This window comes from Amblyomma maculatum, chromosome 5, assembly GCF_055883805.1.
Source record: "Amblyomma maculatum isolate TAMU_Amacu chromosome 5, ASM5588380v1, whole genome shotgun sequence".
Taxonomy (NCBI): Eukaryota; Metazoa; Arthropoda; class Arachnida; order Ixodida; family Ixodidae; genus Amblyomma; species Amblyomma maculatum.
The window spans coordinates 150,835,862-150,951,801 of record NC_139348.1 but is presented as its reverse complement, the minus strand read 5'-3'; the positions used below and the strand labels follow the sequence as shown (position 1 = coordinate 150,951,801).

The window sequence follows — 115,940 nt, the reverse complement described above, 5'->3', positions numbered from 1 at the left end:
CTCAATCTCCCTAAAGGTGAAAACCGTGCATACCCGACCTTTTCAAACTTCATGGCAATGAAACGTAAGAAAAAGGCCTACTGTTACAGATGGCGGTGCAGACGACTCTTTATTTGAGCGCGGAACACGCTGTCCCCCGCGAACGCTACTTGTGTGAGCAGACGGGGCATTTTAGTCGTCTGCTGCTGAGGGATGTTCATTTATTGTGAGGATTGTGAGGCTGTGTGAGGATTTCATTCAGCTTACAAAGTTTCATATCATTGAAGCAGCAGTATCCAAGAAAGAATGTAGCCTGCGCGGCAGCCCATCGCACAACACTTGTTGTCGCGGTTGCGAGCAGCCCCCTGCGGATAGATAGCTTTTCAGGGATATATCGGTCTTTACAATGCACATTTGTCCAGGCACTTTAATAACTTATTCGCTTCAAAATGATGCAAAAAACTTTGTCACAATTTTTCTTCAAAACATTCGCTAACTTTTTAGCATCAGTAATGTTTATTAGTGATCTCCGAAAACGGAAAGTTATTTTGAAAAGTTTCTCTCCAGGGGTCTTGCTCTCGACTTGTACCCGCCTACGTTTCACGGTGTTTTAAAATTGCTCTGTCTCTGTAATGAGGATTCATAGTTTAAAATGTGTTCTATGACGTTGATAGTTACTCTGCACCGAATGACATCATAGGTGCACCATGAAATCAGAAAAATGCTTTGAAATGATTGGTTCCGTGTATTCATATGGACGTTAAGCCTTCTTTTCACCCCAGTCGGTCCAGCCTGATGACAGCAGCACCACCGCATCTTGCTTACGTCATAGATCGGTGTTGGCCTCTACGAAGCCTTCGCCTTTCACACTATCCTACCACATTGTCACTGCCAGTGCTGGTATCTTCGCTGCGGTAGCGGGAAAAATCTTATACTCTGTTCTCATTCGCATGAGGAGCGCTGCAGTACTGACAACTTCAGGCGATGGTCGCGCTCGTTTTTATTTATTTTATCCGTCCGTGTACTCCTTCCCTATCACTCCTATCTTTTATTGACTCTTGCTGTTCACTCGCTGTCTTATTGCTTCGGCCAGCCATGGATCTCGTGCTTTAGACTGTGGCTCGCACAAACATTTTTTTTCTTCCTCTCTGTCTTATTTCTAATTATATAAGCCCTTCCTGCTACTACCTTCCAACAAAAACGTGCAGCTTAGCCACCTGTTTCTCCAAAAGAGCTCCAAACACACGCTTATTATGTGCGGCCGTGTTTTGTGGCCTCTTGGTTCATAGTGGAATAAAAAGGCCACTCAGAGATAAAAACAGATTAAACCCACAATACTAAAATAATAATTAAGCCGCAGACTGTTTGATAAACTCCCACACGGTTGAAACCTATAACTAATTTGTTCATGTTCTTGCAAATAGATTAACTGCTGCCCTTTTTTATACAAGAAGTTTTACAGGTCGGCCGAATTTATGGCTGTGTAGCCCATTGGCAACTAGGCTAGCGAGAATAAGGCGAAGGCACTGCTTTAAGCCAAAAAAAATAAAAACTATTGAAAATTACAACTGATAACTATTCTCGTTTTTTTTTTATTCAATAAATGCCATACTTGCAATTCAAAAACATCCTAATGAGCTAAAATATCAGCAAAGGCAAATCAAAAATCTTCCACAAGAGTGCAATGACTTGTGCAAAAAAACAATACTTACTACATCACCATCGGCAGGGAAGAAGAACTATACCTCGTCAAAGAACGCAGGAATACATCTTGCGGCATACTGCGCAGTGTATAATTTTTTCACGCCACTGATCCGATGCCCCATTCACCGTGCGTATTCGAGTATCGCATGAATTAATGCAGTGACTAAAACTGCCTCTGATTCTTGAGCAAAGTAGAACGCTAAAATCAGTAACTATCAACCGACTGAGGGCTGATGCCATGTATTACGTGTGCAGTAGGCGTTCTCCCCTACCGTCAGCTCATACATCAATAATCGGTACACCATTAAGATACATGCACCACCAAGAGCGCTCAGTTGCAGTTCAATATGTATTTCAGTCAGGGTTAACAGTCTCTTAGATATGAAAATTTTAATATCCATTTCATGCATCTCCAGTGCGCACAAAAACAAGCATTAATCATAAGATGTTTAAGGATCATTTTTTGCCAGGAACCAAATTAGAATATATTGAGGAAGCACATGAATGTCTGCTCTACAGCAAATTAACGGATGGCAGAACTGGAGTTCAGCGGCTGCAGCGATGGTGTGAATTCGTTTGACTTCCATTGTACTTTAATGCCAGTGAAATAAATTCTGTCATATGGCTTCTAGATGCGTGTTTAAACCCAACAATTATAGCCCTGTATTAATATAAATAATCATTGCATAATATTTATTTTGCGATCAATCATAACCAAGTCTTTAACGTGGGACTTTCAATATCAGGATATGTGCAGACAACTTGGTACATCGTTAGCTGTTTCAGTAAAGCGGCATGACTGATATTAAAACACGATGCAAACTGCTCCATTATAGCCACGTTCTAGAAAAGGCACAACCAATATCGGAAGGACACGATAGCTGGACCAATGTCGGCTGTTATTAGAAATGGCATGGCCGATATCTGCAGAACACGAGACAACTTGGTCTAATGGCATCAGTTTCTAAAAACAGCTCGTCCGATATCGGGAGGAAACAGAACAAACTGTTCCTGTGTTGTCAGTATCTAAATACGGCTAGTCCAATGTCAGCAAAACGCAATACAAATTGATCTGATTTTGCCAATATTTTAGACCCGCGGAACCAACGTTGGGAAACACGCGAAACTTGGATGCCGCTTTGGATGTGTTGCGTACGCGAAACCTATGTTGGGAAATTGTCGACGATGCTCGAACGTTGTACGACCACAGCTGCTTATGTATTTCCAATATTGGACCATTGTCTTGCGTTGCCAGGTTCTGTCGCCCACTGCTACACCTGTATCCTCTTGAAGTGAACTCTTTTTCTTTGCGAACGTTGGTTATCTTTTCTTGGCGTCATTTTCCTTGTGCAGGCCTATTTCGTTTTTCTTGACTTATCAACTGATTTCAACAAATGATCTCAACAATTCGCACTGATTCCCCATCTACCCTCCGTCGTTTAACGTTCCACTCACTATTTTCCTTTCCATCGCTCTCTGCATTACCCTCAATTAAACTAGACTCTTTTAGTAGGCCTGTTCTTCCTGCCTCATAGGTGACCGCCGCTAAGGCACAGATGTTTTAGTGTGCTGTCATCTTCACGGATACTGCCAAATTGGTATTCATAACCGCTCATGCTCTCCAAATGCGCTCCACGATACCTTTTTCTTAAGTTCTCTTTTATAGTAAATGAAAGCGGCAGATGGGTTCTGCCACCTGCCGTTGTTCACATGTACGAAATCGGAAGAGTGAGTTTTGTAGGAAAGAAAAGAATGTGGCGGCCACGGGAACAAAAACTATCAGCTTCCGGGGTTGATACAAGCCCGATCTGCGAACCAAAGAAGGAATTGCAAAACAAGTTTGTAGCATTTGCAATAATTCCATAGACTTGAGAAAGATAACATCAAATGAAAATATTGATGTTCATGTTCCTTTATCGACTTGTATAGTGTACATTCTGTCTTTGTGGACTGTTTGCCGGGTGCTCATAATCTAGAGAGCAATTGATTTTCTAAGTGAATTTTGGCTCACGTAGTCCTGTGCGAGCCCGATAGCAAGAAGCAATAAAGTTATCTGAAAGAAGCATTGTTTCAAAATACGGCTCCAGCTCTTTCTTTACCTGTAACTTTAGACGTCATCAGTTGTTTTAGCAACCGTAATCACTACTTGAACTGTCTTTGCAACAGTAACTAGATTAGGAACTTTACTCTTTAGCGCAAAGAATATCAAACTCAACCAAAGTCCCCATTACCAGTATGCTGGCAAAGCAATGTCTATCATCTTTGTGTTAACAAATGCCTCATATAAGTTTTCTTGCTTTCTTTTTCACGTTTCGTGTTTATTTTTCAATTTCAGAAGCTTTTAGCATAGACTTCACAGTTTTCGTGCTTTCTTGGTGCTTGAGATAACAGGAGAGCCAGTACACATGTCATGTACACCCTTCCAAATTTTTAATAACCTGGAGTGTCGCATCGCTAAATGTAACGTATATTACATATCCCAGTCGAAAAAAAAACTACAGAACCATGTCAGAAATACCAAGGAATATTGTGTAGTTCTGTCGTAAACGTCTGATTTTCCTCTAGTTCCGTAGTAGTTTTTTGTAGTTGTGTAGTTTTTTTTGTAGTCGTTTTTTGTTGTCCGTAGTCCAGTGGTACTTTTTTGCTGTAACTACAGAAAGTTCTGATGTTACTACAGAAAGTTCTATCGTCCCAGCAGTTTTTCTATCAAAAACCACACAGAAGTTCTGTCATAACAACAAAAAATTTTCTGTAGTTTTTTCCGACTTGGATGCGTCCCTCGACTACATCTCTTGCTAATTGATGTTGTAATTTAACTCACGAACGCCTACCATCTTTTGCGATATAACGCCAAACAAGAAACATTCGTAGCAATGGCTCTTCAGTCTCATCTGCCCTAAAATAACTTGCCAAAATCAAATCGCTAACACTTCCAGCTTTAGGCCGACCTTTTAAATAAATGAAGCAAACTGGATGACAGCCACCGCTGAATATGCTCCTTGATTTGGCGCTTTGTCGCAGCAAAGAATTGTAATTTTAGTTACTTACGGAATCAAGCAAACCTCTCATCATAGCATGTTATTTATAGTAACGGAACCATTCAATACTAGCCATACATTAAAGTTCTGTACGAATGAAGAACCTGCAAAGCTGAGAGAAGCATTTTACACGTTGCAGTTAGAAAGGCAACACTTGATGTTGCTAATAAATTGGGCAGGTGTACATTCAGATTAGAAATTCATGAATATTTTTCCGCAGTTTTTTTAGGGTGAAATTTATCCCACATTTCCTACAAATACATTTCTTTATATTATGGAAAATTCTAAAATATCACACTGCCCGAGCATTCGCTTGCTTAACTTTTATTACACAAAAGAATAGTTCACTTCGTAAAACAGCCCTTTCTTCTCACTGCTGCGGGCACAGTTTGCTTATCTCTTAAAGTGAGCCGCTCTTGGATCACTTCCGAGACATTGAGAATGCGAAAAAAAGCTTAACCATCCAGCTTAATAGTTTTCTACTTTTACGTAAACCGCTGTCGCGATGGAAGCAATCTTTAAGCGCCTTTAGTTATTCCTGCCCACGCTAGCCGAGACAAATGTACTGCTTGTAGTTCGGCGCATTTCCTTCTTAAATAAAGGGCTTTTTTAAGAGTCATGAAACTGCAGTGCTTAGAAGACAGGAACGACCGACACCGACCATTTTCGCAAAAGCACTAACAAATATTTTACAAAGTGAGTTTATTCCTATATGAACACTGTTTCTTTTTTGTTAGTTTTTGTTCCTTACTTTCTTTTCTTTCACGTACTGTAAGTTATCTGTTTTTGTTTGTCTGTTTTGTTCAGATACCATTGTACTCATTTGTCTCTATTTTGCCGATGCAATTTTGCTGTTCACCTTGTTTGTATTTCATATATATAATGATATGTAAAAGCTCCTCCCCTCTATAACGCTTCTTGTAAGTCCTCACGGTACAAATAAATAAATAAATAAAATATTGAGTGGACAACACGTGCGTTACCTTTCGTCTCAGTTTTATTCAATGCATTACAGGCTCTTATACACTGCATGCGCATCGACAATACATGATCCTAGCATGCTATCGCGACGTACGTCACCACATATCGCACAGCTCAACATCTCTTTCTATTTATCTAAGAACTATATCTCCTTCGTCGAGAGTGATAACGAAGGATAGCTTACACATTCTCTTTTCAGTTCTTTTATTTTTCTGGCTTCTACAATTTCGCATCTTAGTTGTTCTTTGTTTCTGCTAATGATTTTGCAGACTTTGAAAATGGCATGATATCCAGCTGGCTGGCATTTTAAATTGTGCTCGGAAATGTTACTTTTCTTGTTCTCAACGTTCTCAACTCAAAATTGCCAACTTACCGGAATATCCACCCCGATTGTTTAAGAAGCTTAAGGTTGATTAATGGCTTTTGTTTTATTTTGCTGTTGTTGTTTTTTTCTATGTTTCGGCGAAACTCCACTCATTCATGCTATGGAACAAAAGCATGTAGGCTATGATGACAGGTTCAGAATTTCTTGCGAAAACCGCGACGTTTAAAAGCAGCGTTCTTAATAAAACTCCATTTTCCGCTTACTTACCTCTTCATTCTTGTTATTAGCTTAATTAAGACTTTTTTATATTATACCTTCTTTATAATCTTTCGACACTGCAGAACATAGTGCATATGTTCCTCTCAGCCCGCGATAACTCCTGCACTCACGATGTAGAAGTTCGCGGTTCTCGTTGAAATACCCCAGGAGAATTATTTCTTTTTCTAAACATACTGCGGCTCCCGGAATTAAGAAATTCCGATTACATAGAAAGCAGACTGGGCGGATTATCATGATGAAGACCAATCTGAAAGTTAAGCTTTCAGTAACTGAAACAAAAAAAACGCTTAAGTCGACGCGAAGCTCTCTACCACTATGTTGAACACAACATGAGGACAGATATGATATAATAATGAAAGCTTCCAATAAGCTTCATAGCCTGGAAAACTGAGTTTGCTGGCATACATTTCTTCATTTTAAGAAGTTTTTTTTATTAGAACCAGAAACTGCAGCTATCTTCCCGCTGGGAATCTTAAGTTACAAAGAACTGCTCCTGGTCCACATAAAACAGCATTTTCGTTAAATATACCATTGGACCTTTTGCAGCAACATTGACGAAGGAACAAAATAGCATATATGAACTATCTTACAATAGTAAGATAATTTCTAAAGAAAGCAAGGCACGTTATTCTGCATCTCTCACTAGATTACCTGCCCTTTTAGGAGCATTTGCGGTATGTGTACCTAATTCGAAACACATTTAGGTGTACACAGCTTTCATAGCGTCCTCTATTATCATCTTTGCCGCTTTATCGCCGATCATCAGCACAGCTGCGTTGATGTTCCCAGATGTTATTTGAGGCATCACCGATGCGTCTGCGATGCGCAGTCCCTTGATGCCTTTGACCCTGCGTGAACAATAAAAAGACACGTGAAAAACTAGGCTCCCTCCAAGCCCTAGGGCAGTTTATTTTGGGTGAAAGCAGAATTCTAGACCAAAAAAAATTAACCAATGTCTATGCTGCAAAAATCTCAATTCTTTAATCTTTTGTTAGGCATAATCCTCATGCGCTATCCATGCATCAGCTACTTAAATTTAGGAGGACGCTTAAGCTATTCTCATTAACCCTTAAGCGCACGTAGGAAATATATTTCCCACTTGACTAAATTAATTTTGAAGCCCAGAGAATTTCAGATTCGCTCACAGTATAATGACGTCATACAGTGTGTCATTATATATACACGACAAAAAATTGTGATTTGATTCTCTACAAACAGCTTGAGGTTTTCTACAACGTCGCGCAATATGTTTCCTTTCCAGTCTTCGTGCGCGTGTCTTTGACCACCCAGAATGTAAATTACAAATTCTGAGCCATGAGCTCTCAGACAAGTAAATAAATTATATCAAATTGATATTTTAAAACTTCCTGATGTTTTTGATGATGATGTCTTTCAGCTTTGATTCACCTTTCACTTGAGATCAATACAGTCTAATCCAAACCTATCACGTGGGAACATATTTCCCTGTGGAATGAAAATAAACAGGTCTAAAGCCAGCTATGCCCCGAAAAGCCCTGTCATTTAGGCAAAATAAGGGTAGTCAAAGCGCTTCAGAACAGACTTGCCTGTGGAGACGTGTTCTGAAGCGCCTTGCCTACCTTTTTTTTTTTTTTTTTTTTGTCTAAATAGCAGGACTTTTGGGGACATAACTGGCTTTGCGCTTGGCAGAATGCGCTTCTTCCACGTGGCTCAAGCGTTCGAGAGCCAAACTACTATTTCTGATGTTCGGAAAATGACGGACTTCAGTATGAGATATTTGAGGAAATAATCAACCGCAACTGGCACAAAGGGGAAAAGTATAGGGGATATGTTTGGTGTTGAATGTGAAAGAATAACTATTCATTGTGCTAAATGAATAGAAAATCGAATAATATACATCCAAAGGCCACCGCTCGGACCTTAAGCGGCGGCTTCGAAACTGGCTGCCTTGACGTTTTATGTAGCAGAAGATATTGCCACACAGCACCCGCCTTCCTCGTTAAATCGTGTAAAAAGGGGCACTCAGATTATCTGCAGACGTTTCACGTCCGCCGCTATTCGGAAGAGTAGCGCTGTCGAACACTCTCTTGAATAGGTTACACGTGACAACTAACAAGTGAACGTTAAAAGCAGACGTCGACGTTCCTTAGAGGTGGAGCACTAGACGCTGAATTTGGACGTTGTAGGATCGAAACCACCAGTGGCAGGTGGTTGTTCTTCCTACTGTATTTAACCAACCTCCATGATTTGTCACCTCTTCACATTTTTCAGCAACCTCCCCCCCCCCCCCCCCCCCCCAAAAGTGACTCTTGGCTCATTCATGTATTCGTTATAGAGTAGCAGGTGTGTATTATATGAAATTATTCCGAGCCTCGCAGCTTCCATTGCATCCCGGTAATGAAGTATCTGCCTTACCTGAGTCTCTCGTCCACCACTGAATTGTTGTGGTTGCCCATAGCGCATGTGCAGCAGACATGTTGTCCAGGAAATGCCGCCATTCTCACAAAGCACTCAATGTATTCCCGGCTCCATACGGTGTAGTTTTTGCAAGCTGGGTACTTTCCATTCCAGATTGTGGCACCGATATCTTTCATTGCAGTTGTGTTGAAGAGCTTCATCACTTTCAGTGTACCTATAACGGAAGGCTTATTAGACGAGGACAAAGACAAATTCACTTTTCTAACCGATCGCTCGACTCGCGAACTGAAGCTCCCGCTCTACCCTGATTAAGTGCCTCTTTCATACCGTGTAGCCATATTCTTTCTCTCGTTCTAGCCAGAAGACTAATAAGTGTTATCTCAAGCCACGCAAAGCTAAATCTCAGAATTGAGGACATTTCACCGAGTCTAGTAGTAAATTTGTTTAAATAAAGCTCAAACACCCAAAACTTTTGTCAGTAAGGATACAGAATCTGAATGATGTCCAAAGTATATCAATGCGTTTGATCTGCATTTTGTCTTCGCTTCCTTTTTCATAATTGTGCACAATTGTGCCTAATAAGGCTACTAAATAATGATAGCGTGATGGTCAGGTAGACTAGCTTGTCTTACTTTGTATGTTGTCTTAAAACAAGTTTTAAGTTAGTGACCTGCTATACATTCCTTCGACAGACAGGCAGGCCGCCATCCGTGCTGTTGGCACAGGAAGAAGGCTGTACAAAGTTCGCTAAAGAGCGTGTGCAGGCAGAGTTGTTTAACGAAATGATTGAAGATCTTTATGGACTTATTTAACGACAACAATAAGCGAAACTTAGTTCGGACAGAACTGCACTCAATTTGAAGATTTTTGCGGGCGAATCGCAGAAACCCCTTTGGAACCCGCAACGCAATGAGGTGATAGCACCAGTGTCATCGCTGTGACAGAGGCTTGTTTTTCCAAGTTTCCGCCAAAGAAGTTGCAGACATCTGACTTCTAATCGAATGAGGCAAGTACCCAAACCAACATCGGTATTTAAAAAAATTAAAATGCTTTTTTCTGCTCGAAATTTAAGCTACAAATATACAGCACTTTAGCTGGGAGAAGCGTTCTACAGCACGCATGTAACGGGCAGGTCCATTTTCTTTACTTAAGGCTTTGTAAAACAACCAGTTATAACGTAGTTGCGCGCTTTGCATGATCTCTCTCCTTTCACTTGGTTTGTTCTCACGAAGCTCGTCCGTAGTACAGGAAACTGATGAATGTCGCAGGCATTTATTCGAGGCCACAGGTCGATGCTTACCGTCCAGTCGCGACCATCGACTGCCAACTTGCTGGGGCAAACATTTTTGTTTTTTATGTACCAATATCTTCCCGCATCACGTAGACTTTCAGTCGCTCACTAGTCCACTAGTCACTCAATATGCCGATTCAGTTTTCATTGCATCAGTGCTGACATGAGTTAGAGTAACAGAAAATCCAATGAACACGAGTGGCTGAGCCGCTGACCGCACTATAGTCAGAACAGGACGCCAATATGGCGTCGGCTGTGCATTGACGTCAGCTTTACCCCACATGAATTCCCCCTATATTAGACAAACTCAGGCGACAGGCGTAAATTACCGCACTATGTCGAAGGCTGAAAGTTGGCAGGCAACTAAAATCCCAATCCTACTTTCCACTTGGGGTACGCAATAGCGAGAAAAACTCGGCAGAAGTATCTTGCTACCTGCCGCTGTTAACATTTGGTAAACTGTAGGAAGGTCAATCCCTTTGTCCATTTATCGGGGCTGTGTGTGCTCTAGCGTTAGCGTGTGTTACTCGGTAAGATTGTGTGGCTCCTTATCCTTCTATCTCAAAGAATCTACCCTATTTGACAGCTCCCGACAAAGCAGCAATGTCATATGGACTCTTGCCAGTTGACAGGATCCATCTACCACTCTTTTCCTCAAAAATTGTCAAACGCCAACTCCCATGTGTCAGGAGCACGCTCGTAATTTTTCCCTCAAATCATCGGCAACGCCAGATTTTTAGAAAAGCGGGCTTTTAGCGCTGTCTTCAAATTGATTGTGCGAAAAAAGTGTGGTGTTCCTTTTTAACACAATAGCATTAAAGGCTCGTGTGCATGCCTCTGGCAGCTGACGGATGGTAAGGCCAGGCACAGATTGATCGGAAGCTTGTGTGGCATCTGGAAACCAAAATGTATGGCTTAGTTCGCAGGAGCTGCCACCTCGGGCAGCTCTTTTGAGATGGCAGGGTGAAATTGGAATATAATATTCTGGGCCGTCTGCACCCCGAGTCAGCCAGCCTACTCGCAAGCCCTGCAGAAAAGTTCTTACAGATTCCTAAAAGCGAGGCTTCGTATTTAGGTCAGATGATATTTCCCATAAAGCGGAAACTTAGGACTGTATGTTAAAATGCGTGTGTGTAATAACGGACTCACAAACCAATGACTACTCATTAGCCTAGTAATAAAGGAAATGTACAGTGCTGTGCAAAAGAGGACAGGCCACACGATCCGCTGCGATTTCTGATTTTCTACATTAAAATGCGCGCCTGACAAAAGTGCTTGGGAACATTGGCAAGCATATCATTCATGGTGGTTACGATGTGCAAATCGTGAAAACAGCCGCTGTGCTGTCAGGAAACGCTACAATGCAGTTTTGTCAAAACGCACGGTCTCTCCACTTTAAAACAACACTTTGCATTGACGCGAATCAGCAAGACAGCCGCATACGGTCGCCAATAATGCCGTCGTGTCATAGCTGAAAAGCACAGTATATGTGTTCTTTTTCTCCCTTCTGCTCTGTGTTTGAGTTCAAGGAATAACTTAGAGACCAAATTTTCATTATAGTGGCGAATGTCTCCAAATTGCATACTTGGTGGAGAGGAAAAGTCATCGACTTTTCGACCGGTGAATGCTCAGCTGTCAGGTAGCAAGACACGTAACCTGAGCACTAAGTGTTAATGAGGGAACGTCTGATATGTGCTAAAAAAGCCACAGTTATCCCATCGGCCCAGGAAAACATGCAGTAGCATTGCATTTAATGCTATAGCAATCTACATCAGTGACTTAATCCTTTCTGTAATGCGTTTTTGATTGTGGGGGTGTATATTCGGACATTTTGTCATCACAAACAATAAGCAAGCAGAAGAACTGATTGTAGTCGAAACTATTATTTCCTTAATTGCGACTTGTGCGTCATTTCCATCGAGATTCACATCTTGCACCTCGTATTGCGTTACAGCATAGAAGGTTCTTTCTAAAGCAGCACCGGCGTGTTTCGCACATTTGATTTTATTTTAGCACTTAAGCTCAAAATTTCCTTCAGTGTGAATACGTGACACAAAACGTTGTGACATCTGGGAACCGCTACCTAAATTAGCGGTGTAAATAAACTAACATTAACATTAAAAAGACAAAGATCATGGCGTCTTGCCCTATCAAGTCCTGGAGCATCAATGGACAAGAAGTGGAAGCTGTGACAGATTTTCTCTTCTTGGGCTCCAAGATTACCTCGGAAGGAGACTGCAGCCATGAAATTAGGAGACGCCTGCTTCTGAGAAAGAGAGCAATGGCTAGCCTTGACCGCCTAGTAAAGAGCAGAGACATTAGTCTGCCAACCAAGATCCGTATAACTCGTGCTATGGTCTTTCCAGTTGTGATGTCTGGATGCGAGAGTTGGACTGTGAAAAAGGCTGACTGCCGAAGAATTGACGCGTTTGAATTGTGGTGCTGGCGAAGACTCTTGAGAGTTACTTGGACTGCCAGAAGATCAAATCAGTCGATATTGTCGACCATAAACCCTGACTGCTCATTGGAGGGTCAAATTTTAAAGTTAAAGCTCAGCTACTTTGGTCATCTGATGAGAAGAGAGGAGTCGCTGGAGAAAGATTTGATGTTGGGAAAGGTTGAGGGTCGCCGGAGAAGGGGTAGTTAGCGAATGCGATGGTTAGATGGCATCCTCGAGGCACTGCAGATAAAGTTATGTGATGTTAGGAAGATAGTGAGAGACCGGAAAACGTGGCGTGACATGGCCCATAGGGTCACAAAGAGTCGGACACGACTGAACGACTGAACTGAACTGAAATAAACTAAAAACATTATGTTCCTTGGTGATCGGACGACATATTGTTATTACATGAAGCCTCCCCTAATATATTGTTCATTTGTTCTTTGTCATATTCACACTAACCGCACTATCCTTCACTTGCTGAAAGAACCATAGTTAAAGTCGAATGAAACTTGAAGCGGCTCACAACGAGGATGATGAAAGAATAAAGTGGTGTAGAACAGTGCTGCACTTCATTCTGCCCTTTACTCTATTTTACCACTATCCCACTGTTCGGGATAAGTTATCCACACTATGTAACGAAGACTCAAATACGACGTCCCACTCAGTGCCTTGATTCAGTAGATGCCTCGCTACACCTTCGTTTTATTGTGAAAGCAATACTGTGCCAAGTTTCGGGCTGTCGCGTTGTCCCGGAAAGGGCCACGCTTGACCTTGAACAGCCGAAGAGGAGGAGGAGGATAAGAAATAGAAGAAGAAAAAAAAAAGAACGCTCGGTCACCGGCAGCTAATGCTTTCGCTCCACATCTGGTTCAACAGTACTGAACCCGTTTCATTTATATGTCGGCTGGTAGCGAACGCCCTCGCGTCATAATCCTAAAAGATGAGCTTAAGCGTCCCCAATAATGTAGCACCTTATACTGATAGGGCGTGATAGGGGAATAATGTAGCAGGCAAAAGAAGCTTTCGCCGTCGCTATCGCCATTCAACTAAGGTTAACCAGACCTCAACCACAACTAATGTTTTTGTTTATATATCATGACATGCGGGACGCAACTTAGCTTTGCCGTCTATGAATTGGTGTTGCTCATGCAAACTGGCAATTCTTCAACATTGTCTTGGTTGACGTTCACAATTACGAAATATATGGTTCTGAATAATAGAAGTTGTGATGCATGACTGCTCAGTTAGACTCCAATGTATATAGTTATACTGTGCCCTAGACCAATCACCTCTAAGTCCATCCATGACAGAAAATCTAACTCTTTTTGTAATGACACAGAGATCGGGCACCCTGAAAAATATGAACCACTATTTCAATTCCGCGGTGGTCCCTTTACTACTCTCAGCCGTTTCTGCAAGTGTACAGTAGCCAACCCCGATGCCCTCATGGTTACCATCTCAGCTTTCCTCTCTCTCTCTCTCTAAAACACAAATTGAAGGGGTTTCCGTCACATTCCTAAAGTCCGGAATGCCCTTGTAATTACTCAGACCTCATTTACTTATGCTTTGCAACCGCTTCGAAAATTGCAAAGCCCTGATTATATATCATGTTTAATACGTCAGTAAGGCTGAGAGTATAGAGTGAAAAGCAGCTTTGCTATTTCTGTGCTGAATTATAGACTGATTTTCTTATTCCTAACTCGAGCAAGTCTACAAAACATTACAGTACCCAAAAAATACAGCGGGTAAATATCAACCTATTTCTGTATCTTCCTTTTGAGCAATAGCACTCGTACTCCATTAAACCGCAATGTTTTATTAAGATTAGGTATGCTGCGTCTTATGCCCCCAGGGTAAAGCTTGCATGTTGTCAGCTGGTGAGCGAATTTCATTTCATTTATTTGTCCATTAAAGACCCGAAAGCATTACAAAGGGGGGTAGGGTTGAGTATAAGTGGGGGTAATAAAAAACAAAGGAAAGAAATAAAGCCGCATCATGAACGAAGAACAAAACACAAAGAAATAAAAGCAAGCATTCGATTTTTGAACGCAACATGCATGAAGCCTTACCATTTACGATTCTATCAACGTCCTCCTGTTCAGACAGCATATTTGGGTCAATGAGTGGTGGCATCATGTAGTAGGAGGAGTTGAGCCTGACGGTGCCCCGCGACTTTGGGTGCACCATTGCCACCGCGTTCATAAAGCCAGTGTTGTTAAACATCGGCTTGTAGTATTTTTCATAGGTCTGGCAAAGCAAAACGAAATATAGAACAACGAATATATTTTTGAAAGCAGAAGAGAAATGTTTGCATGATGATGATTTCTTGCATATAGCAGCACCTTATCAAGGCGACGATGGTATTATTTTTTCAAAAACCAACAAACCAACATCCCCACTAATGATGCTTGTCAACACCTTTATTCATCTAAACAAGATTATTTATTTATTTATTTATTTATTTATTTATTTATTTATTTATTTATTTATTTATTTATTTATTTATTTATTTATTTATTTATTTATTTATTTATTTATTTATTTATTTATTTATTTACAGCACACTACAGGCTGACATTTCTGGTGATAATCTCACTCAGCCCAAGGCCGCTTCACAAAATCATTGCTATCTATGCATTACTAGTTTCTGCTTATTGCCTGTTTTATATTTCAAACATTTTGCACTTAGCTTTCACGAATTATTGTGCTAGTTGGTATAAATTCATATCTAGGGAGCAGCACACGCAGACGGCGGACAAGAAAACGACAAGTACCAAGCTGCTCACTCAATCTATCTGAAATCCCGCTTCCGGATTGCGCGGTTGGGACCCGAATTCGGCGTCGAGCCATCTCTCGATCCTGTTAATTAAGTGGCAGCTCGAAGACCTGTGTCAAGCAAGGCAAAGGAGGACGAGAGTACGAGGTGCATGTCGTAGTAGGTAGATTCGATCGCTGGTCCAATGGCAGAGACAATCTGCATGTAAGCAGGTAACTGTCACGTTTCCTTTCGTATAATTGCTTGCGACCGGTGGTTGTGGAGAAGGAGTGGTTTTATGTGGTTTTGGATGATGGTATGTTTTCTCAGAATGCCTTTTAAGGTATCCACCAGAATTTTACACGTCTTCCTGTTAAGCCCTCAAAACAAAACGATATGCGACGCTCGTGATGCAGGACTTAACGCCTTTCAGCTAGGATAGATAAGGCAGAGCGCCTCGAGCTTAAGGGTTTTGTTTTACTATCCAGTCTCAAGCAATGCCTGCTCTTTCCTACAATAGTGTCAGAGAAGGCAACTCGGCAACATGAAGTTTTCCTGAAATTGCAGCAGCATCTTCTCAAGTTAAATTTCGAAGACCCGTCCAAAATGACAATTTGGGGGTAGTTGCGCAGTTGTTTGAAGACAGCCGAATCGAATATAGCGCCTTCAGCACTGATATGGCCGATCTTGATTACTCGCTTTCGTAAGCACTCTGCTCCAAAGTGTCAAAGAACATGTCGTCAATGAAAACTGTGAATACGCATTTAGAAATCAGTGTGGAATAACTGTAGAGCCTTAACTGGAATCACTGGCCTTCTACCTGAAATCTACCTTTGTGCCTTGGCATGATTGCTCGTTTGTACATAAATCCGTCATCTGAATTGGGTCATGCGTGGGGCCACGCTTGAGCGATATTTTTCTAGCAAAGGCTGACAGCCACATACAGGCGCGTATCAGTGGAATAACTGCGCGCATGTTTTATTTTGTGGATGACTAACTTTTCTGTGCCGATAGGACAGTGCTACCTGTAAAAATGTTTTTGAGAGGTCTGCAATGGGTTTGTCTTTCACGGTAAGACTTCCGCAAGGCAATGATCTGCGTTTCCTGAACCTGCTGAAACGTGCTGAAGCGTGCCAGAAGGGGCCAGACACATGCCACTGACCAAGAGCCAAAACAAAAAGAAAGGCTGAATTTTGCAGTGGTGCCCTACCGGCACGGATTAAGTCATAGTTTGAAAAAAGTAGGATCGCGATTTGGCATACGAGTGTTGTTCTCTATTCCAAAACGGCTCGGCCAGATCTTCGCATGGGCCCAAAGACAGGCTGAGCCACGTACCAATAAAGGCTGTAACATTCGTCATCACTTTAGATACGTGACATGTGTCATAGTGCAGTATCCAGTATGCTACTATTACGTGGGCGATCGTACATTGCTCAGGCTGGAAGATGTCTCAATAAGCGCTTACGGAAGGATTTTGGTATCTATCACGTCAACCTTTCCGAAATTTAGCCGAATACTGCAATTCTTGTAAAGTATGTACACCATTTCTTGACAGAATGGTGAGGCTATTACGGCATCAAGATAAATTGACTCTAGAGCTATCAGAGGCCTACTAGATAATAAAAGATAGCCAATCATGCATTAGGAGGCCTACTGTACGCCTGCATTTATTAGAATTGGCGTTAATTGATATTTGCATTGATTGACGACGGACACGTGTTGGCGAGCGCTTGACCTTACAGATCAGCGGCAGTATCTTAGGAATAAACATGAGTTAATTGTGAGAGCCTAGGTGTCTGTCATTCTTTCGCCCGTCGTCTGTGCACACTGCTCCGTTAATATGAATTTCGCACTTTGAATTTTTGTACCGGATAATAATATTGTCTCGCCTGTTTCGAGGCACTTGCCCCTGCTCTGATGTTTCTCGGGAATCCACAAATAAAAGGGTAGCCGGAAGCAAGCCTAAAACTTTTTCATATATTTTGATAACACTTGTGCCGCACATAAACCTTTTACGTGAAAATAATGCTATTATTTCGTAGCGTACATTGAGAAGTTTGACAAAATTTTAGTCTGGTGAAGAGAACTTGTATATGAAGATAAAAAAAAATGTGCGTTGATTAAACTGCTGCATTGTCTCATCGCAAATCGGCTAGCCGAAAAGCAAACAGACAATCTTTGGTTTTTTGTTTTGAAATACCCAAGTCAAGGACACTAATACCTCACTCGTGTTACCAGTACATACAAGTGGCTTCTACGTTGCATTAACTATAAAAATGCGTATCTACACTTTGAAGAATTTCCAGTTGTAAATGTCCGACCTTTGTAATTCAATTTGGCGATTCAAATAAAGATTCTCACATCTGTCATATTCTCGAGAAATATTTATATTCGGATCAATGCATTACCCGTTTCGTGCAATATGACATTCCGAATCAGCCACACTTTAGCCGAGTAAAGCGCCGGCGCAGAAAGAAGCGTAGTTTCCGCACTCTACAAGCGCGTGCCTCCACCGAGAGCTGACCGACTTACAATGCTCTAGAATATGTTATAGAGCACCATAACCGACTGGAGCAGGAAATGTCTGCCGACATCGCATGCTTACGGCATAAAAGTGGATTCTGTCTAGAACGCCGGTGAACTTTGGTGTTCAACAGAACGCTGATTGTGTTCCATGCAACGCTCGGTTGACCGCAGCCAAAGCTTTCGCTCCACATTCGATTCATCAGGGTTGAACCCGTGTAATTTTTTGTTCCGGAAGCAACAATACGCTTGTCGGTAAGACATTTCGCGGAACCTCCGAATAGCTAAGCTGCGCATGCGCGAGAAACAAGTGACGTCATACAGAGCAGAGCTGGAGAGCCACGTCGGAGCCACTGCCGACTCCTCCTCTGCACGAGTGACTCAGAGGGGCCGGGACCGCCGCGCCAGCTGTGCATGCGCTAGGAGGGAGTGACGTCACACGGTGCACAGCTGGCGCGCCGGAGCCCCCGCCGATTCCTGCGCGGTGCGGCGATTCAGAGGTACCACTGCTTTCGCCACAGATACTGCTTTCGCAATTCTACTCGGGGTGGCTTTGGTCAAACCCCAGCCAATTTTATTGTTCCTGTGGCTTTGATGAACTTTGTCAAATATGTATGAACGTACACCACGAGTTTTCTTGTAAAAAGAACAATTCATGATTTCGCATTGAAATTCTATTAGATAGTTTGCTATGGCCTTTAAATGTGTAAATAAATTTACCAGTCTCTACAGTTGAACTCTTATGAGCTGTGCCCATCTGCCCGCCTTCGCTCTTCAATCCCTTGTTCGCCTTTCGCAAGATGTCGTCCGTTTTTTTTCGAATGACCTATTTGAAAAAACTTTTAACCCGTCTGTTGCATCAGTAAGGCTGACCAAATTACATTTGACACCTTTCGTGAGAAAACTAAACGGTAGTGCTTTTGATTGATGAATAACTGATTTATTTAATGATTGAGTGCATGAATTGATTGATCGATTGATTGATTGATTGATTGATTGATTGATTGATTGATTGATTGATTGATTGATTGATTGATTGATTGATTGATTTTAACCACCTCTGCAAAATCAGATTCGGCACCGAAACACCTGTAAGGGTTTTTCATAACGTCAGACATTAGGCAACTTCAGCGGTTCCAAAATGTGCGGCTTGCCTGAATAGGAGCGTAATTTAAAGCAGTCTTCCAGAGCCATCTTCGTATCTCATCCTTCTCGACACTGATAAGCTCTATGGAAGCAATGTTAAACTGTTCCGGCTCCATTTCTATTAAATACGTAGCAGGTTTACGAGCGATTCTCTTGGTCGTTTTCAACCAGTAATTATTTGATTGGGAAAGAACACTTTGAGATATACATGTGATCATCTTCTCAACAGTTAGCTAAGTTCTCGTATCTTTGCGCAATTTTTTGTGACGAATAGCAATGGTGCTTACCTCATTTGAAACGTATGGTGACTTCGCAATCTGCGGACTCGGGAAAAGATCCGTCAGTTCCAGCTCAATATCAGGATAGTCTTCGAAATTTCCTTCTGAGATACCGCTGTTTGTAAAGAGCAACGCCTCGAACCCACCAGGTAAGGTAAGCAGCCCTGTGTTGTGTACACAATGGAATTGTATTTTGGCCACCAAGTTTGATGTCGATATTATCACGCTTCACAACTTTATAGTTAAGCAACTTATAAGACGATGATAGCGTGGTTGAAGTGGTTGCTAAGACATCCGGCAGACCTTGAAATACTAAATAATCAGCCACGACGATAACTTACGAAGAATGTCCTGAATAATTCACGGAGAAACCAACACTGCACATTAATTTTCTTATGTCTGGTCATTCGACTTTGTGGTTGATTAAATACTCCAAGATATTTCATTTCTAAGGCAAGCTAAAGCTCAATCCATATATCAACTGTAACCAATCAAGACCAGAGCCAATAAAATTGTTATTGACATAAGCTAAAACTGGCATGACAGACACGCGTTTCAATGTCAGCAACTTTTATTAATTATACTGAAATGTCAGAGCAGTATGCCGACCAATTCATCAAACGTATTCATTAGTGTTACGGCACATTCAAAACCATTAAATGGTAAGCTGATATGCATATAGCTGAAAAAATATTTTAATAACATGAAAACATATATTCAAGTTAAAATTTCGTTCCCACGACGTTGTAACGCTGAAGAATGCAAAGATTGCCCTTCACATGTTTTAAATTAAGGAAAGTTGCTGATTGTATCAGTGAAGAGAACTGGGTCAACCTAGCTAATTTGATCTCAGACCATCTGCTCAACTTTGCAGCTACACTCACCTGTCTGATTGAAAAAATACTCCGCAATGCTCTGGTTGATATCGTGTAGCCCTATGTAATCTTTGTTTGTCGTCACAACCAGACCAAGGAAGATAACGTGATCCTGGAGACCTTTTCCAACAGGAAGGTCTTGCAGGACTTCAATCTGCAAAGAAAATGCTTTTCGTATTGTCAACTGCATTAAATTCTACTCCGCAGCTCCGTGACTACCTTTATGGCTCGCGAGCATCATTGGATTTCAGTCATCTGGAGCAGTATTTCTCTAGTGATCACGCATGATTACTAAGAACTTCAGCCATAACTGAAGCAGACATAATATTGTTACGCCGCGTAGCGACTTACTAAGCGTTTAGAGGAATAAGAAGAAAGGCACGCGCAGATCGATCTGTGCTTTCAGCCGCTTGCGACCAGCCTCATTCTACAACTTTTCCTCAGTATTAAAATTAATTGATCCGCTACATTTGGTGGAGGTACTCAGTGAAACGTCCTGGATTCGCCAGTACCCTGTCGCAGCTGCCGTGTAGCAGGTTTGCCCCCTTTATTGCCTGGCTACCATAACTACCACTCAAGTGACGCCGACTATGGAAATACGAGCTGCAGAGACGATCTTGCCACATCAACCAGAGCCGCATACCTTCCTCATTGAAACCGAACACGACATTGAAAAATGGCCCAGACATTACGAAAGATGCAGCGAATACACTCTTTGGAACTCTACCGTATGCCTGTGCAAAGTTGTTTTTTCCTTGCTGACATAGCTCTGACTTGGTTTGAAAACCGCAAGGAAATCCTCACGACCTGGAACCGGTTTGTTGGAAAAAATACTGTGTTTTGGAGGTCCTCTTAAAAAAAGGAATGTGCTGAGCGTCAACTTTCCCAGAGAGCCCAGCTGCCCGGTGAGACATGCACAGGATACATCGAGGATGTATTAAAACTTTGGCGCATTGTCAACCGGCAGATGTCGGAAGAAAACAAGGTAGGGCACGTTCTCAAGGGGATTGGTCAGGACGTGTACAACTTCCTTATTTGGCAGGACACCTTTTCTACGATAGCAGATGTCATCAAGCAGTGGCTTGCATTTAAAGGAACTTCGAATAGCGCCCAAATTTGGCCGCCTTTCCAATGTGACAACCGTTGCCAGTATCGACATCCCGGAAGCTGAAGTCATCGTTTCTAATATCAGGAGTATGTACGCGAGGTTGTTGAGTACTCAGCGGCCACGTACAAATTCCCAATTACCTTACCACCAGACATCGAGGTCTATGCCATCATGGCAGCCTCTCATGTCATGGACTGCACCAAATAACAACGGACCATCTTACAACTGCGTCATTGAGCGGACTCGGCAATCGACATCGAACCCTTATTTTCAGCAGCTTTCTTCGCTTCCATCTCATCCGGATGAAGTGCCTCATGGTGCGCTTCGTTTCACATCCGTCATCTCGTCTTGGTTTCCAAGGGATCCTGCTGTCGGCTGCGAGGGCAGCCACTGATATTTTAAGGCTGTGGAGGCAGCGAACACAGATCCCGCTTTTGCCTGCGTCGCCAAATTTCTCGACCACTGTACAACGTGCACCGCGGTTCAGGGATGGCCTCCAGTGGGAGCAGCCACCCGCGGCGTTCTGTCGGTCTCCTTCCCCCTAACGCGGCGCACAGAAGGACTACCCTGTGTCCGATACCATTATAAATCCACCGCAATGTCACAATATAATTCTAATATCGGTCGTAAACTTGAATTCTTCGAGGTTTTTATCTATACCCTCTATAAAAACACGCTCTCACTGTCACCAATGATCGCTGTATAGAATCCTAAAATGGTTATTTTATGGCCGCTGGCTATCCTCCTTGTGAACTTTAGCGCCCAAGTTTTAACTAATGTTCCATTTTCAGCACACAAGCAAAAGAAAAAGACAATCTCTTGGGACTGTCATCTTCGAACTTAGTGGTGCGGCCTCAAACCTGCAGCAGAAACCTGGAGGTTTAGGGCTATGAAGATTCTTTATCAATGCAGGGTACAGAACTCTAGACCTACGTTAAAAACAGAACGAAAAACTCAACAAGGAATCGTTATATAAAAGCTGAAGAAGTAGCACCCTCCAGATTGATTGATTGATTGATTGATTGATTGATTGATTGATTGATTGATTGATTGATTGATTGATTGATTGATTGATTGATTGATTGATTGATTGATTGATTGATTGAAAACTTTATTGAGTGCATAGGAATTCTCGAAGTTGTGGTTGGTCCGCCTATTCCGGCAGCCCAGTGAGTGGCCTGCGCGCGCCCCGCCGGGGTGGTGCAGTGGTAAGACGCCCGACTACTGTGCCGGAGTTCCCGGGATCGAATCCCGGCCTCGGCGGCTGCGTTTCGGTGGAGGCGAAACGAAGTGGCGTCCGTGTGCTGTGCGATGTCAGCGCACGTTAAAGATCCCCAGGTGGTCGAAATTACTCCGTAGCCCTCCACTACGGCCCTCCTTTCTCTCTATCCACTTTCACTCCCACCTTCATCCCTTCCCTTACGGCGCGGTTCAGGTGTCCACAGAGCAAGTGTGACAGATACTGCGCCTTTCCCTTCCTATGAACCAACCAACCAACCAACCGCAGCGTGGGCCCTGCGAACGAGTCCTCGTTGTTGGTCGAGGTCCTCGCTTTGCAGAATGGCTTCCCACTGCTCCAAATTGGGTTAGGAAGTTTATCGAGAGTGCCTGAATCTATATTAAAATCTAGAGCTACAAAATGTAAACAAGGCAGCAATGGCGGATGCTTGGTGCGGACATAAGTAAACGAAGCACGCTTTCCCGTTCAAATTAAAATCACGCCTTCTGCACTGGAGATAAGAAAAGAGTGCTTGTCCAGGTAAAACGGCACTGGCGTCTACTACCTGTTCGCACATACCACAACTGCCAGTTTCAATTATGCAACGCGTGAAAGCATTTAGAAGAAAATAGCGCGCTCCGTTTACTTTTGTCCGCAGGGGTGCGTTTTGGTGGATTTAACGCGACATGTTGAAAATTAAACAATAAAAAACGAAGTATATAGGGCAAGCACGCACTGACGAAAGACCTGAAAGAGAAACGAGGCCAAAAATCATACGCCATATACAAATCACCAAGTAATGAAGTTTTCTTTTCAAACCTGATTTCAGTGTCCAGTACCCTGCCTGAATTCTCAGTATATATAAATTTACAGGAGAAATGCGAGACATTGTACTGAAGCCATCATTTTGCACCTGCTACATGAGGTTGAATTGTGCAAGCCAGGAACTGAAACATTTTTAAAGCGTTTTAAAGACATGGAAAATCAAACAGAAAACAACTAGCTGTGCTTTAACTACAGTTAAGCATAATGATGTAGCGAAAGGCACCCTGTTCTTCTGTTTCCTCGACCCGCCGTTTTCGTAAAGCTTCATTCCGCACTTCTGAGCAAGATGATGTGAACTCGACGTGTCTTCAGACAGGGAACTAGTTCGTCTTTCTGCGTCTAGCCGTCGCTGCTTTTTCAATCACTCGGCACGTTGTTCTATCTCCTCAGACCGCCGTTTTCGCAAGGCTTCATTTCGGGGGTGTAACTTGGCTGCTCTGCCAGCCGCCTCCTCCATCCCCCTACTGCCAGCGTCTCTGCTGTCTGCCCGTATTTTATATACTTCCTCACATCACGCGATTTTAGAATAGTGCGATGCACCATGGAGCATACTGCCGCTGCACAACGTTGCACATACTGCCGCTGCACAAATTTTCCGAGATCTCGGTCTATATCACATGACAATTGCTAGGCAACGGCGCGACGAGGAGCATACGGCATACGGCAGCCATGCCACACCGACAAGAACTGGACCAGTTCTCTGTCTATACCACGTGACAGTCGCTAGGCAACGACGCGACACGTTGTCGTGACGTCTCACCAGCTGCGCTCCGACTAAGCATATGGCACACGGTGCCACTGTATCACGCCGACAGCTTGAAAACTTAGCGTAGTGTAGCTTTCGTTACAAAAAGCACGACGTACCTTGCGTTCCTCCAGATGTTCCTTGGGACCGATTCCGGAGAGCATGAGAAGCTTGGGCGTGTTGATGGCTCCCGCGGAGAGAATCACCTCGTGTGCCACTCTTATGCTCATGTTGACACCATTCTTCAGGAACTCTACTCCGGTAGCTGTCATGGTGTCTTTATTGATGATGACCTAACAGCACAGAAAGATAAAAGACAGAAAAAAATGATAATAGACGACCACCAAAATTCAATTAAGCAAACTTAATCAACAGTCACAAAAGGTATGAAGCGCTCTTCGACCTTTCTGGCTGAAAAAGGAATTCCGATTCTGCTCAGCGCCGCGCCACAGCATAAAAAGTGTACCAAATTGCCAGTGTCTAAACTAGCAATCATTACTACTCCATAGTTTTTAATTTAGAGACAACAGCAGACCAAATGACTTCTAAAAATTGAATTACGAACCTGAGAATTTTGGCTAAACTCACTATTTTATTTGCAATGACGCTCTTTGATAGACTTCGAAAAAAGCCCAAGGCAGCGGGCATAAGCAGCGCAATGGGACCAGTGCACGAAATTAAGGTTGGAGAAAAAAAAAATGACAAGAGCGCTAATGGACTGCTCAACAGTACCAGCTGGGTTAGCCTTGTTCCAGTGATTTCAAGTTGGGGTGTCATGTTACCGCCTGGCTGCCACATTCCGCAGCAAAAGGATGGTCAACTGTATGCAGCTCTGATAAGGGCCAGCTCAGGCATTACCACCCTACGGCTATTCCAACGTGATTCATATCTTCTACCAAATACCTGCTTTGAAAACAGGATTTGAACTAGACGCTCTTTACATTTTATTCAGACATGGATGTGCCGAAAAACAGCAGGTTGATTCGACTATTTTGTCTAGTGCGAAACCAGTTTAGTGACAGCAACAATCATGTGTGGCGTTTGTGTAATCGTTTACCGCACTAGGCAGCACTGTTAACTTTTCGTATCTTGGCGGTTAGCAGCAGTAATTTTTCCGATGTTTTCACATTGGTCTTGGAATGAATGATCTTACGTGACAAGATAATATCGCTTGTTCTGTCTGAAAGAACGTTAAAGTGAGGTTCCGTCGCGCTAACAGTTGGCACATATACCACAGAAAACGCGCGCCAATGTGTCAACTCTGAGGTAGCGTCAAAGAGCACCGTAATTTTTTTTTTTCGTTGCAGTTTTGTTACTGTTGGATTTATAGAAGTCTGCGTTATTCAGAAACTTCAGTAGGTTTCAAATGAATCTTCAACAATTATCAAATGTTCATCTCCCGAATCTTGTATCAAACGAGCAAGGAATGTATTTGATCAGCTAAATTATAAATTTCGAATTTTATTGCGCTCTTGTCCTGAAGGTGAGAAAAAAGGAAGAAGGTAAACGCAATCTATGTTTTTGCTAATCTCTGTTCACGACACGTTTGACTGCAGAGACGTGAGAGCTTAGACAGACTCATGTGGCATGAAACTTTCTTGGCAATGAATAATTATTTCCTTGAAAGACGCAAATGAGTAAGTTAAGCGCTAAACGACCTCCCTGAAAGATTGTTTCTCTTTTTTTTTTTTTTTTTGACGATTCGCTCAGCAAAAAGTAGACACGCGCTAATGGCATTGCATGCATGAGGGAATGGTTTGGTACTGGAAAAACTGACGGGGACTATTGAAGTCAATTCTATATTTGTTAATCTGTGCTATTTGGGCGCTAATACAGACATGCGCATAAAAGATGCGCAACTTTTCACAATAGGGCGGGTAAGCAGCACCGTTTAATGGAAATCTTGATTTGTGTCAGTTGAGAACGATAAAAAAAAAAAAAACTTTTTTTTCGCTCGTTTTCATTCTCAGTACAAATACATTAGCTACGAGTTAGGATGCCAACGAGAGGCTCTCCTGATATGTACTTCTGTTCCAATAAAAGCCCCCAGATTCTCCCTCATCCTAGTCCATTACAAACCATAAAGTTGGAAATGTTAATTTAATGAGACATTCTTCGCTAAAACCACATATAAACAGAGCACCGCTTACCTTTGTTACCGTGCTTTTGAGTGAAATGTGCAGGTTGGTGCGATTGCATCGCACGCTTCTCAGGAAGCAAGTGTTTGCACTCATTCTCGCGCCAAAAGCTGTGTTGGACTGCACTCTAGAATAGCCTGCGAAAGAAAACAAACATCTTCATTTTCTGTGTTTGTAAGGGGAATATCGGTGAACTAATCACTCATCATATCTATTACCGATACAAACAACTTTCGCAAAGCTTTAACCTGCATTGTATAAGTACTATTAGTTTTCTGTCTACTAACACAATTATTGCCTATTTCATAGCTAATATTGTATAAATAGGATGTATTATTTATGTACACGATTTTTGCAGTGTTCCTTTTTTCCTGTATTTCTTTTTGCCCACTCCCCTCTGGAATGCCTGTACGGCCCTGAGGGTAAAGACAAATAAAATAATAAATAAAATATTAATAGAGCGGCGCTAAAATATTTATCCACGGCATTGCAATGGTAAGTTATTCGTAAAACATCGCTTTTAATAATCGTTATTTATTATTAAACATCATGCATTTGATGACAGTGCTGCAGATGCTTAATTGCGCCACGATTTTCGTCATCCGCAATGCATTTTCATTAATTAGTGTCATCATCAAGTGTGAAGAGAACAAGCAGTTCGCATTTCATTCGCGTAGTGAGACTGCTGTAGCATCCATTGTATACCAAGGATTCGAAGGGGCGGATCGCTTCTGAAGCATAAATAACGTACATCGTGACCCTGAAACAGGCTCATAGAGTTTTGTACTTAGGACAAAGGTGCACGTTTTAAAAGCATGGGAAGATGTATAGCTGCAACATGGAGGCGGGGAGGTTGTGTAATGTAAATATGGCTTCTTCAGCATATACAAAATGTGCTAATGCTGTCTTTTCTCATAACAGATTACGAGAGGAGGAGGCGTAGCGTAATAATATTACTCGAGAGCCTGCACAGCTTGTTCGATTGAAAAGCCATCTGTGGTTTCAATTTTAGCTCGGGTTATGTCAGATTTTGTCGGAAATGTTCGGAACGATGTAGGAGACGCTAAGACCGGTAGTGAAGCCGGTATAGTTTCCTTTGAGACGCGTTCTAGGTGTCCACCTCTTATTTTCTATAAAATAATTTACAAATTAAGTGTAGGTGTTCACCGTATCTTAGTTTCAGCTCGGTTATTGTTGTTGTTGGAAGTGTTCTGAACATGGCAGGAAAGTTGTCGGGAGTTGGCGCATTGAAGGCCTGTAGTTGAGGCGGTATCCCTTCTTTACGGCGCAGTTCTGACGTACACCGAGAGCCGTAACAGTTACTCCGCCCTTCCTTGCCGAAGGTAACAAACAAAGTGACCAGTTGCACTGACATGAACTCATTCTGAGTATCGATACCCCCCCCCCCCCCCTCTCTCCCCGACAAAATTAACCAACTCGGCGCTCAGCGGTTTTGTAAATACGAGTGCCCATTCCATTCAACAGCGTTCAATTTAGAGTCGGCAAAGAAAAATTGACCTGATTTTTGCTACACCTAGTTTATTCTACTATAGGAATGCATACATGCTGGGCCATTTTCTGTGGCCATAGCCAAAGTAGAGTATTTGAGGAAACTTACTGTTAATCACACGTGTGCAGTCGCGCACAACAGCGAGCGACTAACGGTATATGTGTAACTGAAGACACACAGTTCATACTGGTTACATAGACTTGTGGTGCAAGGAAGTAACCATTACAGGATGAACTTCTGGTATTAGCTGGAATCAATTGCTGCTGAAGCAGAAGAAAACAACACAGGAAGGTCTTGTTAACTGGATTTTAGAGGTAGCACCTCTGTGGTGATAACACTTAGGTTCAATCGGCCACTATCTTCCAATCCTGGGCAATAAAGTTCCTTTTTCTCCATCGTAGTGGCTTTAAGTGGGTTAACAATTGTGGCCTTAAGTCGTTGGCGCATGAACACTAGAAACTGCTGTGATTACCGTCGAAATTAGTCACCGCATATGATGAGGGGAGCGTCCGGTTGCCGCGCAATGCATCGGCCGCGTTTCAATGGAGGCGAAACGCAAATGTATTCGTGTGATGTGCGATGTCAGTGCACGTTAAAGATCCGAAATTATTCTGGAGCTCTTCACTACGACACTACTTTTTTTTCTTTCAATCGAACCTTCCTCTCTTCTCTTGCATAACGGGTCAGGTGTCCCCGGAGATGTGCGACAGGTACTGCACCTTAATTCACTTCCTCATGAACGAATTTTCATTTACGCTTTCCTTTTCTGTAAACCAAAATGCCAATTTCCCAATTTTACTGTGGCACACGCACTACAATCTCTCCCAGACTACCTTCTGCCCGGCCGTCAATGTTTTGTACAGTGTGCCCCGTGCGTGCATCGTAAACAGTAACATCGGCACAAAGCTATTGCAGAGGCCCGCCCAATGTGCCGAGTGCTCAGTGATCAAAGACATTTCCGTGTAGGCCGCAAGCAATCTGCTGTATATTGTGCCATAGTGTATATATTTCGTTTTTGTTTTTACCTACCCTGTCATTCCTCCCTATCAACCACCTCTTTCACTTCCTCTACCCCTTCCTCGCTATCTCTTTAATTTCGCCACCCAAATTCAGGTGCTTCAGATATCAGATACCGGATACCGAGGCTGGCAAACACATCTTCCTTCCTTTTTGCACATATAATAAAATAACCACTTCAACAACATTCTGCCTGCGCACTGTCGTTATTATAAGTGGTAATTAAAAAGTACCACCACTTAAGTAGTAATTAAAAAGTGTGAAAAAGGCTGACCACCGAAGAATTGACGCATTTGAATTGTGGTGCTGGCGAAGACTCATGAGAGTTCCTTGGACTGCCAAGATCAAATCAATCGATGTTGTCGACCATAAACCTGACTGCTCATTGGAGGGTCAAATTCTAAAGTTAAAGCTCAGTTACTTTGGTCATCTGATGAGAAGAGAGGAGTCGCTGGAGAAAGATTTGATGTTGGGAAAGGTTGAGAGTAGCCGGAGAAGGGGTAGGCAGCGAACGCGATGGTTAGATGGCATCCTCGGGGCACTGCAGATTAAGTTATGTGATGTTAGGAAGATAGTGAGAGACCGGAAAGCGTGGCGTGACATGGTCCATAGGGTCACGAAGAGTCGGACACGACTGAACTGAACTGAACTGAACTGAATTAAAAAGTAGTTCGCAGTTAGTACTACATCAAATGACGATAGGTTCAAACTCAAGCTTAGAAGAACAATGCACCAGAATTTTTGAAACTCTTCTTAGCCTCGAAGTGCACCTATTGTGGTCCTGTAGCATTTTGTGGACGGAACCGTAACGTCATAGCTACGGGGACTGGAAGCGTGGCTGCTCTTGGCCCTACGGGGCTGATACTGGCAGGTCACCGCCGCTTTCGGCAGGAACTAGCCTTCCATCAAATTTTTATCTGTTGTTGGTCATCATTGTACCCGCAACCGCTTCGGGGGTGGACGACGGCTGTTGCGACGCGCGTCTTTCTACAGTCGCGCGTCATAGCTACAGAGCCAGCAGCAGGCCCGTGTATTTTCTTTCCCTTCTTCCTACAGTCGCAACAACAATAGCGACAACGTCATAGAAAGGAGCAGGAGGGTAGCTGCTCCTGGCCCTACGAGGCTGGGACTGGTGGGTGCCCACTGTTTAATGCGGAGGTTAGCCTTCCACCTGAGGTTGTACCTGTTGTAGGCCGTCGTCGCACCCGCCACTGCTTCAGGGGCAGAGGACGGCTGTTGCGACGCGCGTCGTCCTCTTTCTTTCTTTCTTTCTTTCTTTCTTTCTTTCTTTCTTTCTTTCTTTCTTTCTTTCTTTCTTTCTTTCTTTCTTTCTTTCTTTCTTTCTTTCTTTCTTTCTTTCTTTCTTTCTTTCTTTCTTGCTTGCTTGCTTGCTTGCTTGCTTGCTTGCTTGCTTGCTTGCTTGCTTGCTTGCTTGCTTTTCTCTTGCCTCAGGTAGCTCAGCTAGAGAACCAGTAGCAGGCCTGTGCATTTTCTTTTTCTTCGTCCTACAGTCGCAACAACGTCATTGTACCTGCCACCGTTTCGGTGACGGACGACGGCTGTTGTGAAGCCATCTTTCTCTCCCCTCTTTTTCTTTCCTTTTTTTTTCTCCTCTGTCCGCACGAGGCAGTGCAGGTGGCTCAGCTACAGAGCCAGTAGCAGGCCCGTGCATTTTTTTTTCCTCTTTCCTACAGTCACAAGTTGAAAATGTAGCCGTTTAATGCATTTCTGCGTTAAGTTAGTCTTGTTATGTAACTCCCCTGTACACATGTACTCTTTTCTTAGTCCCGCTTCACCTACTCTGTGTTTATCGTCGTCTCGTGTGAATCATTTGTTTCGTAACTGGTGAACTGTAGATATGTAAACAAACTTTTTATAAACACACACACACACACATACACACACATGCTGGAAAAGCTGTGACGTGCGCCGGCGCTGGGATTTGGCCGCTCTGTCAGGGATGGCGACGTATTTCGTATGGGCTGTTGAATGAACGTAAGTTTTTAAATAAGCACACGACAAAGAATCGTCGCTCAAACCAGACTTGGCGTCGCGGCTCGTAGTCTGCGTCCCGTTAAGTTGTAACGTCAGCCACAAGTGTGTCGCTGGTCTTTAACGTGTAGCCGGGCGAATCGGCGGGCTTCTGCCTGGAAAAGCTACGCGGCGGCGCCGAGGTTGTCCTCGGATACTGAAGTAAAACTTGTCGCTGGGCTAGTTGGTTCATGATCGTACGGGGGAAAGTAAGCGCAAAAAAAAGACAAACCGCGGATGTCCTCGGATGTCATGTGCGGCAGAATTCTGTAGTCATGGGCTTAATCTCGTACACAAATTGGAACCAGGATGGTCTAGCAGTCTCCTGGGTGGCGGTGTTACATGCAAAGGTCAAGTAGAGCAGAATGGTGTCCCTGGGTTTGTGTCAACGTACATGGCAATCATATCAGCAATCATTTGTTGAGGCTCTCTGAAAGTTCATTGGTCTGGGGTGGCACGCTGTTGTCCTCCGGTGACTTTTATGCTGTAGAGCTGAATGGCCTGCACGAGTTTCGCCGTGAATGCTGTTTCGCTATCCGTGACAAGCCCTACTGGGGTGCCGTGTAACGGGAGAATTTGTTCGAGAAAAAAAAAACCGGCGATTTCTGCTGCCATATTATTAGACGGCGAATTTGCTTTGGCGTATGGGCAGGTATTGAAAAGCAAGTGATCCACTTGTTTCCCGTTCAGGAATTTGGCAAGCAGCCGAGGAGATCCATCCCAATTTTTTAAAAGTTTCTTTCAGGATGGTAAGGGGTTAGCAGCCGAGTAGATCTAATCGGTGGTGCCTTGCGTCGCTAACACTCTCTACATGTTTTTTCCAATCACAGTTTTCTTGAATTAGGCGCAACTTATGTGCCATCTCAAGGTGGTCTGGTGTCGGCTCTGCATGGAAAGCCTGTAAACTTTCCTCTCTGATAGGGGAGGGGGGGGGGGGGGGGTTGAACGTAATAATAAGTTGCTAGGTCTATTTTGGTGAGAAATGATTTTTGATTTCTTTTATTATTCCGTCAAATAACGCTTCAGGGGCCCTTTGAATTCCTCAAAGTCACCCGCTTCCGGTGCTTTTGATTCAAACTGCATGTCTGCTCTATTAAGCTACATCAAATGTGTGACAATGCGCGAACTTTTTAACAAATCGGCGGTAATACGCTAGCTGCGTTCTTTCCATCAGGCTAATGAAACTTTTTGATCGCCACTCTTTTCTTTGCGCATAGGCGAACTCGATCTTCGCATACAAAATGACCCAAGCACAACAGCTCATCCTAGTCGAGGGGCCACTTTTCTGTTTTCAACATTACATCGGTGACTTGGATGAGTTCAACACTGTTTGAAGCCTTACCAGGTGGTTTTCAAGGCTTGAAGAGACGTCAACGACGTCCTCTGAATGCACCAGACATAATGGACACGCTACGCATGTCAGTTTATACCGTTACTAGCTAAATTATCATTTGTGCAAGGTATAGGACAAATAACATCACCTTAACTCGAAGGGGCTGCCTGATGTGAAAAACGTGGTCGTCTAGTGGCCTCTTTCGTCGAACTCAATTTGCCAGTAGCCGCTCTTATACTGCATCGATAACAAGATCCTAGACTTACTGGGCTACTCTAAGGTGTCCTCGATGCACGGGGAAAGTAGACATCCTTCTTCGTTATGTTTTTCTATCGGCTGCAATGAACGCAGATGCGAAGTGTTTCAACTTTGCCTTCACCAAAACGAGTAGTTCCGTCCAACAGCTCTTCGATGTCTGGATTACTCCGTTACTGACGAATTTTTTCGGCTTGCTCGCGAACGGCACGGCATTCGAAAGGCGATACTTGTCGGGTGCTTGGCGCAGATGTTGGGCATGTTTGTCAGTGACAATGCTGCACTTGGCAAGTGGTGTCTCGCACCTTCGACTTTGAAAAGAACCACTCGCTGTATCTTTGACAGACTACAAATCTGGTATTGTCTGCTCCAGGGTAATGCTGCGCTTATGTCAAACAAGGGCTGATTACCTTCGTGAGGCCTGTCTTCTAGGGCTAACTCGGGAAAGGCGAATATATCTCGGAGTTCTTCTTGCTTGCCCAGAAAAGTAGCTGTCGTGGCTTTGTTGAGATACCGGTATTCTTCGAAGAAGTTCGCCACAAGCACCAGAATTTGTCAATTCAGGAGAAAGGCGATGCCTTTTGCGATGCCCATTCCTCGATCCAAGAGCAACTGGGTGTTTTCCTGGACGACTTCTTTGGCGGTCTCCCCGTGTTCAGAACCCACGCAGACGATGGTGCCTAATCAAAGTACGCTCGATTCTTCGTCTAGAAAATTTAGAGCGACGTGACAAGGTGAAGGCATCATATTAAGTATGGTTTTGTCCATCGATTGCTTAATAAGCTTTGAGCGAAGAACAATTGTCGCCTGGTGTTCGCTCAGAACGTCTATCGCGGGAGGATTCCACTTGCCTTTAAGTATTTCATGTCTATGCCTATTTCAGTGAATACCTTTAAGGTTATTCTATACCCGCAGTCCCGCAACGCACAGTCCCGTCATCTTTCCCACCATGGAGGTTTGCTTAATGGCAAATTTGGACGACTATATCTGGTATCAAAACTAAAGCCCACACCGCAGAACCTGCACTTAAATACTTCGCACTTGCCTTGAGCACATCTATGCATGCTACAGTCAACACTACCACATCTATATTATTTGCTCAGTTACGGAACAGCTCGTCATTGACTTGACCTGCACTCTAAGGCGTGCGAGTTGTGTCACCTCTTTGTGCTACAGTGGGACCTGTTAACTGCAGCATGGTCGGAAATGATTACGCTGATGCCGCTGCAAAACTAGTACCTGAACATTCATCAAGAACGATTCCAATTCCATTCTCCCGAAGAGATTCAGCAAGACTTGTAGCCACTGCATCATGTCGATTGCAGCGCTCTCTGTTACCGACCTTTACCTCAAATAGATACCACTTACGTCTTTCGAATTCCACACAATTTGAGCAGATGGTGTCGTAACTGCCTGCACCGAATTCGCTTGAATGTGTCGTATGCAAACTACTTCTTACACAAAAGCGGTATAGTCAGTAGCCCTCTGTATTCTACATCTGATGGGTGTGAAGATTTCTAACATTTGGTAATCTCCTGCCAAAGGTTTATTGTACATCGCAGGACACTGCGTAATAATTTAGACCTAGTTAAAAACACAGACCTGCGCCTTGAACACGTCCTCTAGTCCTTGGTGCGATGGGTCTTCCGCTGCGCGAGCTACAAAGGCCTTAATAACTTCTCTCAAAGACAGAGGGTTGATAGAAACTGTTTCAAACTCATCTGTGTGTGGTTATGTACGTGCGAAAGTAGTTCACCGGTCTTTTTATTCATTTTTTTCTTCCTCTTCGCCTTTTTGTCATTTTCATAAGGAGTAGCACGCTAGTCGCAGCACCAGGCAGACACATACCCTGCTATATATAGACATATATAGACTTATACAGACTTATATAGATATATATACCTATATATATATATATATATATATATATATATATATATATATATATATATATATATATATATATATATATATATATATATATATATATATATATATATATATATATATATCCTCCATTTACTTATTTATCTGTGGCACGGATCACTAAGGCTCCATTCCCAAAAAAGCTATTTCTCCCATATAACTCTTATAAATGAAGCCATTCTATTAACCTCAAATAAGTAAACCTATGTGCGATTTTGTTCTATTCAAGAACATGGTAGCCGTACAAACTAAGCGAGTTCTTACCCGAATGATTTCTTCCGTTGTAGTCAACGTAGTCATAGCCAGACTCCGCGCAGGCATTCAAAAAAACGTAGCCCAGAGACGTGTTGTAGCGAGGGTAGTTGATTGGCATTTCTCCCGAAAATCCGTGGTACTTCATTCCTGAGTAGAAATGAGATATTTGTATCATTCTCACATGAGCGCGACTCCCCAAATTCCGCCGATACCGCTGTAAGTTCGTGAATATATAATCGAATCCCTAACTTTCAACAGCTGGCATGTCTATGTAGTAGGCTCTTGTCAACCTTAAAGTATTAACCCTTGAGAAAATTGCTCACCATGGGTAATGTCAAACTGCAGTTCTCATACTATGTTGTCAATGTGCCCTAGTTCCTTGCCTATTTATTTCGGAAACAAAAATAGAAAGAACAGAATAACGAATCTACATTTGTGCAAAATTTTGGCAGCTTTTACTTCTTATTTTATTCGAGCGTATTCTGAAATTTAGTGAATAGCTCTATAAAGTATAAAAAGAAGTTTGATTTGTTTTGTTACTGTATTGATGCAATCAACATAACCTAAGCCATTTTATTGCCCTTTAAGAACTTTGAAATGATGAGTACTGATAATGTGCTGATGAGTAAATCAAAGAGAGCTGGTGAAAACAACCATATTATGCTAAACAATTCCTGGATGTTTGTGAACGTTAACTGTTCGCCATTCTTAAAAGTAAAATGCTGGAATTGGGACAGGCGTTATAGTCTCCGCCTACCTGGTCAGCCTGCTTGACCCGTTGCAGATCCAGTACGAACCGTGATCTCCCTGGCCTTCAATATAAGAGGCATGTATTCTAAGGCACCTAATAAAACTACTTTCTTCTTCTCCTCTTCTTAAATATAGACTCCACTCGCCTCTAAATCTATATCGACGCGCCCGCCTTTGTTGGCGGTGTGGGCGTCGAGAGATAGTAAGCGGTGTAATGTCGGCCCACGTGGCAAGGAATCATGCTTTTCGTCAAGGAGCTTCTTTAGGGCTCGGCTCCTATATTCGTTAGAGGAATAGCGCTAATTTTTATGTTGTTGGCTGCAGCAGCACTTATAGTAATTTGCCAGAGAGCAACGAAATGAGAGCACAAATGGCGGGAGTATTGAAGTCATGTCGCTTGATCCTCATCATAAGTAATATCTTGTTACAGCCTATTCTCTAATTTTCATCACAGGTGTGTTTCTTGCTATATAAAACGACTATTAAAGGCTGTTTCCATTTTATTTGCTCTTTAGAGTCATAGAATTCAGTAAGAAACATATTTTCGCTTCCTTAGCAATGTGCCGTTTGCCGTTGTCCTTTTGCAGATGGCACTAGATCTTCAGTCCCATCTTCAGTAACACGTTCTCTCACGTAGTGTGCGCCGCTTGACTTAGTAAGCTTAACGCCTTTGAAATGACTTATCAGGCTTTTGCCATCTGTTCTAAGCTGTATTAGCTTTCTTTTCACGCAAGGACGGCATCGCACGTGCACCGTAAACTAAACAAAAATGCGTTCAACCTGTCTTTTTTTGTTCGTGTATTCTCATCCCACCCGGATACAGACGGGCCAACAGGTGGCTCCGAACGCAGCGCTGACGGCGGCGGCGCCTTTAGTTCACACTACAATACCTCCTTTACAAAACAAAGGAGACGCTAGTTGACGCCGCGGAAACCTAGGGACAAAAAATACGTTTGGTTTGGTTTTGGTTTTGTAGGGTTTAACGTCCCAAAGCAACTCAGGCTATGAGAGACCTCAGCGACATCAGGAATACATAGAATCGAATTATTAAAGACAGTTTTTTGGCTTCATGGTATCACTCTTGTGTCGTCCCTTAGTGCAAAGCAGCGAACGACATCCTAGTGCAGATCGAAAGTGTACTGAGCGTCATTTCGAAGACGGTGTTTATTGTTACAGCAACACAAAACGCCCGGAGCGGGAACAACGCTGATGAGCAATGTACGCCGAACTATGTTTAGTTTCATTTCACAAAGCGCCAGAAGAAGCGGCCAGTCAAATTTGGCAACTGCTTTGAGAAAACGTACGACACAATAGGATGCTTCATTTTCATTAAAATGTATATTTAAAACGTCGCACTAAATGTGCGTTGTGCTGTGTGTGTGTGTAAATGCTATATTGATTGCCCACTGCTGTGCTCATTTCGTTCACCGTTATTGTGGTCTCCGCGGGCTGTCTTCGATGTAAAATGCCTTATCGACGAAACAGTACTGAGGAAATCCAGACTTCGTGGCAGCATGTCATCTTATGCAAAATGCGATTCTAGGAAGCCGCCAGTAGTTGTGGGCCTTATGAGGGACTGTCCGGCTTCACAACAAGCATTTTCGAGGCAATTCAAAAACAATTTTTCTTAAAACGGCGTTGCATACTTTGTGGCAAATTCCTTTCAAGCACTCGCCAAATTTCAACGAATATCCGCCTCCATTCGTGTCCTCTAAAACTACTAACAGCTCCGTTAATTTTTTCTAACAAGTATTTCAATTGGTCGTGCTGCCTACTCGTATTCAGCCTACAATTCGTAGCTTGGTAAAGGTACTCTGCCTACGAAAGACCATTTCTTACGTTTTTGTAGTTCAAACATACTGATTTTTGTCCTTTATTGACGGACGACTTCATATGCAGATTAATAAATAAAAAAAACACTGCTTAGAAAAATATTATTTCTCTACATTCCTAAGAGCGTTAACTTTGCTTTTCACCACCAATTGTCCCTGCTTGCGGAAATCCCCGCCACCGTATCTTGCTTATGCCACAAGTCAGTGTCGGTCGGTAAACCTACCTTTCTTTTTGTAATAACTAATTTTTATTACTCTTGAAGAGTTTTGCAGGGTGACCCGGAAATCTATGTTAATTTCCAATGACGTACTCTTTTAAGAATAAATGAATGCACTCACTCTCCTCTTCGCTCACGCTGCTCACGTTGAAGTACTCGATGCTTTTGAAGTTAGGAAGCACACTCTCGTAGTTCCAGCCCATCGCCTTGTATTTCTCTTCCCATAAGTCAAAATCGTGTCTGCTTCCTCGAGCAAAGTTCATAGAGTTGATTGAACTCGTCCCACCAAGAAGCTTGCCCAGGGTCATGACAGCCACCTGCATTGCAGTAATGTAAATCGCAAGTAACAGCTTTATGCAGAATTCAAGCTTCTCGTACCTTAACACTTCCAGCTAGGTATACGAAGGGGGGCACACTGAAGCAACGCAACCTTCTGTAAAGGCTACCTTTATTCGATATTTGATGCATCTTTGTTGCAGAACATTTGAAACGACCGCTGTTCTTACGCGTCTCGCACGTATTCTAAAAATCCGACCCATTTTTAAATGGGTCATACAAAAATCGGACCCATCCCAGTCCAGTGAGAAAGTTGCGCGGCAAACCGCACTTAACATAAGGCACACGAGGAGCCTCATTTTGAATTTTGTACTGCACTAAACGTTAATTCTTTATCAGTTGCATATTTCATTCATTACCTTAAAAACCCCGTGCACTTATGCAATACACATGACGGGGTACATAAGGCGTGGACCACAGTAAAATAAATATTCTCTATATACATGACCCGCGGAAAAGCTATCGAGGAACACGTGATGGCAGCAGGCGATGGAAATCTCGCTTCATTCTGCTGCTGTTCTTGGAAAGAATAGCCTTGAAAAGGTGGTTGTACAGGTGCGTGGTCATGAAGATCAATTTGAATAGCCAGTACGACAAAAAAAAAACATGAGTAGAGAAAAATAAAACTTGGGATTAAGAGGCAGACTGGCAACTCGGAGGCAAAATTACAGTACAGATTTAAACATTAAACTAGTGTTTTAAGTATGATATGCTGGCATGACCCGTTAGTAGCATGACTCTACTAATCATATGGTGGCTCTGTTTCGAATCCCCTTGAAGTCATTTGGAAGGAGAAGTAATTGTGGATTCCAAACGGCAGATGAATATTCTAACTTCGATTGGGCCAATATTGTCTAAGCAAGTTCTCAGTGCACGTTAAAGAACCCCAGGTGGTCGAAATTTCCGGAGTCCTCCACTACGGCGTCTCTCATAGCCTGAGTTGCTTTGGGACGTTAAACCCCACAAAACTAAAACCAAACCAATTATTGTGAGGGGCTTGATGAAGATGACGATTCAAAAGTCCTGGTGATTTGTTAGTTCTGAGCACTTCCTTCGGACTACATCAGCGTGGTTGTCAAGCCAATATTAATCAAATCATCCATGCAGTTGTGACACCACAAGGACGAGGGCGAAGACGACAAAAGAGTGAGCAAGTGCTCAATATTGACAGGCAAAATTTATTGGAACACGCATTATGCAAAAAAAATGGAAACAAAAGAAACAAACAAACAAAAGCACAATACGTACGCAGTCCAGTTGATGATTACAACGCCCGCGCCAAGAAAGGTCATGTGAAGCAGCATAACAATCCACACCGTATCACAAGGAAACTGCATTTTCAAAACAGTCATACTGAATCAAGCAACAAGAACGAAATGCCTCCCTAAACTCCCGGGCTCCCTTGTTTTTGTCTCCACCGAAAGGGCGCTTCTTCGAATATTGGTGTGCACTTGTCACTCCTAACAAGCTTGGTTAAGTGTGTCGCCGAGCCACCATCAAATAAATTAGCATGCTCAGGAAAGCGCACATATAGGGAGCGCCCCGTGTATTCCGTAATGCTGTGAACTACTCCACAAGCACAATTCAGCAATGAATCGTAATGGCGACCACCACACCCGTTTCTTCTCTCCCGCGATGAGACATTCAAATTCTGACTAGATTGTATTTCGCCCTAAAAGACCATGCCCACCTAATAACACCGAGCTGCACTCTCAAGGCTATGAGAGAAACCGTGAATATATGGAACAGTAGAAAACGTTTTTCTCCCCAGCTTTTCTTTTATTGCCTTCGCCGTCATTAGGCTTGGCTGCTGTTCCTTTAGAATGTCCTGCACCGCCACTGTGAACACAGAATTTGAAAATCCTGTATTTTTTGGCCTGACAACCTGCTCGGCGAAACTGTATTTCGACTTTATCGGGGCCGAAATTAATTCAATTTTTTTTCCATTATTGATCATATTAGAATGACTTCAAATCAAAGAAAGGCTTATTAGAATTCCTGATAAACGACCATGACTCGGAGTCACCCTAAAAATACAAAGATAGATCAAAAACTAAATTCTTCCGCTTTGAGCAGCTTCACGTGTGAATCTCAAACCACCGCGTCTTTCTTTCAAGCTTTGAAGCCATCGACCATTAGATGGGTTGAGTCAAAACAATCCACAAAAACAAGAAAATCATTAAAATAACGAAAGCTTTCGTGACTATTTCTTCTAGATATTGCTGAAGCACCTATCATCCACTTACAAAATAATATCGGTCAAGACCGGGCAACTCTTTACCCAATGCAGGCATCAGATGTTTTGCATGTACACTTTTTTTGTTCCAGGCAATAAAGGTCGACGTTAAATAAAACAACCAATTCAAGAAGACTATCGGCCGAAATCCCTCAGAATGTCACTGTTTTGTAGTGTAATAGATTCCTTAACATATTTCAGAGGCTGCACGTGCAGCTGCGAACGAAATGACTATTCAACGTCAATGCTGAATGCTAAGCAGAACGCTCTTTATTCGGCTGGTAATAAGAAAAGGGTCTACCGTGATCAGAGAATTCAAGTGTCTTTCTAGGAAACCCAACACTACACACTGCCAACTATTACATTCTGAAACAATGTTTCGTTGCCCTAATAATGGCTGAAACCAAACACCCAAAGTTGAGGTCTCCGAATACCTTGGACGCCTTATTTTAGAACACTAGCTCCCCTCCTTCCATCCACAAACAAAAAGGGCAATGATTGGTTTAATTTTGACATTGTACTTTTGCGCTGTGCAACAAACATCATCGCCTTTATCTCACCTGTGCAGCAAACATTTTTGCCTACATCGTTGTTCTCAGGCACGGGATCACTATGCTATCATCGGTTTTCTTCTTCAACCTGACATTTATTGCAAACAATGTTCAAAGGTAGAATTATATAGCCGTAGAGATCACGCCTCGTGTTACTGCCACACTCTAGGGCTGTGTGGTTAGCATCGTCTTCTTCAAATTTTTACTGCGAAACGCTCTCACGCTCTGCATTGAACATCGTCAAATTCATGAAGCTCCATCGGCGTCATTCCTTCATGTAACCTAGGTAAATACCATACACATACGTCATGTCGCTAAACAAAGACCGCGGCAGTGCCAGACAGGCTGCTGAAACCATCGAACAATGACAAGACTCATTTGCCCGTCGCTTAGAAGCTTACCAAGCGCGGAAGTAAGCCAACAACGAAGTGGCAGTACCGCCTGCCGTCGCAGCGCGGAAGGGTGCTAAGAACGAAGTAGCAGTACCGCCTGCCTGCCGTTGCAGCCGATGCTAACGCTCGTGGAACATGGTTGTAAAGATAGTTGAACCTCAACAATTTTTCCAGTAGACGGTTTAATTGGAGCAAGCAGAAGTTTTTGAATTGCTCTTTCGGACTTCCCACAGGCATTTCGCTATGACCACGAAAAAACCTTCTTTCCTCAGATATTCAGGAGAAACCTCCAAGGTGGAGCACATTTGTAATAAGTGAGTAATTACTCATTGACATCCACCCAAGCATGTGGCTGCGCTTGGATGGGTGTCAATGCGTAATTACTCTCTTATTACAAATGTACTCCACATAGGGGGTCTCCCCTAAATATCCGACCAATGCAATTCCGAGATATTGATCAATTCGGTCTCGCCGTACCATCGGTTCTGCTAACCGTCCTAACCGTTGACAGCGGTAGCGCATGAGATTTTAAAAGAAGAGAAGCTAACCCTAATGGCGACACAAAAATTAAAAAAGGGCAGGGAAAATAGGCGTTTTTCATCGCCATGTACTCTACCGATGTATTTCACAGCCTTAAAAGAGGTAGCTTGTCATTATGACGTTGACATTGCGTTTTCTGTAAAAAAACAAACTAGGCCGTATCTGCGCTGCGGTATGACAGACTGCGGTGGAAAGGTATAACACACCACGTGAAAGAAGGTATGCGTGTGGTGTGAGTCACGCCGTTCTATTATTGCATTCTACTTGGGAGCTGATTAACACTTTTCTCTTGTGGCCTCCAACATACGGGACCTACAGGCGCTGTCTAAAGACGCGCTTTCGTCAACATGCTAATCACTTTATAGCGCTCGGTGGCATACTTTACCAAGCGTGCTAAAGCCACAAGCTCACACCTTTGTTTGAAGAAACGCACGTTCTTTGGAGGCAGAGACAAAACAGCCAATGAGATTAAGGCGCACTTTAGAAGCTGATAACTGTGTGAGTACGTCATCGTTGTTCGTACTTAAATAAGAATTTGACTATCTTGAAAATTCATTTCCTTGTGATATGGTTTGAACAGTTAGCTTTTCTCACGTGCCTGTTTTGCATCGAGCATTGTAATTCAGCTACAGTGTGCATGTCACGTTCTTCGTTATTATTTGGCTTTCTTTTCATTTTTCTATTTATTGCGTGTCCCAGTAAGTCTAGTCACTTTATACTGTGCACTTGTTCTGTCTGTTCTCGTCCTTGTGGTACCACTACTGCACGAATTCTTACCAGCTCGTCTAATATTGTATTACTTTGTAATAATAATAATGATACGAGGTTTAAACCTCAATGAGCTTATATTTTTTACTGCCGAGCCTAAGCCATGGGCTTTAAAAGATTGGTCGTGCTCGTCTTCACATTGCCTGGCATGTCCTATTCGTATTTTGTTCTACTTAGAGTCAAGCTACTAGCTTGCCTACTCTCACGTTGGAACTGCGCGTTGTTTATTTTCTATTACCAAATTCTAGCGAGCTGTGCGATGTACGTTAAAGAACCCCAGGTGGGCGAAATTTTTGGAGCCTTCCACTACGACGTCTTTCATAGCCTGAGCACTTACCCGCCTCCATAAAACAGAATAATTCATTCGAGTGACTATAACAGGCAGTCTACTCACATTCCCTGGGAATGAAAGGCAGGAATGGTTCTGCGGCACTGTCACGTACAGCCAGCTGTTGTTCTCGTTGGCAGCGAAAGGAGAGAAGAAAGGAACTGCAAGGTCGGGCGTCTCCTCTCCACCAGCTTCGAGGAGAAGCACGGAAAATGTGCCATTTTGCGACAGCCGGTTGGCCACCACGCTTCCAGCCGAGCCCGCACCCACTGAGCAAGCGCATGAAATGAGCGCGAAATAATCAATTTACCAGAAGCCAAAAAGAAAAGGCTTATGCAAGTCAAAATTAATAAATGACAATAAGCCCCTCTTTCGCTCCTAAATATACAGCGAGCGGAACTGCATTGCATGCCGCTTTTTTAGTATAATAAAAAGCACTTGAAAACAGCAGTGCAAAGGCTGCGGGCGTTTAGTTCTGCACTTACCAAGTCAGAGAGCAGAAAACATTACTTTTTTTCGTACAATAATGTTTCAGAGATATTTAAATTACTGGGCTTAATTCATTTTCAATTTACTTTTTCCCTACTAGCAAATAAGGCATTTACAACGCAGAATACCTCCGAGAGAAACGCTATTTGGTAGCCGTTAATCTAGACGACAGTTAATGCAGGCTGCAACGCAGTCAGCCACAGTAGTATTCAATATTTTGGCAATTCGCTGGTGGCTTAGTTTTGTACTAATAAACTAGTTCCTTACATCAAAAAATGTGGTGTAGAGTATTTACGTATTGGGCTCCAGTATTTTTAAACATTGGCTAAGCAAAGCTTGGACACTTAATGTATCATACGTTGATGTGCACATGTTAATAAACAGTCATCAGTAACGCGTTTTGTGGTTTTCTCTCGTGCTATTTAATTTCTATCTCTCACAAAAGCTCATTGAAGCCCCAGACTGCCTGTGTGACGAACTTCTGTTCCACTGCTGGGAGCTGAACGGTGTCACCGAATTCAACACTACAATTCAGCTAAATTATTTTGCCTGCGCCATGATATCGCCATCCAGAGCATACATATGTAGCAACTAATAATTCATTATACAAGGAAAGGCGCATCATTAGCATTCATTACATCATCTATCAATCGATAGAGACCCCGCTTCCACTATCGCCGTGAGCTTCACAAATACAGCTTGCACCCCTGCATCTAAGAGGGAAAGGCACACTGTAAACGAAATCGCACCATTTTTCCTATATAAGTCACACCCTTCAGGAATGCAAATTGAGGCGCAGATGCCCCTTTTAATTAATGCGCAAGCAGCCCTGCCCCCATTAAAAATATGCGTCAGTGCCTCAATGCACTATTCCTGAAGCTTTTAGAAGGGTTTGAGTTATAGACACGGAAACGATTTTGTTTACAGCGTAGTGCGTATAGAACTTTAACCTGGTCCGATTTCACTGGCTGCAAAACAGTGTTACTGACCATTCTTTTCGCCTCGAGGAGGCAGCGAAGTGAACGTATACACAAGATAATGAATACACCAGGCACCGGGCAAAAGCGACATATTCTGAACAACCCACCCTTTAGAGTTCGGGATTGGTTGGTATTTTGAACGGCAAGGAAAAGCACCAACCCCATTTTATCTAATCAGTTCAGCTGTAGTGTTCCCTCTGACAATTCGTGACATGCAGTGGCTATAGGCTGTGCGAGTGCGAATGCCGTCGGAACAGCTTAGGCTTTATACGGCCATTGAGAGCTAATTAGCTCTGCATCATCATGCCTTAGCAAAGTCTACTGCAAAATAAAGGCCTCTCTCTCTTGTCGCCGATGTGTATGCTCCTATTAAACCATGCCGTGCAGAGATCCAGTTGTCATCAGTGCCGTTCCGCATTTCGGCTGCAGTTTCGGATGCAGTATTTTCCTCTACTATGTCATTAGTGTTCTTCGCTTGAAAAGGTCATCCGACGTAAATAGCGAGTAAAATACACCGCGGCACGACTGACGCCGTGGCTGAAATGCGGGCAGAAAAGGTAATTCATTGCCGCTCCAATAAATGGTTCGCCGTGACGTCACAGCGGCCATTGCCGATAACCAAATTATAGAAATGAGCAGGTTATTATTCAGCATATTGGCCTTGAAAAGTTCACATACTCCGGAAGTAGTTCAAGTAGAGTGGAGGAATAAGGTGTCAGATCAGTAGAATTTCAGCAGTGGAGAGTTTTGAATGCCGCTGTGTAAATATTATGTGAACAGTAACGACCCCGAAGGTTTCGAGGATTATCTCTTTACTCTCCCGGTATAAATAGTCTGAGCTGGCGCTTCTCTAGTTTTATCCCCATTTACACTTCAAACCTTTCCGAAAAGCTTTCACCGCCGTCCCCACCCCTTCTCCTGCTCACTTTTACCCCGACACAGTCAACTCAAAAATCTAGTATTGGCTATGTCAGCGTTGTGAATGACCAATTGCCACTAGATTAACTTAGCTAAGCCAACATATATAAAGCGAAAGCAGTGTAGTCGATGGATACGACCGAATCGTTTCTCTGTTGTAGTTCATGTCGCACCTTCTCTGTCGCCTTGCGTCGTCGTTTTCCAAGTCTTTCTATCGCTCGTCGGGAGCTTCCAACGCTCGTTTAACTCTCTCAGCTTCATTTTTCCTACGTGCTGATTCTTCACGGCGAGCGATGTCGGTAGGATGAGAAAAATCGGCTTGTAGGCAAGCGAGCGCTCACACTAAGTGCTGTTGCCTCACCCATGGCATAACACTACAGATTCGCTGGAATTTACGCATATATACGCCTTCGAAAGCGAGTGGCTTCTCCTCGGCTTATATTTCCCGATGCGACTAAGCAGCTGAAGAAGACTGCACATTCGTAGTGTGACGCATAGCTAAGTTTTGACATCACGCGCGGTGCATCGCGGAGACCATATATGCACCGGTACGAATTAAGTTTGTCAGGTATGTGAAGAAGGAGCAAGTGTGCGATATAGGCGAAGTGGAGCTGCAGCAGAAGAAAAGAATGCCGCCCGCTCCGTGCATCACACGTGCGAAGAAGAAGAGGGCGGCGAGCAGGGCGCGCGCCGGTAGTCATGAGGCTCAAGGTCGACTAAAGGGCAAACGGCGGGGTACGCGAAACATGCCACAGCAAACCCCAGTGAAGCTTTCATTTCAAAAGCGGCGAAATGCCTCCGCTAGGTGGTAGGAAGCATAGGAGGCTACTAGAGTTATTAACTCTAGAGGCTGCATGGCCAGGCACTATTTGGTCGGTGGGTTTCATGATGTCAGCAAATCCTACAACATGGTCGTGCTGAGAACAGCTACCAACTGAGGTAGCTCTTTTTCGAGCGGGAAAGCAAATAAGAATGGAACCACGCCGGGATCTTGAATCCGGACTCCAACATGCTGCTCCTCACGAGTCTAACCCCAGTCTGAACTTTTTGCGCAAAAACTAAAATGCATCTCCTTCCATAAATATTCTTGCCTATAAATTTGTCGTATTGCTCAATCTGGAATATGTATACGAGGTTCGCAAACCTCTTCAAATTAACCTTTTAAACATTCTGGAATATATTCGAGACCATGAAGGAGTACTCGTCTTATACGAGTGTCCCAGCGCTCAAACTTAGTGCGATTCTTATCTGCCATGAAACTTGACGAAAACTTAACAGGCTAAGTATTTATCACAGCTTTTATGTAGCAATTTTTAGCAGCGCCATATTATCATACACGCAACGCCATTCTTCCTCCCTTATTCCTGCACAAGCACTCTAATCTCGGCATAAACTCCTCTTGCCCGTGCATCAACTCGTTTTCTTTCTTCCTTTGCAAAACCAATGAAAGGCTAGAATTACCTACCTGAAGAAGCTGTGCACCACTATAATGCTGTCACGAGTGTCATGGAATACACCATTCTTCACTGAAGCTGCCCACCCCGGATGTAAAACACCTACGCAGGGTTATTTTGGGAAAAATAAATATGTTCGCTCAACTGTTATCCAAGACGGTCTACAACCTCTGAACTGATTCTTCATTCGTGAAAGCAGTTTTTAAATTTTATTAAACATTTATTGATCCCTTAGTTGAATTCATAGGGCTATAGGCTACGTTGTCTTTTCAGAAAGCGTCGGTGCTCAATATATTGGACATACGAATGTAGGTCTTATTCGCGTCCCTAAGAGTAAGTTGAAGCCAGGCACTTCTCAGTGAAGTGCCTCGTCGTTTCTGCCTGACTCCTGGAAAAGGTCAAGCACCAGCCGGAAAGACGTAAATATGTCTTATTCAAACCTTGTTTCCCTCTTAACATATATATATATATATATATATATATATATATATATATATATATATATATATATATATATATATATATATATATATATATATATATATATATTGTTACCTGGAAACGCGGTACCAAAGTGATGTGCTCACTGACGAAGACGACGACGACAAGGCGTTGAAAAAGAGGACGACGCTCACAGTGTGGACACTGCACGGCTACTGAAGTCTCAGCGCCAAGTTCAGCCCATCGCAGTGCTGTTACATTAAGTGCATCCCCGTAACATCTTGGTGGAGGTCGCGGGTTCGACACAATCTGACGCTGGATCTCCGCAGTGGCCGTCACCTCGGAACCGTCACGATGACAACCGACGCGGCTCCATCTACCTCCGCAACCCCAACTGTCGTCGTAGCCCACCCCCGTGACCCTGGTTCATTCTGCGGTACAGATGAGGTCGACGTCGAGGACTGGCTTTCGCTTTATGAGCGTGTTAGCCAGCACAACAGGTGGGACGCCACGCTGATGCTGGCCAATGTCATCTTCTACCTTACTGGCACGGCACGCGTTTGGTTCGAAACGCATGAAGCAGAAATACCCTCCTGGGATATTTGCAAACAAAAACTCCGTGACCTGTTCGGAAAACCGGTTGGCCGTCAACTCGCCGCTAAGAGGGACCTCGCCAAACGTGCCCAGACATCTACCGAGCCTTATATTACGTATATACAAGACGTTCTGGCCCTCTGCCGAAAAGTTGATAAAGACATGCCAGAACCTGATAAGGTGGGGCACATCCTCAAAGGCATAGCCGACGATGCCTTCAATCTTCTACTCTGTCGGGACTGTGCTACGGTTGACTCCGTTTTGCAGGTTTGTCGACATTTCGAGCAGGCCAAACACAGACGCATTGCACATCGCTTCGATCGGCTCCCCAACACTGCCCCTACCTCCACGTGCGAGGATCTGCCGACCCTAAGGCAACCTTCCAACACTGAAAATGTGACACGCATTGTGCGTCGTGAACTAGAAGCGCTCGCCCCTGCTGCATCCAACCCGCCCTCCTCGGACAGCAACCTAGCGACGATATCCCTCATTCAAGCCGTCGTTCGTCAAGAGGTTGCCAACTTGGGCGTCCCCTGTAGCCACACCGTAGAACAACACAGTTCGAGCTCCGTCCCTCCCATGGTCGCCACCGCTACACCCCGCAACACCTACGCGCCACGCTACCGATACCGCAATCCTGATGAGTGGCGCACCCCTGACGACAGGCCTATCTGTTTCACGTGCTCGCGTATTGGCCACATCGCTCGCCACTGCCGCAGCCGCTGGACATCACCACCTCGACGTTTTCCTTACGTTGACCGCTACTCCAATTACGGTCACCCCAGTTTCACGCCTCGTTATGAGCCGCCCCGCACCAATACTACTCCGCCTCCTCCTGTGTCCAGTCGGTCTCCTTCCCCGCCAGCCCGCCGTTCCCGTTCACCTCTTCCTGGCCGCAGTTCCTCGCCGTCCTCTGCCGGCCGCTTCACGGGAAACTAGCCAATGCAGCCCCCGGAGGTGACGCTGCATTGGTACCCCGACCTGGAAATCCTCTACTGCCCATTTCTTCGCCCTGTAACCTCCTGTCCCTGTTCGTGGATGGTGTTCTCGTCTCTGCCCTCATTGACACTGGTGCCCAAGTCTCAATCATGAGCTCATCGTTTTGCCGCCGCCTCAAGAAAGTACAGACCCCCGCCGCTTCGCCCACCGTTCGTGTTGCCGATGGCAGTACTGCTGCCGTCACTGGGCAGTGCACTGCCCGAGTCACCCTTGCCGGTCATCACATCCCTGTTTTGTTCACTGTCCTCAACCAGTGCCCTCACAATGTGATCCTCGGCCTTGACTTTTTAACGGCCCACTCTGCCCTTATCGACTGCTCCAGCGGCCTTCTTCGTTTGGACCTACCTGTCTGCTCAGAACATCCTCCATCTGCACCCCGCCTTCGCTCCACTGAGTTCGCTCGCCTGCCCCCTGACTCTGCTGTTTACCTACCTCTGTCACCTTTCCCGCCTGTGCCTGACGGTGACTATCTTGCTTGCCCTATCACCGAGGTCTTTCTTGACCGCAACGTCGTTCTTCCTCATCTCATCGTACGCGTTACACAGAACAGCACCTACCTTCCTATTCTGAACTTCAGTCTGTCACCCCAAGTTCTTCCCGAAGGAATATCCCTTGCTACCTTGTCCCCTCTCACAGACTGCACCATTTGTGCACTCACTCCTGGCCCACATTCAAGCGTCCTTCCAACACCCGTACTCTCCACCACAATTACCGACCCTATTTCCGCAATGATTGCCTCTGACCTCAGCCCCGAACACGCTCAGGACCTGCGCAACCTTTTGTTATCCTTCTCCGACATTTTTGACTTTGCTGCCGGTTCTCTGGGCCAAACATCAGTTGTGACTCACCGCATTGACACCGGCGATGCAAAGCCTGTACATCGGAGGCCTTATCGTGTGTCCCTTTCTGAGCGCCAAGTCATCCAGCAGGAGGTCGACAAGATGTTGGGCAACGATATCATCGAACCTTCGAACAGCCCCTGGGCATCTCCTGTCGTGCTCGTTAGAAAGAAAGACGACAGTTGGCGCTTTTGTGTCGACTATCGACATCTGAACAAGATTACAAGGAAAGATGTTTACCCGCTGCCGCGAATAGACGATGCCTTGGACTGTTTACATGGAGCCCGCTACTTTTCCTCCATCGACCTTCGTAGCGGCTACTGGCAGATCTCTGTTGACGAACAAGACCGCGAGAAGACAGCTTTTGTCACACCCGATGGACTTTACCAATTTAAGGTTATGCCTTTTGGACTTTGCAATGCCCCTGCTACGTTTGAACGCATGATGGACTCCTTACTCCGCGGCTTCAAATGGACGACTTGTCTATGTTACTTGGATGACGTGATTGTCTTCTCGCCCTCGTTCGAAAGCCATCTTAGTCGCCTTTCTTCCATCTTGGCACTTTTCCGCCGTGCCGGACTTCAACTGAACTCAAAGAAGTGCAGTTTTGGTCGCCGCGAACTTAAAGTGCTTGGCCATTTGGTGAATGCCACCGGCGTGCAACCCGATCCCGACAAAGTTCGCGCTGTCAGTGCGTTTCCATGTCCCCGTTCACCCCGTGATGTCCGCAGCTTTATAGGACTGTGTTCTTATTTTCGCCGGTTCGTCCCAAACTTTGCCGCTGTTGCTCGTCCTCTCACCAATCTGCTGAAGAAAGGCGTTCCTTTCTCATGGGGACCAGAACAGGCTAACGCATTCTCCACCCTCATCGCTATTCTCACCAATCCTCCTGTGTTGGCCCATTTCAACCCGTCTGCCCCGACGGAACTTCGCACCGACGCCAGTGGCCACGGGATTGGTGCCATTCTTGCACAGCGACAACGCGGCCAACATTGCGTTATTGCCTACGCCAGTCGTCTCCTGTCATCAGCAGAACAGAACTATTCTATTACGGAACGGGAGTGCCTGGCTCTCGTTTGGGCCGTTGGAAAATTCAGACCCTACTTGTTTGGCCGACCCTTCACTGTAATTACCGATCACCACGCCTTATGTTGGCTCTCTTCCCTGAAGGATCCTGCTGGCCGCCTCGGCCGCTGGGCACTGCGCTTGCAGGAGTATACCTTTTCCGTTGTATATAAATCCGGTCGGCTTCACCAGGATGCAGACTGTCTGTCCCGCTATCCCGTCGATCCCCCTTCCTCTACTGACCATGAGTCGGACCCCTGTGTCTTCTCTATATCGGACTTTTCCCACATAGCCGACGAACAGCGGTTGGACCCAACCCTCAGTTCTCTTATCGACCGCCTCCGCACACACAGCCGTGACTCTTCCCTCGCCCTGTTCTTCCTTCATGGGAATACGCTATACCGCCGCAACATGCGACCTGATGGCGCTGAGCACTTGCTGGTCGTTCCCCAACACCTACGCTCCGCCGTTCTCGAACAAATGCACGACGCTCCTACAGCTGGTCATCTTGGCCTCTCACGCACATACGACCGCGTGCGCCGGCGTTTCTTCTGGCCTGGACTCTACCGCTCTGTCCAACGTTATGTAGCCGCTTGCGACCTCTGTCAACGCCGGAAAAAACCCCCTGTGCTACCACCTGGACACCTGCAGCCGATTGCTATCCCGACTGAGCCATTTTCTCGTGTTGGCCTTGACCTTCTAGGGCCCTTCCCCGAGTCCTTGTCGGGAAACAAATGGATCGCTGTGGCCACCGATTATGCCACGCGGTACGTGATCACTCGCGCCATTCCAACCAGCTGCGCCACAGACGTTGCTGACTTCCTTTTGTACGACGTCATACTACACCATGGTGCTCCCCGTCAACTCCTTACCGACCGTGGCCGCTGTTTCCTTTCCCGAGTTGTTGAGGAAATACTTCGTTCTTGCTCCGTTCGGCACAAGTTCACCACTGCGTATCACCCTCAGACGAACGGCCTTACGGAGCGTCTTAACCGCACACTCACCGACATGCTCGCAATGTACGTATCCGACAGTCATCGCGACTGGGATATTAGTCTGCCATTTGTCACCTTTGCATACAACTCTTCGCGTCATGACACTGCTGGGTACTCTCCATTCTATCTTCTCTTTGGAAGAGACCCCTTGCTGCCCTTCGACACTTTGCTCTCCGCCGCTAGCCCCGTCACAACCTATGCCCGCGATACCATCGCCCGAGCCGACGCTGCTCGCCAGATTGCTCGTCAGAATCTCACCATCTCTCAAGAAACTCAAAAACGCCGCTACGACGCTCACCACCGCGATGTGCACTATCCTCCCGGATCTCTGGTGTTGCTCTGGCTTCCGTGCCGTCGTGTGGGGTTGTGTCAAAAACTTCTGCCCCACTACACAGGTCCTTACCGTGTACTACGCCCAGTGACCGACGTGACCTATGAGATTTCACCGCTCCACCCAAAGTCACCGACTGCTACACCCACTTCCGAAATCGTACATGTCGCCCGCCTAAAGCCATATTACTCCCCCTCCACATCGCACGCCTAATACGCACCGGGACGTTGCCTTTTGCCGAGGGGGGTAGTGTTACCTGGAAACGCGGTACCAAAGTGATGTGCTCACTGACGAAGACGACGACGACAAGGCGTTGAAAAAGAGGACGACGCTCACAGTGTGGACACTGCACGGCTACTGAAGTCTCAGCGCCAAGTTCAGCCCATCGCAGTGCTGTTACATTAAGTGCATCCCCGTAACAATATATATATATATATATATATATATATATATATATATATATATATATATATATATATATATATATATATAAAAAGACAAAGTACCATCCCCAACGCTTTCCTTGGCCTCGCCGACTGTGGGCTTCTTTCCTTCATGTGTTATAACGAGCACCCTCATTTCCCCTTGATTGATCTGCTTGTAGCTTACGGGGGTCTCGGTTCTGGCAGTCTTGAAGCCATAGGTAGCGTAAGAGGGTTCTAGCACAGCTTTCGCCCTCGCTCTTGATCACGTTCTACGTGACGCAGGCGGTAACAAAGGACGTCCCACGTCCGCCGCTATGGCTGAGGGTGGCGCTGGTGAACACTCTCAAGGTTCGTATACAGACAACATAAATACCCAAGCAAGTAGCAGGGGGGACAGCGGCCGATGTAGCTCAGTTGGAAGAGCACCGGACGCGTTATTCGGAGGTCGTGGGTTCGGATCCCACCATCGGCACGTTGTTTTTTCTTCTACTTTGTGTCTAATTATCTTTCCCCTTAACAGATTATAATTACTAATTTCTGTGATTATCCAAGTAAACATAAAAAAAAAAAGACAAAGTACCATCCCCAACGCTTTCCTCGGCCTCGCCGACTGTTGGCTTCTTTCCTTCATGTGTTATATATATATATATATATATATAGGAGAGAGGAATTCTTTCCTTTTTAGCATTTGCAATATTTTCAAAAAAATACTTAAATGCAGCATGTGCATGTAGAATTTGGAATGTGGAATGGCCACTAAGACGGGCATATGTCAGTGATAGAGCTAAATAATTGAGCAAGTAGGAGCTAAAGTACATAATCAACTTTTGTAGCGGGAGCTACACTGACCACAGTCTCGCCATTTCGCCATGTCTGTCCGTGCCAATCCAAAGAAGTAGAAGAAGTCGTGGGAGGCGGTAGCTGGCAGCTGACATGGCCGAGCACTAACTGGACGTAGGACTTCCTGACATTACGTTTGGCAGGAGTTGCCGATTTGGACTTCTCCTTCATATGGAAGGGTGATATCATAATCAACCTGCCAAACCCGGTACATTCACATTATTCCTAGGCAACCCAGGCACCTTCATACGGATCGGTTAAAGCGGGGCTTTATATGTTGGCTGGTGGTTTATGCTATCGCATCATCATGAAGATGGGAGTGAAAACAGAGAAAGAAGTGCCGTAGTGGAGGACTTCGGTACACCGCGCGATAGAGACCTTCGCGTAATCGCACTTTAGAGGTAAAAAGTGCCCCCTATGGCGTAAATAAATCGGAAACAGTGGAGTAAGCTACTATGAGCAAAAGCCATGTTTTTACTTTCAAGCCGAACCTAGGCGTAGCCATGCAGATAGCTCTCGCGTAGCTCCGGGTTTAACCACAAGCTAAATCACACCGAATGTTTTATTCTTGATTTTAAGAGGCGTTATTACACACTTATATTTGCAGGTCGCCAAAATGGAAGCTGAGCCGAGCATTAAATTTCATTATTCGGCAGCGTAAGCATATAAACCAAAAATCGGAAACAAATATTTGAACGCTCATATAATTTCATGGAAATCTCTATTTTTCACTGTTCAATCTCTCAGATCAGTAACATCACCACTGCAATCACCTACATGCAACACAAGCAGTAACCACGTAAAGCTCCCTTACCTACTACAAAATCGTAGCAGTCTTGTAGCTTTGGGCGAGCTGCATCTGGATTAAGACAGCTGTCTTCATCGATGTTTTCCTTGTGATTTTGCGCCGCAGCATGGGAAAGAGACAGTAATGCAGTGAACGCTGTCAAGAAGAGCATAAGCGCCGCCATGTTCTACTCGGCGACGAGTTTTATTGTGCTGTGGAAGCAGTGTGCTCTAATAAATAGTCGCAAGGTAAGGTAATTAATTTCTGGCCGCGCCAATGACATTCTGACCGTGACTGGGTGAAGCAGGTGGAAGCCAGTCACGTGGGTGCATGAAAGCGAAAAGTAATGAATTACAAGCTCTCGCCAGCGGATATTCTTAGCAATTTACAAATTAAAATTCACTTCTGCCAACACTGCTCCTATGATTAATTGAGAAAGCTGGTTATACGAATCCGTAATAGGATACTCTACATGTGCAAAAGCGTGTACTTGTCCTTTAGCTTATGCATCTTCTTGCATACCCTAATACGAATAGTTTTGCTCATCCCAGCAAGCCACTGAAGTCATAACATGCATAATATTCATGCTAGCTTTTGTCATGCTGATGACATTTTGCTGCCAGCAATGACGTATAATTCGCTTACGGAGCCCATTATGCTGCGTTGCTTCCTAATAAAATGGAAACACGTACAAACAAATCTAAATTGGCGTTTCTCCCACTATTATGACTATTCTTAGGCAGACAGAGCTGTATTCTATTTCTAGCTCGGTGTTTTATTTCATGTATTGGGCAGTTTTTGAAACACCATACGATTTCAAAGGTTACGTCCCTAAAATATTTACTGCCAGCCTTCGAACACGAAGAAAGCAAAGACTAGACAATCGGCCATCACGTCTTTTTTGTGATTAAAATCTCTTTAAAATTAAAATCTCTTCAGTTTCCACATTATTTAGTAGCCTGGATATCTGAATTCCTCCAAAACCGAGAATTTTATTGTGCATTAAATGGCGTCCATTCTGGCAGATATAAGCAAGCCAGGGGAGTGCCGCAAGGAGCAGTCCTTTCACCAGTCCTTTTCAACATACTACTCAGCTCAATACCAGTTAATCATGACGTTCGCACTTACGTATATGCGGATGATATTGCGTTTTTTGCAACTGCATCGGATATTCAATCCCTTTACCTCCACTTGCAAACGTACCTAAACTCTATTGAGAATTGGTTGTGTGGCTTGCGTCTTACATTAAATGTCAACAAAAGCGCAGTCCTCGTATTTAATATAAAAGATTCTGTAAGTCTGTGTGTAATGTATCAGCAGCAAATAATACCACAGGTTAAATCATTAAAGTATTTAGGGGTCACTTATGATGATAATCTTTCATGGCAGCCCGACATTAACCATATTGCTACGAAAGGGGCTCGGGCCGTGGGCATGTTGCGCCGAATTAGTCGTCCCAGGTCTGGAATGCGGAGAGATGTCCTTTTAATGATTTATGTTATGTATGTGCGTCCAATTTTAGAGTTCGGTTCAGTCTTGTTTTCTGGATCAGCAACTTATAAAATTCGACCGCTTGTTCTGTTGGAGCGAGAAGCACTTCGGTTGTGTTTGGAACTTCCAAAATTTTTTGCCAACAATGTGCTCTATCTTGAAGCCCGGATTCCACCCTTGATATATAGATTACAAATTCTAACCGTTCAGACGTACTTAAGGATATATGAATCAGAGTTTCATCGATCTATGTCTATTTTTTGCTGTCAACCGACCTCCTTTTTCGGTGTCCATTGGTCTAAATTTCACACCCCGCAGGTTGTTATGGTCAAAAATTTTCTGGACCCTTTAAATGTTTCCCTTCCTAGTATTCTACCCATACAAACCATCGGTTCATCTATTAAAATTGTCTTTGACGACATATTCCCGAATAATGCTAAAAGCTTATCATCCGTTATTCTAAACGGATTATTAGAAGATCATTTAAGAAGTCTTTCTGCTAGTTTAGTTGTAGCTACTGACGCATCTCAAAGTAATGAAAAGGCGGGTGTGGGTATATATTGTCCACATTTAGACTGGTCTTTTTCTGTCCGGCTTCCGGACTTCACCCCAATTTTTGAGGCGGAGTTTCTGACGGTGGTACTCGCTTTACGGAAATTAGACTCCTCTTTTTCTAAAGTGTCTGTAATTTCCGACTCTCTATCCTTGTGTTCATCTCTCTCTTCTTCGGTGGATTCTGCAATAGCAAAGCCTTTGTCTCCCTGATCCCTAGACATTTGAAAATTGTACAAATGGTATGGGTACCAGGCCACAGCAATGTGGCTTTAAATGAATATGCTGACAATTTGGCAAAAGAGTCCCTTAATGGCCCCGTATTATCTATCCTTCCGGCGACCGCGTGCATCACCGCAGCGAGGTTTCGAAGAAACGTCCTATTAAATATGAAAAATGGACATCTTTTAAGATCTGATGACTACCTGCATCTAAATTATTCTTGGAATAGAAAATTATGTCATGCACGGCAACTTGAGATTTCACTAACAAGGCTGCGATGCCGTATCCCACCTTTAAATTTCTATCTTTACAGGTCTGGTTTGGCACTGTCTCCCGTCTGCGCATTTTGCGGTGAACAAGAAACATTAGATCACTTTTTATTGTTTTGCCGCCGCTTTACTACGCTGAGAAAACAGTTGATGGAAAGGCCATTGCAACAGCTTGGCCTTAGTTTAAGCAGCCCGACATTGTTATCATTTGGCGCCACCATCCTTGGGCACAGTCACAGGTCTGTGTTTACCGCCATGCAAAATTTTTTTACTGGACTCAAATCGTTTGCCTTGCTAAATATTTAAACATCACTTGTTCTACAATTGTAGTGTCAATCTCCCGTGAGTGTTACCACTTTTCATTTTATATTTCACTTATTTCCCGTTTTGTTTCCTTTACTCTACCCCTCAAATCATTTTTTTTTTAATGCAAGTATATTAAAAAAAAATTCTTTGCCACCCAATTCTTGGCCGATCTCCCTCTGTGGGTATGTGCCATAAGTTATTTGGACAACAACAACAACAACAACGTCTTTTTTTTACGATATTTATTGACTCAGAACATCAGTAAGGAATGAGATGCAAGAATGAGACATATATTCATATATAGATATATATCTGTAGGAGTTTTGCATTATGAGGTTGATTACGAGTCTGATGAGTCTGCGCGACCAGAAAGCAAAAACGAAGTACAAACAGAATTGTTAGAGCACTTAGTTATCACTACGCTTTACCAAAGCCACTCGAACGTTCCTGTGCGAACTAGGAGCAGTGTCTGACTTTGATTGCACGAATCCTGGTAATCTAGATGCAGCCAGTCTGTCGGCATTGCGGACACCGGCAATAATTCGTGTCAGAAACGATACGTCAGGGTTTTTTCTTTTTGTTCTGAGCGAAAAAGGGTTTCTGTTTGCGCGGCCACTATAATGAGGGCGCGCAAAGTGACGTTTTTTGTCTAAAAGTGCAGCAGTTGGAGTGAATTTACTATTTATTTTGTAATAAACAGCCTCAGCTCTCTCGTTCTGCAAAAAGGACGCTGAACTTCTTGATAACCTAAATCTACACAAGAAAACGTAGCTTTTATGACAGCAATTGGTACTGTTTGCCATACGTTGTGGTGGGACATCGGCAACTTAAACGTAGCAAGCTAATAATGGGTAGTCGCACATTTTCATGTGATACCACGTCTGATACCAGCATCGGAGAGTACCCATCGCCGATACTTGATTTCACAATGCCTAAATCGATGTTTACCTAAATATAAATCGTTTAAAATACAAGAGACGAAAATTTTTTTCGTCGTTCTTTTGTTTTAAATAATGCGCATCACGATAATAGAAAAGCATTTGTGTTGCATCCGCAAGCTGGAACTTATACAGAATGTATTGTGGCGAAGAAGAAAATCGGGTGTGGCGCGAGAGAAGCCCTCGTGCTAGGCCACCCATCAAATCATAGTTAATCATGTCGCCATGCTGTGCCGTCGTCTTGCTTGCCACCACGTTAACATTTTGGTGGAGATTCTGGGTGAGGTATTCCTATCCTCACCCTGGAGCATCGACGCCATTCCTACGCCAGGACCATCGACCGAGAGAGAGAGAGAGTATTTTGTTCTTTCAAACTGTTTTCAATTCGACGTCAGCAGTCAAGCCACGACTGTTACATAAAAGATGAAGTCACGCGAAGCATACAAAGTCTGGAATACCGTCGTTGCTTTTTTTCTTTTTCGTTTTAAATTGCGCACATTGTGACGGAAGCCTCCACAGGAGTAGATGTGGCGAAATTTAGCAAGAGGTGATATATCATAGTTGTTCAAGGTCTCACGCGAACCTCGATTTTGCTCTTACGTCACAGCCATCATTTGACAGTTGAAACCAAAATGACAGGAAAAAAATTAATTACACGTTAGTCGTCCAGAGAAGCTGAATTCTGCAACGCTACTTATGTGCACTGTTATCTCACGCACTATTCAAAACAAAAAAAAAATATTTTCCGCGAACTTCGCGTCTGCACAAATTTTACTTTATTACTTCACTTCGTAGAGGAGCCCAACCTAGACGCTGCGCTGATAGAAAAACATTTTTATCTCTTTTTTCTGTAAACGCGGCCTGTTTTATTTGTCTTTCCAAAAAAAAGTATCATTTCGGCTAATGAACCGTGCAGTACTAGGTCATATAACATTTATTCTTTCTTTTTCATATGTAAATGTCTAAGCAGGATTATCATTCCATTATGATGCTTTCTTGAGAGTATTTGCACCTCGGAGCTTCATCAATGGTCTTCGTTTAGCGTGAGGTGTTGTTAACAAGCTTTTATCATTAACTCGCATCAATCTATTATCCCCAAAACATGAACGAAGCTCTTAAGTAATCATTCAAAAGACTATGCTCATTTTTGAAGTATTGTTTGCATCTACTCAGTAGCAGTATTTTTGTGCTGAAAAACTTTGGGCAAGCAAGAGTAATACCGAATGTGAAATTCATAGCTCATGTTCGTACGTGACCTTACTCGTCGAGAAATTCGAGAAAATGGAAGTGCAAGAAGTGACACGAAACTTTCTTTCTCCTTGATGCAAGGTGTGCTGTCAGTAGCAGATCAGGTAAAATATTATGAAGGACACTTAGGTCCACCTTTAAGAGTATGACGAAAAAGCGTAGGTTACAAACCCACATAAAGCCCCGCTTTTAACCAAGCCGTATGGACGTGCCTGCGTAGCCTAAGGACAACATGAATGCAAGTGCCCTGGCAGGCTGATTCTAGTATCACCGTTTATTTAAAAGGAGAGCCCTGATTTGGCAGCTCCTGGGCCATAGGTAACGTCAGGCATTCCTACGCTTCAGTCAGTGCGCTGCCATATGTCAGGCATCAACGACCGCGGGTCAGCGCCATGCTCGTAATTTTTCGCTCGCAACGCGTACGCCCAAAAACGCTGACGCCGAATTTTCGGTGAATGGGGTGTTTAATGTTATCGCGCTAAAGATGTGGTAAGCCATTTGGCTACGACTTTATTTAGAAGAACCTTATTTGGTTTAGCATTTTGACACCAGACAAAGAGAGGTTTCTGGCTGCAGCCTTGTTCTGGCCACTACATGAAAGCGAGTTGGGCCATTTGGAGTGCTCGCATAATATTCAGAAATGTGGCGCAACAAACACAAACACAAGAGAAGAGACACAACACACGCGCTCTTCTCTTGTGTTTGTGTTTGTTGCGCCACATTTCTGAATACTATGCAGCACCAACTAGCCCCTCAAGCCGTTATCTTGAGTGCTCGCATAAGTTTTCCGCTCTTGTAAATAGCGCCCAATCTACTTGTACAGCTTCCCCCGAGGTCAATACTTGCCAAGGCTGTGAGATTTTTATGTTGAAAGCAAGCCAAATGTGGCCTTCATATCAAGGAAAACGGCTGTCGGAATGAATTCAGCATGAAAGCACTCTGCAAGTGATAAAGATGACAAGGTTATAAGTCGCAGACTTAAAAACACACCAAGTGATGTGTTTGCAGACCATTCGCTCCATAAGCTTACCTACACAGCTCAATAGAGCTGCGTAGGTAAGCTGCGTAGGTACCCATTGTGCCCGTTGTTACTCCAGACCTATCCATTCTATTCACTTTTATCTTCTTTTTTGTTTTTTTCCTCATTGCCATAAAGGTGTTTAATATAAAACAATACAATGTTAACTACCCATTCCGAATATGCACTGGGTGTGTTTCTTTTGCCCTTAAAGTTTTGCGCTCCTCAAGTGGAGCAAGAATTGTGCAGACTCTTTGTCAGGCATTTTGATTTGTCCCCCAAACAACTGTAACTGTATTGCCTGAATAAAACACTTTGACTTTAAACTGAGCGCTGACGAATTCAGCAGGTATTTGCAATCCTGCCAACCCCGAACACTTGCTGGTATTGCGGCCGACGAGTTCTTCAGTTATTGCGCCACTAAGTTGCTGAGGGCACAATTCATCCATATCAGTGCCACACCAGTCTCTTCTTTTCTTGTCGGCGGCATGGCAATTTCCGTATGATAATATTATCAAAGTCAAACTAGGAGACATCTAAGAGGCAAGATAGGACAAAATATTATTGAGCTTTGTCCTGTCTCGCCTTTTCCTCTCTCGTTCTATTGATGGCGTCCACTTCGTGTTTACTGTCGTGCACAAGCCTGGTAAAATTTAATTCATGTCATACGACTTCTCTTTCAACCATCTAGAGCGCCGGAATCTGTGAAATTCTAGACATTGATAGCATGAGCGAAGTCGCTACACATTCCCCTTAATACGTCACTAATGGTTACGATTGACCTGAATGTTTCCGTATAGGGGAGACAATCTCGTCCAGAGACTGTGCGCCGCACGACTCCCCTTCCGCTTGACCCCCCTTGCGGATTCTCGCTAACGTCGATTCACTTTGTTACTCACTTAGCTACGAATAATTCATTTGTTTCTTTGTTATCTTCACAGATTGATACTCTGGCTGTTCTATCCTGTCTGTTCGGCTAGAGCTCTCATACTTTGTCATCTCTTAATCAAACTTTCGTCTGCTCAGATATTACCACTATCATCTCTGATTATGCTACCACCTACTTCTACCACACATTCCGTAATGATATCTCTGAACGTATCGTTCATCGCTTCTATGCTAAGGTCATATCTACTTAAGGTTAGTAATGCGATATTGTGGATAAAGAACACTCACTGTGTGTGAAAAGAAACCTCTGAAAGAAACCATCACATTTTTCTTTTTTGTTGCTGCTTATTATGTAGTATAAGATCCCAATTCATATTCCCGCTATCACACTCAACCTGCATTCCTCAGATGTCGAGGGATAGCTCGCCCTGCTCACAACACAAGACGCAGCAGTCGATTGGCACAGCGCTAAAAATATCTGTGATGCTATATCAGTTTACCTGAGCGGTGTCCCTATTCATGTTGCGGTATTACAAATGTTCGCAGCACTGTCCCTGTTTCAAAGAAGCATCTGCCTGTTATGTGAAACTAAAACTTTGAAGCGAACGCTCTCTCGTCCGTCACGTCTCGTAATAACTCTTTCGGCACAAGACGTTCACCTTTTTCGGTGCGTTCGCCGACGCTATGAAGCAGTAGCTGCACCGAGAATTACTTTGTAGTCACATTCGTTCGTTACGTGGATGCAAGATCTCGTACGGGACAAAGTAGTAATAAACAAGTGTTTAACTGAACCCACGAAGGCGAATAGCGTCCAAACCCATAGTATGCAGGGGCTTATATTCCCAGTTGTCTCCATAGGTTGTAGCATCGGGTTTTGGTGCACTGCTAGTCTTTAGTGCGAAGCGGTGGCCTTGTGGTAGAGCATCCGCCTCGCATTCGGGAGGTACCGGGTTCGATCCCTGGTGCCGCCGGTTACCCACCGGTTTTTAAATGGGTACAAGCTTTCCCCCGGCCTGGTGCTCGGCTCTTCTGGGGTGAAATGCTTGGGAAAAGGGGTCACGGCCCAAATAGTTGCGCCGATGTGGCAGTGATTCGTTCCGCCATCGGACAACAATAAGTCCGCCTTGCGCGGCAACAGCTCATTATGTGGCCCTTTTTTTTTTCGTTTTGTTTTTTTAGGACTGCTGCAGCTGAGGCTCTAAGGGAGCACTTCAGGTGAGGGTCAAAGGAAGTACCTTTGCAAGACAAACAGAACCACCTTTGCAGGCTGCGAGGTTCGAAACTGGGTTTGGACCCACTGCGGAGGAGGGGCGCGCAGCGGGGTTTACGGAGCTTCTCCCAAACGCACACCCCTGTAAAAGCCGAGCACCAGGCCGGGGGACGCTTGTACCCATTTTTACCGGTGGGTGGTACCAGCTTCAACATGCTGCAGACAGGTAGTGACGATGAAGATGTAATCACCTTTAAATTTCGGTTATATTAATGACGTCCAGCATGCTTTGGACTTCTCCACCTCGGACGAGCTAAACAAAACGTCATTTCGGCGGCCTCTGGCAATGTCATACTGTGAGAAAAGATAACATAAAGTAGGATTATGCCCCAATTTATTGCCTTCCGCTTCGAAATACCCTATAAGGATTCCTCTGAAGGAGGTATGCTTTAAAAGCTGTGTGAGGTGGTTTGTAGGTCGGTGATCTGCAGTTGACCTTGTAAAACTGCAATGAAGGATGAATTGTGTCAATTCCGTTTTGAATGCTTTTCTTTTTGCCTGCATGTTATGAGCATTTGTAGGGCGGCATGTACCTCAGCTGAAGTGCCGTTCGTGACTTTTGTTTTCGCGTATAATGTTACGTATGCGATACAATGGTCCACTTGCGTCCATTCGTTCCTACCATGAAATGGCCGAGTAGGTCCATGCAGAGTTGTTGTAATTGCTTCAGTGGGGTAGAGGTGGGGAGGGGGGGGGGGGGGGGTGCATTCAACTTCAGGAGTCCTGTTGAAAAGGTCGGTGACGTCCTCCGTCCCTACTTCTTTGAACAGTGTTTTACATGCCGTGAGACGTCCTCAGATTTCCGTCGGCAGTAATGGTTCTCTTGGACTGTGTTTTTGATAAGCTGAAGGTAAAAAACTGTATATGCTTAATGCGAAGCGTACAAAGATTCTTTCGAAAGCGTTTAGGAACCACAAAAATACAGGCTCTTGACGATAACTTTTTATGGACAGAATTTCCACAACGCACTCTGGATCTCTGAAGTTTTTCAATATGGATTGGGCTTCATGCCACCTATGAATGGTCTCAAAACATGTCGCCTCTGAATGGTCCCAAGAACCCGTTGTACTTCGTAACGCTTCGGCGGTGGACTGGTTGGGGCATGTGACAGTCAAATGATGTCGAAGAGCTTGCATCCAAGCATTGACCTTTATTCAGTATCTAAATAAGGAGCTCTGCTCTGGCAGGCTTGGTAGCAATGGTACAGAATCTTCGAGCACCTGTCACCTTCGTTATTCGACCCCCCTTCACGTGGAGTTTGCGGAATCGTAAAAGCTTCAACTTCATCAGAAAAGATCGAATGAGATGCTAATGTAAGCTCTCAAAATCCCGAATCTTGTAGTATGACAGTACTTGACAAAAGAAATTTTGTACTGCAGCCGCTATTCACAAATTCATGATATCAGTAATAGCGGCGTGCATTCTTTGTCTTCTCAGAATTTTAAATATCTGGTGTGGCAAGCAAACAAATGTAAAACAAAATTTCAGTTTATTTTTAGAGAGAGAATATGCTAGCCCCAGTTGCCATACTCTTGTTTGAGCCGAAATGCACGATATTAAATCTACCTGTGTGATGTCCACTGCTACCTAACGGCCTTAGCCAATACAGTGAAACACTAATTGCAGAAACCTATGAATCTCACGACTTTTTTTAATGTCGCGTCGGCCAAAGTAACTGCATCACATTTCAACCTTCCGCACCGCGAATATCTCGTGAAGCATTTACATACTTCCCCCGTATTACACATCATTTTGAGTGACCAGCGAAAAGCGTCGTCCTCGAAACTCCGGAAACGGCTGCTGTGAAGGCGTGCGTCTTGCAAAACGTAGCAGCTCTGTGCAATCTCTAGCAGAAACTCAAAATTTAATTCCTCGTTTCAGCTTACAACGCCATCGCAGCTGTCCGTTTTCAGCAGTAGCAGAGCAGCTAGAAAGTGGCGATGACGATAACTTTATTTCAGTCACAAGACGTAATTAAGAAGCTCTTTTCTAAGAAAATCTACCAAAATCGCCAGCTAGAGGGATATTTCTATCCAAAGCCGGCTCTGCTCAGCATGCATTTCTACTAAAATTAGGCGCATAAATCAATGTCGTCTTAATATTTCCAAAGTTGCCAATGACAAAACGAAGTTCCCCGGAGAATTGAGGCTTTTACTAAAATGTGTGATGTACAAAACGCACGCCATTTTGTTTCTCTACTAAGAAATATGTAGCTTTAAGAACCATCTTACTCCCTGAAATATACCTTCTTTCTTCAAAATCAGTCACTCCCTGCTCATTTTATAAGAGAGAACTCTATCTTAAGCGAGCAATTTTCCTAAGTGTCATGAAATTTGTTATTTTATTACGTTGCATTCACGAGGACTGTAAAATGTGAAGGATGAGTTAGACGCAGTCACACATAAGCAATTCTTCGCTACGTTGGGCACTTTTACCATGCGTTGATTCTAATAAGGTACCAGCAGCATGGACGCGCAATCGTTAAGGTCAGTTTTAAATATCCTGCTATATGTAATGAGGCGGCAATATTTTACCACTATAACTTAGCCGGGATCACAATTGCGTACAAAGCGCCAATATTAAACACCAATGCGCACTTTGCACAGCCATAAGAGAAAAAGGAAGGATGCATTAGAGATATATTCAATCATGGATTCGTGAAATATCTTTGCGCTGCTAAGCATGTGGTGCACGCCATAAACTGCACGTCCAAGGTATGGACGAAATACTTCCCTAAACATTTATATATTTTTGCATAACCCGCTCTGGATGCGGAATAGAAAATAGAGCACGGCTTTGCGGGACGTACCGTAATGCTCAATTAACATTCGCGATACGACTGAAAATTAATGTGGCTGAATGCTCTATCAATGCATTCGTAAGACGGTTGAAGAGGAAGCATGTGAATTACTGCCTTCGACAACAACCTTGGCGACATGGAATGCAGTGAGCAAGGTTCAGCAGGGAGAGTCATCTTCTGTTTCTCAACTAAGGCGACATTCGGAAGAAAACACATCAATCGAATTCAGACGATGTTTCCGGAACGCTCAACTTGTTTCTCGTCATTTGCTTTCCTCATTTCTAGAAAATATATCGTTTATAAATTTCCTCCATTTGCTAAGCCTCGCAAATATTTCTTCATCTTTTAGCATTTAGATACATGGTGTTGTTTTGAAACCACTCTTCATAGGGTTGCGCCGTATTATTTTTATAGCAGATACTTCTTGCTGCAACAAACGAAAATCTGCTTTTGGAGCTGCGTAAGCTATTCAGTGTGAGAAAACTCTCTAATATGGATCAGCAGCAGGGTGTGAAACGTTTAATACATAGAAGCGGTTGTACTGCTTCTATTGAATAACCGCTTGCCGAAACCATTGCTTTATGCCACATTGTTCACGTCGCTTTTAAACTCAAGTCAAAATCAATGCTTAAGATGCATAGACATCTCAGACTCCGGCACAGCACCTATCACATCGCAATTACATCGCACGGAAAATACCAGAAAAGCCCAATAGTACTGATTTTCAGTGTAGCTTACCGATCACGCTTATATGTGCTACTCTTGAAAAATCATGAAGCCTTCAGAGTGAATAGCATAATTTTATTGAGAAGGCATATCTCACAAGTAGGAATAGAACTTCGCAGCTCACACAATAAAACAATATAAGTACATCGACTTCACTCTTTCTAGTCGCATTTTAACGTACGACAGTCAGTATTTTGGTCACGCAATGCAGAGGTGGCTGCTCCTCAATACGTGTTGCTCTTACCCAGTGTTGAGATTGACCTAACAGCTAGCGGTTTGACTTGACGTCGTCAAAAATATGAAGATTCTGTAGTTTTGTCGTAATGTTCGATTTTTCTGTAATTCTGTAGTTTTTTCTGCGCTACATTTCTTCCCTCTCTAGTCCTGTACTATTTTTCTTATGTTTGTTGTGAACCCAAAAACTTTTATGTTGGTAGAAATATTCCGTTGTCACGGAAGGACTATATTTTAAAAACGCACAGGAATTCATTGTGAAAAAATTCTGTAATTCTTTTTTCCCACTGGATCATGTTTAGTAAAAGAAGTGCATGAAACCATGCACTTCGCAAGGCTTGCAAACTTCTCAATTGTGAATACAAAATTCTTAATAATCTAAAATTCTTGTGAATGCAAAAAAGTACACAATGCATGCGTGTCATTATCCTCTTCAATAAATATGTAGCCTTAGGAACCTTTCCACTCCTTTAAACATATGTTAGTTCTTTAAAAACTGCCACTCTGAGCGGATTTCACAAAGCAATCTTTATTCTGAGCTAAAAATTTCTGTAAGTACCAAGAAATTTAATCGCGCATTTGCGAAAAATCTAAAATTTTGAGGGCGTGGTTTGCATTATCACACATCAGAAAGTTCTCGGTACGTCGTGCATTTCTTGCGTCATTCATTTCTTCTAAACGAACGCCGTAACTGGATACGCAATTGTTAAGGACTAATTTAAAGAAAAACCTGGTGTGTCAAAATGAAGCCAAACTCTTTAAGGCTGTATTTTCGCCATGATGACAACTAAGTAAAAGCTATCACTATAAAGCACCAGTGCAACCTTCCAGTAAGACTCGCGAATAAACGAAGAATGCATTGGAAAAGAACCAGTCAGTCTTTATGACAATTTTTTGCCATACCGCATGATCGGAATAGCATGTTCAGATGAAGGACGAAACATTTCGCTAAAAAGCCAAATGTTTTTGGCTTTATCATTTTTAGAATGTCATGGCCATTAATAAATACTTCTGTTCAGATAACAAGAAAAAGTGATTCCCAATTACAGTCAGCCGAAGTTGTATCCGAAAATGCTTTAGTCTTGTACCCTCGGACTGGCCAGTGTTCCTTAAAGCGATCATGCAAAAATACATACCTAATTATTATATTTTTGTTCATAATTTTTATTCTGAGATTTTATAATTTATTTTGAAGGTTGCAGCCCCAAATTTAGAGTAGATATTTTTAATTGCTTCATAGTGCAGCTTCTAAAATGCTTATTTCGTGCGTTCGTCGAATAACCCACGGCGACACGACGAGGTGGTAACATTCGCCTGTCTTCCTGCTCATGCATTTCCGCTTGAAACCCTCCGCGCAATCTTTTCATTACCTCTGCTTTCATGGACCTGAGTAACCACATTATTTTAATTTTTCACCTTATAATTATTGATCGCTTCGATTAAAGTGCTTTCATAAAGACTGTAAATAAACATGTTCAGTTGCAAGTAAGCATTGTGTCTTCTTTGTCGTTGTTTACCTGCACTGGAGTTTGTTTCAAATAGCATACCAGTCGAGGTTTTGGAAGCGCGCTTCTACTTGCATTTATCTATACCAGCCACCTCCTTTAACAGGCGTTACTTCTTTAGTGACCACAGACATTTGTTTTGCGGGAAACCTCCAAAAACTACCATTTGCGCATCAATTGCTGGTAGATGCATCATGTCGATAAAAATAAAATTGTAGACTCGGAGTCATTTTTAGGCACATGGAGTTTCTTCATAAAATAACTGCAAAGCGAGTGACTTATTCCTTCGTAAATTCATATTGCCGAAAACAATATCAGTCAAAAAACTGAAACTTTCGTCCTGGAATAGACACTTGAAAATGTCCCTGAATTCAAAAAAAAAAAAAAAAAACAGAAACCGCAAAGCTCGACACCAAACACATAGATTGTGTATTTTTTTCGAACGAATATGAAGCGTTCAATTACACCTAACTGATAGATACGCCATCCGGAAGACTTAAAATTTCAGGTTTTAATGTGCTTCCAAGGTGAAAAAGTGAACTTCCAGGCTTTATGCAATATATAATTCAAATTTAAACGGTTGCCACAGCTTTCTGTATTGTCATGGTAAATGCAGACTTTATTAGGCGCATCGAGAGCATTAGGTGTCATGCACTTCATCTTCATCAAGGGCAATGATGCTCAAGCTTTCCCTGTTGCTTAGCTGAAGGATTGACACCTATAAGCAATAATATCCAACGGTTCTTTTATCGCATCTGTGCAAAATACAAGCAAGTGCATTTCAAATTTGTAGGATAATGACAGCGCTAAATCGACTTCAGAATTTCACAAGTTTCAAAGGTCACCTTAAATGTTTGCACATATTATGCCTTGAAACAAAGTGCGTCACTAGCATACGTAATGCTGTAACAATGAAATTATTACAGCTCACAATTTATCTTGCCTATCATTGCTCACACCTTACCCACGCCTCCGCCGCTTCATTGCGTTGCTGTTTAGCGTTGCTGTTTAACTGCTTCCGCGGTAAACGCTCTAAACCTAACTTTCCTTCTGGGTTGCTCACTGCCACCTGAACAAACGTTTTTTTTTTTTTTTTTCAGACATGAAATGAAAGGAAAATCGTTTATTTCTCCCAAAGCATAAACTCTTGAGAGAGGACACAACGAAAAAAGCTGCAAATATACTGCTTAGAGGCCCATTACGCCCACAGTTTTAACAGCAGACACAGCGCGAGAACAAAGATATCAGGAATACGCACAATTACAAGGTAAAAAGAATTCGAAGAGCGTAACATGATACTAAGCTATCACTATTACTTCTCCTTTTCGATAAAATGCAGGACTGATATTAGGGATCATCTGGAAGTATCTTTGAGCGTTATTGTTCTGTTGTGAACGGAGTTAAGGAGTATAGTCAAGTTTTAAGATATTAAGTGGGTATAGTAATTAGTGGGTATATTTTGGAACTGACACAAATATTGTAGATTTGAGTGAGTATCGGTGCTATAAAATCAATTATATAAAGGAACAGTTTCATTTGAAAAGCATCTTTATCTAGAGCCGTACTGCATTTGTAATATGAGAATACAGGTATGACTTCACTGTCGTTTTTGGGGTACATAAATAAGGATTCACGTACAATAGGCGTGGTGAAATTGTAACAGTGAATGTTGAATTATTGTTCATAAATTCAACTATTTTTTACAGCTCACATTACGCCTTTCACCTAAAACATTGAAAAGGCACTGTAAAAATGCCTTTTTTACATTTTAACTCGTGGTTATGTCGATTACGGTGGCATTTGTAAGTGAGGAATTTGGAGACAACCCTAGATTTAAGTAGTTTTTGCCTACTAATTTTTCTTAGCAAATAAGAAGTTCTCGACCGTTGTTTGTTTTTGCGTTTTCGGATATATATTTCTGGAAATTAATCATTATAAATAAGTTTGAACTTTTCAACCAAGGCGTCGCATGCGGCATTGGCATCTGTTAGTACTAGAATATTTCTCAAGTTAGTGTAGAGAATTCGATACGAAAGTTATCAAGAGTTCGAGGGTCAATGCATCAGTAGTAGTAGCAGCCCAGTTTCGCAATGCTTGGAGTGTATTTACATAAAAAAAAAAGCAAACAGGAAAATGGCTACTTCAGTCTGACATCAAGGGCCAAGCGTGTACAGTCATGCTATCGGCATTAGTGATAAGCAAATCAAGAGTGCAAGGTTACACGCGTTGATACAGTGATAATATTTACAAATCTGAAGACATCAAGCTGCTCACAGACGTCACATTGTATCTTAGATTCGGACTGCATGTCAACGCTCACATCACCAGATAAATACAAAATTTGCTGATTCATCGGTGCATGAACAAAACGAGGCGCAAGAACACGAAGACACTTGTTAAAGTCATCTTCAGAGGGTCGATACAAACTGCAAAACGCATATCTCTTACTTTCTACCGTGAGCATGTCTTAGACTGCCGTCGATGTAGTACATTGGGAAATATCTAGAGCTAGCAGAGGCTAAAAACCTAGGATTGATACGCCATCATTTCCACAGATGGGTCTATGTATAGAAAAATAAAAATAAGACTTTCACTCCCACCTTCATCCCTTCCCTTACGGCGCGGTTCAGGTGTCCACAGAGCAAGTGTGACAGATACTGCGCCTTTCCCTTCCTATGAACCAACCAACCAACCAACCAACCAACCAATCAAGTACAAAATCAATTGAGACATCATTGTACACAGTTCAAGTGAAACAATGAGTCAAAAACCAATTAATTCAAGATATTTTCAAAGAAAATATCGTGTGAAGGGTAGAAGGTAAATATATGCAGTCAATATGTGTTTTGCTCAGGCGGAGTGTATAACACTGACCCCAATATCTTAAAGCAGAGACAATTAGGACACGATGGATATATGAAACACAGCTGTGATGATCGGAGTGATTCAATGATATCTCAATTCAGTCGTCAATTGTTCCGACAGTTGAACTACTGTTTGTGCTAAATGTACAACCTGATAAACAGGCACTGCACTCATTCATCTCTGAATAATAAATGAGCAGTTCGAAAGTAGGATTGTGAAACAAGCCTGCTTTCTTCAAAAACAAATGCCAAGTAAAAGAATTTTTATGAGAGTATACGAAGCAAGCAAACAGTCCGTTACACAAGAAAGAGCATAGGAGATTTCTTTTTGGTGTCGGTCAGTGTAAGACCTTATGGTCACGAAAAAAAGTATTAACCTGGTAAAAGGAAAAAAACACGTCGCCAGCGGGCTTTGAACCCAAAACCTTTGAATTTCCCGTCCGGTGTTTCCCTGACTGAGCGACGCCGACTGTTTTGTTTTCTCTTTACTGCATGAGAAAACATCCGAGGAACAGAAATTGAAACCGATGATGCTTCAAATCACTGGGCCGCTTAATGCAAGCTCGCTAAAACCTAGTAATTTCCCACTACAAAAAAAAATGTAAAAATTCAGGGAGGCACACACAAGCATCGAGATGCGGCAGCCAACTAAGCGGCTCTTCCAGGGCAGCATACACTCCCCGCACCAAGACGCACTGCTCTCGCAATAAAGAATTGGGTGATCGTGGTAGTTCAGCATGGCGCTCCATCATTTGACTTTTTCATAAAATAATTACCCCCATTCACATAAACTAATCATAAGGCGCATAAAGGTTCTTCCAATCTTCCAAAAGCGAATACTGTATAGCGTGATTTCGATGTCCTTCTTTAGCGTCCGCTGCAATATGTCACAGAAAACCCAGCATCACGGCAGTGGTCAATATTATCTGCTGCCGTGTTGCTCAGCCGGGTATTCACCGGCAGTGGTACAAACATCTGCACGGCGTTAAGCCATGCCTTAACAGGCAGCGCTGACGTGTACAGTTTAAAAAACGTTTTTGCAGCAGACTGATGGCACGTGCATTTAGCCTGCTTTAATCCGGCAGTGTCACAAAACATCTGAAAAGTTGCTGATACAAAGGTATTGGAAGCAAAGAATCATTAAGAACCGCGGTCTTCTACCTTCTGGATAAGCTATAAAGGTATATTGTAAAAAAAGCATGAAGGGAGGAAATTGAAGGTGTCCGCAACCTCCTTAAAGGAGTCTTGACAGCTGACATTTGAGCATAAACTGATTATTCATTTTCACTGCACACACGATAAATTTTAATTCCTCGCAATGTGAGTTCACTTCATGCCGTAGATATTTTTAAATGATTTTTTTTCTTAATTCGAGAGCAGCTTCCTGGTCTAGCAGTCATCGGCCGCTGACGTCACAATGACATATCATCCCCCATGTCGTCTGCTATTTGCGGTGTCGACTACAAGCCGTGGACGGTGGTCGATGAGAGCTTTTGTATATGACTGGATGTATGCTGCTCGTTCACGCGGCATAAAATACAAGCTAGGCTAGCAATATAAAGCCCATCCACTTCTTTTCACACCAGTTGCACCTTTATTTGTTCATAGGCTACAACTGCGCTGCAAAAAGCACCATGGATGCTACGTCTCCTGGCTGCGCCGGGTACCCACAAGGGGCGCCGACAGCTGCCGGCTACTACGGTCCTGTGGAGCCTCGATGCGCGCACTCCTCTCCGCCGTCGTGCACCTTACATGCTACCCTCAGTTGCTCGCCAGACAGGGTCACTTCGACGCTTCCCATTCAATGTGCACACGATTTGTGATGCAAGCAGTCGTCAATTTGGGGTCCCTACTACCCTAACTATACTCGATAGTCACATGCAACCGCTAACGAGCACTCCGTGAGCGTGCGACTGAAGCGCTCCGTGAGACCGTTAGTCTAAGGGACTAACGCCCAGTACCGCCCAGTTAACCCCACACACTCCAGCGTCATCATTTCTCTGCACAATTACTCAATTCTTCTTCACAATATGTTTCCTCCTTTTTTTAACCAGAACAAAGTGTATGCACAAATTTCGCTCTTGTAACATTGTTTTTCCACAGAAACCAGTGTGACAAATACTGCGCCTTTCCTTTCCTGTGACCCCGTTACTAATTATTATTATTATTATTATTATTATTATTATTATTATTATTATTATTATTATTATTATTATTATTATTATTATTATTATTATTATTATTATTATTATTATTATTATTATTATTATTATATCTTTTTCGCGCTGATCATTCCGTAGACCACATTCACCCACAAAGGTTGCTCAGGCCGATTACAGAAAACATCTATGCGCAATGGTACACTTTCAATGCAGAACTTTTTGTCCTGCATGCGCCACGTCCGGGATCGTGAAACGTCCATCATAATTCTCCTTGTCTACCGTGAGGATGATAGCATCGGGATCGCGAGTGACAGGTACTGCGCCTTTCTTTTCCTGAAACTCAATTACAGAACGCCGGTGAACTTTGATGCGTTCAACGGTACACTGGTTTGTTCAACAAGGGGTGTGCGATGAACCATGCGCAGCAGCAACTTTCAGGCTTCCGCGTTTCTCCACTGCAGATTCTGCAGTGCTCTCGGAATTTTGTAGCGGGAGTAGATGTCTCTCATAGCCTGAATTCCTTTGGGACGGTAAACCCCATAAACTAAACCATACTCTAAGACAGCGGAAATCTGATTACAATTAATGTTTTGCACGTCTTCCTGGTCTCAGTCAGTTATCAGGAATGTACTCTCTTTGTCACTGCTCGTAGCTTAAGAGCTACCTCATTGCAGCAGAAATCGAGAATAACTGGCGTATTAAATTGCGTAATAAAGTTTTAAAGAAATTACGGCGCACATACGCAAAGCATGGGGTGGCAAGTGTTTACGAAAGTGACAAGTATCGTTCAAAAGAACGCTATACAAAATTTTGGTGCCTCCACCACCTTATTGCTTTTGATGCCGAAGTTACGTGGCCAGATTTCCGAGCATAATTTGTTGCTGTTAGCATCAACATGCTTCGCCTGAGCATTAGTAATTTCATTCAACGCTATTCATTTGCTCGGGGTGTGAGCATGTTTGATGGCAAGCGCGATTGCGATTTTCTCAGCGTCCGCTATGCTTCGGCTTTGGACCATGGGGCTGGCTATCTCGTCTCCGAGATTGGTTGTGACGGTTGCTATATCTTCTAGAGCACTATACGGTTGCTACTGCAGCCGCGCGACCTTGGTAGGGGCTACCGTCTGCGTACAAAATGTTTGTTCTCCGTCGTACGACAATTTGCTGAATTTTCTTGGCTCGGGCCTTTCGTCGTTCACCGTCATGTTTGTTGGAATTGGGAGGACATGGTACTCTTCGCGGGTGGCCAAGGATAGCCTGATCCATGATGTGTCGACATTTTCTGTGTGGTGGTGACGTCCCAGCCGCTGAAGGGTTATGATGCCTGCACAGCTGAGGTGCAGACGGCGTTCTTGAGCAGTTATAAAGGCTTCCTTGTGCTCAGCGTACGAACCGAAGGCGTCAAATGAATACAATCTTAAGCGACTCTCAGCAATCCTGCAAAGCGTACCTCAGTGGAGAATTCTGACAAGCGGCCGCACCCATCAAGAGAAATCACACTCCTTTTACACACACCCGCCACAGTATTCTGTGGATCCCGGCACACGAAGGCATAGAGGACAATGAGGCGGCTTACAGGATAGCTCGAGGTCATACATTCCGAGCCCCGCCATCATCCACCTCCGAACCATCGTCTCCACTAACATACAGTGAAATAATAAACTACCATCGACTTTATCGCAGAACATACGCAGATTCCCACAAAGACCTCACTCGTCAGGAAGCCCCTATATGGCGAAACATGCAAGCCTGAACATTACCAACCCAACCCGAAACAATAAGATTTGGCCCACGCAATACCCCCCAAATGCATATACGGCCTGCGGAGAAGTGTCCAACATCCTCCATATAGTTTCGAACTTCTCCGAACAACGGATGTCATACGGTTTACAGAAAATTAGCCATAAGCAGATGGAGGCAAAACTGGCTCGTACAGAGCTTCAGCGCCAGATGATTGCTCAGGCCTGGAGGGCCGCATTCGCCAACGGTTTCCTGGACCCGGGTGAACCATCCGCGTAACTACTTTGTATAAAAAAGTTTATTATCTCTCTCTCATTCAACGCTGTGTATTGAAGCTCTAATTTACGGTGTACATGAGTGGGGTTTTACATGCTGGCACTGGATCCGGGAGGGAATTATTAGAAATAATGGAGCTACATGCGCGCCTAAAAATTGCGAAACGTTTACAAGAATATGCTTAGCAAACAGACCATGACGTCGATAAGCCCATGCATGCAACAGTGTATACCCATTTCACACTTTATGCCTTGCTTCACTCGAAGCATTGGACATTTCCTGTTGCCTTCTTTATTTGCTCATTTTGATATTATGCAAAGGTAAAAAAAAGAAAAGTCGTCCTTGTGCTAGCAAGAGGCCCCTTTTTCAGTTCCATGTACATGCACAAGTTGAAGTGATCTAGCTGCCAAAAAAAGTTAGTCATAAAATGTGAAGTGTACAGCAGGCTTTATTTACAAGACTAAATGTCGAGTCACTGAAGCTTGTAAAGAGCAATACTGTTTTAAAAAATGCCAAACTGTGACCATGAGTTAAGTAACCGTAATGACGTGTGCACATTTAATATAGTTTCATTTCATCTATGAGAGCTTTATACAAAAGTCTATGTTCCTCCTTTAGTCCTTTTGATTGCCACAAATACTGCTGGAGTCGAGTACATCTAACCTACATTATCATTTGTCATCTTCTATGATCATGGCAGCCGCCTTGTCCCCGATCATCAAGACAGGAGCGTTGGTGTTCCCCGTCGTTACAGCAGGCATTACCGACGCGTCGGCCACTCGAAGCCCGGTGACACCTCTCACCCTGCAAGCAAGACATGACGACTTAATTTCTCGCTCCGAAGAAGTGGTTATCTCGGTGGAGTCTCTTAACGTGTTTTACGCAGTGCTAAAGTGTGATGTATTGTCTCGGGAGGACTGAACACTGACGTTTAAGCAATCATCGGAATGAAAGCACAAGAAATTCGTCACTGATTTCTGATTGAGGTTCCTGTACTCTATTAACACATGTCATTCAATCTATTGACTTTTTCCCAGACAGGTGCTGGCAATTCAGATTTACCCTTGTTTTGTCTGATTAGAATTTGTTAGTTACATTAAAAAGGAAAAGTATACTGAGAAAGCTCGCTACTCTGTTTAATTTCTTGAATGCGTTGTTAAGTTATAAAGATACAAATTGTACGAGACTATATTCACCATTTATCCTAAAGCTGTCATCGCACAAAACGAATAGCCACTTTAGGATCTCCAAGTGATCACAATTATTCGAACCATTTCACTACGGAGTTCATCATTGTCTGAATACCTTCCGATGCCCGATGACACCTCTCACCCTGCAAGCAAAACATGACTTAATTTCTGGCTCCGAAGAAGTGGTTATCTCGGTGGAGTCTCTTAACGTGTTTTACGCAGTGCTAAAGTGTGATGTATTGTCTCGGGAGGACTGAACACTGACGTTTAAGCAATCATCAAAATGAAAGCACAAGAAATTCGTCACTGATTTCTGATTGAGGTTCCTGTACTCTATTAACCACATGTCATTCAATCTATTGACTTTTTCCCAGACAGGTGCCGGCAATTCAGATTTACCCTGGTTTTGTCTGATTAGAATTTGTTAGTTACATTCAAAAGGAAAAGTATACTGAGAAAGCTCGCTACTCTGTTTAATTTCTTGAATGCGTTGTTAAGTTATAAAGATACAAATTGTACGAGACTATATTCACCATTTATCCTAAAGCTGTCATCGCACAAAACGAATAGCCACTTTAAGATATCCAAGTGGTCGCAATTATTCGAACAATTTCACTACGGAGTTCATCATTGTCTGAATACCTGTAGGACGTTAAACCCCAAAAATGCCGAAACCATAAACCGAACTGCTAATGTTCTCAGATCAGCTAGAAGAACGCTGTGGATGTGAAATAGATCACATGAGAAATAACATTAACAAACAATGCCCTTTCCAACAGGAATATCGATATAATTCTTTCTTCTGCAACCAAACAACGTTTAGTGCAACTCTATTGACGCTACAAAATCCTTTACTTACAATTTCCTTTTATTGTAACAATTTACAATCTAGCTACAAACTTTACAAACTTTGCGCCGTTTTCATTACTATTCTTTCTTTTTATCTGAAAGGTAAAGTATGCAGGTCAATACTAAACCGAGGCAAACCCAGTACACGTCTCTACAATTCTGTATCTTCAAATATTAAGCACATCTCATCTTATATGTGATAATTTCGCTCACACTGATAACTAGATCTGCAAACCCAGCCTTTTACCAACAGGGTAAACCTTGCTAAATCCTGCCTTCAGGAAGGAGATAAGGTTACAATGCATTCTTTTTTTCTTAAATTCGTCAGAGCAGCACACAGTTCACGAGGATCAATCCGATTTATGATATACAAGTAATAAACAATTTCTCTTTTATGAACATAATTGCACATTAGCACATTAGCCGAATCAAATTTGATATTTAAATTCGCACTGCAGAACATACAACAAAGCTTTCCTTTAAATAAAGCATAAAACTTGTGCAATAATAAACCGCGGGCGCTTAAGTGACGGATGAAGAGGTGTGTTTATCTCAGACGCGTATACATAATATACGACTGACGTGATTATTCTTATGGAAGATTAATTTCTTGGTGGCCTTTTGTTCTTAATATTTAATGATTTCCTATGTGTATGCGCCACATGTTTAACTGATTTTATTTATGTGTGCGAATACATCCTAAGCACAGATTCTTGTCTGAAACCCTCATGAAGTAATCGCGATACTGACAGCGACAACATATTTTTCCGCCAGAACAATATGTTGTTCATAAATCTCAATCGCTCCCTCGCTTTGCCGTTTTCTGTTCACAACACTCTGTTCGCAAAGTTGACTTGTTAGACATGGCTCACGTCCACACTGACTGCATCTGAACATGCTCCGATTCCCATAGTGTAATCTGAATAGCAATCAAAATTCTGCATACTAAATTTAACTTAAAAATGCATGCTTCGTGAATTCAGTTTTCTTCCAAATTACTCATTGCTGCGATTTACGAAAAATAAGTCGCCCTCAAATGTTAACTAATACCCTTTCCTAATTTCCATTACATGACGTTTTATTCCCAAATTATATTTTGTATATTTTTCGCACCAGTAAGCTAAACTTTGTATAGAAACAGATGTTTTCTGCTACCCCTCTAAACCAAATGTACATTGCAGATGCATTTGCTTCACTGAAAATAAAAATCTACACCCAGACCTTTAAAACATTCACGGTTCATTCCCATTTTCGTGTTCTGCTGCGCACAGAAATAAAATCTAGTAACATATAATCAGTCAACTAGCATTATGGCCTTGAAATTGCGTTATGTCGCTGTTACAATAGCTTTAATTGCTTACAAGTTATATTATTTTTCTGCAGTTTATATCATTATAATTCGTTATCAACGTATTCATGCTCTTTAGTGAAGAAATAGCTCGGGGTATCATCATGTTATTCACCAGAATCTTCAAATTTGTCCTTCATTTTTGTACAATTACTATTACTATCGATGCTACTTGGCTACTACTGTCTATCCCGAACAGCTCACTCCACGTACAGCAGTTAGGATATTAACAAGTAATTTTTGAAAATACTTCTGGGTACGCTCTTGTTCTGCACTAATGTCTTCATAACCACTGCCTATTCCTCCTACACACTCTAAATTATGATGTATAAATTAGTTAATGTTCTCTATCTTGCTAACTCATTCGATCATATATACTTTATGAACTTTGCTGTAATAACAATGAGGGCCAAGAGCTCTGCACAACGTGGCGACTGCCGCAAACAATTTTAATGTCCGCATTTTTGTGTGTAGTCCTCCAGTTAACATCGTCGGCATGAAGAGCCGACGAATAAACTAAAATTCATTGTTAGTAACAACTTTCAAAACTCAAGTTAAAAGGAAAGTAAAGACCACGAAAAAAAAAGCTTTTCAAAGTACTTCTACCTTTTTGTACTCAGCTCCATCAATGTCCGTTCCACATCTTAGAACTCTGCCACAAAATACGATACCTGTTACATTAAACGCGTAGCTGCCTAAGCGTAACTCTATTTTATTCTTTCGAACATAATATTTCTGTATTTTCCATAATATTTTAGTTGTCTTCCTGACTTTATCTTCAAACCAAACCTCTGCAACGCACAGCTTGCTAGTCAAAGGAGTAGTCCACTGTTGCCACAAATTTCAGTCGATCAACAGGCCGAGAATTCTCGAAACACTTGCTGTGATTGTATCCAAAATAGCGAAAACAAAAATTACCGCGAGCAAGCAGGCCGTACAGAAAAACGGTATTTGTAGGCATTTTTTAAAAGAACCAGCCATTTTTCATACGCTCATAATTAAGGCTTTCAAACTCAACAAACGGACTTTCAGTGTGCATACCTGAGCCTCTCGTCGACCACTGCCGTCGTATGGTTGCCCATGGCGCATGTGCAGCAGACGTGCATAGCGGGGAAAGCTGTCTGCCGGACGAAGCAGTCGAGGTAGGAGGGACTCCAGATGGGGCCGTCGCTCGCACATGGCGGGTACGGCACGCCCCACACCTCGGCCCCGATCTCCTTCATGGCGTCAGCTTCCAGAAGCTTCTTTATCCTTTTAATTCCTGCAAGGTGAAACACAAAGGTAGGCCCAGAAATGGTAAAGCGTGCAGCTTAAACAGTCCGTGATGTGCGATTTGGTTCACAGCGATGCGTCAGGATCCGAAGTATAGGGCCACACTAACGTGTATTCTGCCTAGTATCCATCTTGGATACATAAGACAGAGCCGGCATCGAATTTGCTATTCTTCGGGTGGTGTTCACGGAGACATGCAATGCAACATATTTGCTGTCATGAACACAACGCGGAGAAAGTACTGTTCATATCCATAAAATACAAAATCGTCCAAACTAATTTTGGCACGCCATCATTTTCTTTCAATTCTATGGGGCAATTCGACAGAGGGCTTGCCGGCTTCTGTAATGACTAGGCGAGATGGGGCAAGACATCAAACGGTAACGGTGCCAGCTAGGAGTATTTGTGAGTCATCATCTGAACAACGGGCGACCGAGGATGGCCAGATCGTTGAGCTCTGCATGCTACAAATGATGCACTTAATTTTCTGCTGTGGTTAACACATCTAGAGCACTTCACGGGCCTGAATCTTAGACATGATCCCGACTCAAGTACGAGCGCGGCCCCGGACTCCCTGCTTCAAGTCAAGGCTTGACTCGGGCCTGTTAGAACAGTAATTTGAAAGGTAAGTTGTCAGCGTAAGCAATTAGACTCCCAGTACTTAAATGAACAGGCCGAAAAATAAGCTGAGATCGCAGTAACGCCTAAATAAAATGTCTCTTTTTTAAGCACAAAAGGGAGCGATAACGAGGCGTGTTCATAACCGTTGTCTGGAAGAAGAAGCATCTACATACGGCATTCCTGCAAAGCTTATTAAAGAAAATGTTATCTTAGGACCCATACTATGCCGGCTGTTCAATCATTCCCTGCTGAATTACACGTACCCGTCACCCTTAAAGGTAGCCCGAGTTACCCCTATATTTAAAGATGGTGACCCTTCTCACCCCTCTAGTTACAGGCCTATTTCCGTACTTAACGTTATTAATAACATATTTGAAAACATTCTGTCCAAACGTATTCTCCTTTTTTTTTTGAGAAATATAATATTATCTGTCCCCACCAACATGGATTTCGCCCAAAGCACCCTACTAGCTCAGCCGTCATTACACTCACCCAGGCAATTAACAAAGCCTTCGACACAGTGAACCACGGCCTCATGCTTAATAAATTAAGAATATATGGATTTCGTGATAGGGTGCTCGACTTTTTTTCTAGTTACCTAACTGATCGCAAACAATTTGTCTCAATGAATAACCTAACATCAAATGTGCGGTGCTTATACACAGGAGTACCGCAAGGATCAACACTCGGTCCGTTACTTTTCTCACTTTACGTCAACGATTTTCCTCAGATATTATCCTCAGCCAGTGCTCTCATGTATGCTGATGACACTGTCATTATCTTTACTGCTTGCCATACTGCCGAACTAGAAAGCATCGCAAACACAGAATTGAAAAAAATTGCAGACTAGTATCTCGCGAACAAATTAACATTGAACACTAAGAAAACTAAATGCATACTGTTCCATTCACGGAAAAAATCACTGTACTCGAGTGATATTAGATTAACTATCAGTCAGACCCAGCTTGAACCAACCACTGTCTTTACGTACCTTGGAGTGACCCTAGATAACCATTTACATTGGCAACATCAGATTGACTTCATTTGCACGAAGATTGCATCGGGTTGCTATGCTCTGCATCAATTTCGCCAATATTTTGATGTCAATATTCTGAGAGTTCTTTACTTCACATTAGTACATACTCACCTGTCATATTTGCATTGAGTCGTGGAGTTGGACGCATAATACTTACCTAGAACCCATTAGACGTTCACTAAAGCGAGCACTTAGAATAATCTCGTTTTCAGACTACTCTAGACCCAGCAAACCACTATTTATTAAACTACGCGTGCTGCCTTTTGACCCGCCTCGTCAGAAAACCACTGCTGAATGTATTCACAAAATAGTAAGTAACAACCTCCGCTTTGATATATCTATATTTAACATCCCGTCACGTGCAACCCGAAGCCACACTTACGGAAATTTTAATTTACCCATAAAAAGAAACGTTTATGGTGAGCGTATGCTGCAGTTTACGGGCGTCAAAATCTGGAATTCTCTACCCTGTGACGTAAAGCTTGCCAAGAACTTTTCCATTGCAATAAAAGAATACTACCTCAAAATGAATGAAACACTTTGAGTTCAAACTTGCACTTGCCTACTGTAACTTTACATTGTTCGCCTGGTATTACCCATGTAACCCCTACATATACCTGTATTTTATCTGATGCGTTATTTCTCCGCGACATGTGACATTATGTATTGTCATAGTGTGGTGACATTATGCATTCATCTTCCTTTGCTTTAATTCTTGTATAAGTTCTACGCGCTTTTGTTTGATTTGTGAGGTTTTAGTTTATATTTTCTTCTCTTCATTGGTAGTTTTACGAATGTATAAGCGATAACTAACTTTCTTCGTGTTTATTGTAAAGTTCCTGCTTCTGATGTCTCTAACTTTGACGATTGGGTGCCTGCGACCTGTGTACTTTTTCCATTGGACCCTTTACTAGCCGCTGGCTATTGGTCCAAGCAGTGTCTGCCTATTTTCCTGTAGCGCACCAAAAAAACAATAAAAAAAAACTAGGAACTACCAAGAGCCTAGTCAAGTGGGTTGCATACGCACGTAACAAACTATTTAGCATTTCCTCAAGAGTTATACTCCATCATATTTAATGGCCCGAGATGTCTAAAAATCATTCGTCCTCCCAGCTACTGGACTGACAGTTTGGTAAAAACATGGCTTCACTGGTTTAATGCGCTGCCGATTAGGTCGCGTTTCGATAGTGACGAAAGAATGTAGGGCTTTCGTAAGTCCCAAACCAAATCGGCTGGCTATGACGCACGTTGTAGTGAAAGTCTCCGAATATTTGACCACCTGTGTTATTTAACGTGCACTCAAACCGAGTGGAATACAGATGCCATGCTCTCCATTGCAAAAGAAACGCGGCCGCCGCAGCCAGGCTCAAGGCCGGATACCACTGCTCAGTAGTTGAGAGTATTGATTAAGCACTGGGAAACCGCTACCAGAGAATAAGCAACTATCCCAAATTTTAACATTTTTCGCACACATGACTATTTCATCGGCGTAGCTTCTGTAACGTGCCAAACGTACATCACCCTACAATAGTGAACCAAAATAGGGCAGCGGCTATTGTGTGCGGGCCTAAGCCCGACCGGGGTCCAGAATACGTATTTAGCCGAAGAATGAGCCCACGCCGGGTCAGTGCCATTGTTCACCGAAGGTATTGTGCACGGTTAGTCCGTAGCAGGTTCACATGCATGTAAATAGGAAATATTGTTACGGGCGAGGAAGAAGAAGCAGGCACTGGCGTGGGCGAGCGCGCTCCCGCTAGGTCCGCAATCTTTCATTGAACGTCATCTACTATCGCCATCTGTCATATTTTGTTTCTTTTCTTCATCGGCTTGCCGCTTCGTAACATTTTGATTGGAGGCGCGGGGTACGTCATCATCACTTGACATTCTGGCCCGGAGCTTCGGCGCCCACTGTCTTTTTGCGCCGTCAGCAGCGGGTTCCTAGGACGATGCATCGCCTGGTAGTTACCGAGCCGGTCGAACCCGACGCGACGCCCGCAAGACACGAAGAAAGATAGTAACCTGACGTTAAGACCTCACATACCCGAGAAGCCACCAACACGCGACCTGACCTGACCTGTTATGTCGTTTCCTCATCGGCTTGCGCCTCGTAATAATATCACTTTGAAGAGCAGGGAATTCTTAACGCACACCGTAACTGCGAAAAGTGTAGCGCTACTTTTCTCCGCGAGTGCCATGAAGAGGCTCCCGGCGTTCTCGAAGTGAAATATATTGCTCGCGAGGTTCGCTCCGTATTACTAAACCCCGTAGGAGGATCCCTAGCAAAATGCAATTTCTTCCGCGCTCAGTGGGTGCAACTAGCCTCGGACCTATGCATAGGTCGGTAAGGCAGAACGTTTTATTCTTTCCTTTCAGCATTGAAGCCTGCCCTGCGCTATAGCAATTTTTTTTTCTTCGAACGTCCGCTCAAGAAGGCTTCAATGAAGATTCTCTCTCTTCACTTCACATGAAATCATGTAGCACCAGATGTAACGATTCGTATCATCTTGACGTGACATAGTAAGAAATGCGATGTGCGACTGTTACGAGAACTCTAACACGTACAGCTCGGCACAGCTTCTATTTTTGATGGCAGCAGTACCATTACGACAGCCGTATTTAAAAGCTTGGCAATTTCCAGCTGCCTGTAATACCGTGTCCAGTTGCCGGTTATTATTTCAAGAGAGGGCACCATCAATTTGTCACGTACCTTTAACGGTCCTCTTCACGTCCTCCTTCTGGGACAGGAATCGAGGATCGATGAGCGGTTTGCCTGAGGGCTTCGTCGCGTTCAGCGACACGCTGCCTCGAGACTTGGGCTGGATCATAATTAGGGTGGCCATAAAACCATTTTTGCCTTCCATCGGCTTGTAGTATTTTTCATAAACCTGGAAATGTGCCAGAAATATATTCGACTAATGAAGAATGATTGCAGATGCAGCATCCAGACTTTCCGGCTAGGCGGCGAGATCATAGACAGTTCAAGGCAAAGAGGTAAATTTAATGAATAGATATGAATCCAAACAAATATAGAGTAATAGATAGGGATCATACCTTCAGGAATACATTTGCAAGAGTGCTAACGTTTACGCTCACCGTCCGTGGTAACGCGACTAGAGCAATATCTGGCGGTGGTCGAAGGAAGTAGGCAGCCGACGTGTCTTTTTGTAGTTGCGGGATAGGGAAGAGTTTCTCTAAAAGCTACCTGCTCGATGATCTAGACCCAGACAGCCAGACGTCGCCCTTTAGCAGCTGAGGGTGCTCGGGTTACGGCCTCAGGTGTTTGTGTGTATCAGTAGAATAAATGTGGACATGGCTAGAAATACATGGTCAAAGTCCGCCCACAAGCGCCGTGCATCGTGGGGCGGAAGACACGGTAGGAGCTGCTAGAATAATTATTAATCACAATTCATTTCCTGCAACAGTTTCACTGTACAGCCTCAGAAATTAACTACGCTAGAGCTAAGGAGAAAAATCATGCACGGTGCTATACACCAGTGTCTTGCTGGAGCATAGTTTCCTCTTTTAATTGCCGTGCTTCCTCCAATCGAGAGACGGGAGGATTCACGTAAAAGCATTCCGGCCCCACCCTTTCTTTGCTTGGTTTTTTATGCTCTTTATTTTCGTTGCTTTACCTTAACTGCGCATATAAAACTGATTTCCGATGAATAGGAATCAATTGATATTTTACGCTATCTCAGGAGGACTTTCCGCCCTAGTTAGTCTTGCAACCAGATTTGGCAATAAAACAAAATCGGGCATAAAAACCTACCTACGCTATTCGCGTATATACTTTCATTTTTTTCTTTCTACAGGGTCTTCATACGCTGTAACCTTCAGAAGCGACCACATGCACAACCATTTTCTCAGCGCACTTTCTTTGACAATGGCGTCTAACATATGCATCGACTTGCCGTCATGAATAGAAATCGCATGAACAGCCCATGCCACCCGAGCATCCAAGCAAACTGTAAATGCCAGTTAAAACCTTCCGAACTCTGTCCAACCTTTATGGGGCACGGTATGAACCACCGGCGTTTCAACAAAAGATATCTTCACTTCCTTGACAAAAAAATGACCAAAGCATTCGTAACAAAGCCATTAGCTGCAGGCAATGGAACCCGACATCTCTGAGCTTTCGGGGCTCCTGGGCCTTCCGCCGCGGACAACTGCGGACTCGGAGTCGCCGCAACCTAACCGCTTGGAGCTTGGCACAAACACGGACGCCATGAGGGTCCATGAGCAGATTGTTCCGGCAATTCTGGATAAAGATAACAAGATTGGTCCCGGAACCCGGGCAGTCCTTTTGCCTCTGGTCTGTGCCCTGTACCGACACATTGCGCACTTCTTTGCGTGTGCGGTCGCTGAGCTGAACCATTCAGAAACGCTCCGGACCTCTTTGGCGGCGCGAGAGCATGAGCTGGGTGTCCTCCGAATGCGGCTTTCTTGCGGGACTACCCAGGACACCACTACTGCGGCGGACCTCTGCGACGTAAGGCGGCAACGCCAGGTCCCTCGGACGTATGCTACCACGTTGAGCGGCGTTTCGGAATGTCATCAACAGACAGGCGCTGCCATTGCAGCTCCTGCTGCGACCTCTCACCCGTACAGGCCTCCTCAGCCTGGAGACTCCTGCCCGGATCCTCAGCTGCACCAGATGTTCCTAACTACTGTTGCACCCTTGGACAACGTTGGCAGCGAGGCGGCGGCTCTACTCAAGGCGAACATCGATCCAGAAGCTGAGGGAATCGGAGATGTTACTCTCAGGGCCTCTCATCGCGCCCTGACGGTTACCTCCAGGGACCCTGAGGACCTCGACCGTCTGAAGTCCGCAATCTCACTGATCGAGGCAACGCGGAATTCCGTGAACGTCCGAATTCCCAAGCAACGGAACCCGCACGTACGACTGACTGGGGTTGACCCCGATATAAGGCCAGAGGAGCTCATCGCGGCACTCAATCATCGGAACCACGCTCTTCATCTGGACCCTTCTTCCTGTAAGGTCAGACTCTCTTTTGCACAGCGCTCCGGACAGTTTGTTCATGTTATTGAAACTGACCCACCCGCTTTTGCCCGCCTCTGTGCGGCGCGTCGTGTAACCATCGGTTGGACTTCCGTCGAGGTCCGAGAGGATCTGCACGTTCCCCTGTGCACTTTTTGTGCGCAGTATGGCCACGCTTTGAAGAAGTGCAAGCTCAAGAATGACCCTTCGAAGGCGTGTTGTACCCGTTGTGCGGGGTCACATGCTTTGGCGGCTTGCCCTCGCTCCGTCCGGGACCCCAACATTAAGTGTGCCCCTGTGCTGCCGCCGGTCGCCCGTCGAATCATCACGCAGGACATGAGTCGTGCTCTATTTTGCACGAACGTTCGTACAAAATCCGCGCTCGAACTCAGTATGGGCCCTAGCAGTCAGGTGGCCTCGCGTCCCTTGCCCGTTGGCACCCCACACCGTAGCACGAACATCGAACACATAGAAATCTGGCAGTGGAACTGTAGGGGCTTCAGACGGAAACAGGGTTTGCTGAAACAATATCTCTGCACCACCCTCATCAGACCTGACATTATCTATTTGCAAGAGGTAGGAACCGACAGGTCACCGACGCTAGACGGCTACTACACCGTCCGCCAACCCCACATGCCGTCGGTTGCAATCCTCGTCGCAAACGCCATTACTGTAATCGAGCACTCCTTATCCGAACCGGACGTTGAGCACTTAGCGATAGAAATAGTGCCTAACAAACGAAGCCGAAAGAGTACATTCGTCATCAACATGTACAAGCCGCGACGACCCGCAAAGGCCGACTTCACCAACCTCCTTTCTGAAGCCACCCACCTGGCGCAAGCAAATCAGCTTGTCGTGGTCGGGGACTTCAACGCGCCCCATCGGGACTGGGGCTAACAGTCAAACTCAGCCAGAGGAGTGACAGTTGCGCAAGCAATAGAAGCCCTCGGATTGGAACTCCTCACCGACCCTCTATATCCGACAAGGGAAGGCAACAGCGTCTCCCGTGACTCCTGCCCGGACCTCACCCTGATCAAGAACGTTGCTGAGGCTACATGGACGAACCTAGAAGAAACCCTGAGAAGTGACCACTGCATACTACGCGTATCCATATCATCTACCAAAATCCGGAGGGATCTGGGCGCTGCCCACATCACCGATTGGCCCAAATTCCGCAACGCATACGTCCCATCAGTTTCAATTCAGTCCATACAGGACTGGAGCGAAGACATCAGACAAGCACACAAGCAAGCCACCGAAATAATACAACGCACACTGGAAGCCTCAGAGGTAGACCGCCATCTTCTCAAGCTATGGCAGAAGCGCAGCCGCCTGGTGAGGCGATGGAAAAGACAGTGCCTAAATAGACTTCTCCGTCTGCGGATTGCGCAGATCACGGAGGAAGCCCAGACATACGCCACCAACCTAGCACAACAAAATTGGCAACAATTTTGCGTATCATTGAGAGGAACGCTGGGAACGTCCCGTACTTGGACAATCCTGCGGAACCTCATTGACCCCTCTAAATCAAAATCCGCATCTACATGGACCCTGAAGCGAATTGCTCACCTTTTTCCAGGGGACGACGCCACGCTGCTTCAAGCTCTTAAGGAGAAATATATCGGCACCAGCCCAGCTCCTCCTTGCTCTTTGACCTACTCGATGCTCCCATTTCTGAAGCCGAGGTGTATGCTGCAGTTCGATCATGCATGCACCCGCAACACGGCGGCGTGAACAGACAAGATCAGCAATGCCATGATCCGCAACTTCAGCAAGGCACAAATCAGCGAGCTCACCAAGTATTTGAACGACTCGCTGTAGGAGAAGAATGAAATTCCCTCTGAGTGGAAGCGCTCGGAGATAATCGTAATTCCAAAACCGGGCAAGAAGCCGGCGGTCGAAACGCTACGACCCCTATCACTCACCTCGTGCCTGGGCAAGCTCTACGAGCGAGTCATCCAGACGCGACTTCAACACTACATAGAAGATAACGGCCTCTTCCATCCCTCCATGATCGGCTTCAGATCGGGCCTGTCCACTCAAGACGCTTTTCTTCTCCTCAAGGAGGAGGTACTTTCTAACATTCCGAAAGGAGGCGAGCACCTCATTATGGCGCTATATCTAAAAGGCGCGTTTGATAACGTGTCTCACAAGGGAATCCTATCCGAGCTCAATAACCTAAACTGCGGCGAACGCACCTTCCGATACGTCAAGAATTATTTGTCCAACCGAACGGCAACGATAGGAATGGGTGACATGAGATCGGATCTTCAAGACATGCCAAACAAGGGCACGCCACAGGGATGGGTCATCTCCCCACTCCTCTTCAACATCGCCATGATTAGAATCGCAAGGGCTCTGCAACAGGTTCCGAACATTGGATACACCCTGTGTGCTGATGACATTACGATCTGGACAACCACCGGCTCTCTGGGCCAGAAGAAGAAACACTTCAAGCAGCCGCAGCCTGCGTGGAAACAGGGGCCTTTCGATGAGGGCTCCAATGCTCCCCAGATAAATCTGAAGTCATCCGCATACGTGGGTACCACTATACATCACCAGGCAATCTTAGCATCCTCCTGCATGGGGTCCCAATCCGGGAAGTGCCACTCATACGAATCCTGGGTCTCTGGCTCTAAAGCGATAGAAAAGTAGACCACGTGCTCCACCTCCTCAAGAATACAACACAGCAGATCTCTAAAATGATCCGCCGGGTGGCCAGAAACAGGAAAGGCATGCGGGAAGAAGACACGATCCGTCTGGTGCAGGCGCTGGTCATCAGTCGCCTCTCCTATGGACTACATTACCTCACCCTGCTCCGAAGAGATCTCAACAAAGTAAACGCAATGATACGTGCAGCTTACAGGAACGCGTTAGGCCTCCCACCATACACCTCCAACGTCAAATTGGAAGCTCTTGGACTGCACAACACATTTGAAGAAATTCAAGAGGCTGTCCTTCTGTCCCAAAGGGAACGCCTTCTGTCAACTGAGACTGGCCGGCTCATTCTCGAGCGCGTTGGCTATCCTTCGGACGTACAAGCTATACAGTCAACGACTAACATTCCTGTTCCGTACCGGGCAAGAGTATATGTGTCCCCGCCCCCAAAGAACATGTCTCCAGTCCACAACGAAGGCAGAAGACACGCCCAAGGGAATTATCTTAAACGTGCAGTGGAACGTAGTCCGAAAACTGTCTATGTGGATGCCGCTCTATACGAGCATACATCGAACGCAGCAGCAGCCGTGGTGGTGGGCTCTTCATACACAGAAGTCTCCAGCATGTCCATCCCGCAATGTACTATCACAGAAGCGGAAGTGGCGGCGATCGTGCTGGCCATTACCTACGGAGACGCGACCAATCGAGAGCTGCACGTAATCACCGACTCACAAGTGGCGTGTCGGCTCCTTCTTGCAGGCAGAATACCTAAAAAATTAGCTCGCTTCACAACTAACCCATTGGCTACAACCTCACAGCTCAAACATTAGATCACTTGGGTTCCGGGGCACTCTGGATTGGAAGGTAATGAGGTCGCGGATAGGCTAGCTCGAGGTCACACAAACCAACGGCCATCAACCCGATCTCACAGCCAGCATTCCTATCCCAGCGACTTACGGCGCGCGACTTAAGTACCTACGGGAACAACGTAGGATTTATCCCCCTTCACACAAGGGTCTAAATGTACAAGAAATGCGGGAATGGAGACAGCTCCAAACCAACACTTACCCCAACCTACATCAATAGAACATAATGTTCCCAGAACACTACACAGACATATGCCCTTGGTGCAACGACCAGCCCACCGCCCACCACTTCACATGGGGGTGCACAGGCCCCAAACCTGCACACATAAACATGCACCATTCGGATGCGCAGTGGGAGGTTACTCTGCTTTGCTCTGATCTAGAGACCCAGCTTAGGCTGGTAACTCAGGCAAGAGCGGCAGCCCAGGCCACTGGGGTCTTGAAATGAAGACTCCACTCACTTCCCTCCCCCCCCCCCTTTTTTTTCTTTTTTCCTTTCTCTTTTCTTTTTCTTTTTGAAATAAAGTTTTCTCTCTCTCTCTCTCTCTCTCTGCAGTCAATGATTGTGATAATGGTGTTGACATCTAATAAAGTACCTTTGCTACCATAGCAGTGATTCAGTGGGCAATTTGCTTGATGGTCCAAAACTTACTTCCTCAGAAACTTGCGGTGGCTTCGGTGGCGTGTAACCTGGAAATAAGTCTGTAAGCACGGCCTGGATGTCCGGGAAATCGTCCGCATCCGCTCCGCTCTGGCTGCTTGTGAAGAGAATCACTTCAGTACCGCCCGGGATCGCCAGAACGCCTGCGAAAGAAGCACATCTTTGTAGAAATGCACACACAAGCACACCAACAAAAAACAACCAGACTGGCATACATTTTCATATTGATTATTCATAACAAGTAGCCATATATTGTACACCGATAAGACAAAACACGACATGGCAGGCAGAAAATAAGGTGCTCGTGCACCATTACGAATTCCGACGGAAGAAAGGTTTATTGCCAGTCATAGGCACGTATACATGATGCTACGTGATAGTACAGCGAGTCGTCGATTACCGACCTGAAATCTTTCACATAGCTATGATCAAAGACGTATGATGTGTGATGTCAGACGAATGGCGCAAAAATGGCTGAAAACTTGCTCATATGCAACATCAACACTATTCACAAGATATATTTCTCACGCGCTCATTCAATAACATCCGTATTTATAAAAAAGCGATAATCATTCGCTCATTAAACACAGGTCTTGCCTACTCCTTGAAATATTAGGTGTTAGAACTAGAGCCAACATTACAAAACAGAATTTGGTCTCTGGCCCTAACAGCCGCATGGTTAAGGTATTTTTACTTTAAACTAAGACCGAAATTCTTTGAGCAATGCACTCACAAGTAGTGCAATGCTCAAAATACAAATCCATGCCAGACAGAAAAAGGCTGCTCAAAATTACATGTGCTACCCTTCAAGCCCAGACGAAGACAAGTCCATCTGTCGAAACGTTGGCTCGACCTGCGAACTGAGGCGTACCCCCTTTACCCTTGTTCAGTGCTGCTTCATACCGTATACACCATCTCCTTCCTCTCGTTCTACCATGTGCTACCCTTGTAACGCACATAGCATAGCAAAAAAAGCACCCATCTAACATCACAGTGCGAAATGCCCTATGGCGAGGGCTCCCGACACTAATATAGAGAGGAGACACCTGGAGAAGCAAGTGGCTTGTGCTTGCGTACCTGTCCTGTTGTAAGTGTACTGCAGGAGGGTCGCGAATTTGAGGAGTCCCACCTCGTCCCGAGGAGTGGTGACAACGAGGCCGGTGAACACCACGTGGTCCTGAAGGCCCCGCCCCACGGGAAGGTCAGCCACGACGGGAATCTGTCAAGCAGAACAATGGGTTTACAGGTACTACAATGGAAGCTAAGTAATGAAGTTTTTTTAGCAAGTCAGAACAAATAATTTAGTCCATTAATTTAATCATTTCATCTTCCTTCATTGCATAACCATCTGATGTCATAATTCGACAAATATTGTTCGTAAAAGAAATCATAGCAAGTGACATAAAGTGAAAAACAGTCTTGCTTGCTATTGGCGGAGTTTGGCACTGCTACTTCAAATTCATTGTTGGAATCTGCGCCAAAATGATCTCAACCCTCAGCTCACGTCCCGTTAGAAGCCGTATATGTGAACTAAAGCCATCGGCGAGTTTTGCGCCTACATTTTCAGTGTCAGAAAAGTTGACCCTGTATATTATCAGCAAGCGACATTTCTCCACCGCAAAGTATTTTTCCGGTGTTCGATTCATTAACTCCTACTCTCATTTGAGCGGTACATTGCATTACAGCCTCAAACTCTTCTTTCAAGTATTTAATTTCCTCTAGTGGGCACTAGCTACTCGAACCACGTACCCGCAAAGCTCAAATTTAATTTTTTTATCTTAACCTCCGGCACCGCCAAGCATGCTCTTTTGATATTGTGTACGCTTTATGAGCAATGTCTAGCTGACACCAGCAATCACCGGTAATATGCATTTCAACGACAAGAAAAAAAAAAACTTGTAGTACATGACGCCACACCTAGATCGCATTTTCAGAACTGCTCACCAAAGGCTCCCAAAGCAGCCCTCGGTGATTTTATGAAATTATTTTTATATTTCCTTTCAAACTGTCACAACGGCACAGAAATGGGGTAATTTTTGCTATAAAGCTTTTAAAATACAAAGCTACATACCTTCAGACGTTCGAGGTCTTCTTTGGGCCCTACTCCAGAAAGCAGTAGCAACTTGGGCGAGTTGATGGCTCCGGCAGACAGAATCACTTCACGCTTTGCAGCCGCGTAGCTGAGCTGGTTATTCCTGACAAAATTCACACCTGATGCCCGTTTTCCGTCGAAGGTTATCTATGAGGTCATGAAAGAAAGAAGCGAAACTTGTCTTGAAGCAATCTGATCTCAAAGGTGCTGTTCGTGTCCCCCGAGTCACCACTAAAGATTGCTTGAAAGGAAAATGGCTTTTCGCATTATAACCCGAAAACACGGAGCTAGAAGCGTGTGCACTCTACTATTTACGGATATGCTCTTAAAGCTGGATCAACACCTTCAATCTTCATCAGAAATCATTAAGTAGCAAACTTGAAAAAAAAAACGTCAAGAGAAAAAATATCCCTGTTGTTATACAGGTATCATTGTTGTTGCCAGGAAGATTAATTATACCATTGTTGTTTGATGCATGCACATATTTATTTAAATATGCGTGTTTCTAAGCGCTCCTTATTTACATGTACTTAAATATTTGCCGAAGGAGGGCGCACCGCTCTTAAGAACAGCAACTTGGGCTTCTTCGTGATTCCTTTGAAGCCACTCCATCCTCACTGAAGTACGGAGCCTTCTAATATTTTACCCTAAGCTTTTTCTCTTGTGAGAAAACTTGCCACATTAAAAGAACCAGTCTGGCGCTGTAGTATTTGCATGTGACAGCGAAGTGGTTGCAGGGCTATTCCTGCCAATTTTTTTCCCTCTTGCACACTGTGTACTTGCGTCAGATGAATGGTGTAGCTGCTCTTGGGATAGCTTGGTAAACACTACGTATTCACGGCAGACAAAGTGGCCTCTCGAAAATGAAAAGGCCAGCAAAATTAACAGAGCGTTTTTTCGAGCTCAGGCTAAATTAATGAACCTCTTCAAGAATTCATGTCACTGTCACCACCTTTAGCTTTGCAAACACCGACCATCGCGTTATGTTCGAAGAAAACAGCTTACAAATATAGTTATGAGCAGACCGGTCAGCTTACTCTGAAAGCACAAGATCGTTTGGCACGCTCCTTCTTTCGTTCCAAATAACTATCTTCGCATTCACAGTGCTGCACGTCGCTGAAGCTATTTAGTCAGGGCAACAGAAGACATACTTCTAGAGGCTGTTCAAAACTACAATTACGTAGACGTCAATTTACACCTGGGTATACAACTTCAACGTGATACCAGTGATGGTCTTTGTTTATGACCGGTTTTCCTTCCAAAATTCCAGTTATTCCTTGCGTGCAGATTAATATAAGAAAAAAACTACGAGGGACTTTAGCGACTAAAAGTAGTGAAAGGCGAAAGCCTGAGTGCCGCATTCTGCTACGCAAACAGCACTAATTAGTAATTAATCATTAATTAATTCATTACTTACTACATTATTCAATAATTCCATAATAGTTAAATAATTACCTAACAAGTTATAAATTTGTTGTTAATTCATTAATTAGTAATTGATCATTGATTGACATATGGCAATATAAGGAACGCATTCGCGCATATTGGTCGAGACCTTTATGCCATCATCCCGCCTCGACCAATCAGAACGCCGCGAAAGCGGGACACATTTTGTCCACAACAGCATGAGCTATTAAAGGCTTTCGCCTTAATATTGGGAACCCGCATCGTTCCCCAAGTGCCCTGCGAATTGTGCGTGTAGTGCTCTGAGTAACACTCTACTGTCATAGACAAGACACACGTAGGTGCTTACCTTTGTTGCTAAACTGCGCAGGCTGATGTGCAAGTTTGTCCGTTTGTCTTGTACCGGCAGCAAAAAGCACCTGTTGGCACTCCGCCGCGTGCCATTGGCTACGTTGGCTTCTATTCTCGAGTACCCTGCGAAGAAAGCAAAACAACAAGCAAAACTAAACTGGCATACTAGACATGCACATTACTCACGGTTTGAAATAGGACACTCGGAGCACGTGGCCCGTGGATGCTCATGGAACCAAGGTGCTGCATTGTGGTATAGCGCGAGGGGGAGAACATCTAAAAAGCAGAACTGCTCCTTCCGGTCGCCAATAAGCCGGCCTGTTGTTTACCACACTGCCTTGCATGCAGCGACGGCCACGCGCTCCGAGTGTCTTATTTCAATCCGTGAGTACATTACTCCTGTAATTTAGTGGTGAACCTCACGAGACGTCTGATATGGTACCGCGTAAGCGTCTACGAGGGGCCACATTGTTTAGAAACGCTTGAGGGATAAGACATGCGTGCAGCATGTTTCCTGGAGCGTACTCGAATATGAGCGCCATTTGAACACATATCTGGTGTACGGCACCTACTTTTAGTTCTTGTTGACTATGACATCACTTCAACGTTTTGATGGCGGTTTCAACTCAGTCACGTAACTGGAATGATATTACATTCGCTCACTTATGTCCTTCAGTTCTTTCGACATTAATGTCTACTCACCAGACTGCCGTTGTCCGTTATATTCGACGTAAAGGTACCCAGACTCCTGGCATGCCTTCAGGAAAGCGTCACTGAGGGGTGTGTGGCTGTTGGCGTAGTTGATGGGAATCTCACCCGCCGTACCGTGGTACCCTGCGCAGCAGAAGCATTTTTTTCCTTAATTTGCTTCGTAGTGACATCATAATCAGCAACAGCGGAAACAACTTGATTACGCTATGTGCAGGACAGGGACTACTCTCGTTGTCGTCCAGTAGTATCCCACGTTTGCGTCAGGTGCGGTCCTTCGCACTATCTAGCCAGATCATCAATTATCGCTAGGCTAAAAAGCCTTTCTTGGCTCAGGAATGGCGGGATCAGATTCTGTGTGCAGAAAGTGTCTGCCATAGTGGCACTTAAAAAACTCTGTCTTCCCCGGGAATCCCTCCGATCCCAACGGAGCAAGCAAACCCGTACTCCACGCCAGGCTCGGGAGAAACAGATCGTAATTCTGCTTGTCTAGCAAGGAGAATTACAAAGGCAAAAAAATAAAACGGCAAAAAGAATGGCAAAGTAGGGTGCGCCACTGTTCCTCGGCGGAGGCTATAATAGAAAGGGTCTGGATAGCTAGTGGACGTGCGACGACGACAGGGGAGAAGTAAGCGCGGCCGGCCACAGCCGCGCATCGATCACCACTGCACGTCATCTGCCGACAAATGCACAACCTCTCGCACCGCTCCGAAGACAAAGCGACGTAACGAGCGCATGCCATCGGCACCAAGTGGAGCTAGTGACCTCGAGCCGCTCTCCTGTCTTGTGTCATCTCCAAGGGCGCCTTGCCTTGCCGATGTAATTGCCGCGAACTGCGCTAGTCCGAGGAAGGGCAGCAGCACCACGACCGTGACCGCCTTCATGACGCGCCGTGGCTCTTTTCCGGTAAGGTCTTAACCCCGCATTCAAACCTCTCCCCCACGCACTTAAGAGGGGCCTTGCCGGGGGCGTTGCATGGGTGACGATATTTTGGAGGGTTATGTGTGACCTTGCTGCTTGATACTTTCAGGTGCCTAATCCTTTTCCTATCTGACAACGTCAAGACGGGTAAAAAATTATCAGCGTTTTTTTAAACAGTTCTTTCAGCTAAGCACTACAGTAGAACTAGTCCCAAAGGCTTTCGCCTTATCACTTTTAAGGGGTCTTAAGTGCCTCTCAAAATTTTTAACGTCAGCTCTACTGAGAATTCGCGGGGCTTATTTTGTAGCCGTGCAGTGATGCATTTTAGGCTTGCGAAGTGGGGACCTTCTGACGATTAAGAGGTTCAGATGATACTGCTGCCATCGTCAGCAGCATAATGCTCGGCTATACCACTCGAAAACAGACCTCGTGGATTGTAAACATTAGATCAATGCTGTAGCACTTTCCCATTCAAGGTCACTTCCCCTTACCTTGCAGCACACTCTTATCGGTAGCCATTTATGACAACTGCTCGCTACGAAGAAAAATCTACTCTTCTCTTTATTTCCACTGCATACCATTAGGCAAATCATGTTCCCCGACTCAAAGTCATCCCTTTCTCTCTCGTAACGCTGCTGTGAGGCCTTACATATATGTAATAGGTTTCTGCCACTGTCATTCTAACAACACACACATTGGTAAAAATGGAGAGAGAATGTGCGGCAGAGTGCGTACTATCTGTAGTGGCAGTGTAAAGTCAAGAGGAAGCACTCGAAGAAAAGTGGACGAGATACGATTTGCCCGTGGACATAAGTAGGCCAGTAGACATCGCTGGTTTCGGGAAAATGTTCTGTGGCATTTGCTTCTGGCTTTTTAGAGCGCAGCTCTTTGGCGCTCGTTCCTGGGTTTCGCGTCGGCGTCGGCCTCGTAACCAGCGCCTCCCCACTTTCATCCCCCATGTTCGAGCCGGCGCTTGGCAACCGAAGCCTCGCAGGAAGCGCGGAGCAGCCGGAGAACACAAGGAAAGGAAGGTTTGGGGGGGGGGGGGGGGAGGGGTCGCCGGAGGAAGCGCTAGCAGCGACTGTCTGATGCCGCTGCCGCCGCTAGCGAGTCAAGACAACGTGACCGCGTAGATAATAATAATAATTGGTTCACAGGAAGGGAAAGGCGCAGTATCTGTCACACGAGTTTGTGGACACCTGAACCGCGCCGTAAGGGAAGGAAGGAAGGTGGCAGTTAAAGTGTAAAGAGAGAAAGAGGAGCCGTAGTGGAGGCCTACGGAGTAATTTCGACCACTTGGGGATCTTTAACGTGCGCTGACATCGCACAGCACGCGGACGCTTCTTCGTTTCGCCTCCATCGAAACGCAGCCGCCGAGGTCGGGTTCGAACCCGGGTATTCCGGACCAGTAGTCGGGCGTCTTACCACTGTACTACCCCGGCGGGGCATGACCGCGTAGAGAAGCTGATTTATTTTTTATAGGAAGGGAAAGGCGCGGTAACTGTCTGACTTGTTTTCTGTGGACACCGCAACCAAGCCGTAAGGGAAGGGAGGAAGGCGGGAGAGAAAGTGGAAAGAGAGAAAGAGGAGTCGTAGTGGAGGGCTACGGAGTAATTTCGACCACCTGGGGATCTTTAACGTGCCCTCACATCGCACAGCACACGGACGCCTCTTCGTATCCCGTTCCTCTCGCTCGTAACGCGTCCCACGGCTGTGACAACCTCGCGAGGCACTTGTATAGATCTCGTCTTTGAGAATCAAGCATTGGTGTACCAAGTCGAACATATATCAGTCTATTTCTCCGACCACAAAGCTTCCTTCATGACTGTCAAGAACTGTTAGTGGAGTCTTTGTTAAAGGAATACGTGTGAAAAATAAAAAAAAAATTCTGTGATAGCGCATACATCTGTTACTCGATTTCTTTGCCTCAATCTAACGAAAAGGTGAAACAGCTCATTTCCTGCGCTCAAATTTCGCATTAGGAAGTAACGTAATCGTCGGTAATTTTTGACAGGAGATTCCTTCACGTCCAGTGCACCTTTCCAAGCAGTAAACTGTTTTTCTTTAGCTTTATTTATATGTTAGGCGTAACTGTTCCTATTGAATTCTCCTAACCCTGGCCACCAATGAAGACTTCTCTAGTGGAGACTGATACTATAGTACTAAGGCCGGAATAATCGTAAGCTATGGACGCGACCAAAATGCTCTTTAAGTAATTCAATGTTCAGCCTTGGGCGCCCGTCTCTAGTACAAATGTGCGGTTTCTTCTCTTCACACAAAGCGAATATAGACGAGGACTTGTTTTATAGACGCAGCGAAGTAGACTAAACTAATATATCATTTTTCTTTCCCTTTTTTTTATTCCCGCCACCATGGAGGGCGCAGAAATCCAGGCTTTGTCCGAGCTAGCATCACCTACTGCCATTCTTTCTGCTCATTTCCCGACGTGTAAGGTAGCCTACTGGGCGTCACCTAGTTAACCTCCCTTCCTTTCCGTTCTGTTTCTCTCTCTCCAGCTTGACTCTAATGTTCCCTGGCGTACCAAAACTCGCGCGAATATGCAACCTGTACAACTCAATGTATTGTCTTCGAAGTAAAATAAATACATTATACTCACGCCCAGGGTCCCCGACGTAGTAGGTTTCAATGCCCTTGAAGAAGGGCAGCACGTTCGCGTAGCTCCAGCCCTTGGCGCCATACTGGGACTCCCATGTGTCGTAGTCTTTGCGGTTACCACGCACAAAGCTCATCGAGTTGAGGACGCTGGAGCCACCGATGATTTTGCCTTGCGTCATGCCGGCGCGCTATGGTGAAGTAAGGAACGAATGGGAAGTATGACATTCCCTGTTAGAGGCTATGCTACAAAGTTCCGATATACGTCACCCAAAAAAGCCCATTGTGCACTATCTTCTATTAGTGTCATCTTCACAAAATATAAACCGAAATCGGTGGAACGCGTATTGTATACGTAACACTTATAGACGAGAAAATTCGCGGAACACTTAAGCTCCGTGTTTAAAGGTATAACGCGACAGCGAGCATTATTGGCTGCCATCTGCGGCTCTCCTTGCTGATAATCGTTCGCGTAAATGCCCTTTTGTACTCGCGTAGCGACTGATTCCTTAATTTCTCTCCTTTATCTAACACGTGCTCAGTACCATAGTGTCGTAAGCTGCTAAAACGTGTAACAGCGTTTGACTTAGATATTGAATACCCGCTCTAACCAAGTGCACCAACCTGCAGGAATGGGCAAGGTATAGGGAGGCGAGTCAGGACCTAAGGGCTACGAGTTCGATTTGCAGCTCACCCCTCATCTCCAAAAAGAATCCGAGCTGGAAGTTCTTGCCAACTTGGCCCTGTCTTGTAGCCTCGTGATATCACACAATCCGTCAACCAATCAGTGCCCGGCAATTTCACCTGCCAACTACACCACCTGCAGAGCCATGTAATTGACCGTTCAATCACAATGCCGGCGCTGGATAGTCTTGTACGCTGTCGCGTTGAAACGTAACTATGAGCACTCGCAATATTAAGTGCGCTTGCGCTGATAGCTGAGTGCAAGGGATAGGTTGTTGACTGCAGAGCATGTCACTGCTAGCCATTATGCGAAAACACTACCATTATTCGACCATCGTTATCAAGACACAGGGAAATTTATGGTTGGTTGGTTTGTGGGGTTTAACGCCCCAAAGCAACACAGGCTATGAGAGACGCCGTAGTGAAGGACTCCAGAAATTTCGGACACATGGGGTTCTTTAATGTGCACTGACATCGCCCAGCACACGGGCGTCTTGCTTTTCGCCTCCGTCGAAAAGCGGATGCCGAGGCCGGGATTCGAACCCGCGTCCTCGGGAACAGTATTCAAGCGCCCAAACCACTGCGCCACCCCGGTGGGGTAGGGAAATTTAGGAAGCATATCAGGCGTCATGGACAAATTCTGCCAGAACAAGCCGATTACGGCTTCAAGCGATGTAGATGTTTTTCCTAATATCCCATATTAGGATTCTCTCCCCTTGATCCGTACCCTGATCTGTTTGCGCTGCGGTAATACACAATATGTGTTTCCTTGTAAAATAGTCAGCAGGCTCTAGTCTCTAGTTTCCATCTTTTTCGCTTATCATTTGCACTTTCTAATCAAATCAGTCATCATTTAAGCACTATAATATAATACTTACATGAATCTATGTTTGCGATCCTTAATAGTTATCTTGTCTAGCTCTCATGATAATTTCATATTTAATCACGTTAATGCGAATACTTTGCTCCCTTTGTCTCATTGCTACATTTGCTTTTGCGTTTTCATGCACATGTTCCCATCTACTGCTTTTTCACTAAGGCATGGGCTAGCAACTTAACGACTTTGATCTGTGATTACTTGTGAACCGCAACAAAAACTGTAAAGGAGATTAAAGAATATTCTAGAGAACTAACTGGAGTTAAGTGCATCATGTAGTCTCACAGAACGCAGTATATCTGCTTATACCGGGACCATGACGAAACAAAAAAACATTGCAGGAAACTACTTCGGAGCAGAAGACGGCAGCTTCAGTGACAATGGAAAAGGAATTGAGAACATTCGGAATTGTGAAAGTGCAGACAGCTGAACCAAAGCCTCGAATATGAATTACCGTGCTATGTTACAAGCGAACGAGAATGAGTTATATATGCAGAAAAACATTTTTAAATTCTGCTGGAACTGGATGCTCTCTATGCAACAGACCTGTCTTTCCTCGTAGGCAGACATATTTATTCGCGAATTCATTACACCCGAAACGTTACGTGCGAACTCGTAGTGTCTTCATAGAATGTGCAACTAAACTCACTTGTTCTGGAAGGCTGAGGCAAGCGTCCTTTTGTGGCACGGTGCTGTAGCCCCACGTGTTTTCTTCGTTGGCTAGGAAGGGCGCGAAGAAGGGAATCTGCTGCAGACCCGTCTCTGGCCCACCAGCCTCCAGCAGAAGCACGGTTCGGTTCGGGTTCGCGGACAGCCGGTTGGCCAGGACGCTGCCCGCCGAGCCACCGCCGACTGCGCATGCGTAAAAAGCATTAGCTTTTGTAGCGGAAGCTCCACTATGCCATGCTTTGCCCAGGTCATCGGGTATAATTTGACCTCGGGTGCAACGCGTGGAACCGGCGGCTTCCGCTTCATCTACTGCTTCGCTTATTCTTCTACTTCGCACGACTGCTGCTGTTGCTTCTTCACACACCTGACAAACTTCATTTATACCTGTACATATATCGACTAATATACATTGCCTAACCGAATGCCACACAGCCTGCCAGTCTCCTTACCTACTCTTTCCCTCCACCGCCACCGCTGACCATCAGGGATCTCCTCCTGGCCCCTCCCCCTTAAAACACCTGTGGTCAAGACATGGCTGTTGTATCATTGCAGTTCTCAGACAACCCTGGGGTAGCTGCGCGCTAGAAGCAGCGTCTCGGGTGCGTTTCTTTGACGCTCGCAGGCAGCCATAAAATAGTTAAACGACCGCAAACCATGTCTGACCATGCTTCATCAAGCTTCTGCTCTGTAAACTAGGCTCGGGCAGGCTGAACCTCAGCCATTTTACAACCGCAACTACATTGTCATACATTGCCATTTTCCGGTACCTGCTGCTTATTTGGCTTGCAAGAGCTCAGTCGTGATTTTGCACATACCTACCTAATTGAAGACAAATTCTCTATACCATCTGTACTGTCGCGGCCTGAAAGGGGGCCGGGCATTTTTATTATAGCGTCTAAATCATTCATTTCTGCGACAAGCTTGCTCATGTTTACACAACCGTACCATGGGGTCCTGGTTGTCCGCAGCCTGCAGTAAAGTTATACATTTTGGTCTCTGCAACGCTCCTACGAACTTCGAGAGCATGATAGACATTCGCCTGCGTGGCTTCAAATGGACCACGTGCTTGTGCTACCTCGATGACGTAGTATTCTCCCCGACATTCTAAACCCACCACGCTCGCCTTTCTATGATCATTTCCGTCTTCCGCAATGCCGGTCTCTAATTGAATTTAAAAATAATGCAGCTTCGACCAACATCCATTTAAGGTCCTTGGCCACTTGGTTGACGCCACAGGAGTCAAGCCTGACCCTGGAAGAGTCCGTGCCATCCGTGATTTCCTAACTGCACGTTCCAGAACTAGTGTGCGCAGTTTCCTCGGCTTGTGTTCTTATTTCCCCATGGTTCATTCACAACTTCTAGACGTTGCCCGTTGGCTCACCGCTCTCCTCTAGACGAACTGCGTTTTCCTTAGGGCCCTGATGAATCTCGCGCCTTTCAAGTCCTGATTTCGGTCCTCAGCGCTACACTGGCTCTGACCCATTTCTACCCTTCGGCACCAATGGAACTTGAGCCGACGCAAGTGGCCATGGCATTGGCGCTATTCTTGCCCAGTACCAGCATGGCATCTCCCGTGTAATTGCTTACGCCAGCCGCCTGCTATCTTCTCCGAGCGCAACTATTCAATTACCGAACTGGAATGGCTGTCACTTGTTTAGGCGCTGACTAAATTTCGCCTTTGTTTGCTTGGGAGGCCCTTCTGCGCAATGACAGACCGCCATGCCTTGTGTAGCTTGTCTCCACCTCATTAGGACCCTACTGGGCGCACTTTTGCGCTTACAAGAATACACATTTGATATTGTTTACAAGTCAGATCGGTTGCATCAGGAAGCTGAGTGTCTGACTCGCCATCCCGTCGAACCTCCTGAATTACGTTACTGTACTGCTGACGACTACGTTCTGTCTATTACGGACTTTCTGCACATCGGCGCCGAACAGTCTTGAATTATCGACCAACTGTGCACCGGCGACACCGATCCTTCCGTCAGCACGTTCGTGCTGTGGGACGATACATTGTTCCGACGCAACATGCGCCTGGATTGTGCGGACCTTTTGCTTGTCGTCCCTACTCATCTTCGCTTTAATGTTTTAGCCAAACTTCATGACGCCCCTACAGCAGGGCACCTGGGATTACCACGTACATATGATAACGTAGGATGGCTGCTTTTCTAGCCTGGCCTTTATCGCTCTGTTGGCTCTTATGTTGCAGCTTCTGACCTGTACCAGAGTCGCAAGAAGCGGCAGCATCAGCCTAGTAGTCATGTTTAACCAATCGAAGTTTCTCGTGGCCCATTTTCCTGCGTCGGTATAGACCTCCTTGGGCCTTCCTCGATATCAACGGCTAGGAACGGATGAATTGCGGTCGCCACTGATTACACCACAAGGTACGCTATCACGCGAGCTATTCTCACGAGCCGTGCCCCCGACGTCACTAATTTCCTTCTTCACGACGTCACCCTGCATCATGGAGCTCTCCGTCAATTGCTTGCGGATCGAGGCCCCTGCTTCATTTTAAGGTTGTTGACCACTTCCTGCGGTCATGCTCCACCCATCTGACTTTCACGACAGCCTATCATCTTCAAACGAATGGCCTTACTGAGCGCCTTAACCGAATGCTTACGGACATCCTGTCAATGTACGTTCTGACCACCATCGTGACTGGGACGTCAATTTACCTTTCGTCCCATTTGCATGTAATTTATCCCGTCAAAGTACAACCAGCTACTCACATTTTTATCTCCCTTTTGCCCACGACCCTCTTCTCCCTTTCGACAGTTTGGTGCCTGCTGAAGACTATGTCAGCAGTTATGCTTTCGATGCCATAGCACACGCCGACGCCGCCCGAAACATTGCCCTGGATCGCGTCAGGGCTTCCCGGATGGCCCAAAAGCATCGTTACAATCATCACCACCGAGATTTACGCTATTCCCCTGGCTCCCCTGTCCTCATTTTTCTCCGGCCTGCCCTGTGGGCTTGTGCGAGAAGCTCATGCTCCGTTACGTAGATCCCTACCGCATCTTGTAGCAACTTGGTGACGTGACCTACATGACGACGCTCCTGTCTTTCACGCCAGGTTCCACTGCACTATCTACACAAACTGTCCATGTTGCTCGTCCTAAACCCTACTGCTTTTTTTTTTTTGTTACGCAAGCTTGCCATAAGGCATATTACAAAACCTCATGTAAATTATTTTCCGTAAGGAACCGGAGAAGGTTCCTTCTCTTATCATTGTCAGTGAGCCATTTGGAGAAGTCCTCTTCCTTTCTTGCGGTTAGTCTAACTTCCCACAGAATCTGTGTCCTTGATGCCCTTGTCGCTGCGCAAGTCTACAGCAGGTGGCGAACATCCACTTCTGCAGATGGTGTGGAATACTTCGGGCATATGGTGGGTCTGATCTCTTCTTGAGATCCCCATGGGCATGTTACCGACAGTGTAAGGGCCGCCCCAGATCTTACCCTTCTAAGGGAAACCTCCTCCAATCTTGTTAAGTTATGAGAGAGAGAAAAAGTACACGGGGGAATGAGGGCACATGTACTTTTCCTTAAAGATGATGCTTAGATCGGAACAGCGGAGCGGGCATCAAAGGGAGCCTGATGAGAAGGCCATTAGTGTTTTGAACTTCGTGTGTGAGGTGCTCAACTTTTCTCTGCTCAGCGTTCTCAGCATCGTCTTGTGTCCAATGTATCTGGATGTGTATCTTTGTTTTTTTATTGAGTGCATTGATTTCCTGGATTACATATAGTGTCTTTGTCACTTTCTTCAGTTGTTTTAAGGTGGCTAAGGAGTCTGTATAGATGTGGGCTTCTGTTATGGAATCTATTTTGCTTTTGCTCCTCGGTTTAGCAAGCACCGGGACCGTGCTTGCCCCGCGGGAGGCAAGCACGCGGGGGGCAAGCATGGGGTTAGTGTTCCGCTATGTAACCGAGATGTCGGAAGACGACAAGGATGTTTTGAGCGCTGTGTCGAACTAGTACGACAATGAAGCTGAAGCTGCTGTGTGATATGCATTAGTATTCCAGAGGAGCTCCTGACTTTGAAGTAAGACTCTTACTGCTCAGGAATGCCCCGTAAAATATTCCTGTCGTATTTGCGAAGCCCTGTGCGAATTGAGGTCATGCTACCTTATGCGAATTATATGTTTACATCCCAGATACACGTGGTGCAAAAGCGGAAATTTTTGCGTCCTTCGACAGCACAAACAACAAAAATGATGGCACGCGCAATGTCAAACGCACTTAAATGTGCAGCCGCTGCTTCGAACACACCATCGCATTGGGTAGCTGCTCCTTAAAATACACGAATCGCATTGCCTCGGACGCGGCAGCTGCTCGCGCACGAAAAGAAGGCAAGGCCTAAAAGATAGGCACAATCTGAAACAAAGATATAGTGTGAATTAATACTGAGACGAGTCTCGAAAGCAGTTTTCGAGTTTTGCATCTCAACAGGCTCCCTCCCCCTCCCCTCCCCGGATACATGATAAAAACAACAACGTTACAGCTACTGATAATGATTCTATAGATGGTTCATATTGCCCTCTTTTGATGCGGAAGTTACCATTAACGATGGTATGGCTTTCTGTTAGGACCCCAAATGTTCTGGCAAAAAAAAACGTTTCCGTTAAACTTTGGGCGAAATTCCTAAAATTTTAAGTGCATAAAAATTCGTGCATTTTACGGGAAATTTTGAAGGCTCGCTCTGCAGGTTGGCAACCGAAATGATTTTGATTTAGCGTAATGATTTCATTATTTGTTGGTGATAGTGACAATTGATTTCTTTGTAATGACGTGAGCAAAGGGCGTCTCGGATGACGTTTGATGTCCATGAGGGTAGCTCAAAATCATGTTCTTTCTAACCGATGGCGGAATTAGCAGCTGCAGTGCTGCAAAAACCAGTGCTACAGAAAATGTTAATTCGCAGGCACCCGCAGCGCTTGACGTTTCTCTTACTGTAAGGTTGTTCCACAAAACATAGTTACTAATTTCGTATAAAGTTTTCTTTTGTTTCGTTTGTCGGGTTTAGCGTCTTAAGGAGGCCCAAACTATGAGACGCCGTAGTGGACGGCTCCGGAATCAGAGGTTCTTTAACGTGCAAAGGCATCGCACAGCACGCGGGCGCCTTTCTTTTCACCTCCTTAAGAAAGCGGCTGCCTCTGCCAGGATTCGATCCCGCATCCTTGCTTACGTACGTCGAGTGCCCTAACCACTGTACCACCACGTTGGTGATTTTGTACAAAGTAATCTAATAATGTTCCATCCGGCGCTTTGTCGATCTGCCTCACTTTATTCCAGAACCTTTACATGCTGGCGAAATCGCAGGCGTCTTCTTTTACTTTACATTGGCAGTAAATCATGTCGAGATAGCGACATAAATGGTGACGACTAAAAAGAAAACCAGCATCATAAAAGATCAGGCTCCCACACGAAGTTCACCAGCCACAAGTTCACAAATGAAACACAGCGTGGACTCCTGCCCAGTTCCAGAAAGTTAAAAAAATAATCACAATGAACAGACAACTTCAGACAGACCTCTACAGACGAGGACACATGTTTCTATTTTCCTAATTCTGTAGTCGCAAGAGGAGTATTAAAGCGTTCAGGCAGGGTAGAAAACTTCATGCCAGAACTATACTCAAGGCTTGTGATTGCTAATTTCCCAGCATGATCTTCTTTGTGCAGGTTAATACCTCCCACACAAGTTTTTCTTCGAGTACTGCAGCCATCTAAAGATACATCTTATATACATTGCCTCTTACTGAGAAGAGCGAAGAGATGTTTTACGTATTAGGAATAGAGACGTCATCATACATTTCTGCGCAATCGCATTGTGATATCACGTTTCCCTGTTTACTTCCTGCCAAGACGGGACTTATATATAACAGCGATGTCGCTATTTCCTGGTTAATTTTGCACTCCTAATTGTCCGCCTTTTCCGCAATGTTGCTTTCATTCAACAAGTGTTTTACTCTGTGCACAGCACTATCCAGGCATTTATCCCTCCACCAATAGACTTTAAGGGTGAAAATGCTAGCATATAAGCTACGGACAAAACGTAGCCCTACACCGCGCCAGTAGTCGATGTCTGCTAGGTAACTTTTCGTGCACAGATCTTAAAATAACTTCACTGTAGGCTGCACCAAATGTCAGGCAGTCTTCTGTTCCATTTTCTGTGCACCTGTACACGTGTCCACAGCTGTGTACAGCTAGAAACAGGCACATGACATGGCCACACAAACGTCCACAGCGTGCGACATGAAATAACGCAACGGCACATGTACACATTTTACGTCTATTCTTGGCTGAAGTCTCGTAATGCTACGCATTTGACAATCTGTTACATGCAACAAACGTCTATCAACTTTCCATGATTGTGCGTTGCAGCATGCAGCCGCCACATCCTGAAATCTTCCATTTGGAAACACTAAGGTTATAGCTTTGGGACACTAAAGTGGGGCAGGGCACAACCGGAACCGAATGGGCGCACAGCGTTCTTATCACTCCCAGATGAGAAACCTTTCGCTACACTGAAGCGCTGCCGTTGTAATCTATGCGCAATTGCCACGGCTGAGCAGCAGCGTCTGACCCTGCAGAGAAGAGCGTATATTCGCCACTGAAGGACCGCTTTTCAGCGCGTGGTACGTACAATTGTTGGTTTTGTTTTGCGACGCAGGTTATTCATAGCTTAATAAGACCATAGTAGCACTGCCAAAGCATGTTTTTATATTTTAATGTGAAATATTTACTTGTTCTATGCGAGCAAAGCTGGAGGTTGTGGTGGTGGTGCTGGTGGTGGTGAAAACTTTTAATGACAAAAAAAAAGGCAATGCAGGCCCAAAAGGGCCTTTTACATAAATGAAGTCCTGGGATGTGCGCTCTCGGGAGGGTCCTAAATATACTCGTGATAAAAAAAATAGGTTTACGTCATCAAGTGGCCATATGAGGGATCACCTCTTGACTGTTTCTCGGTCATTTATATTCTTCACGTTGTTCTCTTCCGTATTCGTCTCTGTTTTTACTTGACCGTTTGTTGTTGAGGAGAATCTCGAGATGAATAATTGTTATTGCACTTCCGTGTCCTCAAAAAAGGCTAGTGTCCTCAGCATTTGAAATTGTCGAGATCAATGTGTTGAACATTCTGTTTTTTTTTTTTTTATTCTGGGAAAAGATATTAAAAGATGAGACTAACATTTCGGCATTCTGACTTCATGACTGTGGCCAATTCATGGTTTAAAGTTAAGACGAAGCTTAAGCTTTCTCCTATGAAAATACTCGAATAGCGTCTTTTCGTGTTTTCACATTAATAGATTAGCACAGGGTTCGGCAGTGTTCAACGTATTTAGTTGCCATGTTGTTTGGCAAAAGGAAGGCACAGTATCAGTCTCATTTCTCAGTGGACACCTATATAACGAATGGCGACAATTGGAGGCACAGGGTTGTCCAAAACTTCCCAGGGAACAGGGTCTGAATTTAGGCACTTAAGGTATTTTTCCCCTACTCCCTTAAGCGATAGTGAGTTTTGGGAGCGTTGTAAATGGCCCACAGCAAAGCTCAGAATGGAAACTTTTGAAGGACCTTGTACATGCCTAGTTGGTTCTAATACTTGTTGCAAACGAGCCTCGTTCAGCAAATACATGCTAAATGAGAAGCTGAACGGTATGACGTGCGTGCAACTGCGCGTGTAGCAGAATTCTACTACGTGAGTCTGCAAGACTATTGCTTTGCTACCTGTTAATTATCGTGTTGCAACCGTAAAAACGCCGACGTCGGATTATCTGCGACAGTCACGTACCCTTACCCTAAAGATTCACAACTGAAAGTACAAATTCGACAATGTTTGCAAGTTACTAACTCAGCAACATAGAAAGTGTGAGAAATTGATACAAGTTAAACAAAGCATCAAATGTAAGCAGCAGGCAAGATATCCCTTTATGTTACTTTGGCCATTTGTATTTTAGTGTAAATAGCTATATAGGTTTAAATAAACCTAACTACTATCGCAGGCAAAACAGCAGCTTCAGATCTTCTACTGGAATATTCAAGATCTTAAATCCTCATATTCATCGGAAACTTAACTGTCCTCGATGAATTAAGGTAAAACTTTTTTTTTTTTTCACAACTCCACGTTGTGGCTTTTGATCTCGTACGCGTGCGGAACACCCCTGGCTACTGCTGATGCTCTACTCGCGGCCATTGCTGAACATTAGAAATAAGTTTCACCCTATATGATACAACACTAACAAAGGCACACCTTTAAAACCTTTATATTTAATTATTTATTTATTCATGAATATGGATAAAATGCACACCATCGTCAGTAATACACCTGTGAACCCTTAAAGGCAAACGCATGGTACAGCGGCTCCATTCTGTGCAAAGGTACATGAGGGTGTCCGGATGCTGTCATACTTCTTGAAAAACTTGACTCGTTCATGAAGTGTGCCGTCATTGTCAAGTAAAGTATTCATGTTTTCAAATTAAAGAAAAATTGCAGCTGCGAGGGTTGAAATTACGGCCATAATTTGGGCACCATAGTTTCAAAACTAATTCAGTTATTGTCGCTCAATTGTTGAGTGCCTTCGGCTACAAATGGCATATATAAGGTAAATGAAGAATGTGGATGCCATGGGCAAATATGCGGCAAGTGTACGATTATGGTTTATAGCACATGCAGTTAAACACCCCAAAGCGACTGCTGCTATGATGGACACCGTACTGTAAGGCTCGGTAAATTTCCATCGCCAGCCGGGTTTTTGTGGGCAGTGGTATCGCAGGGTATACATGGGTGCATTACGTATCGCTTTCACCGACACGCGTTTACCGAGGCCGTAATAGAACCCGCGTCCTTGGGTTCTGCAGTGCACAGCCCTAACCACATAACCACTGTGTCGGCCCATTTTGGTACATTATCAGCCCGGTAGATTTTGCCACACCCTCCAGTGCAGCATTCAACCTCGTTGCCTTTTTCTGACGTTATTTATGACACGTGCATAGGAATTTGCGGTAATCGGTCGGATTGAAGAATTTTTGCTATTTGTTTCGTTTTCAAAATATTATAATGGGATGAACGTGGTTAACATCAGAAATGCAATTCCACTGCGAACAGGGGAAGAGAAGCCGTCCAACTAACATCGGGTGCTGCGACTGCAGTTGGAATGACTTAATGGCACCCATGCTTTGCACTCATTTCAATGAGTGCTAAGGTGGAGCTATAGAAGCAAACACGCACCTTTAAGGTTGTAATTTTTTACACCTCTCTAAGAGAAAACCACTAAAATATGTCAATTATTTCTCAAATTCCAATGGCACAGATCAGTTCTACCTAGAAACATCAAACCTGCAACTAGAACCCATTATTTCGAACATATTACATCCATTGAAAGCACACTTTATGAACAGCTTAAAAGTTTTTCGAAATGTCTTAGAACATTGAGCACTTTTTGAACCTCAAGGAACTCCTACGTTTCAATATCGCATCAGCGGTGTTGCTGTGTATATTTCAACCTTTTTCAGAAAGAAAATAAGTTTACAGTACTAAAAAGGAGTCTTTAATAGTGCTACGCCCTTCAGCGCGCATTTTTGCTGTATACAGCACTACAGATTATTCGTGCCTCCCATAAAGTAACGTTCGAACTCAGAAAAAGAATCGTTTCGCGTGCCGAAGTCCATCTACAATACTGTGTCAAACGAAATGTTGTGTTTTGAGATATAGCATTTGGCGTAAGATGTCATATTAAAAAACCGATTTTCCACTATATAAAGCCTTGATGCAGAAGAAAAATAATTGTTTGGCGCCCATGCTTTTCTCGAGATAGTGCAGCCTCAATACTCTAGCCTTCTAGCGCATGCATTTACGTCTACACAGCTTTTTCTAGAAAGAGAGAGCTGCTCTTTCTTCGAACCCTAGTAAGACTTCTGAGCGATCGACCTAGTGCACGCGACACGTTTCATCACGCAATCTCCATGACAAGTCATTATCGCAGCCTTACTTTAAAGTACATTCTGCATACTATCAAAACAACGCATGGCTCCCACTCGACGGAGATTACTTCCATGCGATCACGCTTGTAATTTACATACACATTATCCTGTTTTTCGGGCCAATGTATGCCTCCTGTAAAATCGTTGTTACGCTAGTAAGGCGACGGATGTGAGCTCACCATGAAAGTTTCCACGCAATGATAGTTATATTTATTCTTTTTTTCAACACTCTCCTTTCGAGTATTATTAGCCCAGAGCCTAGGAGTGAAATTTATGCCATGATAGCCACTTTCGATAGAAATTTACTAATAATAAAGATCATGGTTGCTAAACATCTCGTTTTAAGAGCCTCCAAGCGCGCAGTTTAAAAGTTCCTTTTCTCTACATCCAAGGAGAACTCATTTTTGTTCATACCTCGACAAGTACGCTCAACGTTTGCATTTTGCACTGACAGGGTTAATGCGAAACTGTCTTTGAACTATACGTATCATTTCTCGTACATCTCACATGTACAACTGAATTTTCCTCTGTCGAGTGAGAAACAGCAAACTGTTTGCCCCATCAAGAGCAGCGACCTTTTGCTTCCTGTTTTACGTCCAGCCGTTTAACCTAACCGACGTCACATCCTCTTTCTTCGCGACAACAAACAACGGCGCAGCAACTTGGCGTGTCATCGTCGGTGAGCCAACGACATCTTATCTACTTCTTTTCACACCATGCGGGATGTGGTCGGTTGCCGCTGGCTCCTCCGACAGCCCTCGCCCACAAGCTGAAGGCTCGAAAGAATGGTCTGTAATAGGCCAATTAGGTGCGCACAAGCTGCGGCGGCAGAACTGTTGTATTTAAGTGGGCCCCAGATTTATTAGGAGACTACAACTCGAAGGCTTAGAAGGGTTCTGTGTAACTGGGCATTACGGCAAGCAAACTTTCAACAAAGCATTATTTCTGAATGTGGAATTGGGAGCCTAAAAGCTGTAAAAAGAAATCAGTGGCTAAAACTTCGGTAACTGCTTGACTCAGTCGAAGGCCCAAAACAGTGGTCTATAATACAAAGTGAGGTGTGTGAATGGAGGACAAAGGCTTGTTTAAAATCGGTAGTGAAGAGTCTGAAGCTTGAAGAAGCGAAAGGGTGTCTCTCAATGAGTAACTAGTTACGTAACAAGTTAGGCCAAATATGCATGACTGTAAAATCAGGTCTCACAATTTTGAAGAAAAAACGTAATAGGTAACCATGCCCAAAGGAGTTGAATAGGCAAAATACAATTAAGAGTTATCAGTTATCAGCTTGAGTAGAAAACATCGCATAAAGATATAACTTCAAACTCCTTTCATTCCTATTAACATTCTTTATTCATAGTTAATTCACGAGAAAATATGAAAAGAGGTGTTGTGAAAAAAATAAAACATGTCCACCAGCGAGGACAAGACTGGCGCAAACCTGGAACAGGTTTCTTCGAAGAATGGGCGTATTACGTACTTTGGTCAGCACAAGCTGAGAATTATATCAAAAGATAGGAAAAATATAATGATTGGGAGAGTCCCGTCATCGTGTCTTTGAGAAAAGGCACTTTACTATTGCAAAAATTGGTTGACGAGTCATTGATACAGTCTGTTGTTTTCTTCTTATAAAATACGCTACGAGAATTACGAGACCACTACGAGACCACTGACACAGCGACCTGTCTACCCCATGCACTCTGGCACATCTCAAAAGAAACTATACTCCGTTTCATACATCAAGTGCAACACTGCCAAAGCTACAGCTCTTGTTCGCGCTCCCCGCATCCGCGATGAAAAATAGTGCCTGCTCTTGACAAGAGGAAGTAATAGTTGCTTTGTCTGCAAGCTTAATACATCTTACATTTGCCGTCAACACCATAAAAAGCACCTTATTTAGGGAGTAATGAGCGGATTCAGTGAATTTGCATGTTTTGTTTGTCGTTTTCGTTCGTGTCGCGTTTTCGCTGCCCCGTAACAGCTGTGCCCTCCGCGCTGCGCTACGCAGCGACCTCGACTGCCTCTTCGGAGCGGATTTTTTTCTGTAAGATCCGCACTGCGAAGATGTCGAGGCACGCGAAGCAAGTTATTGCAAACGTGTATGCTCGGAATAGAGCCCGTTTCCGCAGAAGCCACTCGGTTTCGAAGCGAGCGCGTAGTGATGCGATTGCTTTCATTTCTTGCGGACTACTTGGGTAGCTGTCGCTGCGTTGCACCTGATGTATGAAACTGAGCATAATGAACGAATACGCTAACCACGCTGTACATACAGATTCTTGTGCTGCATGCCACAGTCAAGTAACTTAATTTTGGTGGAATACATTCTAGTACATGCTTATAATAAGCGATCCTGCTTACAAGACACCTAGAAAACCAACAGGATACAGTGCTTATTTCCTTCTTTTTTACAGAATGTGTAGTCTTGCGCACATAGAAAACTACTTCCTTCCTACTGGTTTCGCTATATATATTAATATTTTGCCAGCCCAACCACGTGAAGAAAACAAGCGTACGTGCCTAAATCATTAAGTCGAAGCGTGAATGCGTGGCAGGTGATACACAACTTTTTAGAGCATTCCCGATAATGTTCTTGGCAAATGCCTTTCTTGTATCATTCAAGCGTCAGACTTCATAATAGTACAGCGCTTTTCGTTAAAAAGGCGATAAGTACCCTCTCCCACATTTTTATCTACTTCTGATAACCATCTGAGCCTCTGCTGGCAAAAATATGTCAGTACCTTCTCAGAATAAATATCAGTTTAGATTTGCGCTCGTCCCATCTTGCTCAAAAAAATGGCGCGTTTTCTGAATGTACGAGCAGGCTGAAAAGGTCACATGTGCGTATTACTTTAGCTAGTGAGGCCTAATGCATCAGGTCTATGTTAAACACCTAAATATGATTTCAGAACAGACCGAATTTTTCAACAACGTCCACAAAGCAAATAAAAAGCAAGGGTGGAGGGCCAGAACACTTAAAAGATGAAGTAAAGCATACCGATGATGTAGTCGTAGCTCTCCAAAAGCTTGGGTTCCTCACCTCTCGGCGATAGTGGCACGCCATGGCCAACAGAGAGGACGGCGACGACCAGTACTATCGTCGCTAGTGGTAACACGTGCCTAAAAGTCAAACCGCTCATATCTAAAAGCTACACGCTGCGGAAGCAAAGCAGAACCTTAAAATTGCGCTGAGCGAAACTAGAATAAACAAGTAAAAACTTGGATGAACGAAACAGTAAAATGAATCAAAAACGCGGAAATACATAAACACGAAGCTACCAAAACTAGGGCGATGGGATGCTCCTTCGCCGCAATGAACACCTATTCCACGCGCAACTCGCTGCCTCTAGCTTGTTACGGAAACGCCGCGACACCATTAAGTGCCGCTAGAACACATTGCCGGCGACAGAATGGGTTGACGAACCTATATATATGTGGCGGGAGGGTTCCCCTTTTCGTTTTCATTTGTTTCTTGCTTTCGATAGGACTCGTGCGCGCGCACTTTACGCGATACGAGCACCTCGGCTTAAACGGCGCTGAGGCGGGTAGCACAACGACTGTTGGTAAGAGTGCGGGGTGAGGACGCATTGTGACGTGTACGCTACAAAGGGAGGAGGATGGGAGGAAGTAAGGGAGGGAAGGGGGACTTCCTTTGCGCGCACATGTGCTTGCCCTCTCACGCTCGCTTCAGTTCCGCTGTGTACTATATAGCGCGGTGCAATGCGCTGAATGATAGCGAGGAAGCAGCTGCGACCAGATCCGTAGTCCGCAACCTGCCTTCTCCCTTCCTCAACCCGGTCATTAACAAATCTGCTTTTTCTCTCTTTCCTCCTTCTATTGGCAGCGTCGTTCCACGGAGAAGACGATAACGCTGGACAAGAATGATTCCCTGAGCAAAAGGTCTCACCGGCGCAGAACCCCCTTTCAGCCCGTGTCAATTGGAAATCTGTTGAAACTCGGCCAAATCTTTCTTTTGCGCGTGCTCTGTGGAGAGCGAAAGTGCTTTCCCGAGTCAACATGAGGACGAAACGGTTTTCCTCGGAAGATAGTTGAAGCTGCGGTGAACAACCCCGACGAAGGACGGGTATTTCGTATAGAGTGTAGAGTGGTAGTGGCAAAGAGTTTACGGGAGGGGAAGGCTTCCTTCTGAAGCAGACACTTCTCGGGGCAAGGCCAGAGCGTGGCGTGTTTATACCTAGAGGCTGCGAGCTGCATGTCGTCCTCGCGACGGTATTGTGTGATCGCCCGGGTCGGCCCTGATAGATTATCGCTCATCGGGTATGGAAAGCAAGCACCACAATGCTGTCAAGAGATAACGGCTCGCTACCTTGGACGATGATGGCATTGGCACCGTTCCTGAGTTAATAAAGTCTCTCGGACGCCACGTAGGAGCTCGCGTTGGTTTTTGGCTGCTCTTGCACGTGGGGCTTGAGAATGTGATGTTGCGCAAATGGAAAAGAGGAAAATAACAATGAGGAACGTCCAGGCGAAGGTGTCATTCACCTGTGTTCTCACGGTCATCTCTGATTTGGTGATTTCGCAGAAGAACAAAAAGGTGACGCGAACACTCGAGGCCATTTCTGCCATTGCCAGCAAGGTTCAGTAACCCGTGTAGAGTTCAAGCGAAAACATATACCTCAAACGGATAAAATTCACATCAATAGGAGAAATAATTGCATTTTTTGTTTTTAAAATATTTAGCCTGTTTATATAAAGTGCATTAAATACTTTTTTCCCCTTTCGGGTGAGTTATTGAGGAGCTTTCATCAATTTAAGTTGCATTAGATCCCATAGAAGCCTCTCAATGCACTGCACGAACGTCTTTGTATCTGCCCTAGATCATTGATCTCTATGCAACGGCCGAATATTGCAATTTAATCCGAAAATTTTCATTTAGGGCCCTATTTTTACTATGCCAACTTAGTAATGAATGTAATATGGAAAGAAAATAGGCAATCTTCGGTTCTTTAAATTTTGTACTGAGCAGAACACTTTCTTTTCTCCAAACTTTACTCAAAATTTCGGAAAAAGCAACAACGCGTAAAGTGATGCGCTATCGCCCTAGATCAACATAATATTGGTTTGAGGCCTGTTATATTTTGCTTATGCAGTTTTATAAAATTGACATGATTAGTAGCGCAAGTTATAACGTACTAAATTTCACTATTCTAGAAAACCTGCAAAAACCGCAGAAAAGAATCCTGACAAAAGAAGCAGTGAGTGTACTGTGCTTTGTAAAGTTTTAGTCACTCCGGGTCCTGTAGGAGAAGTCATCTTGCCGTCGCTTAAGCTCTGACGCGATGAAAATAGAGTCCGCTGGAGCTCCGCTTTTCAATCAAGAGACGCACACTCGAAAGCAACAAGCCCATTGTAACAAAGTTCCTCGTCTTTGTTTGCCTCTTTTGGTGAAATAAAGAGAAAGTTATACTCAATTTCAAACACTTCGCTTGCAGGAAGCTTCATATGTCCTCCGCACTTCTGGACTGAAAGCATTTCAGGAGCCTGTAAAAGTTGTCGCAAGAGTGGCGCATAGAAAATATCGCAACGTATACAGTTCTGCAGTTCCATTCGGCTATAAATAAAATTTATTACCATCCACGACTAGTAGGCCTAGTCATTGGATTCCCTCTCAGACAAGTGTTTTCCACATAGAATAATCTTCCTTATGTGTTCTATCAATACGAAATGTTTTAGCTGAGTTGGGTACGGCATTGAATTTTATGCGTTGTAATTTTACCTGCATAACAGCTGGTGCTCCAAAGTCAACCAAAATCATTTCTTGTTTTCCGGCACAAAGCCAGCGGACAGTACTTTTTTCCACCACATTTTTTTTGAACTGGCGCACCTGGCAGAGATGCCCCAAACTGCTGCCCTTTGTATGTTGTAACGTGATGTGGCGTCTTGCCTCCGCGCCTAACCAACCCAAACCGGCCTCACCCCTTCCGACGCGCGCCTGCAGTAGCTGCGTGCGCTTACGTGCTGATGGTCGTCGACTTCTATTGTCGCCAGTGCCCGAAGTTTTTTGAGATTGAATCCGAACCACCCTCAACGTTGTAACAGCGGGACAAAACACAATACCACGCCGCTTTTAGACAAGGCCGAGATAAAATGAAGGAAAAGGATTGCAGTTGTATCAATAGTAGTGGGTGTTGGGGGGAAGG

At 44.3% G+C, this 115,940-nt stretch overlaps 2 protein-coding genes across 3 annotated transcripts; both read right to left on the bottom strand.

Annotated features, from left to right (window-relative positions):
• Positions 1–7,006: 7,006 nt before the first annotated feature.
• Positions 7,007–37,493, bottom strand: LOC146189971 (glucose dehydrogenase [FAD, quinone]-like). Its single transcript, XM_084605392.1, has 9 exons — positions 37,298–37,493; positions 34,386–34,523; positions 26,062–26,186; positions 24,031–24,204; positions 20,024–20,168; positions 19,149–19,303; positions 14,507–14,684; positions 8,701–8,917; positions 7,007–7,154 (listed from the first exon to the last, which is right to left on the bottom strand). The coding sequence occupies exons 1-9, from the start codon at positions 37,482–37,484 to the stop codon at positions 7,007–7,009; spliced, it is 1,467 nt and encodes a 488-aa protein (XP_084461518.1). The 5' UTR covers positions 37,485–37,493.
• Positions 37,494–74,047: 36,554 nt separating this feature from the next.
• On the bottom strand, positions 74,048–113,347 carry LOC146189970 (glucose dehydrogenase [FAD, quinone]-like). 2 transcript variants are annotated; one of them, XM_084604696.1, is made up of 12 exons: positions 113,204–113,347; positions 112,778–112,899; positions 99,792–99,994; positions 97,586–97,772; positions 94,042–94,173; positions 93,338–93,462; positions 91,564–91,731; positions 90,570–90,711; positions 89,484–89,635; positions 83,016–83,193; positions 78,421–78,640; positions 74,048–74,796 (listed from the first exon to the last, which is right to left on the bottom strand). In XM_084604696.1, the coding sequence occupies exons 1-12, from the start codon at positions 113,242–113,244 to the stop codon at positions 74,664–74,666; spliced, it is 1,803 nt and encodes a 600-aa protein (XP_084460822.1). In that variant the 5' UTR covers positions 113,245–113,347; the 3' UTR covers positions 74,048–74,663. The 2 variants fall into 2 exon arrangements, with proteins under 2 accessions (XP_084460822.1, XP_084460823.1); XM_084604697.1 differs by lacking the exon at positions 113,204–113,347 and having other exon boundaries at positions 112,778–113,197.
• Between the last annotated feature and the right edge of the window lie 2,593 nt (positions 113,348–115,940).

Excerpts from the sequence above, each read along its gene's own strand:
- LOC146189971 (XM_084605392.1), bottom strand. The coding sequence starts at position 37,484 with ATGACCCTGGGCAAGCTTCTTGGTGGGACGAGTTCAATCAACTCTATG. Across the intron at positions 19,304-20,023 it reads GTATTTTTTCAATCAGACAG|GGCTGCTTACCTTACCTGGT; the intron begins GTGAGTGTAGCT and ends TACACAACACAG. Across the intron at positions 7,155-8,700 it reads GTGGTGGACGAGAGACTCAG|GGTCAAAGGCATCAAGGGAC; the intron begins GTAAGGCAGATA and ends TTGTTCACGCAG.
- LOC146189970 (XM_084604696.1), bottom strand. The coding sequence starts at position 113,244 with ATGAAAACGAAAAGGGGAACCCTCCCGCCACATATATATAG. Across the intron at positions 97,773-99,791 it reads GCCTCAGCCTTCCAGAACAA|CGCGCCGGCATGACGCAAGG; the intron begins GTGAGTTTAGTT and ends ACTTCACCATAG. Across the intron at positions 78,641-83,015 it reads CGTGAAGAGGACCGTTAAAG|GAATTAAAAGGATAAAGAAG; the intron begins GTACGTGACAAA and ends TTCACCTTGCAG.